This window comes from Astatotilapia calliptera, chromosome 6 (genome assembly GCF_964374335.1).
Source record: "Astatotilapia calliptera chromosome 6, fAstCal68.1, whole genome shotgun sequence".
NCBI classification, from domain to species: Eukaryota; Metazoa; Chordata; class Actinopteri; order Cichliformes; family Cichlidae; genus Astatotilapia; species Astatotilapia calliptera.
Genome location: NC_137427.1, coordinates 22760441 through 22882554, shown reverse-complemented (window position 1 = coordinate 22882554; position 122114 = coordinate 22760441). Strand labels below are relative to the sequence as shown.

Sequence of the window (122114 nt, the reverse complement as noted above, 5' to 3'; positions counted from 1 at the left end):
CTGCTCATATTCGTTTCTACTCCTCACATTTTCACTCATGCTCACTCGTGACATCACAAGCCAGCCTGAACTTGAACCTTTTGGGGATAGTATAACTAGAATAACTCACAGAAAATGTCCAAAACAAAAATACAATTAGAATACTCCTTTCTGAAACCTCAAATCTTTTCCACGGATTAATGAAATGCAAATAATTTCAAACAATTCAATTCAATTCAATTCAATTTTATTTATATAGCGCCAAATCACAACATAAGTCGCCTCAAGGCGCTTCATAGATACAGAGAAAAACCCAACAATCATATGACCCCCTATGAGCAAGCACTTTGGCAACAGTGGGAAGGAAATTTCTAGATCACAACACCATCAGCCCCTGTGTTGATCTTAAATTCTACTGGGATGGAATCTACATTTAGTTGCACAGTCCATGCTTCATTTCTCTCATTCACATCAAACACCAAACCCACAAATTATGAGGTCTGCCCACCCTTCTCAGTCTCAGTGGCCTCATTCACTGACCTGCTTTTACGACACACTGTGGCTCAGGGTCCCATTTTGAGACAATTGTCATATGAAGCTTTCACTTCAGGGCACTTCAGGGCGATCAAAACCGGTTCTGAAGCAGGTGAAAACCTGGCCAGCAGGAGCCATCTCTGCTCTTCAGGACTGCTTCGAGAGCACTGAGTGGAACATGTTTAGGGAGGCTGCAACTTACGGCGACTTCACTGACTTGGAGGAGTACACGTCATCAGTGTCCAGCTACATCAACAAGTGCACCGATGACGTCACTGTCTCCAAGACCATCATCTCACGACCCAACCAGAAACCGTGGATTACTGCCCCCCTCACTGGATCCACTTCAATTTGCATACCGCCATAACCGCTCAACGGACGACGCCATCTCCACTGCACTCCATCTTGCCCTGACACACTTGGACAAGAAGGACTCACACGTCCGAATGCTGTACATAGATTTCAGCTCAGCATTCAACACGATCATCCCCCAACAACTGATCGGAAAGCTGAGCCTGTTGGGCCTGAACACCTCCCTCTGCAACTGGATCCTGGACTTTCTGACCGGAAGGCCTCAGTCAGTATGGATCGGGAACTGCACCTCCAGCACCACCACACTGAGCACTGGGGCCCCACAAGGCTGTGTGCTCAGTCCTCTGCTGTTCACACTGCTGACTCATGACTGTGTAGCAACACCCAGTTCAAATCACATCATTAAGTTTGCTGATGACACGACCGTGGTGGGTCTCATTAGCAAGAACGACGAGTCAGCGTACAGAGAGGAAGTGCAGAAACTAACGGACTGGTGTAAAGACAACAACCTGTCTCTGAATGTTGACAAGACAAAAGAGATGGTTGTTGACTTTAGGAGGACACGAGGCGACCACTCACCGCTGAGCATCAACGGCTCCTCTGTGGAGATCGTCGACAGCACCAAATTCCTGGGCGTCCACCTGGAGAAGGACCTCGGCTGGTCCCTCAACACCAGCTCCCTGCACAAGAAAGCCCAACAACGTCTCTTCTTTCTGAGAAGACTGAGAAAGGCCCGGCTTCCACCACCGATCCTGACCACCTTCTATAGAGGAACTATCGAGAGCATCCTGAGTGGCTGCATCACTGTCTGGTTTGGGAACTGTGCCATATCGGACCACAAGACCCTACAGCGGATACTGGGAACAGCAGAGAAGATCATCGGGGTCTCTCTCCCCTCTATTGAGGACATCTACACCACACGCTGCATTCGCAAAGCCACCAGCACTGTGGCTGATCGGACACACCCCTCTCACACACTCTTCACACTCCTGCCATCTGGAAAAAGGTACCGAAGCATTCGGGCACACACATCCAGACTGTGCAACAGCTTTTTTCCACAAGCCATCCGTCTCCTCAGCAAAAAGGGACTGACTGATAAACACACACACACACACACACACACACACACACACACACACACACACACACACACACAAACATTATCACTCAGGTTAACTCAACTACCTCAAAACATTGAGACTGGACTGACTAATCAACACAAGCGCAAACACACTGACCTACACCACCAAACCATCGTACACACCAACCTGTAAATGCTCTTTTGCACAATATTATTACTGGACTTTTTGCACTAACTTCTGTACTTCCTAATTTTTCCTGCTACACTAAGGAATGTTTACTGTTCCTCCACTACCTCAACTCATCATCACAAAACCTTATTACAGTTTTTGCCCACTGCTTGAACACATTTTGCAAAACTCCGCTCTCTGTGCCAAAACTGTACACACAAGTACACATGACACAACACTGGGAAATATACCATTCACATCTGTGCCAAATTGAAACTCTACTCCCAAAACCTAAACTCTGCTGTCAAAACCTGACATTCCTTTGTCAAAATGTAACTCTGTTGACAAAATGACACATACTTGCATCATATGCAAACACTGACAGATCAGGGGGAACACACTAGTCTTTTTATATAAAACACTGCAGTCCTTGATTTCCATTGTTTATTCAGAAGGCACATTTACAGGAGACACATTTTCAAACAACCAAAAACGCAAATAGACCTACTCAATATTGTACATTGCAGTACCATGAATTCAGATAAACCAAAAAAAACAACAACAACACAATAATACTGCAATAGAAAAAACACTATACTGTAAACACAAAAAACCATGACAATTGTGCATAAGTGGGCTCATGGATCCCGCCGTCTGTTGGGGTCTGGCCACAGGACCTCATCAACATCGCAAGCAATGTCCTCTCCCGCTAGGCACCGGGGAAAATATCCTCTTGCATGTCGAAACCATCCATGGATTGCTGTCACCTGAATGTCGCCGCAGGCCTGTTCCATTGCCTGCAGAAGAGGCATGCGGGCATGTGGTTGGCGGTCATATACTCGCCATCTCCAAGCCGAAAAAAATTCCTCTATAGGGTTCAAAAATGGTGAGTAAGGGGGCAAGTATACCACTTCAAATTGATTGTGGTTGGAGAACCAGGCCTGGACCAGAGCAGCCCGATGGAAACTGACATTATCCCATATCACCACAAACCTGGGCTGATCTGGTCTGTTCTGTACAACTATATCATGGAGAGCATCTAGAAATGTGAGTATGTGTTGGCTATTGTATGGACCTAGTATTGCATGATGGTGCAGAAGCCCTCGAAGGCATATGGTGGCACATAATGTGATGTTTCCCCCGCGCTGCCCTGGGACGTGCACAATTGCCCTTTGGCCAATTACATTACGACCCCGTCGTCTTGTTTTGCTCAGGTCGAATCCAGCTTCATCAATGAAAATGTATTCATGAGGCTGTGCAGCTCCATCCATGGCCAAGATTCTCTGAAAAAAAGGGGAACATATCACTGTACTACAGTGCTACACATACAGCACCCTCGCCCCATCACACAGGTACCTGTGTAGCTCTCAGAATAGATCCATGTGGTACTGATATGGTACATATTCAGCTGCTACTGGACTTCACCAATACTCTATTGTAAATGTAAGGGACAGTTACACGTACCCGTACATATTCAGCTCGAAGTCCTTTGACCCTGTCACTGTTCCTCTCGAATGGGACTCTGTAGAGCTGCTTCATGGTGATGCTGTGTTTACCCAAGATGCGTCTGATGGTGGTGATGCTCACATGGTCTATGTTGCTGAACACTCGCCTGCCTGCAAGTATTTTCCGTCGTAGCTGGTGGAGACGGATGGCATTGTCTGCCCTCACTAGGTCCACAACGGCAAGTTCCTGCTGTTGTGTGAACAGGCGTTGCCGTCCTCCCCCAGAAGGTCTTCGAGTCATTCTGGAGAAATACAACCACATATTGTCATTGGTTTGCTTATTTTTCTTACAGTACTTTACTGTATGTACTGTGTCATCCACTGTACAACACTGTACTTCAATATAAGGAATCAGCCACTTTGGCTGCAAAAGGAGCATTAGCACCCCGTACACTTGATATGGTAATGTGATATACTGTAGAACAGTGCTATAAAACCATCTGAGTAGAGCAGAAGGTATGGAGGTGAAGACATACCTGTTTTCTAGTCGGAATGTTCGTATTACAGATGCCACTGTGAAGCGGCTTAGATGTGGGTGGACTCTCTGCCCAGCTTCCCTCATAGTCAGGCCATGGTTGATGACATGGTCCACCAAAGTTGCTCTTATTTCATCAGAAATATGGGTCCGTGCATGGCCTCTTCGGCCTCCTCCTCTTCTTCCTCCTCCTCCTCCTCTACCTCTTCCTCTTCCTCTTGCTCTCCCTCCATCCATGCTTGCAAAGTTCTTGAAATGGCTACGCTGAGGGCTTTTTGTAGTTGGCTAATTGGTGTTCGGTTTTGCAAGTAAGTGCCTTCAGGTGTGTATTTGAGTGGTTGCAATTACCCGATGTGTTTTGTATTTTGGATACATGTGTTTTCCGAATGGCACCCTGAAATTTCATTTTGTGAGCGAAGTGTCTTATGTATGAAATGGAGTGTAGCATGAAGGACCATGTGTGTTGCATAAAGGAGTAGGTGTGTTGCATAATTGGAACTGGGGTGCAAAGCAGCGCTTTTGTTTAAGGTAGGGGTACATGTGTTTGAGGTATGGTAACAAAAGCTTCAACTTGTGTTACTTTAGTCTAGGCATGGGTTCATGGTGTTCAAGCAACGGGCAAAAACTGTATTATGTTACGTTGTGTTTTTGTATCATTCTGTCATTTTGCTGCTCTTGTTTGCACATTTGCACGTGCACTTTGTTGTCTGCTGTCTGATAACAAAAAAAAAGTCTTCCTTAGATAGTTAGATAGTTAGGTTTTTTTTGTTTGTTTTTTTGTTAATTTATGTTGTAATTTATGTTAGGTCAGTCTGTCTTGTCTCTGCTAGCCAGCTAACTAGGCCTCTTAGTTAGCTAGTTTAGTGTTTTCTGTTAATTTATGTTGTAAATTTATGTTGCATGCAGCACCTTGGTTCCTGGAGGAACGTTGTTTCGCCTCACTGTGTACTGTTAAACTGTATATGGTTGAAGTGACAATAAAGCCAACTTGACTTGACTTGACTTGACTTGGCTTTTCATCTCTGGTTTGCTTTGTCTTGCCACATTTGTTTTCACTTGGTTGTCATGGCTTCCAGTTTGTGTTTTTCCATTTAAATCTAGAACTTGCAAGTTCACCTTTACTGGGAACTCCTCTGATTGTCTAATGGTCTGTATTCTATGTGCCAAGTTGAGGTTCTTCATCAGCTGAATCTTTTCACCTTTATATACACTGTTACGAGTTCAAAATTGGGTCACATTGCTCTGATAGTTTGTACAGGATTGTAAACAGTAGTTTGTGGTGCACACATTGGATCTGATAATTAAAAAACCTAAGCATTACATTTTGAAGAGAAACTAATTTTTTTTTTTTAAAAGGTACAATGGGTTCAATTTATAGCTTAATAAAGCCACTATTGCAAGGAATAAAACACATATAATAATATTCAGAAAATCCAAAATGTAATTTCCCTAATGAAGACACAGGGTCTCTGGAAGATGGAGAAGAGAGTGATTTCTGGATTGGCTTGACAGCCTCAAGCTGTCATTTGAGCCATTACAGTTTTTGGGTACTTCATCCCCCAAAGGTTCCCAAACGGTCAGCACTGCTGCTTTGTACACCAGCCAGCTGTACGTGAATCCTCTCCAACAACATTCATAATTACGTTACTGTATAGTACTATTTTCAGTGGAGGACCCAGTTGGTTTGATGTATTTTTTCATTTCAGCTGCATGACAGTTTGATGTTGTGCTGACTGCACAGCTCCGTTAATCTCGTTTTCTTCTTTCACTGTTGGTGAAACTGCATTTTCTTTTCCTTTAATCCTCCATAGCTGCCTCAAATCAAAAATGACAAATTGGCAAGACAGCATATGCTGCTTTTCAACATATGTTTTCTCATGAGTAGCAGTTCAAATCACCCATTAAAAAAAACTGATGGTGCAAAAGAGCCCCTGTAGCTCTTAAAAAGACTCAATCTTTCTTAGTTTTACTGCAATTCCAGTGTAATTCTTTGTGTCTAACTCTTCTTTTAAACTAGAAATGTTAAAAGTACAATAGAGCTGTGAAGCTTTGGAGCTGTGGAGCTTGATCTTAATCCAGATGACAGTGGCGTGTCTAGAAAATTTTTGTTGGGGGGGCCAGGTAGGGGCACAGATTTGGAGAAGGGTGGCAGATGTAATTGGCAGATAATGTTTAAAAAAAATTCTACCAACCATTAACCATAATTCAATAACCCTATAAACCTAATAACCGAATGCGCTTTTAACTCTTATTAGAATGAGATTTTAACCACTACGGAGCAAAGTTTTTAGATACTGCGTTGATAAAGTACAAGAGATACAATCAGTGCTTTGTCAGTGTTTACTCAGCATTCAAGGACATCAATATTTGCATAGTATTTTTACTGACATGTAGTGCACATATGTTTTGGGCAAAAACATTTTTTAATATTAAAATACGAACATTTGTAACAAACAATTGACAAATTAGCCAGTTCCAATGCAAAACTTTATCTGCCTATTAAAAAAAGAAGATAATCTTCTCACAAACTGGTGTTTGATTTTGAAACAGGAAAAAAGTGGGGAAACAACTGAAAAGATTAATATTTGAATAAAACCTGAAAGCAAGTAAATACTTTCTATGCTGCCTTATGGTAAACTTTGGTAATATTGATAAAGAACAACACTGGCTGATGATAAAATACAGTCAGCTGGCATGGTGACACTGCCAGTATTAACCTGCAGGGCTGGACTGGGACAGAAAATCTGGCATTTTGACTACAGACTGGTATTAAAGGTATTAAAGCCATAAAGCCTTTGAATGAAAACAAATGCTGTTGTGACAGTGATGTACAGTCTTGTTGGTATATGTATGATTTCTATACATTTTACGTCAGATAAAAACTTTGGTTGTAAGATTTAGATAATTATTTAATAAAAGCGAGATATTTTAAATGAGAATAAGAAAGAAAAGTATTTCTTTGTGCCCCCCTTTCCTTGTTAATGCCCTACCTGGCCCCCTGGCAAAAATTTCCTAGATCCACCTCTGCACAGTTACCAGCTGTCTGCTACATAAAAAAGGATCTTGGTGTTATTTGTCTCTCAGAAACAGTTCATAACTTCCCTTCAACTCATTCATGTCACCTAAAAGGTAAACCTGTTTCTCCATCACCTGTTCAGCTCTGATGGTTCAGTAAGGACATCTCCTGGTTTCATCTTCATGTTTCCCTCTCACCACATATACAAACCAACATCATGACCAGCAGTTTTACAGCTGTGGCTCCAGCAAACATCAGCTGATACTAGAAATTAATATTAAATACATTCTAACAACAGCCGATCAAGCTTAAACGTGCTGCTGTTGTTTAGCGCGACATCTGCTGGTTTCCTCTTTCTGGCGCAAAGTGGGCGATAAATAAATGAGAGAGAAAAGCCGATCAGCTGATCATTGATCAGTTTCATGATTGAAGTAGAAACAGGAGAGGCAGGGGGAGAGAATGAGAGAAGAAGAGGCAGCTGTGCAGCGTAACGACAGAATAACTCCAGCTTTGTGTCTTTTTTCATTCTAGCTAAAGTTCGGGACAAACTGCGTCTCTTCTCAGCTCAATATGAAACGTGTAATATTTTCTCTGAACGAGGGACCATCCCATTTTTTTAAGGAGCCGTTGGCAACTCTACTAACTAACCTTATGAATAAAATAAAGTTCACTATCAGTAACATCATAGAACCCACCCACCTAAAAACTCCATCAAGCTGGCTAGTACGCAGTACGAGTTATTGCAACTGACGGTAAAAAGTCAGCACAACGAAAATAAACTCCACCTAAACTTAGTTTATATCTGACCCAGATAGACTGCAGGTCATAATCGTACATTTGATTGAATTTTATTGTTTTACCTTTGGGGTGGCACCTGGGGTGGCCAGTCTGGTTGGGGGGGGTGGCCTGTGCCTCCCCAGGCCACCCCGCTGGACACGCCATTGCCAGATGACTCTGCTGGTTTGACGGGTTTGTTGTGGGGAGGTCTACAAATTCATACTGGCACTTGATTTTGACTGACGTCCACAGACAACCTCACACATGTACGAGTTGCACAAAGACACTGTATGAAAGAAACACAATAGAGCCATATGATGCACATGTCTACTCCACATAGAATGATTCAAAATATTTTTTCCACTTAACCCTTAAGTGCTCACCTCTTCAGAAATCCTTTTTGAAAATTAACTTGTATTTCACTCTGATGTGGATCAAATTTTTCATTTTTACCCTTGTAATATGCATGAATATGATATTTATACATCCATTGTCTTTTGTTTGTCCTTATCAGGGTTGGGGTTTGGGGGGTGGGGTGCTGTGTTGGTCCAGTTACTTGAAAAAAGTAATAGTAACTAATTACTGATTACTTATTTTCAAAAGTAATCACGTTACTTTACTGATTACTTATTTTCAAAAGTAATTAATTACTTAGTTATTTTTTAAAAACACCATTTACAACCTGAAAAGGTAATAAAGCGATAGATCTTTCAGCCCAATTCTATTTTTTCTGCACATTCCAGCACATAAAATAAAATATTATTTTGTACGGTGTCATTTAGGTGGTGATATAACCTACTGCAGTACGGTGGCACGGTGGTTAGCACTGCTGCCGCACAGCAAGAAGGTCCTGAGTTCAACTCCAACATCAGGCTGGGGTCTTTCTGTGTGGAGTTAGTATTGTACAGCACTTTGGTCTACCAGGTGTGTTTTTAAAGTGCTATATAAATAATAATGGTGCAGGTGTGCCGCAGCGGTCAGTGGAAGAATCAGCGAGTTTCTCTGTGAATTTCACGTTCTGTCGTAGCGCACTCGGTGTTTGCTTGGAAGTTAAGGGTTTTTTTCACTGTAAAAAGAAGTTTTCTTCCCACACAGTGAACAGCGGACACTAATGATTTCGTCACTTTTTACAGAATCAAACTCAAAGTAAGGTCAGTACTTCCATGCTTTAAACGCTGCACCTCATACTCACTCCTGCACTCGATTTATTATCGAGTTGTTGTTGATCTGCACACAGCTGTTGCCACGAACGTCACACTCGCTTACGTCATTGTCATGAGACACTCCCACAAAAAAATCACGGTTTTAGTAACGCGTGCTTACGGGAAAGCAACAGTAATCTAATTACCCTTTTTGCAGTAGTAATCCCTTACATTACTTGTTACTTGAAAAAAGTAATCAGATTACCCATCCATGGTGGGGGGCAGGAGCATATCCTAGCTACCAGAGGGAGGGTACACCCTGGACAGATCAACTGTCTGTCGCAGGACTCAGACATGTCACTGTCAAAGTAATAAACTTCTTATTTAAATGTGCATATTTTTGTCCATTTAGTACTTAGATTTCAAACACATTTCAAATGAAAAAAATTGTGGGGAGAAAGGGTTATTTTAGTGATTAGATCTGTGACAATTATACAAGATCACCAGAACTATTCTTCCCTGCCATCTTGTCCAGAACGGAGAGCTGCTCAATGAGTAGTGTGACCACTGAGGTCGTTTGTGACGATTGATTGGTACAAGGTCAACACTGAGCAGCTGCAATTCTATTGAGGAGTCTACTCATCCAAACATTACAGCATTAAAAGAATCAATGCTGTTGGGACCACAAGCTAAATTCTAATGACCGAGCAAATGAAAAACAGAATCTCAATGGCTCAAATACCACCAGGTAAGAAAAAAACAGCATATTTTAATCACTCAAACTGTAACAAAGTGATTACACAATGTGGGCATTTATTTAATTACATATATAGTAATCTTGTAAATGGATGAATGAATAGACAAAGCCCAGTTTTTAAATCAATTCTGTTTTAAATGTATGGAACAAAAGGTTTTTGAAGTAAAAGAGTCACACTATATTTTAAGTTTAACAGTGACCATAAACATTTCTTAAAACGATTAATGTAAGTCACAGAAAAACAAGTCAGATGTTGAACTGTATTACTAGAAAGATGTAACTTTGGCATGGCTCTGGGTATTTGACCAAGCATTTTGAGTTTTCTTATGAATTTACAATTCTTTGGATTATTAAGATCATTTAGGTTCAAGTTTACGCAGGGAGAATGTGCTTTCATGTCCGTCTGTTCCCTGTCCTGTTGCCTAGCGTACATGTCCTTGCCCTGGTCTGAGTCTGCGTGTCATGTTCTCTTTTATTTTAATAGTCTCTCGTCCAGTGTTCAGTGTGTTTAGTTTTACCAACCCCTGTCTCATTATGTCTAATTTGTTCCTGCTGTGTTCTCATGTGTTTCTACTCCCGCTGACTTTTGCTTGCTTTTGTGCCGCCTAAAATAAATGGCTCAGTTTTGTTAAGTCTAGTCCTGCCTCCAATGTCTGCTTTTGGGTCCTCATCCTCGCTCCACACAATCTGTCGCTGCAGGCAGGCAAACTACATGTGCATGTAAAAATTTGTGTTATTTTGCCAGTTTACAAAAATAAAAAATAAAAAATTAATCAAATAAACTCTGATACTGAGACCACAAAAAATTAATAAATGTATGTTGAAATCATGCCAGGTAGGGTAAGACAGCAGAAATACAGACTTTGATTGCGTTATTTAATGCATTTATTTTCAGGCTAAACATCCATCCATCCACTGCCGGTTATCCAATTCAGGATCATGGGGGTGCTGGAGCTCATGCCAGTACATGTTCAATATCCAATATGTTAAGAAGATAAAAGGTATTCTGTTTTCTCACCTGCAATAGATATATTCTAAAAGAAACACTGTTTCTCCTCTTTCTCTTGTTATTTTCATGAACAGGCTACAACACGATTTATCTGTTTGACACTTTTAATTTATGTCAGTGATTCATCCAGTTGCATGCCTTTTGCATTATTAAAATGAAGCTTATCCGTAAGTTCAGTAAGAAAGATCAGAAATCACTCATTTGCCTGCTTTCACAGGTTTTAGCTCCTTTACATTTTCCCACGCTGTCAATCTCAATATTGACATCATTAGTCTTGTTCAATCATCTTCTTTGAGCCAGTCAGCTTCCACTCTATAAAACTGTGCTCTCAGGCATTCTCCCTTCTCCTCCTCATCTCCACCTCACCCAAGTCACTCAGAGCTGCATCCAAGCTTCAGTCTTTATCTTCACCACCACCACCAGCATCTAATTTCTGGGGTGTACTTATCCTAAATACTATCACCACTGGGATTCTGTTCTGCCATGATAGGTCATCAGTGTCTAATCTAATACATTAATCAATTTCTCTATTGTTATACATCATGCTAAATTGTTCCAAATGGTTACTGAAATATATCATACATATTAGTATTGATCTCAGAAACGACTGGTCATCTTTATTTAACAGTAACTGTAAGTAGACAGAGCAATGGCATCACAACTAGATTCATATGTGGCATTCTTTTGAATTCATTAGAATGACTTGAGCTCACAGGTAGTATTTAAGTTACTTGTTTGCATAATATACTTGTTTATAATATAGCCTAGCTGTGAATAAATTTACTCTTAAGTTGTGATTTTATTTTACACAGTATTAAAACCACTGAAATCAGAAACATTGATTATTTAGTTACAAGGCAGTGTTCAGCTAGGAAGGCTCAAGTTTTGAAATTCATGCAGATGTTTTGCTGACCCTTGCCATCCACCTAAACACTGTTGCAGATCAAACCCACTCCTCATGGCAAAACTAATCCTGGATAGCAGCAAAGTCCCCCAGGAGGACAATTTGTCCATTCATTCTGGAAACACTTAGGAAGAACAGCATATGAATAATGCCGCAACCCACAGAGACCCAACTTGGAAACCAGACCCCCAGAGGTCCAATCTATACCCCGATAGGTCAGAGTTGTTTTCATGTCTCAAGGTGTGAAATACTTAATTCAACTGGTTGTTATAAGTTCAGTGCATCTATGATTCACACCTATGACTCTTTCCCATAGTAGAAGATTTAATACATTTTTGTTTGTTTGTTTGTTTTGCTTTGTTTAAACTCAAAGCCTTTTTAATGTTATTATTTTGAGCCACAGGGTTGCTGGTTTAAAGAGTTCTGTGAAGAAGAGCCAACTATGTAAATTCCACTGAAGCCCCAGGGGAATATTGTTTATCTAACACAGCACACACTGATGTGTGCAACTTCTCTAGGGACATGGTTCTTCTTCTTTTTTAAAGGTATGATAGTAACTGAGAAGAATAATGGCAGCTGGCAGAACTGAAATACAGTTGTGTGTTGCTACACATAAAAATAAATCTGAGAAGTTGGTTTAATTTCACTTTAGAGAAGAAATGAAATTGAAAATAATAAGTAGTGATGTGCACAGGTTTGTAGCTTGAACCTATTCGCTGGAACGTTGAAGACAATATAATTACACAGCAAGCAAGACACGAAGTAGGCAAAGTTCTTCTTGTTACTCATGCATGAGGGAGACCTGCCTGGAGCCAAGTGTCGTTCCACCACTTGACCTCCGTCAGACTCTCAGCCAGGTTCCCCATAGCACTCCTTTTATTGTGGTTACATGAAAATGCATAGGGTCATTAACATATAACATCTTACATAGGTATACATGTGAACAAAGAATACTGTGTGTGTGTGTGTGTGTGTGTGTGTGTGTGTGTGTGTGTGTGTGTGTGTGTGTGTGTGTGTGTGTGTGTGTGTGTGTGTGTGTGTGTGTGTGTGTGTGTGTGGTCAGAGTGTGACCCGATAAATGACTTCTCTAAACCTGCTGGTCTGGAAGTCTAACAGTTCATCTAAACAAAAGGCACGTAGCCTAAAACAGATATATCCTGCCATAAAACAATAAAACAAGGTACAACCTCTTCTCATGCTCCCAGGATGTAGCCTTTGCAGCCTGTTAAAGATCACACATCCTATCACTACACAATCGATTATACACGTCTAAGCATATATGGTTAAATATTTCTAAGCATAAATGACAATCAACAATACAAAACTTAACAGTTATCTTTTACATGACTGGTTCCAGATCAGAATAAGATAAGAATAGTAATTAATGCTTTCATGTGCTGCAAAAGTTTATTCATGAATTGTAAAACTTCTAATTTATCACATTATTTTTTAAATTATTCATTTAATTATTTTAATTTATTTAATTTATTCTATGTCTTCAGGAGAAAAGTTTATCACTGAAAACTATGAACAGCTTATGATTAATTGTCTTCAAGTGAAAGTCTGGAGTTTTTTTTTTTCACTTATCTATTTAATTTTTTTGTGGTGTACAGGTTGCATTACTGGGGGCATTGTGAATACTTAGATTCACTGTGCTGGACCTCTTACCTGAATTGTGGTATTGAGGCTTTCTGGAGCTAATACAATTATTTGACAAATAAAGTGAGTTTTTGTGGAATTAATTGTACTCACAGCACATCCAACAAGTTCATACTATTTTTTAAATTATTTTAAAATGGCTATAATTCCTACACAATTAATGCAAGTTAATGCAAGTTGAAAAATGTTGCACCTCTATAACAACTTATGTTTGGTAGGTTTCCTGTAAAATCAACTGTAGTTGTGTACAAAAAAAGTGTCATTTTCCAAATAGTTGAACCTCACTTTACATGTATATACTGGGAAATGTATTGATTTTTTCTTTAAAGCCTGTTGCCACGTGAAGTTATTAATTAATGGTTAAAAATGTCACAAACAAGAAACTTTTTAAATAAGTGTGTATGAATAATTTAAAAGTATCAAAGTAAACTATTAACATCACTATTTTAATTATTCTTATCATGCTACTGTTAATGTATTGTCCCTGTTATTTTTAAATAGTAGATTTTAAGTCTTCTAAAATATATAATTACAGACTATTTGGGGCAGGTTTTTTACTACCATCGAATTATATTATTCAGACAATGGCATTAATTACTTGATTTGAAAATTGATTATTTATGGACACTGACCGCAGCCAAAAAGTAAGATTAAGAAAATCAGTGGTGTGTGGTGACTTTTACAGAAGGCCAAACAGAAAATTAAGAAACATAGTCATGTGTTATATGAAAAAGTATTGGCCTTAAATTTAAAAGACACACACATCTGAATTAAAATGCTTGATTGATATATGACACAGTTAAAAAAACAGTGGTGTATTATTATTAGTGGTGTAAACAGCTGATTAAACTTAGCATATTCAGCCAATTTCGTATACATAATATTCTGAAAATGTTGGTTGAGGACCTGTTGAACTTGTCTGTTTTATTAAACCAAAGTCAAGCAACTGACAAGCTCAAGCCATTGCTAACAGATTGTGGACAAAATGCTGGCTCCCTATGGAGTTCATTGCAATCATAGCTGAGTTAAATCTGCTTCCAGAGACAATAGCCAGCTGTGAAGGGCAGCAATGTGAAGGCACTTTATAACACTGAGATGATAGAGGTCACATTCACTATGGTACAGTTTGATGTCTACTTCTGGAAATATTGACTTGTGTCGTAAGTGTTTTATATTTGAATTGTATGAGGATATTTCTGCAATATAATCCAGAGTCAGCACAATATTTTTATGGTCTGTAGCTAGATGAATGGGACTTTAATAAAACATGAAGAGCTGTTTATTGTTCTCGTTTCTTATTTAATTTTCTTTTTTTATATATATAATTTTATAAACAACACTATAAAAGTAAGCTGGGCCTGCCTCAGCTGCTTCTGGCTTGCTCTGATAAAACCTCCTTCTGAAAGCAACTTGATCTGCACTTACATCTACAGTGTTGCTAGTCACGGAGAGTTGACCTTGTTGACCCAAGGAGTCTTGTCTTCCCAGGCAAAGTGAGCTATTCTCTCCTTCTATCATTTTCATTATTAGCAGGGCCCATGGTGTAAATTGTGCTTTGCATAGCTGATGAAGGTCAGACAGAATGTGAATGATGTTGATCAGCCCGGGGTGAGCTGCAGCAAAACACAGAGGAAAGGGAGATGGCGATTACTTGGATGAGGTTTCTGGCACAAAGAGTCTTTAAAATGAATTGTCAAATAAATTGGGCCTGTGGTTAATCTTATACTTTTTTTAATCTAAAAAGTTGTAAAGGAAGGAGATCAGTGTAAGAAATCAAATCCACAACGTGGTTATCAATGAGCTAAGGAAGCGAATTTATATTAAAAACAGCATAGCAGAGTAGCATATAAGGACCCTTAAAGTACTTATTTCATTCAACCTGTACTGACACCAGATTCGGTTTGACTTCTCTTTTGATAGATATGCTCCTCTATAGCAGTGCAAAGGAGCTGAGAGCAAGGGGAAGATCGAACGGTCTTTACCAGAAATAAAGACAGTTTTGAATGTTAGATTTCAAGGGTTATCTCGGGGGATGGGGGAGGGGTCATAAAATCTAAAAGTCTCGTTTTAGATTTCACTAGAAATAAGTTAGGTGCTTTAGTCTTTAGTGCTCCAATTCTCCAAGGTCATTGGAGCCGTGACTAGTAGAAAAGGATACACTTAGTTCTTAGGGCTACAATATAATCAAAACCAAAAGCTGCAAATGACTTTATTTCATATACATTTTCTCTTTTGTAGGAGCAATCGTCTATAAAGAAATGTGGTATATCCATGTTGTTTGTATAAAAAATTTTCATATTTAAAAAAAAAAAGAAAAACAGCATTATTTCATTCCTAGTTCCACACACGGCTCTGGAGTCAGCAGGTTCACAATTACTTTCTTCCACAAGATTCTCTCTTTCAGGAAATACACTCAGAAGGGAGCCAACTTCATTAATGGAGTTAGATCGACTGAACATCTTCCGCCATCTTAAGCAGCAGCAGGAAGATAAGATGATTGCAAACAGGTGAGCTCATTACCTCCAGGCGTGCAAAGTCAAAGGGCAGGAACCCAGGAGAAGACCCTGCTGGTAAAAGTGCTGTCAACTTTCACGGTTCATTCATTCATGCTTCTTTAAATATTTCAGAATGACCCCTATTGCTCTGAGTTTCTTTAAAAATTTAACATCTAAAAAAAAATGTGTGAAACTGGTCTTCTAATAAGAAGAAAAGTGTCTGCTAAAACACTGTAAAGCTGTTTTCAAGTATGAAATGCATGAAAAAGGTCAAGATGGATTACCATGGCAATTTAAGATTTTAATCCCAGAGACTAGTTTATTTCATAAGGAAAGCAGGTGCAACTATAGCACTGTCCATTCACAAAATGAATTCATCTTCCAGACTTGCGAAGCTGCCATCCGGTAAAGTCCTAAAAGTGAAACGCTTGAATTCTGTAAAGATTCGGAGCAACTGTACGAGTGCAGCTTGTCAGAATATAAATTCCTTTAATCATTAAAGATTAGAAACGATGCTTAAGATGCCTGAGAGGTTATTGTTTTTTTTAACTTTCACATTCCTCAAAGCCCTCTGTAGACATAACAGTGGGTTCTGACTGTCATTGTTTCTTACATAGTGTAGATATCACAGGTACTTCTGGGATGAGATGTACTTCACATTACAGATGTGTCACGTCTTCCATGATATTACTTCATTGTCCTTTACATTATCGTCTCTGAAAAGGACATCATGTTCCTAGGCTTTGCTTGTTTTGAAATTGGTATCATTATCCACAATTTGTAAACCTGAGTTGTGATTCTGTTTGTAAATACCTGAAGATTTTTGAATTTAAGTGACTTGGTTTTTTAAAAATAAAGAAAGACTTTGAGCTGCCCATGCACGTCTTTTCAAAGTATTCAACCGTGTCATCATCCTTCTATATTATTCTGTAGAGGAACACATGATGTTCCCAGTCTCCTGCACACACATTTCTTTCCATTTCTCTCTCTTTTTTCTTTCTTTTGAAGAGAACTGTGCATGTCAGTGGTGTGGTCAGTTGCACTGAAAAGGAAATAACTAGGATGTTACCACAATTTGGAACAACATATCTTCTGTACAAAGTAAGCACTCTGCTTCACTGACTTATCAGTCATTGCCTTTCCTTGCAATACACTCATTGTAATAATTTCTTACTGATCTTCTAAAAAAAATTACTGTAATAGTCAGATTCAAGCAGTGGAATCAAATGAGGAAACAATATAAATAATGTTGCCAAAATCCAGAATACTTAAGATAAAAACCTTTTTGAGCTAGAAGCACACATGCATGGTGTGACTATAGTTATTCCTCATGACACAGTTCGAAATGGGAACAGTTAGTGTGAAATAAGAAATGTAAATATTAATATATGTAATATATTTCATACCTTCTTTGGTCAGTATCAACCTGTTGGCTTTAAATATATTATTTCTACACAGTGGACCAGCTTGTCTATTACATGCTTTGCCATGGTACTGGGTTGCGTTTGTTCAGTTCTAATGAGCTTGAAAGTCAATGTTTGTTATGACGACCTTATAGCCTGAAACTTTTAGGCAAGATTGCTTGTAATTTCTTCAAGTAGTTTTGGGGAATTGTTTTCAGTCCGAAGAACATTCAAAAGGATGTTTTTTTATTATTATTTTTATTTTATCTAATCTTTATTCACCCAGGTTAGTCCCTTTGAGATCAAAGATCTCTTTTACAAGAGGAACCTGACCAAAACGGTGGCAAGATGCATAGAAACAAATATCAGATTCATTTAACAGCATTAAAACTTAATCATACATCATTGCTCACTGTAATGATGTTAGCTGCCTTTTGTTCTATTCTCTGTCAAAAAAATCCCACACTGCCTCAATAATGCTGAGTTTTGGGCTCTGAGGAGGCCAATCCATGATCGATAGTGTGTCATTGTACAGCCAAGGAGACACTTTCCAAATCTGATGGTACTTTTCTGTGTTTATAAATCATTCAATTTTGACAATCATCACTTAACAACTGGCTGAAATGTAGACTAAAGAAATGGAAACAAATTCTGTGTTTCTTGTGATAGGCTGCTAGCAACAAAGCCTAAAGATACAGCTGTCCACTTCCTGCTGTGACAAAACAAATTTCCCACGTGTGGGACTAATAAAGGTTATCTTATCTTATCTTATCTTAAAATTGCTTGGTTAAGTGCTTTCTTATACTTAAAGGTCAGTAGTAGTAGTCAGTGTCAAATGGAATAACAAGCAAAGACATTTTTCTGAAAATGGTCGGCTACAAGGTCTGGATTAAAAATGAGTGAAAAAGTAGCCAGTGTTTGAAAAGAAAAGAATGTCTAGCTCCTTGGAAGTAAAATATAAACTGACGAGAGGTAGCTCAAGACTATTGCACAGTACATTATACCTAGACATTTATAACTTCATGACAGACATTTTCCACACTTTGCAGCAAACCTGTTTCTTAAGGCAGCTGAATTGGGCTTGATGTGAAGACTTACTACGGCTAATTCAGTGAGACAGGAGGGGTCCCTTCCCTGATCCTCAAGTAGTTCATGCATTATTCTGAAACACTTTTTCTGAGTACCTACAAGAAAATGCTGTTGAGCAGTCACATATTCAGTGAAGCTATTCTTTGTTGTTGGTTTTGCCAGCGTGCCAGCTATCTGACAAGCTATTCTGTTTCAGCTCTTTCATCTTAGAGATTTCATACTGACAGAAAAAAAAGCACAAACTGTCTGCCTGTTATCACACAGGAAGGTTCCAAATACGGACTTCACTTCCTCCCTGGATGTTGCCTTGAAAGGGTGAATGTCGTGAATTTTTACCAACTAGTGGATTAATGTTGTCATTGTAAAAGGAGGAGTGTTTTGTTCCACTGAGGAGAAGAAAATCTTTAGGCAGTGACTTGAATACATGTAAATCACACCACAGGATAATATTCACAAGCTGTGCATATGTCTCAAAAAGGACTAACCACAAAACCTCAGCACTATTGGGATTAATTAGTAATGTTCTTGATTGTGGGCTGTAGTTTTAGAATCAGAATTTGGGTGAAATATGTGATATTTCTGCTGCTGACAGTCACAGAAATGAAAACTGCTTTAGCTTCATTGCCATAACTGCCTATACATACAGGCTGCTTCACAAAATGTATGTGTTCTACAATAGGTTGATTTGATTTAATTTAACTTGAGCAGTCCAGCATTACAAAATGACCACGTATAACTACTGCACTTTGGCATGAAATATGCTTTAGTGTTTCTTTAGTGTCTCTGAGAGAGACCATTACATATTTATAGGATTTGGCTTGACAGCAGGGTGTGCGGGCATTTGCAGAATGCAGCAGACACTAAAGAAAACTTGCAAGATAAAAATAAGACATTGCAGCACAAGTAAGACTCATCTCAGGATATACTGTGAACCCCTGCTGTACATGACTCCTCACATCGCAGAAGTACAAACCTTCTTTGACTTGAACCCCACACTATAAGTTCCTACTTTGTGCTCCCTACACCATAGTGCAGAAAGGTAGCAAACAGTTTATTTTATTACATATTTTATTCTCAATCAAAATGTGCACTGATATCAGTCTAATCTTTATATGTTTAAATAGATTTCCTCTACATGCCTGTGAGTCAGGTTTAATAATTTCATTCAGTTACAGAAAAAAGACACCCTGCCTTCCTCCAACACACTCTGCTTGCCTGTAAAAGGATCAAAGATCTTCTCAGGTTTTCATCCTGTCAGCTATTTGTCCCCAAGCTTTACAGAAAATGACAAGAAGAGTCCATTCAGTGACAATAAAAACATGTTTTCCCCTCAAGGTGCCATGAAATTGACCCCATGTCAAAAAAAAAATGCTGTTTGAATATTAAAATATTGTTGTAAAATATTGAATCACTTGCATGGTGTGCGTCACAATGAAATGACAAATATTCTTCTTTTTTTCATTTCTAAATAAAAATATTTGATGAAATTTTAAGTGTCCCAATGTACCTACAGCCGGTTGAGTTTTGGAAGCCAATAGAAGTTAACAGGATGTGTGGAGAGAAGCTATGAATTGCTTATTGGTGGATAAAGCTGGATAACGACACAGTTAAAAAGAGATGCTTAAAGGTAATCCTATTTTGAAAGTCCAAAACATTCACAGGCTGTAAATTGAGCCAACAAGACTAAGATAAGATAAGATAACCTTTATTAGTCCCACACGTGGGAAATTTGTTTTGTCACAGCAGGAAGTGGACAGTGCAAAACTTATATAGCAAAAATTAGAATACAATACGAATAATATACTGTACACAACTGTACAGAATAGAATAGAATAAAATAAAATACTATACACAGTAGAATAAAATAGAACAAAATATACAATAGGATAAAAATAGAATACAAATTCTATATACAACTGAGTAAAAATACAACTTTGTCAGAAAAGATTATTGCACTTAGTGTTATTGCACATGTGTGGGTTTGTGTGTGTTTGATCAGCTGCAAAAGTCTTTGTTGTACAGTCTGACAGCAGTGGGGAGGAAAGACCTGCAAAATCTCTCTGTCCCACATCGTGGGTGCCGCAGCCACTGAAGGAGCTGCTCAGTGCTGTCAGCACTGCAACATGAGTAAAAAAGCAAAATGGTTTAATCACTGCAAAATCGTCAAAATAAAGGGGAACACTGACATTTTAGCACATTCTTTTTTGTGCATTACTTATTCTAAAAATTCATACAATTCATTGTATTGTTATAGCTCTGATACAAGATCATTTATTGTTCTTTGGGTGGAACAGTCCATTATGCTTTTGTTTTCTTTTCTTTTATTATGCTACCTTTGGATTACCTGCCCTGTTCCTTTTATGATGCAGCATAAATCTTCTCTTGCATTTTAATCTCAAAGTAATTCTTCTCTTTGGAAAATTAAATTTTTTGCACATTTTTACAGTTGCTAACACTTTTCTTTAAACCTTCCATCCACTGAAAACTCTAAACACAAGACTCAATTTTAAAACTACCATCAAAAAAACCCTGACTTTTGTTACAAAACCTTTATCTGTGCTCAAAAGCACACAGTGTTGTCTGACTAAGCACATAACCTGCTGTCCTACTTCCCTCCTCCATACAAGAAAAAGACACAAGGGTAGCTGGAGATCAGACAGCCAAGAAGTAATTTCCTGCTAAAAGGGAATTTAGACTTTTGTGTTTAATTCACGCTGTAGGTACATCATAATAGCAAACCTGTGAAACCCTGCACTGTAATCTAGCTGTAACCTGACATGTGAAAAGGAAATGTACAAAGAAATGGAGGGACAAATAGGTTTGCCTCAGAAAAAACAAACAGATAAAACAAAGAACCCCTCCCCAAAAACAAATAAAAAGTGGCCAAACATACTTTTTGTATCTGTCATGGCTGACAGTGAAATCTTTTCCCTCCTTATCTTTTCTGACTGTTTTTTTCAATAGTTATGCATTTGATTAGGGTCAGTGTCACTGCTGGTGAGGGAGTGCAACCTCCAGGATTGCCAGAATGTTTGCTGTGTGTCCCAGCATAGTCTGAAAAGCATGGAGGAGATTCCAGGAGACAGGTAGTTACTCTAGGTGAGTTAGACAGGGCCTTATAAGGTTCTTAGCCCATCAGCAGAGCTGGTATCTGCTCCTCTGTGCAAGGATGGAACAGGATGAGCACTGCCAGAGTGTTACAAAATTACCTCCAGCTGGAGCTAGTGCAACTGTTTCCAACTAAAGAAACAGAAACAGACTTAATGAGGGCCCAGCTTCCTCTAGCAGGCCTTGTGCTCCCTGCCTGGCACCATGGAGCCTAATTGGGATGTGATATAGAATACAAGAACTGGCAGTGTTTTTCACAGATGACGGCAGGTTCACCCTAAGCACATGTGACAGAGGTACAAGGGTCTAGAGAAGCCATGTAGAACTTGATGCTCCCTGTAACATCATTCATCATGGTCAATTTGGTGGCAGGTCAGTGAAGGTCTGGGGAAGCATATCCATGGAGGGGCGCACAGACCTCTACAGACTAGGCAACAGCACCCTGACTACCATTTAGTATCAGCATGAAATCCTTGGACCTGTTGAGAGACCCTGCGCTAGTGCAGTGGGTCCTGTGTTCCTGTTGCACGACAATGCCTGGCCTCGTGTTGTGAGAGTTTGCAAGCAGTTCCTGCATGTTCTGGTAAATGATACCATTAACTGGCCCCCATGCTCATCTAACCTAAATTCAGTAAAACACATTATCTTTTCATCCATTCGACACTGCCAGGTTGCACCTCAGACTGTCCAGGAGCTCAGTGATCCCCTGGTCCACATTTGCCAGGAGCATGCCTCAACATTGTCAGTTTGATGATCTGTAAGTGTAAGGAAGAGGACTCCCTTACTGCATTTATTTATATTGTATTGTCTGTATAGCACTTTAGAGCACACCTTTCACTTTATTAAAAGCACCTTATCAAGCACTTTATGTAGCATTGCACTTTAAGCATGGATTTGCACACAAGAAGTTTAAATATTTATTGACTATTTATTGGGAATTTTAAAATCAGTTGGTGGCCTTGTTTCAGATCCTGCACAGCTGCTCCTCATCAAGGAATGTGGTGGTTGTCTGTCAGGAGAGAAGAATGGTGATTGAGATTGTGATTAAGGTTTACCAATAAGGAAAACTAGTGATGTGACGTTCTGTATCGAGGCTTCGAAGCGTGTGTCGAGTAATGGAGGGGGCGTTTCCGCGATGCGCGTATCGAGGCTTGCTTCATTTATGGGAGGAGCTGAAAATGATGACGTCCGAAGCCTCGCTGCCCGGCTGTACCACGTGACTGGTTCATGAAGTGGTTCGAACTTTGCCGCGAGATATGACAGATATAAACCCCTCAGACTTCATTCAAAATGTGGGTGTTTGATGGAGAGTTGCGGTTAGTGAGAGTTTGGAGACAGTTTGGAGGTTTATGAGAAAGTCAGGAGAGAATGGAGCCAGCTAAGAAGAGGAGGATGTCCTCCCCTGTGTGGGAACATTTTGATCTTATTCCTCCCAACAAGGTATGTACATTTCTACAGAAGATGTATTTTCACAATACTGATGGTGCAATACAATTTGTGTTAAGCTGTCTGTACTTTTGTACAAGGTGAAGTGTTTGCTATGTGCCAGGGAGCTGGGATATAACAGCAACACCTCATCCATGCTTAGGCACTACAGAGCTTTGCATGAGAATAAGGGGAACACCGATTGTGGAGCAAGACCAGGTGAGCCATCAAATGTCATGATAATATAGCATGCAGTAATGTTACTAAATGATATAACAATATTATACAACTGTTATAAGTTACGTGTGTGATATTTATATTTGTGCTTTGTCTTTATTGTCTTTCCTCAGGAGAACAATCTCAAATAGATGAAGACCTGGTCAGCATGGTGATTGAGGACTCCCAGCCATTTAGCATTGTGGAGGACAAAGGATTCAAAAGATTTGTTAAATCATTAAATCCTAGCTATGTTCTCCCCACTAAAAAGGTCATAAAAGCAGTGAAAATTTAGTTTTTACAGAATAAAATGTGAACAGGCAGGACTGAGGCTCAGTGTGTAGCTGTCCATACCTCAACGTTACAAAAGCACAACCACTGTCCACACCCCAACCACACCTCACCTCACAGTAAATGATCATTTCCATTTCAAGCATTTCCAAATGATCATTTTCCATACTGCCAGTATAAATATACACAGTATACTGCCATCACTACAATATAGATGTTTTACACACTCCTTTTGTTGTTGACATTTACAGGCTGTGTGCAAAATGCCACACTCTTCAAATTCATGCCAGCTATTATTTTTACGTCCAGTAGGTGTCCTGCTAGAGCAAATGAAGCTTCATGAAGCTTCGCGTTGGGGTGAACCAATTGGATGAAAAGCTTCAGTGCTTCATGGGGCTTCATCTGCCCATCACTAAGGAAAACTAAGGCAAATGTGTGTGTGAAATCTAGGAATAAAAGTGGTGCAAATAAGAGTTTGTAAGTTAATGATTACTCACCTTTCTTGCCTGTGTCCTCTTCAAGGTGTTTGGGCAAATGTTTCCCCTGGGGTCCAGACACCATTTAAAGGTTCCGGGAGAGACCATGGGTAAAGAGTGTGGTGAATCTTTTTGTGCTTGGGTTTCTGGGTTTTTATAATATTGGGTTTTGTGTAACATTAAAGTGTGAAATATTTATTAATATGTAAATGTGAAGATGTATTTATGTATTTATTTATTCTTATTGATATATTGTATACTGTGATGGAAGGTTGGGATTTAAGAATTTACCTGAGAGTGGAATAATGGTTAAGTCTGTGACAGCTGAACATATTTAAGGCTGCCAGTTGTCATTAGGGGATTTTTGTGCTGTGAAGAAGCTCGACAAGTTAATTGTTTTAAGGAGAGCCATATAGCAAATAAATACTTTGTTCCACTACACTTGCCTTGGTCTGTCTCACTGTGTTTCCAGCCGCTAAGGGCTGCCCTGTTACAGTAAGACATGATCATAAATGTAAATATACAATACAATTGCTGTGTGTTTTGTTACTTCGAAGGAATCGGTTTTGAGAAGGGAGAGCACATGGATGTCTGTCTAAACATTTCAGAAAGACTAGTTACAATTTAAAAAAACAAAAAAAACAAATCTGTACGTCATCTCTTCATCTAACTGGCTCTGGCCACAAGACTCTGTCAGTGCCTCAAGCTTGATTCTCATCTACAACACAACATGAGAAGAATGGAAAGATGTCAGAATCCATCCTTGTATAGATGCTGCATCAGTTTGATCACAGGCCTTCTCTGTGCCTTTAATGAGGGGAAGTAATAGAAATAAATTAAAGTGATGTTGTCTTCACTGAGATGAAAAGTGTGCTTTACAAAATTGACATTGGAAAGAAGGCAGCAGATGTTATAACAAATGAACATAAATGCACAAATTCAGATGGAGTTTATGAAAACAACGTCCAAAACTCAGATTCTATGAAGGTAAAAGCCCCTCAAATCAGGAAGCTATATGTCTTTAAATTCCTGTTAGAAATGTAAAAACAGAAAATACACTTGGATAATTTAACTGTTACCTGAACTCTTTATACAAAACCTTATTAGACTCTCATTTTGTATCTGATTAGAAATAATAAAGGAACCTTGAGCATCTGGTTTTATATTCAAGGTCAATGTGGCCTTACGGCATTATTTCTACCAAACCATAACAAATGTTTTTTTTATTCTGCTTTCTTTTCTTCAAGATAATCAAGAAGAGGTATCAGAGGGAAACATAAAATACAATGGTGCAGGCTTGTGTGTAATATCTAAATTTCCCGTTGGTCATTTATTCCCTCAGCTTCCATGGCAAAGAGTGTTCAACATTCTCATAGGGCACTAATTTTGTGTTGCACATTTGGTTTTAGTAATGCATCTTTATATCTTATCTCTTTTGGGGAATTTAATTTAATAGGTTATTTTCAATTTGTCTTTCGCTTTCATTTCTCTGGCAGATAATGACTTTTTGCTGTAGTGCGATGGATCCATGTGCCACTAACTTGCGATGCACGCTTGAGACTTCTGACAGCAATTCAATTAGAAGTTGGCGATTATTATTAGTGGAACTTTGTAGCTTAAAGGCCCTTTCAAAGTGGAAATATATTGCTAATAAAATATAATTATCGTTTATGCTGTTTTTTTCCTGCATTGTATGAAAGGTACGAGAACTACACATGCGAGTAAAGCACATTGATTATTTTGGAAGGGCTCCTTGGAGACAGCAGAAAGGGAATTCTTGTTTGCCGAGCCTGTGTGGAAAACATTCATAAGGGAAAAAAGTCACTATGCTGTTATGAGGATTTTCCATTTGCTATATTTTTGTGAGGGTAAACACGTCCCTCAGCAAGAGGCAAAAACTACTTTATTCAATGTCAGCTCAAATATCAATTTTTCAAGCTTAAATCATTTAAATGCTAATTTTATTATTAAACACAACACAGTGCAGCCAGTATTTGAACCCTCTCACTTGCTATAGCCAAATGGAGCAGAGTCTTCTATTTGGGCCTCTTCCTCAAAGTCCTGCAGGAAATATTATGGACTGAGATCAAGACCATATAGTCAGATGGGTCTTGTGAGAAACAGTTGAAAAAAATGTCCTGTTTGTAAAGTGCTCAACAAATGCAACGGCTCCTCTAATTCTTTTTCTAACTGTTATGTGTAATTCTGTACACATAACAGTTTGCCAGATAAAAATCACAAATCTATAGTGAGTCCAGCTGTTATGACAGAGACAGATCTGCCAAAGCAGCTTCAACAAAATGAGACATGAACTCCACAAAACTTTTGCATTTTGTTAATTGGAGCTGAGGTCTTAGTAGCTCCGCCTTCAAACCCTCCCAATTATGAGCTGGAGACGTCCTGGATCAGCTTTGTTGCTCCCCAACACCTTGTCACTGGTATGACGCTGGTGTTTCTCCTAGAATCTCCTCCACAAAGCATTTTATGGACTATGGACTTAACTGTGGGAGTCTGACAAGCTTTGAGATCTTGGTCATTATCAAAGTCTCTAAGGTTTCTCTTTACCCCATCTCGATCTTAGAGTGCAACAATACTACACGTTAGTCAAAACATTTATTTTATCTGTGAGTGGCTATAGTGTTTTATCTTAACAAGTCAAGATTAGAGGATTTAGGTAATACTGCTCTCTTTGCTTACATGCTAGAGCTAGATCAGAAGATTATTTCCTCGTGCTTTAAAGCACATGGAGAGGGAAAGGCATGGCCATGACTGCATAAACTGCAGGTGCTGCCATGTCCAGCAGGCTTCAATACCGTCCCACAAACTGAAATTAATCTAATGGACTCAGTGAAAGCAAGCAGTCATTAAGGCAATACTATCAAGGCAGGGGCAACTAATTACCAGAAACATATTCTTAAAGACCCATTCCTCTTAGGAAAGTATGAGAAGGAAAATGCGAACTGACTGTATTTAAAGATACACCACTTGTTTTGGTTAAATTATAGTCTGGCATGTTTTCTGTGTGCCTGCATGTCAGACATGCATGTTAGCTAAAGCTGTGGATATAAACATAAATAGTTTCTGTCTCTATGTGTTAGCCCTGTTAAACGCTAACATCCTGTTCAGGGTGGACCCCTCTCATTAAACTATTTCAGGGATAGGCTCCTTGAAAGCAGGTGGTCCGATTATAGTGGGATGGAAAAACAATAGCATTAGAAATGGAAGCCTACCACACAAATGCTTATTTTTTGATCAGATTATATCAAAATTAGAACCAGAATCAAAAATTCTCACGCTCCACTTTCTACACCCACTGCTTCAAGTATATCTACATTGTAAACTGAGGCCGTGTACCATTTGTTTGGCAATGCAACTGCCAGAAAAGCAAACTTTACTCAGTGCTCTCATTCTGCAGCAATGATAGGATCCAACGTTGGTAGAGCGGAAATTGTTGTGATATTTTCCAGCAAATCCATGGCAAACAGTTTCTGCACTCCGACCAAAGCTGTTACTATGTTTCCAGATAAGACACTGAGCTGCCATCCGTATTGCTTCTTATATAACCTGCTTTTTTTCTATAAAACCTTTTAAAAGTTGAGATGATCTAAAACTAAAGTTTCACACTTTTATACATGGAACAAACAAAAACAAACCTCCAAAGTAATAGTGAGGTTCTGCAGTTCTGCAGTCATAATTGTCATTGAAACATAATTGAGCTAATTACTAACATTAAAACATGAATGCTAGGAAGATTTTAAAGTATGAAGGCAATGTAGAGGTGCACTCAGTTTCTCTGTTTCTGGACTTCATTTGCTTCTCGATATCTTAAAGCTTTTTTTTTTTTTAAATATTCCTCATTGTGCTGCTTAAAGAATGCTCTCTGTGACTTTCAGATAAGAAAGCTGGAAATCTACAATGTTATGCCGACTACATTGCAAGGCTATTTTTATATGTACCCTCCCGAAATATTACACCAGCAAAAATAAGCATGCAGCAGACAGAACCATGAAATCAACTGAAAACTGTTTCTGAGTATCTAATGAGTTATCTGGGCACCCCTTTGTGTCTGCAGCTTTTATTTATTTCCTTTCTGAAATCATTATTGCCTTTACATATGAGCTATGAAAGTAAGGCTGGAAAGATGGAAATAAGAGCAGGTTAGTAACATTCAGCAGGAGTCTGGCCACTCAAGAATCAAGTGGGATTCATGCCCAGGTAGAATGCTGTCTCATCAGCCTGCACATTTTGAGTTTATTTGGAAGACGATAGTTTCCCACAGTCCAAATTAATACTGTGCCATGGTAGGAATTTGCTTTTTTGAATGGTTTGTTTATTACTAGAGTGCCTGTACCCTTCCAAATCCAAACTCATTTCCCTATTCGCTGTGCAACTGCTTTGTTTGCAAGAAAATCTCTTTTTAGACAGTTGCAATACGGATGGAAATATTTATGTTTTAGCATCTGCAGTCCAGTACTTGAGCCATGACAAATGTTACCTATCATTACTTGAGCTCTGGCCTATTATCAGACAGGGGACCTGAGACAGCTTATCAGTCCCAGTCTCCAGTGAGTTGCTATACAACCCTACACCCACAGCTGACTACTTGTCTTATGGTGGTATTGCACTGGACTTATAGTATACTGATAATATTATAATAAACTATTACACTGTTAAAATTTATCATATTTAATTAATATGTTAAAAATGTTAAACAATGTGTTAAAAATGTACAATTAATAACACAAAATGTGAACATTGTAGTCCTCAGAAAGGTTGTACTGGATTACATAGATGTATCACAAGAGGTAACTGGTATGGCAGACTATTTCTACTCCAGCTAGTTTGCACAACTGATAAGAAAGGGAATTATCAGCAGGTAGTCAGATTTCCAAAATCTCATGAAATACCAGGAAAATATCATTACAGCTGCTATTTTATTGTGTGTAGCTTTTTAACCTATAAGGTATTCATACTGACACTGTTTTAACTCATACATTTAGGTTTCTATAATGCAAACTTTACAGAATAATCACACAAAAAGGACATCTATTTTGCTGCAGTTACAGAAAAAAGTGGTTCACTAAAATATGGGTTAAGCTTCACTCTGTTGTTTGGCTGTATTGGCTGATGATCTCTCCTGAGATACAGACTGTTAAGCACTTTTGCTGTTGTGTAAAGGCTCAACAGGTATTGCTTATTTAGTTTAAACAACTAATGTAAATCTTACATAAGGTTTTGATAGGTTGGCTTGGATTAAATGGATAGTAGCTTTAAGGAGGAAAGTGCTATTAATTACTGATTTGAATCAATAAGTAATTAAAGGTTCGCAACAAGTCACATTTAATTTAGATTCTGTGCGTGTGCATTGATTCCTATAGGAATACACCAGCCATTTAGTCCTTCTTCACATAAGAGTCACAAACATTGATTTGAATCAGCTCAATGAAGGATGAGATATCCTGATTCTAGTCCCTATGGTTCCAGCTCCAGGAATCCAAGATCCTACATCTTCCAGTGTCTGTCAATAGACCTTTGTTCCTCAGTAAAAACCCTGGTTCTCAAAAGAGTACTAAATCAGTATTCCTCACTCAAGGTGCATGCAGTACCTTCAAAGAGCATCTGAAATCCTCTCTCACAAACCTCTGAAAAAAAAACTTTCTGAAACCAACAAACTGAAAAAGTGTCCAAACATATCATTAGTGTGCAACAACTCACATGCTTGGTTATCATTCGTCTCACAAAAGTCCTCCAGAGAAGACACACTGAAAAAAATGTTTTGTTCAATTTACTCAATTTTTTTATGACAAGTGGTTGCACGAAATAAATTTGTTTGAATCCAGAAATATTTTTTAAGTACACTGAATTTAATTTAAGCGAGTAAAACCAACATATATTTTTAAGCTACTTTAACTTAACTGTTGTGGATACGTCTTAGTCAAATATTATTAGTAAGTCCAACTAAGGTCGTGTTAAATGTACCAGAATAATTTGTTTCCTTTACACGTATGTCCCAAACTTATATTCAAATCAATCAAATTGTTAATTTCTCTCTATTTCAATTAAGTTAAGTTTACTTAAAAAATATTGCTTACCCTGATTTGTAGTTTTTAAAAACGTCAATAATGAAAACTACAACATTCTTTCACATCATTTATTAATGCAAAATTTGTTGCAAACAGAATAAGAATCCACATCTCTAAGGGAAATTGCTGCAATTTGTATAATACAAATTACAAAACTTTTGCCTATGAACTAGTAGCTTTAAAAAGCTGTATTCAAACAAAACAGAAACAACAGACAAGAGAAATGTTAACCAATGTTTCTCTTCCTCTAAAAAAGAAAAAAAAACCAAACTCCTTACATAAAAGAATAAAACACTACCAGCAGTATAATGTATCACAATTAGAAACTGATGCATCCACAAACTAACCAGTTTCAGACTTGCTGTTCTGCGATCCATATTTAGAAATTGCATTTTAATAAGGTAATTAGACTTAAAATTAAACTTGTGTTTTCCTTACTGCTTATTGACCACTGTCTTTCCATTCTAGTCCTTCCTTGAAGATTCTGAATGTTTTACATATTTTCTGACCTAACATACTCGCTTCAAAACAATTAATAGTCTTTAAAGTGTTACCAGTGTGCTGCAGTGTGGTAATCATGAATGGTTTTTTTTGTTTTTTTTATCCGGTTGAGTTAACACTGATTATACGCAGGGCAGCAGCTATAACTGAATAATTACAAAGTTGCTCTTCAAGCTACTCAAATGTACCACACGTGAAACATTCATTATTGAAAGTTAAAATGTTCAATCGAAACATAACACAGAACAAATGATGGTTGTACAAGAGTTTCACTCCTATTCACAAGAGCACCAGTCATTGGTAATTTACATAACAGCATTCTCTTGATGTGTTATTTTAGAAATCTTCCTATCCAGTAGCAATTTTGTTCTTCAGCCCAAAGACTTTGGGGGAGAGCTTTTCACCATCGAATCCCATCAACACTTTCTAAATGAATTCATAATAGTCCTTCAATTCCTTGGGGAAGGCTAGGTTTAGTGCATAGATTACTCCAAGCATCAATGCACAAGCTTGCGCCAGAGATCCAATGTTGTCCATGACTATCTCCCCTTCAACAAATATTCCAATGTCATCATAATGTCCATTTTGTCCATCCTCCTTGTTGATGACATAAATGCCCATGGTGTGCTTCTTTAGGCCTCTCTGGATGTCATCTCCTTCAATGTCCTAAACATTTAATAAAAAGGTAAAAGAAAAAACAATTAACTCTACAATTAAATTCCAATCTAGTTGTTTGTGTGTGTGTGTGTGTGTGTGTGTGTGTGTGTGTGTGTGTGTGTGTAATACACACACACACAGATATCTATCTAAAAAGTGTGTGTATAGATGACTTGCTTACAATGACTTAAATGACTTACAAAGAACTCCCGAATAAGGCTTCCGTCCTCTTCACCAAGGTAGAGGCAAAGTGCCCTGAGAACTGCTTCCCTTTTCACTTTAACATCACTTTCAGCCTGTTTAAAGAGAGTTGCTGATTAAACCAATTTGGAAAAAAGAACAATGTCTGAAATTCGCAATAAGTAAATTTTATCATATGTCAGTTCAAACATAGTAAATAAAATTTATATATGAAATTTCAAAATTTAGATTGCTTGGCTGGTCACCTAAAACGGCTTATTGGACTCACCAGTGACCTGCCACTTAAGACAAAAGAAATCCAAATAGAATTTGCAATATTCAGATTTACCTCTTGCATGATCTGCAAGTGGTGGGCAAGTTTCTGCCCAGAAACACCGCCCTTCTTCTGGAAAACTGTCATCAACTGAGGTGTAATTCTGTCTAACTGTGCCGCGAAGGTCATCTCCAGTTGAAGTGTTGTAATACACTGGAATTCAGCATTTACCTGTATATCACTCACTCACTCACACACTCACACACACACACACACACACTCACACAGAGAAAGAAAGAAGACTGGTGCTTAATCATTGGTATGATTATTTTGTTATTTCTTCATTAAATGCTACAATGCAATTGCCATCACTTCATAAAGCATGATTATCATATGGGTTAGTATACAGTGCACGAAGGATGTTACTACTGTTAATCAAAGAAGAAATGAATGGCATCAGTCCATTTAACGGGTTTAAAGGGTTTTAAAAAGCAGATATTTGTCTGTTTCAGGTGGTTGGCAACACATTTTCCTGTGCTCTTTGTCCACTGGTGGGAGTGTCTCACCTGTGAGGTCAGCGGGGCAGAACTCTGCCATCAGCAACAGAGAGCAGAGAAAATTTAGATGTGCAACTAAAAACATGCTTGCCATGTAAGCCCCAAACATCTCTGAAATTGCTCTGCAAACTTCAGAGTACTTATACTTCAGGAGTCCTGTGGGTACCGTAAGGACTCATGTATGCAAACAAACCACATTTTTTTTTGCAATCTGATCCTTTTTCTCTTGGCTGTTTCCTTCAGGGATCACCACAGTGAATGATCCACCTCCATCTAACCCTATGCTCTGCATCCTCTTAACTCACAAGAACTAAATTCCTGTTTTTCATTTCACTTTCGCAAGTTTTTTTTTATCTTTTGTCCTGGATAAAAGAAATTTAATCATATATATTAATTGATATTAATTAATATCAATATTAATAATCACAAGAACCCTTAAGATGAGATAGATAAACTTGTCCCTGCAATACTGTGACAAATATTGTTGTGATAAATATGTAAGGAATTTGCATGTACTTACCAAAATAACACCATCTTCTTGAATAAACAGTAACACATAAGGGGAAGAAAATCTGCCAGAAAAGGAAGACAAATAAAAAAAAAAAACTTTAGAAAGACAAACAATTACCGTTTCCAAGCCATTAGTGCATTACTTCATGATACTCCCTTGTAACAAAACAAATCTTACTTGTGCCTCTGTGCAAACTACAGATGGCACGATACCACTTTTTTATGTCCGATACCGATATCATAAATTTGATTATCTGCCGATGCCGATATGAATCCGATATAGTGTATTTTATAATAAATAAAACTGTTTTTATAAATATTTTGCTGCATTTTGTATAAGTTCATACTCAGTTTTAAAAACAAAACATTAAAGCTATTCTGTTATACCTGTATGCAAAAAATACACTGCACCCAAAATATTTTATACTTCAGCAATACTGATCAACCTAAAAAACTTACACCATCCTCCTTATTCAGGTATTCTAAACAGTACATAGAAATATTAAACTAACTAATAGGACTGCCAACTCCCAGCAAAAATATTAGGAAACCACCCCGCACCCTTCGCCTGATAATGCTTAATTGACGTAATCTACTTTAATGCACAGAAATCAATTATTTTTCTATAATAATTTGATTCAACATTTTTCTTCAATACAGTTGCAGACAGCGCAGACAGCGTACCTTCCCAAAGGAAAAAGTGCTATATGTACTACTATTACTAGGGCATATATTAGACTTAATATTTACTACATACAATAATGGATCTCTATACATTTAACCAGATCACCACTTTGGTAGTAAGATTTAGAATAATTATTTATTAAAAGCTAGACATTTTAAATGAGAATAAGAAAGAAAATTATGTCTTTGTGTCTCCCTTTCCCTGTTAATGCCCTACCTGGCCCCCTGGCAAAACTTTGCTAGATCCGCACCTGCACAGTTACCAGCTGTCAGCTACCTAAAAAAGGATCCTGGTGTTATTTGTCTCTCATAAACAGTTCATAACTTCCCTTCAACTCATTCATGTGACCTAAAATGTAAACCTGTTTCTTCATTACCTGTTCAGCTCTAATGATTCAGTAAAAACTTCTCCTGGTTTCACCTTCATGTTTCCTTCTCACCACATATCCAAACTATCATGACCAGCAGCTATTACGGCTGTGGCTCCAGAAAACATAAGCGGATACTAGAAGTAATATTAAAAAAATTCTAGCAACAGCTTATCAAGCTTAAACGTGCTGCTGTTGTTTATCTGCAGTTTTCCTCTTTCTAGCGCAAACTGGGTGACTAACAAATGAGAGAGACTAGCGACAGAAAAGCCGATCACCTGATAATCGATCAGTTTCATGATTGAAGTAGCAACAGGAGAGGGAGGGGGGAGAATGAGGGAAGAAGTTTTAGCTGTTCAGCATGAAGACACCAAATAACTCCAGCTTTGTGTCTTTTTTCATTCTAGCTGAAGTATAAAACAAATCGCTTCCTTTCCCCCTCAATACAAAACTCCGACAGCCAGTCCAGCTGTGGCTCCATACATCGGTTGTTAAGCTCAACATGGAAATACTATGCAAACATAAAGAGATGAACTTACACACTTGCTTTACTTCTCTGTGTTAGTTTTCTCTGAGATTAAATGCAGCGGTTTGGAAGCACGTAGCGAGGCTTTAAATGCTAAACCAGACCGCTGACAGGTCTTGCACTCAACAGCTCTATCAAGTGAAGCAACTTCTTTTCTGAGTTAATTTCAGTTCTGACAAACATCACTCTCAGTGCCTTTTGATCTCACATTTTTGGCAACCACTGAGTTATTCTCCTCCACAGTTTACAACCATTATTTTTTTCTGCACAAAAGACGTTGTGCAACGCCAATCCTACTTATTTCCTACTGCACCCCTGACTGTGCAGGTGCGTTCAGAAGCCCCCTCCCCCGCCCGACTATTCCTTAATGCCAATGTTGTGGCGGGAGGGACGGTTTCTCAACTTAAAACTGCAGGCGACTGTACAGTGAACTTTACAGCTAACTACAGAGAAATTGCCTCGTTCCATAATTTGTTAGTACAAAGTGTGCCACAAGAACTAAGCTAAAAACATATGACATTTTAACGCATCAATACAATTACTCTTTTAATAGAGCAGTAGCTAATAGAGCACATAGCTAGCTTAAGTCAAATTCATGACAAAGTTCAGAGGTGTACAACTACTTAGACTTCTTTCTCCATGTGCACACGTCTTAAAGAGTCAACATGCTTTGACTGAGGTAAAAAAATAAAACAAAAACGACCGTAAAAGGTTTACTTACCGAAGCTAGACCACCTTTATATGAAGTTGTGCGATTAACTTGAGCCCGCTTGCAGCACACAAAGAGTCCGCTTCTTCAGTCCGCGTGCAAAATGGTGGCCTGTCCTAACGCATGCGCAAAATGGCCCAGCAGGAGGCTATGAAAAACATACTTAAGCATTTTGAGCTACATTTAATTAACTAAAATTAATTGGATTAAAACGCAGGGAATGTATTCTGGAGTTACTCGAATTATATATGTAGACAGGAATTACTCATTTGAATTGAAAAGATATACCAAAATATAATATGCTATATTTAAAAGGAGACAATATCACTTTTTTCAGTGCAGGTTACACCTGTTCTGAAAGCAGATCAAACACTCCCATGCCTTCTAAACCAGCCTGTAGCTGTGAAATAAAAGGATAACTTTCAACAGCACAAACGGCATGAACTTTAAGAAAATAACAACAGCAATAAAAAGCAAAAAATGCTGTATTTAGTTCCCAGTACTCATATAATGCGAAATATTAATATCAAATATGCCATTTAAAAGTAATAAAAGTGATACAAATAAAATAGCAATAAAAACATGACAATAATAAAACAAGAAGCTCATTTCAAAGCTAAGCAATAATATAGAAAATTCAGTTCAATTCAGTTTTACTTATATAGCACCAAATAGTTGCCTCAAGGCACTTTATATTGAGAGGTAAAGACCCTTACAGGGAAGACAGAGTGAAAAACCCCCAAATCAGATGACCTCCTATAAGCAAGCGCTTTGATGACAGTGGGAAGGAAAAAAACTCCCTTTTCACAGGAAGAAATCTCCAGCACAGCCTGGCTCAGGGAGGGGCAGCCGGTTGAAGCTAACGGGGGCAAAACAGGACAAAGACGCTGTGGAAGAGAGCCCGAGCATCTTTAGCTTTAATCTTTGACTTTGGAACAACATTTCAAACTATCACATGTCTCATGAAAGTAATCAGTAAAATCTTAAATCAGCTGGAAGAAAAAGCCTGGATTAATGTGATATGGTGGCATGTGCTAAACTCAGTAACCAGTAAGAACCATACTCTGAATTTTATAACTGTCACTGTCCACTCAACTGCCTCCTTTACTATCACTGGTCATCTAAGGCCTGCCAGGGTAGCTTGTTTTGAAGAAAGGTGTGAGATTTTCATATCTTGAAGACTTTGTCACCTCTGTCAGAGAGAAAGAGAGAGAGGGAGAGATGGTCTCTGAATGCTAAATGTCACTGAAAATCATCGCAGGCGTGCTCTGAATAGTGGATACTGTAGATTATGCTTTGTGGCTCAACATTAAGTGTAAGAAGAAAGTCCACAAATATCTAATGAATAATATGGCTTCAGTTATTTTAAAAATATGATGATAGTATTGCATAAAATTCGCAGATTTGGCACTGATTTTACACCAAATGCAACACTTCCATTTATCCAGGCTTGGGACCAGCACTACAGGAGTCCTTGTCTCAAACTGGGGATCTTTCACACTAACATGTGTTAACCACCACACCACAGTGGTAAAACAAACAAACAAAAAACAAAAAACAACAACAATGTTTATTAGAGTTTGTAATGTATTACAATAAACTAGAAATCAGGTAACACAAGCTAGGTATATGGTATAATTTCCCACATCCATGAGTAACCAGGGGCACTTATTATTATCTTGGAGCTGGCCCATTACTTAATCAATCTTTTCAAATTATTATTATGTTATTGATCAGTGTTTTTAAACAGTTTGGGCATTTCTATTATTGGGAATGATGAATCATAACTGTCTTCTGTTTATCAAAATTACAACAGACAGTCTTAAATGAAAATAATGAGATGGAATACTAGTTTCAAATTAAACATTCAATCAATGAACCACTAAATTATAAATGTTATGCAGGAAAACGTATAAAGCAGTTTGATAAAACATTAAAAAGAAATATGATGATGGAGAACAATGACAGACTGTTTTCATATTCAGCTGAGAGCCCAGAACTCAAAATGCAATATGTGTAACAGTGTGGTATCTTGAAAGAGCAAGAATGAACCAATAAAAATGAAAATTAGATTTGATTTAATAAATAATATGCTTCACTTGAGCGTAAAATAAAAATTTATTTATGACCCTGGAAATAGCAGCTGAGAAATCCGCCTCATCTTGAGGGTAGCAGTTATGTTCTTTGAGCTTTGAGTTATGCATGGTCTTTGTCACCAGATGGACTTGCCACACTTCTGATGCCTTAATTACTAGAAAAACTGATTTGAAAATTTGTGCTTTTAATATGTATGAAAGCTACGTTTTATAAAAATAATATGAATAAAATGGTCTGTATTTGTATAGTGCTTTACTTGGTCCTAAGGACCCCAAAGCGCTTTACACTATACACAATCATCCACCCATTCACACCCTGGTGATGGCAAGCTACATTGTAGCCACAGCCGCCCTGGGGCGCACTGACAGAGGAGAGGCTGCCGGACACTGGCGCCACTGGGCCCTCTGACCACCACCAGTAGGCAACGGGTGAAGTGTCTTGCCCAAGGACACAACGACCGAGACTGTCGGAGCCGGGGCTCAAACCGGCAACCTTCCGATTACAAGATGACCTCCCAACTCTTGAGCCACGATCGCCCCTTGTGAATGTCTGCATGAGGTTATTTTTTATTTGGTCACATGTGAAAGTGCCTTCAAAATCTTATTATATCGTGAAAACCAACTTCTGTTTCAGGCAAATAGAAGATTTATTTGTTTATTTTCTTATTTTACAAGAATAAATGTTTTTTCCCCAAATGTTTCATTTGAATTACAATCTTGACATTCTTAAAATGCCAACAGATTTATCCTACTTTTAAGCTCTTTAACCATTAACAATAAACACTGAAAAGACCTGACAAAGGAGGGGCAAAGGTCATTTTCCTTCCAAAGTCCTTCCAATTACAAGTCAAGATGATTTACAAAGACAGTGAAATTTTCCAACTCATAATAACAATAACAGAGTATAAGGGCTAGATTAAGAAAAAAGACAGTTTAGAGTGATCTTTTTTTTTAATTATTATTATTATTGTTCACTTTGACAATAAACTTGAAATACTATTTTAAGATTAAACTCAAAATATAATTTCACCTTAAGGAGTATGTGAGTCATGTGCATTATGCATTACATACTATTTATTTCAACTTTTGTTGTGAAATTTCATATTTACTCTCAAAGTGAATAATTGAAAAATTCTTTCTTATATTGTTTTTTTCTTGGTCCTTACAAATAAAATATTTGTATCAAATGTACTTTCTTATACAGGACACTCAAAAGAGAACTTATTTTAACAATTTAAAAAGTTCGTACAAAGCTTAATGTCTTTAATTTTTTAAAGGGTGAAAAAAAACGTCTGAAAGTAGAAAGCCTTGTTGGTGTGCTCCCTTGCTTTCTAGTCTTCTCAAATTGCACCCTGCCCCTTCGTGTGAACTTCCTGGTCTCGAACCAACAGGAGTTCTAGCTGCGTGTCACGTGTCCAGCCTCGCTGAACTCTGACGTTGAGTGCGTCTTGTCGAAGTCGGAGCTGAGCAGAGGGGTGAGTTTCTAAAATCTTTACGTTAGCTAACAGTCCAACCTACAGAAAGCATCTGCACATGCTCATCAGTTAAAGTCATTACTGTGTGGTTGATCGCGCTTGAGCAGCTGATGCAAGTAAAGTTTTTGTAGGTCACACACGTTTGAAAAAAATCTGTTATGCAACAATAGGAATCAATGACATTTCTGCAGTTACAGGTTAACGTGTTTGAAAAGCGATTACAGTCCAATGCTACTTTGAATTGTTACATTTTCTGGACTGTATTTAGAGGGTTTTTTTTAAACCATCCAAATCTACTTAGAAGACAGGAGATTCTAGCAATACCACTCACCTTTGTATCTTTTCTTAATGTTATCTCAGTTTAAAATCAAATAGAATAGAATAGCTCTTAATTGCCATTGTACATGTACAACGGAATTATGGAAATTATGGTTTCTAGTAATACCTGTCTGCACATCCTTAGATACACTGCAAATTCACCATAGTTGTACTGGTGCCACTTTTTCTTCTTTGTCTGAGATGGCCACAGTAACTGAAAATCTGCACTGTTTCTAAGACTAATGAACTGAGAACAGGCACAAGCAGTAAGCAGTGAAGCTTAAAATGTCATTTCTCATTTGAGTCACATTGTGTTTCATTATCTCATGTGAGGATTTACACACGAGTTAATACTTAATGAGCAACAGCAGACTGATAGGTAAGTTAAAGTTTTACAGTTTGCTTTAAGACAATGCAGAAGTGCAAAATGTGGAAATCCTGCACTGAATGGTTGAAATCTTCATTCAAATGCTAAACTGGCCCTATGACAGGTCAGTCCACCAGTGCCCAGCAGCCCACATGGTATGGTGTGCCATTTTGTGGTTATTTAAAAGAAAAAAGTTATTTTTTTTTCCTGGAGGTACCAGAGTGGTGTGAAGTGTTTTTGTTCTATAGCTTCACCAAGGCCATGGACATTTGAAAGGGTATACACCTCATTTGCCTGTGGCAATGGTATTAGCTCAGTAATAAACCCAGTATTTTCAAAAATTTTAAACTTCTCCTGGAAAAATTGATAAAACGTAGGAGTCTCCAGAACTGTTAGGCCCCAGCATCGACTGTTACCACTCACAAGAGAAGGAGTGCCATTTCTTTATGAATTAAATATAAATGAAGAATTCTTTGGCAAGTGCTAACTAGGATTGGATCCATCCTTACAGGCACTGTAGGAACTGTTAATTAGCTCTGCGGGGCCTACAATGCTTAATCCTTGGCCACAAGACTGGTGTGCATCAATTCCCTCTTGTTGGCTTACTTTTCAGGGCCTGCTGCAGAATTTGGCTTCTGCAGGCCTGAATTATAAATCTGGAGGACAAGTGTACATGCCCAGGCTTCGGGATAGTTCGTGGCCTCCATGATTGAGGCAAACAACCAGGTCTGGCTGTCAGGTTTAGTTTGTCAGACCAGGACTGCATAGTTGTTCTGGCAGCTTCTATAGAACCTTAAGCCTTGTTTTTGGCCAGGTTTTGGTTGTGTTTTGTATGAACTGCAACCTCACAAGAGCCCGTTTACCGGACTCACCAATGTCTGCTTTTGAACTATAGATGTTGCTATTGAGGATTATTTTATATTATTGTTCTCCTTTTGTTAATACAAAAGGAGAAGTCCAAACAGTAAACACAGCTATTGCAGAGTTTTCCTCAGAACAGTTTAATATTTTCAAGTTGTTAAGCTCTGTGTAAACCCTGGGCATCTCTGAGCTCTGAACTTCTTGCAAACTTGTGTATTCAACAATGACCATCTTGTGCACGCCAGGTTACAAAAAACAAGGCCTGCACGAAAAGTTGAAACAAAAGTAAAGAGTGGAACTGGTACCAAGAGTTGTGACGTCACTTTTGGCGCACGTTGCCGTTCTTAAGGGTGACAAAAACCATGTGTCAGTATACTAGCCCGCCTCCCCTTCCAAAGCCTTCGATGCTTGTTGCCTCCTGGGAATACGAGGCGGGTCTGGGCCCGGGCTGGAGAGTTGGCGCAGTGGCAGGAAGGCTGCTGTGTTGCCTGGGATTACTCCTCATCCCCTACCCAACCCTGTTGCTGGTCACATGCTCTATAATGTTGTACTGTGGACATTTATGTGCTTTCTGTGCAGAGGAGTTTTTTTGTTTCCTGTTCTCATGCTGTCCTCCTATAGCCCAGCATGAGTAGAGGTCTCTTTTTTCCTCTTGTACTTTCCCATTGTAGTGTACATTTCAGTGGTTTTTCTGCAATGCAACCGTTCTCTGACTTGTATCCCCATGTGATGTCTGTGTTGTGTGTGTAAGGTCGGGGGCGGGTTCATTCCACTGCAGGGCAACCTGCCACTGCAAGTGGCGAATAAAATTTGAACTTGAACTTAATTGAGGGACATGCAGTACTGTGCTCAAGGTTGAGATAGGGTCAGATAACATTTTCAAACCAGGCCTTCCCGAGTCAGGACGACCTGAACTCTATTCAGACAATTTTCTTGGGAGTCACAATTATAAAGAACAAGCATACTATTACATATACATATACTCTCTCATAAACACCTTATTCTTAGAGGGTAGGACCCAATGGGGGTCTGTTTAATGGTTCTCTAGATTCAGAGGTAAGTAAGTACACATGTTCAGTAAGATGAGAGTTATAAAATATAGATAGTTATGCTTTACAACTCAAGTGAATTAAATTTAAATTATATAGAGCAAAATCACAGCAACAGTTGCTTTGTGGTGCTTTATATTCTAACGTAAAAGAGCCCACAATAATCTTCATAAATATATCATCTTCATGTTGGTAATATTGATGAAATGATAAGAAGAACTTTTGTGCTCTGAACTTTGTATAGACAGATGTGATTCCTGTATGTTATTCTATATCTTTAAGTCCTTGACTGAGAAACTGCCATATTGCATTATTTCTGGGCTGTGTCACGTCATATTTGGTCTAATTACTAACTTTCACTACAAGTTTCATGGTACTGATCTTGTCTGATTTGTTGGGTGACATTATTGTATTTTTTTTTTTTTGTCTTTTTGCCTGTCCTGTTTGGCTCTTTTGCCATCAGAATTATTGCCTAAAGGCAAAGAAAGATGCCCAACGGATTTACTTTACCAAATTGACCATCCCAGCCTTGCCATAATGGTCCATTTGATTCACCTTTTATTGTTTATTTTATTTTCACTTACTGAATACGGGACAGACTTGACTGGAGGAAAGAAGGGGAGAAAGAAAGAGGGAAAGAGAAACAGCTGAGAAGAGGGACGGGGGAGAAGGGCAAAAAACAAAAACCAACAGAATGGGCAGGAAAAAAAAATGCATATATCAATCACCTGGATCACCTGTTGAGAAAGAAAAAAGAAAACAAGCAGAAGAGAACAAGAGTAATAGAATAAACAACATCACAATGATATATGGGAATATGACAGTAAATACTAAATATTAAACATTATTGTGCAGCACATAACATCAACAGAACACAGTGTGCTTTGAGGTAGGAGCCAAAAAGGGTGTAGTTTGTGGGTGTGATCACCCGTGTGTACACCTGTGAGCATGGACACGCTTGTTTTTTTAAAAGGTTCCTTCATGTAATGATCTGCTAGAGGGTGTGGGGGGGCCACAGCCCTGTCCTCCAGCGCATGAAGCAGGTATGGAGGAGATCAAAACTCCAGACATCCAGAGGCCCCCAGAACACAAGAGACCAAGGAAGACCAACAGAGGGGCAGCCGCGCCACTGTCCCAGAAGAGCTGAGGAGAGTCCCAGATGAGGGCTCACTCAGCAGTCGCGGAGCAGATGCCAGGGGGAGTTGCAGTGACGCGCTCGTGAGCTCCGCTGGCAGCCAGCTGTGCCTGAGTGACCGAGCCCCAGGCCGAGAGGCCGGGGGCACCCCACCTCCGAAGTGGCCCGAGCGAGCCCCAGGCTCCAGGCCCCGATAAGTAGGGATGGGACCGGTTCTGACATAAACGGTAGTAACCAGACCGAAAAGCAGCGCACATTTCGGTGCTTTATTTCGGTGCTTTTTTTCCTGAGCTGTGATACACTCCTAGCCAATCATTTTACGTTTCCGAGAATAGTAGGCGGGTCCAGGTACGTACGTTCTTTTAGAGCAGAGCTACAGATTAAAAATGTCCAAGGCGAAGCGGTCAAAAGTCTGGCTGTACTTCACAGCAAAATATGCAAACTCAGCAGCCTGCAACAAGTGCTTTAAGCTGATACTGTGATACTGTCAAAGGAGGTAACACCTCGAATCCGATGAAACACCTGGCGATGCATAGCGTTTTTTTTAAAAGCCCAGAAATGCGCCGTATTTGATAGCTTGCTGTGAGACCTCACACCGAGCGCATCTACTGCGGGTGGGTTGGCTGTTATGCAACATCCCCCAAAAACACGAAGAGGAGAGTCCTGGCCCCTAGCCCTGCCAGTGTAGCAGAAATGATGACGGATGATGATGCAGCAGCAGCCGTTCTTCTCTGCGTGAGTAGCTTCATGTTGTTCGAGTGTAATTTACGTTGAGTAGGCTAACCACGTTATTACATTAATGCATGTAAGGTGAACTAGCAAACATCATCATAGCTACATGCGGCTGTCTTCTTGTTTGATGGCAGATACTCCCTTCACCCTGGCCAAAAAGGCTAAAATGACCAAAGAAAAAGTGGAAAACAGTTAAACATGAGAGGTTTTTGGACAAAGTTTGTGTTTTTTCCATTGTTTAAGCACTGCTTCCAGCCATGAGTGATACCATATATGCCCCATAGCTGCAGAAAAGGCTAACATTGTTATCTTTTTACAAAAAACAGCTGAACATGAGAGGTTTTTGGACCAATTTTGTGTTCTCCATTCTTTAAGCACCGGTTTGAGCACCGTTTGAGCACCGGCACCGTTTCAAAAGTACCGATTTGGCACCGGTATCGGATAAAACCTAAACGATACCCATCCCTACCGATAAGCGGCCGCCAAGGAGTGAGCCGGTGTGTACCTGGACGCCCATCCCCGGACACAAAGAACCTCCAACGCACCGATGTCTGAGGGAGTCCGCCACTGGCAGGGGAAATGGTGGTGGGGGGAGATAGGCCTCCAAACCTTGGAGGGCCTGAGATGTCCCCAGAGAGGTGGCGTCTGATACCCAACCTGACATATAGAGACAGGCATACAGGCACACACAGATACAAACATCCATTCCCACCCTCATGCTCTCATATGCACTTACTCCACACTCAACCAACGTGGAGACAGACATAAAGAGACGCTGTACACACGATCACACTCCCCAAAGGTACTCTACGAACCGGGTCTAGGTACCCTTGCCCCTGGAGGGGGGAACTGCACCCAGACCCAGGTGGTGTTACCCTTTTCCCTGCGGTGGGGAGAGGCAGACCGCCCCGACTCCGCAGCAGCAGGGAGGCCCCACACTCCAGACCGCAGTCGGACGGCCAACTCCTCCTCCTAGCCCCCCCGCTCCAGCAGGCCGCAGAGAATGGGGGTGAGAGAAGACTCCAAACCTCCCTCCACCCGCTCATTGTAGTGTTGATGCATGTGTGTTCTAAGGTGCATTTAAAACCCAGGAGGGCATGGAGCTACCTGCCAGAGAGCAGCAGGTAAGCGCATGGTCCCTCCTGCTAGCCCTCAATGTCTACGTGTATTTAAAATTGAGAGGTGGGCAACGACGCCAGGGGTGAGGTGTACACCCTGATGGTACTTTGGATTCCGTGTATCGTGCCCACCCCCAAGATCCTATATGTATGTGTAATGAGAGTGTGAGTAATGTGAATGTCTAAGTTGTGGGATAAAATTGAGGCAGAGGCAGCCAGAAGGGGACAGAGGGGGGGGGGGGGGGTAGCCTCCTCTGCACCCTGGTGACACACCCCTACTCCAAGGCCCTGCATGTGTGGGTGGTTGTGGTGGAGCGGGAAGAGGGAGGCAGCTGGAGATGGGGAGGGAAAGAAGGGAGGGCCAAGTGACCCCTCCCTGGGGCCAGCTCCCCCGCTGACCCCAGTAGGCACCCCCATACTCCGCGACCCGCCAGGGAAAGGGGGCCCAGGCCCATCCGGACCGGGGCCCAGTGCAGCAGCGCCTCCCGGCCCCACAGAGCCCGGGACAGTCCACACAACCCCACCACAGAAAAAACTGCACCCACCCCACCATCCACTCATCTTCCAGACTACATAAGACAATAGATGCCCAGGCTGAGATCTTCCTCCACCTCTTCTGTATCTCCCCCTCCTGCAGAGAGAGTTCCTGAAGAGAGGAAAGCTCCTGCAAGGTGTGACAATCTCCCCCACCAGTTGAAGAGCCCCCCAGGTGGCTCGACGCACCAGCGGCACCCTGCGCCAGGGCTGGGCCCCAGCCCAGAGACTGAGCGCACCCAGAACCTCACGCCCATCCCGGACCCACCCAGGGGCAGCCAGGCTACCAGGTCAGTAACCCACGTCCGTCAGCACAGACCCTCCCCTAGCCTTGCTGCACGCAGCCACGAGGAAACAGTCACCTGAGAGCCAACAGAGCCCCTAACTGGACATGACCGCTACCCCGGGTTGAGCCCCCCAAGGAAGATGCCTCCGGGGAACCCCCCGACACCCTAAGCCTGTCCCTACCCCCACACCAATCACAACAGTGAAGGCGGGACCAAACTATGACCCTCCACCCCCACTAGGTGATGGAGCTGATCAAAGGAGCCCAGAGCAATTGATCTGATGTGGTGGCAGAGGCTGTATCAAGACTAATGTAATCTAATAGATAATTTCTATATTGGTTAGAATTAAGATTATTTTTATTTTTCCAGTTCATGAGGACTTTTTTCTTGGCTATGCATAGGGCAGTGAAAACCATATGGGCTATATTCTTTTCTGAAGTGACATTATCTAAGCTGCCCAACAAACACACTAAGGGGGAAGTTGGAATGTTATATTTCAGGTACTTTGATAAGTCTTCACATATCTCGCGCCAAAATTTCTGAACTGGTGGACAGAACCAAAGAGCATGGATATAATTGTCCGGTGAATTGGGTGACATTATTGTAAATAAGGACCAGCACTCTGTGAACTGAATTTAAGCTGGTACTGGAAGCGGAAGACAGACTCACTGATAAAGCACATTTGTTAATAGGGCCTTTTTACCATAAGCTACAATCATTTTGAGCCAAGTAATAAAATTTACATTAATATTTATAATGCCTGACTTTGTCACTATTAGTGACTGAATGCGCTAAACCTAACACTACAGCAAGCTTCTAATGAATTCAAGTCCTCTTCGTAAGTGGTTTTGTGGGGTCACTTAAGAGTTCTCTCTTAGCTGTAGGCCATCAAATGCTGCAGTTTACCGAAAGACCATTTTGCCAATGGTCAATGATTGCACAGTTATATAACCAAATTACGAATTGCACCACACTTTTCAGAGATTAGCAGTGAATGTATGTCTTTGCATGTCTGGACTGCTGAAAACCACGAATTAAAGTATAGAAATTTGTACATTTGTGTAAAAAACATGCTTGATATACCTTTTTAAATTAAGACTGAAAGCATTTATCTAAATAAATGTGCTGTTATTCTCCAATCTTTTGTTTGTTTTGTTCACAGCAGCAGTGAAAGGTAAACTATGGGTCGCCTGGATGGGAAAGTGATTGTTCTGTCCGCTGCTGCTCAGGGGATTGGACGTGCTGCAGCAATGGTAAAAACATTTCATATCTTCTTCTTAACATCTCACTGATTTAGTGGCTTCTAAATCACAGCAGAAAATGTTTATTTAGTAGTTAAATATTGCACTTATTCAGTGCTCTTTACATTTTGATAAGTATTAAATATAGATTAACTAATATAGGATATACTGCTTAGAGTTAAAGATTTTAAGAAGTCCCGTGATGTAATTTTTCTTAATGTAATTTAAAACATGTTTCTTCCAACTTCCTTATGTATAGAAACACTTAAGCATGTCACCTAATGTCCTGTAAATGACTGCTGTAATAGTGATTCCTGAGTTAATGGAGGCAAAGGTTCAGGACCGTCCTTTAGGGATATTCTTGCCAAAGAGATAACAACACACTTGAAAATCTCACACACTGGATTGGACCATCGCTACATCTGTTCCCTCCAAGTGATCTTAAAGTGTGCAAAGGTGCCTTGTATTACAGTGAACTGGGTTTTTATTGGAGGAATTCAACCTAAAAGTTAAAAGATGCAAATGTTATAAGGGGTCTTTTGAGCAAATCCATTTGCACTTTAAAAACCTGCCTTATTGATGGGAAGTTGAATGGATTTCAGAAGAGTTGTGGAACTGTGGATGGATATTGACAGTCTGCTTTCAGATGCTTGATAATGAGATATTGATTGGTATTGATGATCTGAATTATTCCCTGTAGTTGGAGTGCCCTCGTCCATTCGTACAGCAATTTAGATTCCTGCTCAGTTGTGTCTGTGGCTCGGTGTCCTTCTCTTTTCGGTTTTGTGTCATAACCAATCATCATAATTGCAAATTTTTCCTTAAATTTTATAGCACAGCATGTAGAACATTGAGGAACCACTTGGAACTGAACACTGATTATTTTTTTTTAAACTGTAGGCATTTGCTAAGGAGGGAGCTCAGGTCACAGCCACAGACATAAATGGAGAAAAGCTGAAGGAGCTGGATGGTATTCAAGGCAAGTTTCATCTCTGCTGATCTATGACTGCCATCTTCTGGCTATTTGAGGCATTGCAAAAGGGATGCCAGTTTACTCCTATCCCTTCATTCAAGTTCTTTCACAACTTAATTATTTGATGCAAAGTTTTAAAATTTTGATTACTTTGAAATAGCTTGTACTTAGAGATAGGGTGGGAAGTTCAGTTATTCAAGAGGGGCTTAGATTAAAACCGTGGTTCCTCCACATCGAAAGGAGCCAGTTGAGATGGTTCGGGTATCTGACAAGGATGCCTCCTGGGTGCACCGTGAGGGAGGTTTTCTGGGATTGTCTGACTGAGAGGAGGTTTTAGCCTATAAAGCCTAGGACCTAGGTTCTCTGCTTAGGTTACCGGCACCAGATAAGTGGAAGAAGCAATGCATGCATTCTACTAATTTCTCTCATTTTGGCCAAAGCAGCTAATTAGTATAAATGCATAACACCTATGCTTTCCCCAGAGTGAAGTTGTTTTTTCTACAAGAGCCATTTAACGTATCTCTATTAGAGAAATTGAAATTGCACTGTGGTAATTTTAAAAAGAAAAAAAAAAAACAGATTATCTCATTTCTGGTGTGCATATCATATATTAGTTGTAAAAGGCTTTATATGGGTTTTAATTGTCTTTTCCTCAAGACTGTGAGAAGAGAACCATATCTCTATTTATTCTGGTCTCTGCAGTAAATGAGTTTGAATAAATAGGACATGAGCAACATTCTTCTTCTGATATCACGCCTGAGCACTTCACCCTCTTAACTGGCTTTCTGCAGAGCCATTGAGCGGTCAGTAGGAAAAGATGTATGTTGAAGAAGATAGCAGCCAGGACCATTGTTTTGCTGTGTAACTGTGAAAATGATTGATAAATGAAGCTGCTATACCTTGAATTATTTCATGCACTAAAATAAAGCCAGCTGTTATGAAGACAAAAGCAGTGCAAGTATAATCTAAACTGTCCTTGTTTTTGTTTTCGGTGTCAGGGATCAGGACCAAAGTGGTGGACGTGACCAAGAAGGACCAAGTAGAAGCCCTGGCCAAGGAACATGACCATATAGATGTTCTGTTCAACGTTGCTGGGTACTTTTTAAATTAGTTTTTATTTCTCTGATTTACTGAAGAAACAAAAACCTTACATAATTCTTGGAAAAACAAAATGTATGGTATTTAGAAGTTCCACATCAAGTAAAACAAATAAAGCTGTAATTTGCACCATTTTTGGAAGTAAATTCATGTGAGTTATTGTTGACAACAGATTAAAGTAGAAAACTGAAAAAAATATGTCAAAACCAGAATTCCTAAATCAGCAGTCACTGTGCATTTTACTTGTAGTTTCAAATAAACGTTAAGTTATTCTTTTTAACCATGAGGAAGTCAGGAGAGACAGAGAAGTATGTGAGGGTGGTGCAGGACATGTAAGAGGACAGCGAGACAGCGGTAAGGTGTGCAGTAGGAGTGACAGATGGGTTCAGGGTAAGGGTGGGATTACATTAGGGATCAGCTCTGAGCCCCTTCTTGTTTGCAGTGGTGATGGACAGGATGACAGATGAGGTCAGACAGGAGATACTGTGCACTATGATTATTTAAAGACAGAATACATGTGAATTAGATGGACACAGGTCGAAAGGTGAACATGCAAGTGAAGGTAGTGAAGGTAGATCAGTTTAAATACCTGCGTTCAACCATCAAAACCAATGGACAGTGCACAAGAGAGGTGAAGAAGAGATTGCAGGAGCATGGAGTGGCTGGAGACAAGTGTCAGGGATAATTTGTGACAGAAGGATAGCAACAAGAGTGAAAGAAAAGGTTCAAAAGATGGTAATAAAGATGCTCAGATTTTTGAGTGAACAGGATGGGTAATATTAGAACTGAGTACATCAGAGGGACAGCTCAGGTCGAACGGTTTGGAGACAGAGTTAGAAAGTCTAGGCTGAGATGGTTTGGAGATGTGCAGAGGAGGGACAGTGGACAGAGGATGTTGCCAGCAAGGAGGAAAAAAGACACAGATGAGGTTCTCGGATGAAGTCAAGGAGGACATGCAGTGTTGGTGTGACATAGGTGGAAGCTAGGAATAAGATGTGATGTCAGTTGGATGATCTGCTGTGGTGACCGCAAAAGGAGAAAAAAAGATAAAATTGAAGTTACACTTTTCTAATTCACCCATCTGTCTCCTGCTTACTACTTAATTACATTTCCAAAACCCCATAACATACATACATAACCCCCTCTCCCCTTTTCTCAATTTTATTAACAGGTTTCTTCTACATTATCACCTTTGAGTTTTATCTTGAAATGGCAGTAGTTTACCACTCTGGTTTTGATTAAGTTATTAGGTACAGATATTGTCACTTGTGTCTCACTGTTTGTCCAAATTGTCATATTAATGCTGTCTAAAGTTATTAGATGAGGCTATTTTTCCACTAAATGTCTGTGCTCGTACACAGATTTGTGCATCATGGCACCATCTTGGATTGTGAAGAGGATGACTGGGACTTCACAATGAATGTCAATGTGCGGAGCATGTACCTGATGAGCAAGGCTTTCTTGCCTAAGGTGACTTTTGGCCACTTCACCAAACTCTTAACACCATTTATCCCGTGAATGTAATAGGTGCTACTGATAATAGTGTGACATATGCCTTTAATTTTGTTCTCATCCGTTGTTGGATTAGCTGCATTAACTGTACCACTGTGAACCCATGACATGATGGGTGAGGACTGCTCAGCTACTAATCCTGCTTTAGCTGCAAACTAACCAAACTGCCAAACTGTACCTTTAGCGCAGATCTCGGCACTTTTTATTGCTTTGTTTGTGTAGTTTTAATCTGGATTCAACAAAAACAATTCTGTTAATATGCCATTTGTCATTCTAGATGTTGGCAAAGAAGGCGGGAAACATTATTAACATGGCATCTGTTGCATCAAGCATAAAAGGTAAACGATCTTCCTCAGATCTTTTTTTTTTTTTATTGCAGTTGCTTGTAGAACTATTCCTACTTAAAGGGACACGATGTCTTTGAAGTTTGGCCAGTCTTTGCAATCCTCTTATCTCAGATAAATGCTTTGCCTGCGTATGGCTGTGTGTGAGTGACAGATGTGTTTCCTCAACACAGGCGTTGTTAAGCGGTGTGTCTATAGTACCTCCAAGGCTGCAGTGATTGGGCTCACCAAGTCCATAGCTGCGGATTTCATTGAGCAAGGCATTCGCTGTAACTGTGTTTGTCCTGGTAAGGTTAGAACACAGTGCAACAAATCACCATATCACCATGTGTTTTTAGTCTTCCTCAGTGATACTCAAAGTATACTGTAAACGTCCTTGAAATTAAACTAAATTGATGGGGTGTTTTAGCTGAAGGTTGTTTCATGTTAGGGCACACTGGCTTAAGAGCCAGTCTAAAAAGATGCTGTGTATACTTTTATTTTGATTATTTATATACATCACATCCAAGTCCAACCCAATCGTATTTGATACTTATTAATAGAAAAATGTTCATTTAGCCAAAGACCATAATTTCTTAACTAACTCTTGTCTTTTGATAAACATTTCATTAGGCTTGCTCTCTTTCTATTTCTGTAGGGACTGTTGATACTCCATCACTGAGGGGTAGGATCCAGGCTCAGCCCGACCCAGAACAGGTATTGCAGGCTTTGATGTACATTTTCGCCAACCTGACAGTAATGCCTGCGTGATTCATATACTATGTGTCATATGTTATCTTTATTTACACAATGTTAAATAATGATGACTGGATGATGAAGATAATGAATGATCCAATTATAACTCATTTACAGGCTTATAAAGACTTTATGGCAAGACAGAAAACTGGCAGGCTGTGCACAGCCGAAGAGGTTGCACACCTGTGCGTATACCTGGCCTCAGATGAGGTGAGTGCTTGCACAGATGTAATTCAGGAGGTATAATAATAGTATGAATAGAGTGTAGGTATCATAGGAATACACATACCTAGAGAAAGCTGTAGATATTTTTGTCAGTAAAGTAATTTACCAGTGGTTTTAAACTGTCTGGGCCCTCCACAGTCAGCCTATGTGACTGGGACAGAGCACATCATCGATGGAGGTTGGAGACTGTGAGGAAACTGGAAGGACTACATCATTACAGAAGTGGAATCCAAACCTTGAATTCAAATAAAGTTGTCATAAATGGATAATTTTTTAAAATTATTATTATAAAATAAGAAAAAAATATCAGTAATATTGCATATTTTATGGAAAAATGTCTTGTTTTGCAACTGAAACCTATGCTGCAAATATATTTGTCATCCTAAATTCAAAATATAAATAATGTACAGAAGTGTGTAATCAACTTTAAACCTTTCCCGTTTTCCATTACTGTGCATTACTCTGTGCATAATAGTGAAACAAAAGCTATGTGCAAGATGTTAAGCAAACCAGTTTTCCAAGTAACCCAAGTTCTCCATGCACCGTTGTGGACGCTACATACTTGCTTGGCAGTCACTAATCCGCCTCATTCCTCATGTACCAGCTGGTGCATCTGCTGCAGGCCTACGAGAAAAGCTGCCACAGACAGCCCGCATGCTCTGGTGTTTACGATATGAGGTGAGCGCGTTTTTTCTTCTATAATTATAGGTAATTTTTGTCAGAGGCGGTCGCTTGCTAGCTATCTGCATAAAAGGTTGGGTGCACTGTCAGCTTTTAGTAGGCGGTACACAGGCATAAGCAGCTACTGGACAGTAGGACATCAAATATCGGACAAGAACCAGCTGTCAGGGTGGTGGAGATTAAACTAGCCCCCATACTTGCTGGTCCAGTTGACTGAAAAGTAAAATCCAGCTTGATTGTATAAACCGAAGTTAGAAAACCTCGGCCGTCAATTTAACGTTTAAAGAAATTAGGGTCGTTGTTTGACTTTAGCAGTAGGACATTGTACACAGCCTAAACGCTGTAATCCACAGATATTTGCGAAACGCTCCCATATTAAACGAAAAAATAGCTAGTGGCGGAAGGAGCGGTGGTAGCTGGCGATAGTGCACACCCAGGAGTGGGTCATGTCTGATAATGGAACCACAGCTAGTGAAACCAATTGAATAGTATGGCCAAAAGTTTCTTCTGTGCTTTGGCCATACACGTGTTTACAGTGAATGAAACATGGATACACCCCTATATCTCGAAGATTTGCTGGCGATAGTTGACAAACTAGGTTTAGTGATACCAGTGCGAGCGGGTTGTTGCCGTTGACAGCTGCACGTTAACCTACTTGCTTTAGCATCCGCGCTCTGTAACCTACCTACTTGAGCTAACGCTAGCTACTGTGCCATATGGTGTAGCTGTAAGCATTGATTAGCGGGGTTTGCTTACAATTGGATTAACAGGACGTCTGTCGCTCGCTAAAAGCAAGTTTCAAAACATTGTAGTAGCGTCTGTTTGGCGTTCCTGTGTATGTGGTACTTGTAACCACCAAAACACCATATTAATGTTATACACTGTTATACACAAACGTTGACAAGTCACTCACATTTTTATAGTACATACAGCACACAGAGCGAGAGACTGGGACTGATGTGGAGGTTACAGCAGCTCTCCTCAACAGTCCCATGTGTCCACCTGTGTATTAGCCTGATAAATCGCTGCTTGCACACGTTATAGCTTGTACTATGCAGTATTTGTGAAATGTAATGAAATCCATTTCTTTTAAACACCAAACACTCGTGTGTTTAGTCAATTATGCGCATGTAGGAGATTTAACCATATCATTTCACATTATGTCAATATTTGTACCAGCACCACTGATACTGTTTGTTTTTTCTTACTGATAAAAACCTATTGTATGAATGGAAACCTGTGGATAGAGGTGGATATGCCAAAAGAAAAGTAAAAGAACAGCCCACTGATGGCTAACCCCACCCCTCAGCTTGATGTCTTGTGATACAAGAGTGGACCAGAAAGATTGTAGGCAACCGCCATGGAGGACACCCAGCAGAAACCTGCAAACCCGGACCTGAGTCCTGCACCCAGTCCAGTGCCTAGTCCAGCTCCCAGCCCACTATTGGACAGAATTCCTTTGCCTGTGCCAAACCATGTGGAGGTTTAGTATTTTACTGCTAATAATTTTTTGCACCTGTTGTTCTGTTTAATGATTCTATGTTGTATATATTGTTCATTAAAATTAATACCGTCGCCTTATTGATGTTTTTTTTTTCTTTTAATTTTTCCTCTGAGAAAGAATTGTAAACCAGTTCAAGGAATTCTCCCAACTTTGAGCCAACATAACCCCTTGAGCAACTCTGTGAAATTGTTATCAGTTTATAGGGCATATCACTTTGGCGTTCATTTCACAAGTGTATAGCAGTCTGTAAACTTAGGATATGGCATGCCTCTGTAAAACTGCTGGTATCCTTCTGACTGAAGATGTGCAAAATAAGACATAGTAAATATAATCCAGAAACACGTGCCACTATTTAGCTAGTTATGTTAATGCTGTATTTATGCTTATGTTATTATACTATATGTTATGACGAGTTGTGGAGTTGAGCAGTAAATTTGAATTTGCACACTAATCTGCACATTTCATATTTATTTGTCATCTGTTATGCACTGCCTTTAGAAATATGCTATGTCATCTAGCAGAACAGTTTGTGTGAACACTGACCTGCTCTACTCCATGTCGTGATCCTTCTTTTAAAGCACCTAAATGTGAACCAGATCCAGGTGGTGGTACGTCGCTGCTCAAGTCCAAATGTAACAGAGGAGACCACTTATTTTATTCCTCGTAACCCCGTAGTGGACGCCGGTACCAACACAGATCCACCAGTGGTCTGTTGTCCTTTGCTGCGAAGATTTTGCCCCTGTCCGCCAAGAGGCTTTCTCGCCTCCCTTATTACCAAAGGTAAAAAAGGAGGCTGATTTGTCCTCCAAAGCACATTTGTTGTATGTTTCCATCCAAGAATGTGTAAAAACTGCAGATCATGAGTATACAGTAGTTATTGAACTACCTGAGAAATGCAGCCCCATAATTCCCTGTTCTCTCTAGTTCTTTTGGCAGTTGTGCTCTTTGGAGTGGTTTGGTCAATCACAGAGGACGAATGTCTCCCAGGAGGAAACCTCTTTGGCATTACAATACTCTTCATCTGTGCAGTTGTTGGTGGAAAATTGGTGTCTCTCATTCGTCTGCCCAAACTTCCACCTTTCCCACCACTCCTTGGTAAGAGAGAAAATCTGGTGCTTTGACTTTTTATGGTGACACTGGCATGTTAATCTAAGTATTTAGTCCATATATATCTACACAGATTTATCCATCAGAGTGATATATAGTTCTAACTGATATTAGCCATGTTAACTGACATTGGCATTGCTCCATAGTGTAGTGGTGTACAGATTTGCCCAAGAAGTAAAAGATAACGACTTTGAAAACTAGAATCAAACACAAATCCCATTGGGACTGGATCGTGAAGGGCATCCGGTGTTCTTCCTCATGCAGCTAAACGCTTTTTATCACACTGTTTTTTGTTTCTCTCAAACAATAGGGGTTAACATAAAAGAAAGTGAAACCTCAACCCCAGTCATGGTCCTGGTTTCTTCCTGTTAAAAGGGGTTTTTCCCTTCCCACTGTTTCCAAATGCTTGCTCATAGGCGTTTGTCGTTGTTGAGGTTTTTGTCTTGTTGGGGTCTTTACCTTAGAATATAAGGACTGTTGTTGTTATTTCAATGTATATAAATAAAATAAAATTGAACTGAAAAAAAGATTGTCATTTTAAACATTGGTGCATGCCTAGTTGTTAGATTTGTGATTGTTAAACTTCCATATTTGTAAAGCACATACAGTTTTAATGATGGGTTCACTTATTGATAATGATGGGAGCACTGTGTCATTTATGACATAAAAGTGCATACATGCCATGAGCATTTGCTAACAGGCTGCCTTAATGGATTCTTGATACCTACAAATGGGTATTAACCTTGTTATTTGTCTTTGTTTTTTGTTTTTTTTGTGCATGATAGACATCAGTATTTGTTAAACTGTTTGCAGTTATGTCAGCATGCAGGTAAAGTTTCTAAAAACCGCATTTCCAAGGACACTCATACATGATTATGCAATGCAAGGTGGCAGTATGGCTGTTCCTGTAATAACTTCATGTTCTTATCTCACATGGTGCTCATTCTCAATCTGGGCGACTCATCCTGCAGCTCACTGAACTATACAAAAAGAGGTTTGCTTCACTCTCTGAACTGAGCTCTTGCTGGGGAGTAAGACCTAGTAGTGCTGCAGTGCTGTCTGTATATTTTTATCTAGAAGCTTTTTGAAAAAAAGTCCTGTGTTAAAGCTTTGTCGTTGTTTGTATGTTGGCAACAGCGAGGTCAACTGATGAGTGATGATCCCTGCTGTGGGTGAGAGGGAAGTCAGGTGACGGTATATATTTCTGCGTGTTTAGAAAAAAACAAAACAATACCAAAAAACCTGAACCTTTAAATTGAAAACTGAATACTTCTTGTATTGTTGTATTGTATCTTTATTTGTTTCAGACATATAAAACAAAAAACAATATATACACACTACATATATTTTCATTTACAGATACGAATATATATGTAGATATACACACACACACACGTATGTGTTCAGATAAACAAAAAATATATAATGAAATAAAACAAAATCGTCTGACATAATGTAACAATGTTTGGTCTGAAAAGGAGTAGGAAGAAGTATGAACATACTTATTAATTCCTACCCCTGCTCAACATCTTATTGATCCCACATAATTCACCTAATTCCCATCATCACATACTCCACACGATACACGAGGAGAACCTATATAAACTTGGCTACCGTGACTGATATAATTTGGATATAATTTGATATTTTTATACATACAGTGGGTGATCATCTTTATCGGTATCATATTCTTCCAAAATCAGTTTTCGAAGTATTTTCATGAACTTACTAATTCCTGAGCATTGCTGTAGATCTATAGTAAAACTATTCCACAGTTTTACCCCATAAATAGTGACACAAAAGGTTTTAACCTTTGACCGTGCTTTAAGAATCCTTAGATTCAATTTCCCCCTCAATTCATAGTCTCCTTCTCTGTCATAGAACATCCTCTGTATATTTCCTGGTAACATATTGTATCTGGCCTTGTACATAATTTTTGCAGTTTTATATTTTATAAGATCCATAAACTTCAGTATTTTTAATTTCAAAAACATGATGTTAGTATGGTCTCTAAATCCTGCTTTATTAATCATCCTGATTGCTTTTTTTTGAATTTTACATATTGGTTGAAGTGCAGTTTTATATGTGTTTCCCCAAATTTCCACACAGTATTCCAAATATGGCAATATAAGTGAACAATAAAGTACCCGGAGTGATTTGGAAGGCAAAAAATATTTAACTTTACTTAGTACGGAGATGCTTCTTGACAGTTTGGCTTGTATATGCTTTATGTGAGGTTTCCAGCAGATTTTGTTATCTATTATCACACCCAGAAATTTTGTATCCGAAACTTGCTCTATTTCAACATTGTTTACTAATAATTTTGCTCCTGCATCTTTTTTACAATTTCCGAATAACATAAATGTAGTTTTTTCCAAATTTAATGATAGCTTATTTCTATCAAACCATGTTTTCAGTTTAATCATTTCTTGTGTGACAATTTCCAAAAGCTGATGTAAGTTCTCTCCAGCACAAAAAATATTTGTATCATCTGCAAATAGAATAAACTGTAGTATATCTGATGTTCTGCATATATCATTGATATAGAGGATAAACAGCTTTGGTCCCAATACTGACCCCTGCGGAACTCCACAAACAATGTCCATACACTCTGATTGATATTCCCCAATTTTCACAAATTGCTGCCTGTCTCTCAAATAACTCTTTACCCATTCTAACACCACTCCTCTAATGCCGTAGTACTCCAGTTTATCAAGTAATATGTCATGATTAATTGTGTCAAAAGCTTTTTTTAGGTCAATGAATACACTAACTATACATTGTCTTTTATCTATATTGTTGGTGATATTTTCGATCAGTTCCATTAATGCCAATGATGTTGATCTATTTGATCTGAAACCATACTGACTATCCGTTATTATTTTGTGTTTATCTATAAATTTGTCAAGTCTATTACTAAAGACTTTTTCCAGTATTTTTGAAAATTGAGAAAGTAGAGAGACAGGCCTATAATTTGTGAATTGGTGTCTGTCACCATTTTTAAACAGTGGTGTTACTTTAGCTGTTTTCATTTGTTTTGGGAATGCACCAGTTTGTAAGGACAAATTGCAAATGTGTGTTAAGGGTTTGGAAATGCCCTCTATCACTCTCTTAACGATTTCCATATCAATGTCGTCAGAGTCTGTAGAGTTTTTTGTTTGTGATTTCCCAACAATATCAATGATTTCCATTTCTTCCACCACCGTTAAGAACATTGAATGAGGATTGCGGTCAATGAGTCTAGTTTCTTTCTCTACAGAATCTGTTATATCTTATTATACGTAACGTTCTACATCAGGGGTGGAGAACTCCAGGCCTCAAGGGCTGGTGTCCCACAGGTTTTAGATGTGTCCTTCATCCAACACAGCTGATTTAAATGGCTAAATTACCTCCTCAGCATGTCTTGAAGTTCTCCAGAGGCCTGGTAATGAACTAGTCATTGATTTAGGTGTGTTGACCCAGGTTGATATCTAAAACCTGCAGGACACTGGTCCTTGAGGCCTGGAGTTCCCCACCTCTGTTCTCCATCATCTAGGACTAAGGTTGAATTTCTTTGAGAAACTTTTAATTTGCATGAGCTTGTCAAGTTACTGTAAGTTTATCCATGTGAAAAGTTAAAAATCATGTTATCCGTTGATGTTCTGGATTTTTTGTGTTTTGCATCTCTTTGTTGTATTTTTACACAGCAAAGATTATTGTGGCACCTTTGGCTTGAAAAGATATGCCAATTGTGCTGCTAGTTTTCAGGGGGTGAAAACGTGCTGATCATCAGAAGTGTTATTTGCACTGTGCATTGTCATGATGTGATGTGACTCTCTCATTTGATCAATTTCCTTGATAAATATCAAGGAAACTGTAACCACTCCTTGTTTAGTTGATAACATTATAGGGAGGGGTAGAAGTTTGCATCTCTAAACATCTCGTTCATGTTTTTTCATTTTCATTTTCAGTAAGTCTTCAAAAAGGAGCTTTGCTTAACAGTTAGGTGTTAATTTTTGAGGTTTCTGGTTTGTCTAGTCTTTCAATAAACCACTAACTAGAATGCTGTTATAAAATTTAGAGGATGGTGCTTAGCTTCCATGGTAGAATATTTGTCTGGCAGCCCATTAGAATATGTGCATCATATGTTTTTTTTCCCCACTTATTATAGCATAAGACTTTCTCTGTAGATCCGAAATCTAACCTTTCTACTGCTTTTTTAGATAGATAATTAATTAATACTAATGTTGCATTGTTTGACTCGAACAATTATCCGAGTCAAGAAGTTTTAGAAGAGGTTGTGGATTGTTGAAACCTCTGGTGTTAGGGTTTCAACATTCACAGTTTGCAGAGTATCTGATTCTAACACCCTGTGTTCAAAAAGCAACTGGTGAGCTTGTGTTTTTTTTTTCTCTGTAGCAACATGAAAGAAAGCTTCAAAGAATAAACAAACCTTAATGGTAATAAGGATCAGCTTTCCTCTTTCTCACCCTCACTTGTGCTTTGCTGCAGGTATGCTGCTCATGGGCTTCCTGCTGAGGAACATTCCAGTTGTTACAGATGGGGTGTACATTGACTTCAAATGGTCTGCATCTCTCAGGAACATTGCTCTGGCTGTCATTCTGGCCAGAGCTGGTCTAGGGTTGGATCCCACGGTATGCTAGATACTATAGAAGCTTAACATCAGCATTGAGAGGTAGAAATACAGTAATTATATGTTAATCTCATCTCTTTTCACATGCCATTGTTATACTGATGCAAATTCTCACTGGTTTGAATTGGTGCAATTCATTGGTTGAAGTGGTTAAAGTAGTTAAAAGAAGAGTTAATTAAACCTTCTAAGGCCTAAACTCTTTCATGGCATGCATTTTTAATTTCTCTTTGCCATTTGGGCTGATTGGGACCTGATGAACGTAAAAACAAAGAATAAAAAGATTTTTTTTTTTTTACCTAATTTTTGTTTCTGAGAAAAATGAGATCCACATATGAGGACATTCGCTTTAAATTTCGATAAAACGGTGGTAGTATAATGTCCTCGTAAGTGGATATCAGGCCCTTGTACAGCAAAATTTAGTATTTTGGTCTAGAGAACCCAAAATGTGATGTCCACATATGTGGATGCCAGGTCCTCGGAGGTTAAGAAATGACAGGAAGAATCTGTTCATGTTTTAGTCAGTTATTTACCTCATCATTCAGTACTACTAAATATGCTTGTTAAAGCTTTTTGTAGTGATGTGCAGAACCTAATAACTTGTTTGATGTGTGTGTCTGTTATCAGGCTCTAAGGAAACTAAAAGCTGTGTGTATACGTGTGGCAGCTGGGCCGTGCTCGATAGAGGCTTGCACCGTAGCTGTTATCTCTCACTTCCTCATGGGCTTGCCCTGGGTGTGGGCCTTCATCCTTGGGTAAATACAACACTACTCTCACTTCATAACCAAAATCACCATTGATTGATGTCTATGGCAAATCTATACACATACTTTAAAATTACTGCTTCATTCGTGATCCCCAGGTGTGTCACAAACACAAAATTTGTATTTGGTGACTCGCTGGGTGAAATCGGTCGCAAAGAAGGTGCTGCCCCAGAAATTGCTGTGATCGCTAGCAGATTGACATGGCTACCTGTAACTGGCATGAAAGATGTTGACATTGCTGCAAACTACTTGCCAAGTGGTAGTGAAACATTAAAAAAAGCCTGGAACAAACCAGAAAGGGAGGATGATTGTCCATTGCTACTGAGACCATCACATTTCAAAAGGCACAACTTTTAAATCTTCTTAGTCAGGGAATAGACATTTTAATCCCAGCGACTGGTAGCTGCTAGGAAGTCCTTGATTGGTGTCAAGGCCTGTGTGACTAGGGCCCAATGAACCAGACTTTGTCCTGTTTTTGTCTGGATTTTACCTGCAACTTAACTTTGTGTTATATTCATATTTGGATTATGTGACCACTTAGCTCTCTGGGTCCATGAGAAATTAGAGAGCTGAGTGAAGGTCAAATCTTACTTTGTGAAAAATTAAACCTAACACTGCAAAAAAACCCAAAAAAGAAACCAAAACACTGCAGTTATAAGGAACATGTTTACATGAAGAACAGCACAAAAACTGAAATTTAAATAAGATGCATATCTGCTTCATCAGCATTGAGGGTATTAAGTGGAGCATTAGTATTTGTAAAAAAACAAGAAGCTCTGGTTTTACATCTAGATAGCTTGTTCTTCTTGTGTTGCATGTTGTGGTTAATGGATGACTTAGTAGAAAGAAGGCCCTGTTAGCTGTTCATAACCACAGAAATCTTTTTCTACTAATTCCACTTTACATTAGTCAGCTCAAACTTTTCCTTTTGCTTCTACCCAAATGGTAAGACGTCATAATAAACATTGTTAAATGGTAAATGTATAGCTAAATAAATGTTAGGCAATATGTTTCTCAATTGAACAGTAACACAATTACTATAAAAGTAAAGTAATGTCTGATTATCATGATCAATTATTATATTATATAACATGTTTAGTATCATCGTGTGGTTTAAATGCATTTTATGAGCATTGATACAAGAACAGAATATGTTTCTTAAAATAAATAATTATTACACAAACTAATGACATACAGGCAAGTTTTAAATTGTTAATGATTAGCAGACAAAAAACAATCTATTATAATGTCATCTTCTTCACAATACAATAACTATTTGTTTGCTTAAAAACTGATTTACTATTTATTAACTATGATATAATAAATTCTTACCAAATGTTTGTAAAGCTTGCTCAGTTTTTCATTTATCAGTGAATAAATGAACCCTCTATCTTCTCCACGTTGCAGCTTCGTGCTAGGAGCTGTGTCTCCAGCAGTGGTGGTTCCCTCCATGCTCCTGCTGCAGAAGGACGGTTACGGTGTAGAGAAGGGCATCCCCACCCTGCTGATGGCTGCAGGCAGCTTTGATGACATTCTTGCGATCACAGGATTCACAACATGCTTGGGCATGGCCTTTGCCACAGGTAATCTCTGCTCTGTGCGTTTACATGTGTGGAGCCGTGAGAGGAAAACAAGAATTGATGGATTTATCGCTTTGTTTTGCCTTTGACACACAACAGCACCTTATCTCCCGAAGAGAAACACATAGAAGAAAATAACTTTTTGCTGTAGTTTGTAAAGATGTCACCAGAGGGTGTGAGCGTGCTGATTACTCTTAATAAAGAGTTCTGGCACCAGTTCATTATATATGGCAGAATCTGAATTTTTTACAGGGTTACCTTTGTATTGCTGCAACACTCTTTCTATTGTGGTGTAATTCAACAGCACTCAAACTGTAGATGCCAAAATGTCCAACATGTTAAGCCTTCCTTACACTAAATAAAGTGTAAGAAAGTGTAAAGTATATACTTTGAGTGTTTGCTGGCTTCTGTATTAAGCTGCATTAGTTAGAGAGACTTGTTTCTGAACTGGCAAATTAAAATATTTTAGAAATTCACAATTTCACAAATGTTTGTTTTGATTGATTCTTCTAGGTTCAACTTGGTACAACCTCCTCAGGGGGGTGCTGGAGGTGGCAGGAGGGATGGTTGCTGGGATTCTTCTTGGTTTTCTCATCCAGTACTTCCCTAGTGTTGACCAGGTAAAGTAACAGCCAGGAAAAGCTTGTATGGATAATTCACTAGCAGGGACCACTCCCTTGGTAACGATGAGCAATGAGGGATGAGGGAGTGTGACTAGTGCTGCGGTTTGGGGAAGGCCTTGAAGGGGACTGGCGACGGCTCTCTGTACTAACGAGAAATAAAGGGAGGAAAGGAAGAGAGGAGAGGACAGGAGAAGAGAGTAAAGAAAAAAGGGGGGGGGGGGGGGGCAGGGTGGAGCATGAAAATGAGAACAGTGGGTGTTGGAGAAGGGGGGGGCTTTTATAGCCTGAGGCCAGAGGGGGCATGAAGGAGGAGTGGTCCCGCTCCTGAAATTCAGATGATATCTCCACAAAAGTATAACCCTTTTTCCATAAAAAAGTTTGGGGTAGTGTGTGAATAGGAAACATAATAAGAATAAAACTGCAGATTTTAACCCTGTTAACTGAAAAAGTGAACTGAAAAAGTATCAGATGTGAAAGGTTTTATTTTTAATGTGCTCATTTTGCCCTTTTTACATCAGAATGTGCCACATGTTTTTACTGGGGACATATTTGGACTAAGCAGGCCAGTTTAGCCCAAGGACTCTTACTGTCATCTCAATGGCAGCATGTGTTGTTTAAAAACCTCGATACTATGTAGCTTTAGATTACATATTGGATTTATTTCTTCATCAAAAGTGAAAGTGCTGTGAACCAACACGTCCTAGCTTCTTTGCAAATGATTTCTTATAGACCTTAGAGCTATTATTTGTTAAATAATGCATATTGTAATCCTTTTCGCTATCTAGAAACCTACTGTTAACTATTTCTTCTAGAAACACTTGGTGATGAAGCGTTCCTTCTTGGTGCTGGGTCTGTCTGTTTTTGCTGTGTTTGGCAGCGGTGTGGCAGGCTTTCCTGGCTCCGGAGGCCTGTGCACCTTGGTGCTGGCATTCCTGGCTGGCCTCGGCTGGGGGACAGAAAAGGTAAAAATAATGCATCTAATAACTACAGTACATCAGTACGTCTGTTTGCAGTTTTCTGACTTTGGAGGTGAATTTGAACGAGGCTAACTGTCCAAAATCTTAGACCTAATTTCTCTTAAACTTCTTGGTTGTTATATATTATAATTAAATGTGAACAGTGAACATGTCCTGCATTCTTTGTCCTTAGGCACGTGTGGAAGAAGTGATAGGGTGGGCGTGGGATGTGTTTCAGCCTCTTCTCTTTGGACTGATAGGAGCTGAGATTCGAGTCTCTGAGTTGGAGGGACACACAGTTGGTGAGATAAACAGACACACACACACAAACAGCCTTCAAAATAACCCACAGCAAGATGGCTGTTATCACTGTGAAAAATTCAAATATTACTCTGTGTATGAAAATATATTTGCATAACCCAAAAAAAGAGGCAATGTGAGAGATATGATGCTTCTTCCCGTCCTGTAAATACTAATCCCTCTGTCTTTGTTAGCACTTTACAGCTATAGCAGTTTACTAAATAACTTATGACATGTTTGTTTTGCATGAGTCAGTGCAGCTGAAATGACACTGCACATAATTTTCTTGCAGTAATTTTTTTTTTGGGGGGGGATTTATATGGTGTACATATAATATTGTTGTCCTTGTATGACTTTTGCCTCTACATGTCTCTAGGTCTGGGTATCGTCTCTCTCCTCATTGGTCTGCTGGTTAGAGTGGGGTTCACCTTCGTCTGTGTGTTGTTTGCGGGCTTTAGCATAAAGGAAAAAGTGTTCATAGCCCTAGCATGGATGCCTAAAGCAACAGTGCAGGTATGTCTCCTTAGCAAATCTTTGAATGAAAAGCATATGCATTAAATGTCTTTGAAGTCTGTGGGGTTGTGCCGCATCTTGGCTTGTCTCTGTCAGGCAGCTATAGGATCCACAGCTTTGGACATGGCGAGGACAAAGGATGACAAGCAGCTGCAGAAATACGGCATGGACGTGCTGACTGTGGCTGTGCTCGCCATCCTTCTCACAGCCCCTGTAGGTGCACTTATCATAGGGCTGTGTGGCCCTCGCCTGCTGCAAAAGCCAGAGAACCCAGTCAGCGGTGAGCGAGTCAAACCCAGTTTATCAGCTTTCTTCCTAGGTATGTAAAGTCTTTCTTTTGAAAATTCAAGCTCGGCTCAGCAACCTTTGCTAACCTAACTAGGTGTGTTTGAGTAGTGAGTATCCTTTCCTTTCCTAATATTTTTCCTGCTACACCCTTATGACATAAAGATTTGCATAGCTTGGGCCACTGTGTCATTCAGCAGCTTCACGATTTTTTACAGGCACACAACAGTGGTATTGTGTTCATGTAAATACATTTATTCACAGTGCAAAAAGTGCAGCTAGTTTCATTTTTTAAATCTTTCATTTTCTCACTCTTATTATTTTTTTCCTCCCTGTCTCTTCTTCCTCTTTCTTAGGCACTGCAGCAGGAGATCAAGATGACAATGAAACTCCCGTCACCTATGAAAGTACACTCTGATGTCAAGTGTGAGAGAGGAGAATTAAAGAAACTCCTCACACCTCAGATATTTGAACTTCTCTTTGGCCACCGAGTGGCCCTCGCTGTGTCTCTGTTGTTCAGCTCTCTGTGTTCGCAGTCCTGCAGGAACACGTGAATCATTTTGTATTTATAGCATCTGGTGATTTCCAGGCCTAACACTGCAAACAAATGACCCACATTGCACTGTCTGGAAAAAAAATAATATTGTTTTCAAGGTATAGAAATGGTTTATACTTTTAAAAGGATCTTGTCATATTCACTAAATCCAGAATTTTTCCACTGTTCTTGATTGGATTACCAGTAAGAAAGCACTTTACTTTGACTTGAAAGGTCAAAGTAAAGCAGCTTTCTTCGTGGGGGACGGAGAACGTTTTGGGATGTTGTTGATAAGCAATTTTTATTGCTATGAGTAGACTACACTGTAAAACCACATGCAAGTTTTAGGCATCCTACATCTTCATGCTGTGTTTGTTTACTTTGATTTGTGTATGCATATTAGCCCTCTGTCAGTATGGTGAGATCAGTTGCGTAGTTTGCAAAGAGTCAGGGAAGGATTTGTGTAATTGATAATATTTTAGTTTAAGTACGATGCTGATAAATGTCAGCCAGTGTGATCATGTCCATATCTGCAAAACTGTATGAATCCAACATTTTATAATTGAAGAAGAAATATAGATTTTTCAGTATTCTTAGTCAAAGGAGCTTGCAAAGAAAAGCGTCTGGACTTCTTTAAGTTGCTTGAAGACGTTTCACCTCTCATCCGAGAAGCTTCTTCAGTTCAGTCCAAAACTGGATTATAGATGGCAGAGAGTTGGTGTCGTAAACCCCGCCTCTGTTCAAAGATGGTCGCTCACAGTGGACATCTATGTCCACTGTGAGCGACCATCTACGATGACCTGGATGACTGAGAACCTTCAGACATATTCAGTATTCTTAGTTTTTTTGTTTTTTTTTTTAAATTGCAGAATGTATCTGGTGTAACATGAAATGTCTTTTGCTTTAATTTATATGACCTCACTTAAAAGATTTCATAATAGCAGCTATTTATGAAATTTTTTTTCCATTTTACCCAAATACTATGTAAAAGTAAATTTATTGTCCATCTTTAACATTGCTGCAGTAAAAGCTTAAATTATTCAAAAGTGTTGTGTGAGCAGTTTCCTTTCTGGTCACACTAGCGGTGCGCTTCTAGTGAGGATCTGTGGGTAAGGCCATCAGTGTGGGCCTGGAACAAATGCCTCTACTAGACTGCTGTAAAATTAGTAGACATTCATGATATGAGAAGATCAATGGTGATCCAACAACATTTATGCTTCCAAAAGGCCAAAATTATCAGTTGTCTAGTGAATCTGATGGTTTTTCCACATCATTTTTGACTATGGTAACTTCAACCCTCTAGTGCCAATAAAAAGACTTGTTCTGAATACTAACAGCTCAATGTTTGTTGGACTGGCATGAAGTCCACCTCTGAAAAGTCACACACTCTTGTAGCTCCCTTCCATTACCACCATTACCTGAAAAACTGACTTTAAAAAAAATTATATATATATATATATATATATATATATTAAAATGATAAACATAACCGCTTAAAAAAAAAAAAAAAAAAAAAAGCATTCTCTAAGTACAACCTTACAGACCTTTTATTTCCAAAGGTGACAAGCAGACACATCTCATTAATTTAACATTAAAGATGCCAAAATTCTCTTTATTTCTACATCTAGCATGAATAAATTCACACCATTATCTTGCAAAGCTCATGAACAGTTATACTGTAAAAAACAAACAAACAAAATGCAGATTTGTTATTGATAGTCATTAATGAAGAAAATTTTCCAAGACAACTTCATACAGATATGACAAAAGCCAAAGGAAACAGACATTTTCAAACCTTGAAAGTTTAGTGAAACACGATTTATCTTGAAATTACTTGTGTGGTTTGAAATGTATTAAGGCAACAGAACAGAATACAAAATGTAAAACTCAACATTTAAAGGCTATGAGTAGAACAGATTTAAAGAATAAGTAGCTTCCCATACACACAATAACTTAAAATATGTCACATCCATTAAGTATGGAAATGTTAGTATTTGGCACACATATCTGAAGCAAACAAAATAAAGGAATTAAAGAAAAAAGAAGGAAAAAAAAGCTGTCCAATATCATCCAAAATGAAGGAAGGTCAGACTAGTTTTGAGGACTCCATTTAAACAGACATTTATCTGCAAAACCTCTCGCCTGATGGCCTCACATTAGATAAATGCATCATAAAGTCACTGCAATTATGCAGTTATGTTTCAAGTTTCCCCCTCAAAGTGGTCCCAGTCAAATAAAACTGCTCCTCTGTTAAACAACAAACGTGAACAATGAACAAAAAGGCCCACACAAAAACGAAGTTACTCTTTTTTTATTTTTTAAAAACTTCCCTTATTGCAAACTATCATTAAAGTATCCCAAATGTAGCTTTCAAACAGAGTGTGGTTTCTATTTTTAAGTAAATATAACACCAAGACAAGAGCAAGAAAAACTGTTTAGAGAAAAAAATCCGATCAGTGGTCAATTATAGTATCTTCTTTTTAAGTATGAGCGGTCCCACGTTGTCTCCAGTCAGCTCGTTGTGCTTTAAGTGTGACTTGTCGCATACAGGAAACTAAAACAGGAAACAATATTAACTGATCAGCAAGATGTAAAATGCCCAAACACTTGTCCCAGCTTAACTAGAGGGGTTTATCAATAAATCACAAGCAATAATAATAATAATAATAATAATAATAATAATGTGGATAATACAGAAATGTATCCTGCAGTCTGTGTGAACAATATTTAGATTTACTAACAGTATACTTCAGAAAATACTAACAGACTTACAGTTTTGGAACGCCAGCAGCGACAGTAACACACATTTGCGCTGTTCAGGTCCTCAATGTCTATCTCATTGACCACTTTTGGGTTCTCTTTCTGGATCTTCAGATTGATCAGGCTGTCCCTCTGCTTTTTCTTCTTAGGCAGAAAGGGGCGAATGGTGAGATAACCGAGCAAAGCCAAGATGCCCAGAAGAGGAAGCAACCGGAGCCACTCAGACACTATAGATATTATAGCATAAACAACATACACACATTAGCTAAAGAAGAAAAACCCGCATACAATGTTGAACTGGATTCTATGGTCCTAAAACTGGCATTTACTACTGGCCATTCAGATTAGAGATGAAACCAACTGACAGGAAATGTATCATATATGTTGATGAGCCAGTACTAGTACTCATATGCAATGTATACATAAGAAACGTTTTTACTCTATCACTACCGTTTCAAGTGTGTTTCTGGTTCTGCTGGGGGTTTCTTCCTGTTTAGAGGGTTTCTCCTTCCCACCATCACCAAGTGCTTGCTCGTGGAGAGGGGAGGGGTGATTGTCTGGGTTTCTTTCTTTCATTATGGGGTCTTTACGCCATAATACACAATTATACTACTATTGTGATTTGGGGTTATATTAATCAACTGACCTCAACTAAATTTCGCACTGTCTGTCAAGTGTGACAAAAACACATCTTCAACAGTGCTGTGTGCATTTCCGTACACTCTTCCTCATTCTGATGAACTCATTAGTGAGCCAGTCAAGCCTCATATATGTAATTTATTCAAGGAGCTTTATTGTCATTTGCATCACATGTTAACATGAGGTGGAACGAAATTATGTACACACGGTCCCGGAGCGAAGAGACAGAATAATGAAAAAAACAAAAAAAAACAAAAAACAAACAGAAATGTTTTTAAAAAGTAATCAATGAATAGGTTTGTTTAACGAAAAAGAATAACAAGTAATAAAACAACACGATAAGCAGAGTGCAACAACCTGAGTACCAGTATGGAGTTATAAGCATAATTTTGCATAAATAATGCATAAGAGAAATCTTAGTGATTTATGCACGCTAAAAATGTGGATCAAAATGTGGATTCTCGGATCCACATTTCTTGTATAGCTTGTGTCTGATCTGCATTACTAATGTATTATTACACTCGATCCAACTCGAGTGTCATATCACACCAACAGCTACCAGGGGAAATGCCACACCGAGACCTTAAAAGTGCTCTGGGAAAACCCGCCTTATGCTCCACCATACATCAGAATCAGAATCAGAATACTTTATTGATCCCTGGGGGAAATTATACATGGTGAAGACGCAATCGGGATTAAAGACAGCTGTGTAATTTCACTATTAGCACTGTGTCAGACCCCAGCTTTTGATAATACCTTTATGCGGGTTAAAAGGATTCTGATGCCTAATGGGACATTTCTAATCCTTAATCCTTTTAACAAATTGTACACAGTTCAAAAGGGATGTCTTTGCATGTGGGAGAATGGCTATGCACCGTCATCTAATATGAACTGACCCACTTTGCTGCTTAGGACAAACTGACAGTTAGCAGGGCCTTCATAACTAGGCTTTAACTTAAAACCACTAATATTATGCCTGTCAGTGAGTATTAACCAACGCCATCTCCCAAAAGAAGAGTGTTGGTTTTGGTTGAAGGCCTTCTCAGATGGGCATTAATGTTTTACTTCCTCCACAAGGGTTAGCTAGTGATGTAAATGCCATTACCAAAGGGTGCATGTGACACTGTGTGCCTTTCATTGTGTTGTGGTCAAGCTATCATGATACTACAAAGAGTATCAACTGCACATGCTTCCTTCAGGCAGACTCAGGAGTATTATAACTACACATGCCTTGCTTTAAACGTCCTCATCCACAAATCCAAAACTTTTCAATGATCTATGCTGGCTCAAAAGATCAAGTTTTGAATTGACTTCACGAAGCCCTGGTTTACTTCTTCCGTTCCTATATTTAAACTGCGCAAGACTTGCCAAAGTTCAGCATTTCGGTTCTCAGTTAAACTGGTTCAGCAGATACTACGTGTGATGTTAAGAGTTCACAGAACAGTCTGAAAGAGTCAGCGCAGCTGGGACCACAGGGTAGTAGGTTAGTATGCAAAACGGGCCCCGAGAGAGTCTCAGACGCATTTGTATGATTTATTCAAAATAATTTAAAAACTTCTGCAGGAGCGCCACCAGATGATCATATGGTGCAAAATAAAACAAATGTGTTTAAAACTTGCTTTTCACAAAATTACAGTTTGGCCAGTGCTCGAATGAGCAGGACAATTAAGAAAAATCGTTTTTACACAAGCGATATGCAGGTAATTAGCAATTAGCATCACACCATTCACAGGACTTCACTTACAAAAAGACAATGTTTGTAAAGTTATAACGAATTCGTGGTTATTATCACGTGTTTGCACATTCAAACAGACGCAAACAACCAACAAGCACGACCGTAAGGTCATTACTTTGTCTTTGACACACACACAGACAAGCACAAAAGATTTACGCTTAGCTGTTTCATGACTCAAAGAAGCACTCTGGGACATAATCCCTGTTTTTGTAGGACTGCTCTTCACGACACTACTAAAGCAGCGTTTGAAGAAGCAGCTAGCTAGAGTAAAAAAACTGTCTCCCACGAGTTTACTACTCATCACCCCAGGACTGTCTGAAGTTCAACACAGCAGCTGCTAATTACCTGTTAACCTCGCAAATCCGCCGATGGTCTCCGGCAGCGGTAGCCTCTTGAGGTAGGCTGGAAGCTGGACTTTTATTATTTTTGCTATCGTCTCTAAAACCATTGTGAATTGCTCGGTTGAGGAGCTTTTGTGTTTGACTTGAATAGTTCCTGAGCTTCGTTTATGTCACGGCGTTCATTACTAAGCGCAGTTTTTTTTGCCGGTACGTAAGCCCCTTCTGATGAAAAGTAGAAAGAACCGAGAAGAAGCGTAGACGTCTCTGTGAATACACGTAACGATGGCACGTGACGGTGGCGTCAGACCAATCAGCGTCCGAGGACCTGGTCGTCTACGATTGGACAACTTGAATTTTGCGTGAGGATGGCTTCTTCTGCAATTTCATGTGCACTTTCTAAAAAAAAAAAGGTGTGTGTGTGTGTGTTCGTCAGAGAGTCAGCACAGAAGCACTATAGTCTGAAGTCTATTTTTTAATCTGATACCATCAGGGGGTCAGGGGGTCAGTGTTGACATTGTGGAGGACTATAAATACCTTGGAGTACACATTGACAATAAACTGGACTGGGCTAAAAACACCACAGCACTTTACAGGAAGGGCCAGAGTCGTCTCTATTTTTTGAGGCGACTGAGGTCCTTCAACATCTGCCAGAAAATGCTGAGGATTTTCTATGAGTCTGTTGTGGCCAGTGCGATCCTCTATGCTGTTGCATGCTGGGGGAGCAGGCTGAGGGTCGCAGATGCCAACAGACTTAATAAACTAATCCGTAAGGCCAGCAATGTTGTGGGGATGGAGCTGGACTCCCTCAAGGTGGTGTCGGAGAGGCGGATGCTGTCCAAGATAAAGACAATGTTGGATAACACCTCCCACCCACTCCATGACATGCTGGTCAGTCACAGGAGCACGTTCAGTGAGAGACTGAGATTACCGAAAAGCACCACTGAACGACACAGGAAATCATTCCTGCCTGTGGCTATCTCCCTGTACAACGCATCCACTTAACACACTGTTTACTGCTACAACTACACATGTTTCTTTTCCAACTATTTATTTATGAGTGACTTATGTATGTATGTATGTATATATATGTATATATTGTACTATTCTTAGTTAGTGTATTGTCTGTCTTGTCTTAATGTTGGTTTAAAATGGAGCACTGTAACAAAAAATAATTTCCCCCAGGGATCAATAAAGTATTCTGATTCTGATGATTCTGATTCAAAATTATTGCACGCTTTTAGTAACTGTCGCGGTCCACCCCTAAGCCTAAGTAGTTCCCCCTTTTTTAAAGTCTTTTTTTCGTGTTTCACACTTGTGGAACTGTAAATTAGCAGCAGTTATAAGAGCACTGTCATTTCACAGTGAATTCAAAATTTAAAGAAACCTGCCTTCATTTTTAGAAACCCACCAATCATGGTAAACTCACGTAGGATAAGCTCCTTTTTCTTAGTAGGAGTTACACGTAAGTCTGCAACAGTACACATTATCTTTGCTTTAGAATGGGATTTCCAAAGAAAGAAAACCTCGGCAGTTTTAATAGCTGAAGATGTCTGTAGATTATTTAACGGCTGTTTAATATTAATATTTTTATATATATATATATTTAAGGTGGTCTGGTTTTGTTGATTACAGCTGTGCATTGTATTCTGGATGTATCGGTAATATTCACTGTTATGTATCATTTTACTATATAAAAGTTTAAATACCTTTGTTTTTACTGTACCTGTGATAAACAAATAAAATCTCACAAAATGGCAATAATCTGTGTGTGTGTCCTACCTGTGTCCTGCAGTTAAAAATATCCTAAAGCCTCAGATGTATTTATATTGTGCTAGTTCAAACATCAATCGCCTCAATGTGTTTCGAAATATGGACTCCAAAAACGATGGTTTCACCTGAATCATTACTGTTACTGTTAGTAATGATCCACGCCTTTTTTCATACCTTGGCTCATGTGTTTACACACATGATTAATAGTGGGTCAACGACCACCTCCTAAGAGACAATCCCCACTAGAGTTTAAATACCCAGCACTCTCCACCTTTTGGTTTTATAACTGAAGAAGCCTCTTGGATGAGAGGCAAAACTTCTTCAACAAACTTAAATAAGTTCAGTTGCCCTATTTTCAAGCTCCTAAGACTGCCAGGACCTTGGTGAACTAGAACCCTTTCAAATTACTGCTGTTCCAAGGTCAAGAAACAAACATCTTAAACACAATATACAATATTTATTTCTGGCTCAGGGTCCTGTAAAGTGACATTCAGCGGCATTATCCACATCAACATGATCTATGCGCCCTCTAGTGCCATTATGGCACTGGTGCTGTCTTTCAAGTACTGTGTCAGAACTTCATTACCCATAGTTCATTGTGGGTTCAAGTATCCTACTTTTCGCCTGTTTTTTTTTTAACCCCGGTGTTTGTGTAGCAACTGTCAAGCTCACCGCTTACTAAAAATAAATAATAGTAATTTATTTGAGTTAATACTGACAATTATAAATTCAGTGCAAATTAACGACTTGTTATAGTGCTTTTCTTTAAAACTCTCGATTCCACCGGGATATTTATGGTCAACTAAGATCCCTGTGAGAGGTCCTCAGTCTCCAGTGTCATTGGTGAATGACCGAAGATGTCTCACAGCAGATTGTTTGCTAGGCTGCTTTGTAAGTATTGTAGCAAACAATAGTTTAGTCATACAAATTGTTTGACAGTTTGCTTTCGGTATCGCACGTATACTTACCGTCTGTGTGCTCTACATTAGCTTTGCAGGCACGTATAGTTTTGCACCGGCTAGCAAGGCTCCTGTGGGTTGGCTGTCAGGGGGCTTACACATTAGTTAGCCACGTTAGCCTGGAGACCGTAGAGGAATGCAGGGAAAACTCACTGACAGTTAGCAGGACCTTAGCCTTACGCTAAATAAAATCTAACTTTAAGCACCTACCAGCCTGCTTCCGTACAAGTGTTAATTGTTGATCGTTGATCTTTGACCTTGCATGTCTTGTGAACTGCAACGGCTGTGTGTGACAGCAGGTTCATCAGCCCATGTTATCGAGCAGTAACTGAAAGCAGCTAAATGAACTTTTTGAGGCAGTTTATTTGCATGTTACTTTCTGACAGTTAAAAAAAAATGTAAAAATAAGTTTGCGTTAGATTTTAGAGGGCGACATAACTTTAATTTAGTACGCCTTTCTTGAGACTTTAGCTAAGATGAACTTTGCTTATCTCACTGATAAATTGTGTCTTGTTGGGAGGTTTGAAAGCGGGCCAAAGTTCAGTTAGTCAGGCTGCTGGTTAATATTAGCCCAGTCACAAACACGCGTTAGGGCTGAACTGAAAAAGAAAAACAGGAATGATTTTGGGGCATTTGGGCTACAGGACAGTGTGTTCGGCAAAAGAAGCCTGTGAGTTTATTTGTTTTAGCCTGTAGAGATCGCGGTGTCATATTATTTATTTTGGCAGTGTCCTCTTAGTAAATAGGCTGCACCTTTATTTTTGAATAGTAGCTTCACAAAGTGAGTAAGAGGGAAGAAAGGATCACCACAAGACAAGCTCGAGTCTCACATGACATTGAAGGAACTGCAAGAACTGAAATAATAATTGTTATTAGTCAGACAGATGCAGTTTTAATATAATTAATATTTGTATAGAAAACGCATTTCGAACTGTGTGTACGCACAATGAGAAAATACATTGTTCTTTTTCTTGCAGTTGGATGTGAATTGTAAAATATGAAACACCTAGCTACCCATTTGCTGCTTGGAGACTGATGAGCTTTAATTAATATTAATGTCGTCAATGTCACTATCAGTTCTTCTTATATTTGATTCTTTATTGATTTCCATGGTAATTTTCTGCTGTGAGGGGAGTTTAACTACATAGTCTTTTGACATTAATGCAGTAGTATAGTAGTAAAAGTGTCTCATAGCCATGTTGTGAGTAGTGCAGCATATTTCTCATTTTACCTGTTAGGTGAGATTATGTAATACCTACAGTCTTTGTCTTATCAGATGCCTCGCAGCATGCATAAACCTTGATTAAAGTTCTTCAACTGAGTCGTGACCTGCAGCTGCTGGACACATTGTTACACCAAACACTAACTAACTTGTAATGCCTCCGTAGGTTAACTAAAATTATCATAAAACTGAACAGAAGTCTTAAAAATTGAGTGGGGTTTTTTTTGGTAACATTTTCTGTAAAACATATCTCTGTAAGTCTTAAAAGAAAGTTTTAAATGTTGCTCAGCAACTTTGAAGGATAGTTGGAGGGTAAAAGATTGTTGCCAAAAACAGTGTGGAGCTTAGGGTTTCCCTGAAAGGTAAATATTTGATTAAACACTTTGCTGTCCACTGTGAGAAGAGTGGTTTAGGATCGGTTCAGATTTGAGAGAAACTGCAGTTTACTTGTTGCAAAACATGTCTCCTTTGAACAAAACAGGTTTAATGTGTAGTCTTGCCTCTATGTTAAGTTCTCACAAATAACAAAAAAACTCTGTTGTTCCCTTTTCCCCCGTCCATTAGTGCAGCACAGTGGAGTCAGACACTGCTACACAGGCACAAGAAAGAACCTGTACATCGACAAGAACACGAAGGTCATCTGCCAAGGTTTCACGGGGAAGCAGGTTTGGACTGAAAACCTCTCGTTGTTTTTGCTTCACATCAGTTTAAGTTACTGCAATCTTGTTGTGAAATCTCAGGTTTTCCTTACTGCACACACAATTCCTCATTTTTGTATGTCAAAGACTTTCTGTATGAGTAAGATTACCAGAAGGACATTTTAAAAGTGCATCTCCATCAGCTGTAAAAATCTCATTCTTTATTTCTGCCTAAATTCAGTTTTGTTTTAATGGCACAAGTTATGTCAGTGTAGTTCAAGTTAATTTTATGTTTACAGCCTAATAAGTCTGTTGTGTCTTAGAGATTTGTCTCAGACCTTTTAGCATTAAAACCTTGGCTAAGATGAAGAAAAGCTCCTGCATTGTCCCAAGGAGAGCAGAATCCTTTATTACTCCTTAACAACCCAAACATAGTCCTTACTCTATTCTCTCAGGGCACATACTCATGTCAAAACAGAGAATCATAATTTCACTAACAATTTGAAAGTTGTTTAAAAGGTTTAAAATGGAATCAAATACTGTACTGTGCAAAAGCCTTGGTCTGCTGGTCATTTTGTTTTGTTTTGTTGGGAAAACGGAAAGTAAGTGCAGAGCTTTATTAAAACATGTGCAAACATTCAGGGAAAAATCAGGAATAGTTCTCCAGGCTTCTTGAAGGTTATTCAAAGCTGTTTTGAATGACCTTCTGATGTTAACTGCTTTTTGTTCTGTTCTTAATAGAGTTAAGGTCCAGACTCTGAGGATTTTCCTGTGTTCATAAGTCCAACACTTATGAATTGTTGGCAAGATTTCCAACACCACTGGCTGAAATGCAGCCCCAAACCATGACACAGCCTGCACCTGCCTTAAACCAAAAATTTCACACGTGGATTCATCACTCCATAGGACTCTTTTACATTTGACTTTCAATCCAATTCTTGTGTACCTGTGGGACATGACTTCCAGCGAGTCTATTTCTGATGAGGCATCAGTGATCAGTTGAGGATCAGCTGAAGGGCTGGTGCATGTCTTTCCTGGATTTTTTACATCCAGACTTTCGGATACTCTTCATATGCTGTAGAGCTTTAAGCTTTGCCATCACTACAATTTAAAACAGTTTTTTAAAAACCTTTTTTTTCAATGCTATGTAAACACAACGCTGGTTTGTCCCTTGAGCTTTGTTCATAGGTCAGTGTCAAGAACTGGGCTATAAATGAGTGAAAAAACATTCAGTGTCCAAAGAACAGCTTTGAAAGACCTTCAAAAAGCTCAGAGAAGTATTGTTCAAGAGCACCTTAAAAATACAAGAAAGCCTGGCTCCTTTGAAGTAAAGTACAAAGAAATAAGGGGTGGCTCAAGGCTTTGCGGCACTGTAATAATTTAAATAGTTAAAGTTAGCAAAATGTAAAAGTGTTTGGTAAAAAGTCCCTGATGCTAAGTTTGTGTAAATGCTGGAACACTTGATACTGCTGTGATTCTGCTGTTTGCTGTGGATTTTGTGGATTTGTTTCAGCCTTATAAATCAAGTTTGATCCTTTAATTTTTCCAGCTTATTCTTAAATAGAAAATAATTTTCATTTTTAATTTGACTTGTCTCCCCCCCTCCCCCCTCCCCCCAACAACTACCCTTTATCATGGTTTTAACCAAGCTTAACTCTGCTTGGCAGATTGTTGAGCCTTTGATTCATTTATTATTTTTTCCGTGCATGAAAAACCTTATGTGATTTGCTTTGAAAAGTGGCAGTGAAGGAGAATTACAATCTTCTTGGCAAGTGTGTTCAACAAGCCAGAAACGTGGACTTCACAGATTTATATTCCCCCCGCCCCGCGTCCTTCCTCACATTTCATTTTTCATCTTCCATTTTCTCTTCAACATAATAAAAGGTTGTTAAATATAGTTCTAGTGAACACTCTGGGTAATTAGAAAAGGATGAGAAATGAAGCAAGTGCTATTGAGTGCACATTGCCGTGTCTTCCTGGCTTGATAAGCAAGTCATTTTTCAAAATTATTGTACCAACATTTGCGATAATAATGACCGGCAAAAACAGCAAAGTTAGCAGGGTGAAGAACTATATTACAAATGGGCGGGAAAATGCTGATTCATAGCTTCTAATTCCTCTTAATAGGCTGGTTATAATTTTTACATTAAGGTCATTTATTTGCGCTTGTAGTTACGGTCTGTGCTGCTCCATCTACATTGTTTCAGCCTCTCGAGTGATAATTAACTGACTGCACGCAGATAGGATTCGTTCAGCAGAAAATCAGTTCGGTCTGAATTCATGAGCTCATTTTCTGCGAAGGTGCAACTGAGGTTCAGTTAAATTATTCTTTCACAGATCTACAAAATGCATTGTGATCCCTTAGTGTTACTGCGGCTGTATCCTGTTCATTGAAGTAAGTCTTAAAGCATGTGTACGGCACATATATTGTTTGCCAGTTGCTTTCAGCTCTTTATTGAAACTGTAGTTTGATCATGTGAAATATTCTAAATGTTCTGTTTACGTGTAGGCGTGGAAGTTAAAAGTGTCTTACTAAAGTTGCAGCATTCACAGACTGTTATAAACAGCCCATTTGTGTTTGCAGATCAAGTATTAGTGCATCATAATGTGTATACTCTTGAGATTTAACTATGCTTAACCCGATGCTTGAGCTAGGATGTCTGAGATTATCATATTTTACGCGTTTCTATGGGCAGGGTTGAAGAAAAGTGGTGAATCGCTTTCCTGCGTGTCTAGAATAAAATGCACAAACCTTGGCAGTGCAGCACGACATGTTCTCCGTGGCCCACATGGAAGTGACAGTGTGTGAAATATTTTGTAAACTAACTTTCTTGGGAGATATTTCACACTCGGCGCTGGCGACTATCCAACGCTGCTTTTGATTTGTTTTTCAAATGTTCTGCTAGGAGATTAAACTTAGCTTACATCATTACTTATTTGTCAAGATCATTTAGATTCCTTCTCATTGAATATATTTACCGGTGCCTTCACCCCCTGCTAGAATCCAGCCTAGTTTCTGTATTTATCCTTTTTCTCAGCAGCACCGGTGATTAATCTTGGATGGCATCATATTTCCTACTTCCACTCTGTCTGCAATGATATCTCAATGTTGGTGCAGTAGAAGTGGCTGTACCCATTTCATTACACATGTGTACACAAACTGATTGCGCTCTCTTCCTCTTCACTTGTAGGGGACGTTTCACAGTCAGCAGTCTCTCGACTATGGCTCCCAGTTAGTTGGAGGAGTTTCCCCTGGCAAGGGTGGCAAGACCCACCTTGGCCTGCCAGTTTTTAACTCTGTGAAGGAGGTGTGTGTGACTCCTTGTCTAATTGTGTTGTAATTGTGCTTATTGCTGTTGTAATTCTTTTTTAAAAACAAGAACTAAAATATGTAGTTTGTATTCTTCCTACTGTGATCCTTTGCAGATGGATTTTTGTAACGTAACATTAGGTGGCACTGTTTCATAACTTGAGAATGTCCCTCTTTTTTTTTTTTTTTTTTTTTGATGCAATGCCAATGCCTTTTATTCTTTGCTTCAGGCAAAGCAGGGCACAGGGGCAGACGCCTCTGTGATTTATGTACCTCCTCCATTCGCGGCAGCAGCCATCATTGAGGCCATTGACGCAGAGATACCTCTGGTGGTGTGCATCACTGAGGGCATCCCCCAGCAGGACATGGTTAAAGTCAAACATAAGCTTCTGCGCCAGAGCGCTACTCGCCTCATAGGCCCAAACTGCCCAGGAGTCATTAATGTAAGTGCATACATAAATACACAGCGGAGGACAAATATACTTACTTCTATTTCCTTTTTTTTTTTGTGAGTGGGGGTGGCTGAGAGGGTTGAAAGCCCAAATTCCTTCTCATGGACTCCCTGAGATTTAATGCATTAATAATAACAGTGATTTTTTTCCTTTTTAATATCATGGGAGTTTATCCAGTAGATAAAATGGAGAAAATGACAAATGACTGTCTTTTTAAAAATTGTTATTTATTATATTATTATTACTTATTGTTATAGAAGAAAAAGTTTAAAAACAGGTTTTTAAATTGTAAAAAATTACAATGAAGTAATGATGAACTGCAAATGTGAACTGCAAAAAACAATGTGTTTTGTTTTAGATATACACTGAAATATGTGGGTTTTATTTGTTTTCTCAGCCTGGGGAATGTAAGATTGGCATCATGCCAGGCCACATTCACAAGAAAGGAAGAATCGGTGAGTGGTGATGTGTCTAAGGTCACACAGGCAAAAGCTTTAAACATTAAGCATAATTGAATATAACTTTAAAATGCCAAAAGTTAATGTATTTAAGAATGTGTGAAATCTAGAGAGCTTACATGGTGTTGTATGCCCTCACTGGCTACTTTAAATGGGCACACCTTGCCAGTATCAGGTTGGACTCCCTTTCAACTTCAGAACCTTCTTAATTCTTCATGGCACAAATTTAACAAGATGCTAGAAACATTTCTTAGAGATTCGACTGCTGTAACAGAAGTCAAGACTTCTCAGACCAGTCAACCTTTTTTCCCCAGTCTTCTGTGGTCCAGTGCAAATTGTCACCACAGTTTCCTTTTTTCTGTTCATGAGTGGTATCTGCTGCTGCTGTAGCCCTTTTGCTTCAACGTTTGAAGAGTTGTGTAAGAGATACTCTTCTGCATACCTTGGTTGTAACGAGTGGTAATTTGAGTTACTGTTGCCTTCCTATTAACCTAAGGCAGTCTGGCCATTCTCCTCTGGCATCAACAAGGCATTTTCACCTGGAGACCTGCCTGTCATTGGATATTCTCTCTTTTTTTACACCATTCTTTGTAAGCCCTAAAGATGGGAATCCCAGCAGATCAACAGCTCTTTTTTTTTTTTTTTTTTTTTTTTTTTAATACTCAGATCAGTACATCAGGCTATTTAAAAACCATGGATCGCTCAGACACTTAAAATCACCTTTCTTTTCTCATTCTAATGACTGAGTTGCTGCCGTGTGATTGGCTCACTAGATATTTGTGCTAACCAGTGTTGGTCAAGTTACTTGAAAAAAGTAATCAGTAACTAATTACTGATTACTTCCCCCAAAAAGTAATCCCATTACTTTACTGATTACTTATTTTAAAAAGTAATTAATTACTTAGTTACTTAGTTAGTTTTTAAAAACACGATTTACAACCTGAAGAGGTGATAAAGCGATAGATCTTTCAGCCCAATTCTACTTTTTCTGCATAATCCATCATACAAAATGTAATCAAATGGAAAAGTCTCTTTTTTTAAACTTGTTTTATTAGTTTTAATCTTTTAACTTTATGCATCAAGCAAAAATGTAATTATCTGCAACATTCTCTGACTTGAATAAATTAGTTTAACATTTAAACCTATTTTCTGCACATTCCAGCACATAAAAGAAAATATTTTTTGTGTTTACACTCACTCTTTCAAATAGATGCAAGTAAAACACAGCAGAAAATAAATAAAGTCAAAGACTCAGCGGTCCTGTTGCTCTATTTTCACCTGTAAAGCAGGACTGGAGGTAGGCGGAGGTTTACCCTGGTACAGGTGTGCTGCGGTCAGTTGATGAATCTGCGAGTTTCTCTGTGAGTTTCCCATTACGTCGTTGCGCACTCGGTGCTCGCTTGGAAGTTTAGGGGGTTTTTTCGCTGTAAAAAGTTTTCTTCCTACGCACAACGGACGCTAATGTTTTTGTCACTTTTTATGGAATCAAACTCAAAGTAAGGTCAGTACTTCCACGTTTTAAACGCTGCACGCTCATACTCTCTCCCGCACTCGATATATGATCCATTGTTGATCTGCACACAGCTGTTGTCACGAACGTCGCACTCGCTTACGTCACTGTCATGAAACATTCTCGCAAAAAAATCACGGTTTTAGTAACGCAGTAACGCAGCGTTCCTATGGGAAAGTAACGGTAATCTAATTACCGATTTTGCAATAGTAATCCCTTACTTTACTCGTTACTGTAATCTGATTACTTTTTTCAAGTAACGCGTTATTGCCCATCTCTGGTGCTAACTAGTAGTTGAACAGGGACACTCAATAAAGGGGTCAAAATTCAAAATGAATAACACTCACCTGTTGGTTCAGGCTTCTCTAACCACAGTCATTAAATGGCTGAAGAAAAACACGCTGCCTTTCTTTCCAGGTTGAAATTTTTTTCCTTTTTTTTATTTTATTTTTAAACACAGCACTATTTAGATCTTACATCGAGCTCCTGCTGTTGACAGCTTGACGTGCAGCATGTGCTCCCGGCTAGTGAACCTTTACAGGAAGTCTGTTATATATGTAGTAAATCGCCTGCCATTTATTATTATATTTTTATTTTTTTACCGCAGCATAGAGGGAGCAGCTGTTATGATGGTGATCCGTTTTGTATTTTATGTCTTGGTGAAAAGATGTTGACAAAAAAATGGCAGCTGCATTTTATTTTATTATATCACCTTTGACCAATATTTCTTTTAATGATGTTTAACTGTAAGCAAAGAAACCTAAGAAGTTCTTTCTTTCAGGCATTGTTTCTAGATCGGGTACCCTGACATATGAAGCTGTGCATCAAACTACGCAAGTAGGCCTGGGCCAGTCACTCTGTGTTGGTAAGCTACCAATGACTTTTGGCATATTAAGTTTAAACTGAACACGCAGTGCTGTTGAATGCATTTTTATATCTGTGCAACATAAAACAAGCTTTTAACTGCTCGAAGTAGATGCCAGGGAGATTTTGTAGGCATGAACAGAGAGAATTTTATATTAGTATGTGCTGCATTTGGTTTGAAGACATGCTGGTCACTTATTACCAAGCACTCAACATCACATCCTTATATTTAATTTAAACCTCACTGTGAATGTTGGCAGGACCTTAGACGTGATAAGATATTAGACTTTCATCTTTAATAATTACTCCAGAGATTAAATTAAAAAAAAAAAAAAGAATATTTTACAGGACTCTGTAGAAATAGGAAGGTGAACTTGGAAGATCACCTTGCTCTAAAACTCATCAGATGCTAATACATTTCAGCAAATAGCTCAGACGTTTTCTAATAAAAAGGCACTTTTCTGATCAGTGCTCAGAATATTCCTCTCAGATCTGAGCATTAAAGGTGCTGCTATCTTTGAAGAGCCCTATTGAGATCGGACAGATCCATTGAGTGGCTCAGATGGATATAGAAACTTACTTTCAAAAGTCTTTGTCCTGAAAATCTTAAGGATAGTGTTTTTCATCTCACTCGCTCATCTATAGCCGTACATAAAATGTGATTGTGTACCATATATCTTAAATATATCCTTTTTTCTCTTAAATTCATGCTTCTTTTGTTTTTTTTTAGGTACATCTCAAAAAAGACAATACTAGCTTTTACACATTCTGTAAAATAATGACACATTTATTACAAATGTAGCTGGTAAATAAAAGCAGATAAAGGATTGCAGGTAATATCATATTTTCTGCATATCTCACATGTTTATGTGGGACTTTCCATTAACCCACCCATCTGTTTATTACCCTACTTTCTCTACAGTGTCTCATAGCCTTGTTTTAATAATTCATTGATTTACAGCATGGATTAACAACACATGCTGCTTGATAGCACAACCTGTGACATTTTCCCAAACTCTGTTTCCCGCTGTTTAAAAACCCAGTGTATTCATTCGTCAATTTTGTATCGCTCCCTATTGTTATTCACAGTATGAGCATCAGCATGTTTGCTTTCTAGGAGGCAGCTCAGAATATCTGTTTAGATTTTATTAGAACATCTTGACATTCAGTAACGACACAATCACATCCAGCTCTGTTACATCTTGGCAAAACATCAAAAGATTAACTGTTTTACAAAAACAAATTCTTTTGGCCAACTTGTGTGCCACCAGAAAATCCATATCAAAGAGCTACTTGGACTCTGGAATTAAATGAAAAACAACTTGGCTTCATCATTATTTAGACATTTTAATTATGGAGTGTCCTCTAGCCAGACTTCATAAAGCTAGTGCCGCAACAGTATTAAATATTGTAGAGTTCATTAAACGGAGTTTATTGGTGGGTCTGCTCGTGACTTCTGAAGTTTGAGTATGACCTAGGGGCTACAACAAATTACAGTTAATGCAATATTTAATATCACTGTCATCTTTGTTGCTGTTAATGTGGGTGCGCTTTGATTAGTATGCATGTAATTTTTTTTTTCTTGGTGTTGCCAGGTTTTCTAATGGTGCGAATATAAATTAAGAAGACATTGAGTCTGTGGAGATTTGTCTTGTGGATATTTGCCCATGCTTTTGTAGATCCTGATGGAAAGTATTGTTAAAAATGATTATTGCACCCTTGTGGTTTTCAAAAGCTTTGTAATTTTTGTTTCCTGGATATGAAACAAAAGACATTAAAGTACCACGCAGAGATGCAGATGATTTGGGACAATTGAGGTAAAACTGAAAAATGATTGAGAATGTTTGGTTTTTTTTTGACTCTGTCCAGTTGAACTTTTTTTTTTTTCTCCCCTAACAAAATGTCTCAGAAATGACTCTGCAGTTAATTTTATAGAGCTGTACAGCGTTTCCAGCTTATTGCTTTAGCTCTCTGTCACTGGTCAGCACTGGCATTGCAAGTAGTAGGACATTTAAAGGATCTGTGTCCAATGTTTATTTGTTGTGCAGAGTCAATTTTGCCCTGCTGAAATGCTAAACTAGAGCTTAAAAGTCACTTGATATACAGTATATTGTACATCATTTGCTAATCAAGGCACTGCTCAATGAAAATGAGACCAGATTTACAGGGAAATTAAATCAGTTAATATTAATTGTTGTGTGAAACAGTCCGGGCAAAGCATCCCCAGATTATCTTGGTAGTGGTTATCGGATGTTGTTGACGTGAAGCTGGCTTCCAGCGGCTGCTTATTTGATGCAGCCTGAACAGCCATGTGATCCTCCTTCACAGGCATTATCATTATCAAGTGTTTGCTTTGTCTCCTGCAAGGTATTGGCGGGGATCCATTTAATGGCACAAACTTCATAGACTGTCTGGAGGTGTTCCTGCAGGATCCCAAGACGGAGGGCATTATTCTTATTGGAGAAATTGGAGGAAATGCAGAGGAGAATGCAGCAGAGTACCTGAAACAGCACAACTCTGTAAGGAAATGACACACTGGACACCCATAATCTCACTTCACTCTCCTGCTAATATCCCCTCACACAGCGCTTCACCTTAACACATACATTTTTTATAAGAACAGATATATCCTTTTCTGAATTAGCTCTCAGTTATGCCCTTTCAAAATATGTCAGCTCAAGTGAAGACTGGAAGCCATCATATGAGCTATGAGCGTGATCGTATCTTCAGGCTGGCTTTCTTACTTCTCTGTGTCAGTGTGATTTGTGTGATCAAGATAAGCTGACAGATGGGATGAAGGTATGATTCACAGGACATGTTCTGAAATCAGCAGTGCTGATGAACAGTGAACATTTTGTGAGACCACATATGATAAAGAGTCGGGTGAGGATTGACTTGTGTATCCCAGTGGCTGTGAACTTGTATATATTTAAAAAATAATTTTTTGTTCGGGGTCTGAATACTTTTAGCCTGTTAATTTTTCCGTGTGCATGTGTTTGCTTCTGTGTCCACGTGCGCGCTTATGGTGCTCTCGAGCTAAGAAATGAATTTGATTTGCCCTCAGCTTCTCTAATGCATGCAAATCTCCTCCTGGCGTCTCAGGAGAATAACTTCTCACACTCTACAAATAAAGTACAAACACCCGCCACCCAATCACCCAGAGTGTTGACAGGAAGGGACAGTTCAAATGAAACACATGCAAGAAAAAGCCCAGCAGAGCGTGGGAGTAAGCTGCAGATCTCATGTTGAAAGTTAGTTGTGTAGAACATCGTACATAAAATGGCATTCTTTAACTGTAATAGTTGAAAAAGGGTAGAAGGATATCTGAAGACATTGTTTTTACTTTAACTCAACTTTTCTAGATTTGGATACATTCAAATTCAAGTCACTGATGCACTGCCAGCGGTGTGCTCCCATAAGTGAAAATGGCAGTGTCTGGAATAAGCAGTAGGCTACCTTAAAATAAAATGTTAATACACGTAAGTATGTTTTGCTTCTGTCAGTATCTTCTTGGTTTTAATCGCAGGGTGGAAAACTCCAAAACCTGGTCCAGTAAACTTTCAGTTTGATTTGAAACTTGGATTTATCTAAAATAAGGTCTAAGGTGAGTGGAGGGAAAAAGAACATATCAAATATTATTGTTTAGTGTCAAGCACATTATAAAACAGGCAATGTGCGTCATCAGGGTAGCGTAGGTGTGATTTGATTAAATTTGATTGACAGCAGTGATATAAGCGATCAACCCACCTTATGTCTTGTTCCAAACGAAATCCCACATTTAAGCATTAATCTTACACATCTCTCTAATGGTCATTGTTTGATATTCTGGTATTTGGTTTGATCTCCTCTGATAGATTTGTGATTTTTCAAAAAGGCTCTTATTTTTATTAATCTTATTTTGGATTTGAACACAGAGCTGGCATAGTCTTTGGATTTCCATCTTTTAGTATCAACGGTGCCTTGCCATCACCTTCTACCAGCAGCTGTAGATATGCTCACTACCAGACCAACATGTCGTCACATAAACTATCAACTTCTGTGTAATTCAACAAACGCTCAAAGATTAAAACGATATGGCCGTCCCTAGAGCGCAGCACATGTAGCAGACTTCATAAATCATGGAGGTCATTCTTGTTTCTGTTTGTTTTTTTACAGTATAAATCGATCAGTTTTTTGTTTTTTTTATTTGCTAAAATTTCGACACACCAGCACCACCACAAATCTACTATTCTCTGGTCTTTTAGCGTGGTTACATCATCCACTCTCTTTTTATATAACCAGACCTCCGAACTGATTCGACATCTTTCAAAAACAGGTTCATACTCCATAATAACTGGGTTTTATTGAAGGGATGCGTTTTATTTTTAGCAAATTATTATTTTTCCCAGCTGAGCCTTGGCTGAACCTGGCACAACACAGCCAGTACAGGAAAGATTAAAATATCTCATGTGAAATAAACAGTTTTGTGCTGAGCTTTTTCAGTATGTATTCACAGAGGGCCACATTACTCATTTCAAGACGTTAAACCCAAAACTGTTTCTTAAATGCCCCGTTTCGCATTAGCTTGACAAATTGTGCCACATTGGACACGTTGTGTATTCAATGCCCATTGAAATTAAAGGTTGAGTGTCATGATTGATTTATGTTATGCAACATTTAATAAATTGATCTCCTGACGTGCGAACGACATATTAGACCAAAAGGGGAGAAAGTATTGATTTCAGTATCCATCAGTGTTACAGCTGAGTTACTGCACACTATTTTGTCTACCGCTGCTTTAATTCAGTGAAATGCAAGAAAACAAACTCATACTTCCCACTAGGTTCTGCTGTCAGATTTTATGATGTAGGGCATATGTCAGCATTAAGCCTTCATTGGTGTTGATGCCCTCTATTGCCAAGTAAAAAGTGGTTTTATAACATCACCTGTATCAGCGGTTTATCAATACAAGAGTCTCACAGGCTTTCTAACAGAAAAAGGCTTTCCACGCCATATTAAAATTTGGGTCATGCATGCCAAATACGTCATAGTATTTGGCACCTCGACTACTGTGGTGGGTATGTATAAATAAAATGTCCTCACCCCATCTCCACTGACCTTTTAAATAAACATTTTATTCTGTGAGGAAAAAAAAAAAACCCTGAAAATGAAGGAAGGCTGTAGTTTGGATGAAGTCTGAAGTTGAAGCGCTGGCACATGTTATTTACACCCCGCCCTCATCATGTTGGTGAGGCCACCTGCGTGTCCCAGTTTTACTTTTAAGCTTATGAAAACAATTCCTCAATTTAGAGCAGGGTATTTTGTGTTTATAGAACAAAGGCGTTTTCCAGTCATGTTGGCACAGAGGAGGTGTTAGAACGTTATATTATGCGATTGGTCTCATAATTAAGGTAATAAATCTGTACAGCTAACAGTGGAAGACAAAAGACGGGTAAAGGGATATTGTAATATGACACCCTTCCCTGTATGAGTTGTTACTTGGAGCCCGGGGAAGCAGGGATTAATGGAGTAATTAAACCTCTTGCGTTTGAGTTAGATTTAAGACTTGATCCACACGAGGTTGGTTTGTTTATTTAGAACGTGATTTGACTCCTGAATACTGAATGGGCTGTTTGTGCTAATTTGTTTTTATGCATACATTTTCGATGCATAGAGCAGATGCTTCCAACATATTTAGAGCACTTTAAAATGATGTTCCCTCCCTATTTTCATTTCCCTGTTAACTATTCAAGTGTTAATGCCTCATTAGTGGTGCATTTCTGAGCCAAGGTCCTCAGCATTTCCCCGGCTGGTATATGTCCTGTGAGTCTTAATTATCAGAAGTCATCTCTAGTATATATTAGTAGCTGCCATTTTGTTCCTGCCAGTGTCAGGTTTGAATCTGAAGCTGAAATGGCAGTTTGAAGTGTGTGTCTTTGAAGGACCTCACTATATTGCTGTAAAGGCTGTAAAGCATGCCACATTCACCCTCTGAAAGCAGCTCACCGGATGAGCCACAGCCTCTGTTGAAAGCACAGGACTAAGACTGCGTGCGTGCACTTGTGTTTGTTTGTGCGCTAGTTTAAATTTGTGCATGCGCACACGCACCAAGCAGTCCTCTGCAATTATGTTGTTATTCCTAAGTATGAAATATTAGCTGCTGTTCGTGTGTGTGTGTGCGCGCACACACACACACACACACACACACACACACAGTCCCCCTTGCTAGTTGTGTTATTGGTGAAGATGAAATATTAGCTCTCTTCACCTTGGAAATGATCTTAACTGTTGAATGTATCATCCATCAGTGAGAAAGCAGTATAGATGGGTGCTGAGCTAATCAGTGCCTACATGACTAATTACCATTTTAGAAATGAGATGATATGAAACGGCGGGAGCCTGAACCCCTATCTGGTCATACACCAACCCATGCAATTAAATGGCTTGATTGACCCTTTTGTTTTAATATTGCAGACTGAGACAGAGATGGCAGGTTAGACAAGCCTGTTATCATGGGATTCTCTAATAGGAGGACAAGGGGTGTTTCATTTCTAATGAATGAATAAAATGCAGGTGCAGAAAGAGGATTCAACTTTTCTCTTCTTGTGCTTTCTGATGCTATTTGCATCTGACACTTTCTCTTGAGCAGTTTCCCCTTTTCTGTGCATCTTCACCCCATTTTTATGTTCCGATTTTCCTTTTCCTCCTTTTCCAGGGTGATAATTCAAAGCCTGTGGTATCCTTCATCGCTGGTCTAACTGCTCCTCCTGGCCGTAGAATGGGCCATGCTGGTGCCATCATCGCTGGCGGAAAGGGTGGAGCCAAAGAGAAGATTGCAGCCCTCCAGTCAGCTGGAGTTGTAGTCAGCATGTCCCCTGCTCAGTTGGGCAGCACTATGTTCAAGGTGAGTCACTTGGACCAGTAAATATTCAAAGGATCAAAGATTAGTAATCATGAACAGTGATGGAAAGTACGGCTCCAATGTGTCAGTGGTTGATAACTGTCAGAAATGACTGCAGGCAACTTTAGATCAGTTGAGAACAGCAAGCTTTTTAGCTAGCAGTGCCATAAATAACAAATGCCCAGGTGGGTGTATTTGCATGGTTTTGTCATGGTGAAATTAAGCTTGATCCAGAGCTGGTATTTGTTAGAGTAACCCAATTTTGTCGCCTAAAATCAGAGTCTTGCTGAAAATGAAAGGTGAAATTACATTGTCATGTTTTTGTGGTTGTAGTCTTTAAGAAGTTAGTTTAACAGTGTTGTCTCTAAGTTGCAATAAAGGGCAAAAACCACATCAATAGTTTGCGCGCACGCACACACACACACACACACACACACACCTTCCAAACACGTGTATACACACATTATATATACAAACATTTCAAACCGAATTCTCTTGACTGTCTGGAGTTTTCTCTTTATCTATATCTCTATTTTTTAAATTGATCATGAATCCACATTTTAAACATTTTTCTACTGTTCTGTGTTTGCAAACTAGTTGGTTAATGAGAGTCTGTTTTAGAGAAAAAGCCATAGTTATTCTTTCTTTCTTTCTTTCTTTCTTTCTTTTTTAGAAAAAAATTATCTGTCCGCATCTATTATCATTATCAGTATTATTCAGATTAAAAACTTTAAATGAAATGTATGATGAGTTCATAAATTATGATTCAGTGCTATATATTAAACTGCTAAACCATTGATCAACAAGTTCTGCTTCATCCACCTACAGCAGTAAAATGCTCAGGGAGTCCAGTGACGTACATTAACTTTTGCAAAAGGTTTATTTTGTGTAAGGAGCACTTTTTTCTTTTTTCTTTTTTTTTTTTTTTTTTTTAAACCTAAATTCAGTAAGATTCTTATAAGAAAAAAAAAAAAACTAGGGCTGCCAACGTTAACGTGTTAACGCCGTCATCGGGATTAAAATTTTTGGAGCGCATCTGGACCGCAGAACGGACAAACTTTGAATAAACTGCCCAAAATGCGTTGGCAGAGACATTCAGAGTCATTCTACGCTCCAGATGGGTTGATTGCGTTAAAAATTTTAATCTCGTTAATTGTGATGATGGCGTTTACCCGTTAGTGTTGACAGCCCTGAAAAAGAAAAAAAAAGTCTCTATAGTAAGGGATATAATTTTGATCCCTCCTGAATTTTTAAGTTTGGTCACATAAAGAAATTATTATTGTTATAGCTTTGTTTTAATGGAGGGAGACAGAAAATCACTGCAAAATTATTTTTAATAAATTTTGCTTGTCATTGATTGAAATAAGTATTTGATGTGACTTAGTAGTTGGTGGAGAAACCCTTGTTGGAAAGCACAGTGGTAAGATGCTTTCTAAGGTGATCACCAGGTTTGCAAGATTACAGGAGGGATTTTGGTTCACCCCTCTTTACTGACACTCTCTAAATGATACTTGGCAGCTTGAATCTTCACAGTATTTCAATAGGACTGAGGTCTGGAGACTGGATAGGTTCCTCCATGACTTTAATGTGCTTCTTTAGGCACTCCTTTGTTGGCGTCTTTGTTATATATGATTTGGGACATTGTCATACTGGAAAACCCACGACTAGGTATGTGTGTAATTAGTCGACTAGCTGACGTTTAATCTAATTGGTAAAATTGAATTGATGGCTTATGTCGGTAAACTGTCTTAAATGTTATGCAACAGTCTGTCACCAAATGGCGCATTGTTGATGAGAAAGCCATCAATCTGTTAATCTAGCTTTCTCCGAAAGGTGGATGGTCTCTCCCTGAGCGATAGGGTGAAGAGTTCAGTGCTTTGCGAGGGGTTCAGAGTACAACTGCTACTCCTCCACATCGAAGGGAGACGGCTGCTTCTTGGGTAAGGTTTTCCGGTCTGGGATATCCTACCGCGAGGAGGCCCTGGCTTAAACCAGTAGTCTTCTGCAGTCTTTTGACAGCTCTTTGGTCTCACCTGTGGTGGTGGAAAGGTTGGAATAGAAGGAAGAGATTCTGTGAACAAGTGTGATTTCTAAACATACTGAATTGTGATCAGGGGTATCTGTAATTCATTGGCATGTGTCCCCATGAGGCACACAAACTGCAATCCGTTGCTTTGGGAATTCTGGCTGGGTTTTAAATACTTTACCTACATACTGTACATGCATACATATATACAAATCTATTTGAATTTCATTGAGTGAAAAATGCATTTTTTTTTAGTTGTTCTCTCTCAAACAAAACTGCCACAAAAATTAGAGACTATTAATGTCATGGGCGAAGTTACAAATTCAGCAGGTGATCCAATAAATAATTAATCCCCCCCATGTGTCTGTGTGTGGATCAGAGCTGATTGATAGTTAAATTTAACAGTATCGCATGATATGAAAATACTTATTGCTGGAATATTTAGTCATTGGTGGGAACGGTGTTAAAAATGCTTCGCTTTAAACAGAAGCAAGCAGAATTCTTATTAATTTAACTATATCCCAAACAATTTATGTCACACTTATGTTTTTTCAGATACATGCAATTTAAAAATTAGGACAAGAAATGCATAGAAAGCAAAAAATTATGATATCTACCCCATGCATAAATATGTGGTTCATTGTTTAATGTAGAACTATAAAATATACTTGTTTGCATTTATTTTATTTTTAAAGTTTATGCAATGTATCAACTAATGAATAAACATATTTTAAGCATAATTACATGTAAGTGAAATTGTGATAATTCTTCTCTTTAGTTTGCAGACCAAAATATCTTGTGATCTTGGTCACTTGTATCTCTTATCACAGTTAATGTACTCATGTAAGGAGGTTTATTTAGTTATTTATCTCTTCTGAGTAGCAAAGGCTGAGATTGAACTTTTAATATGCTATAAAGAAAGGCAGAAGAGAAGGGCAGAAATTAATAAATGTGTGTTTACTGTGGCAGAGTTGCTGGCATTGCCTCTTTATTTCAGTTTATCTCTAGGGAAGAACTGTTAACAAGATGTATAAAAAGTGAAAGCATGTATTACACCCATTCATCATCTTATACTTTCATTACCACTGCTGGCACAACTGCACGCAGATATAGATTTACATGACTTTCTTTCCCAAAGTTTAATTCATAATCATTGCGTGTAATGATGAAAAACGTGCTGCGTGGTTGCTCATATTGCTGCACGTTGTGTTCATACATCTCTGTTAATCTCATTGACCGCCTTAATCGGAGTAATAACATGTAAGAGAAGAAAGTAGAAATAATGCTATCTCCGCAGGCAGGAACAACAACCGGGGAATTACTGTGTCAGCTGACCTGCATGAACCTGAACATCAGGAGTCCAAACGTGCATCTGCAGAAATCTATACATGCGTCATCAAATGCAATCAGATGTTATAACAGTATTTTGTGAGCTCGAGAAAACTTTGACATTTCAGAAGGGCCAAGGTTTCAGTAAAATCTCTAATTCCAAGTGTTAATAATAGTTTAACCTCTTAAACATCTTAATGGAACATGACTGCTTTTTGTTCCCACTCCAATCCTTGCACCATGTTCATCATAAGAATAATCAAGTTCAGACTGAGAGCTCACTTGTAAGTAGGACACAGTATACTAATAGTGCCTCCTTCTGTCATTCTGTGTGTAGCCATTTGAAAATTTAGTAAAAGTAAAAAAAATAATATTAATAATAAAATGCAGCAGAATGAGGAATATTTATTCCTCGGGTGTAACTTTGGTCCTTTGTTGTCTAATGCATGTTAGACAGGAAAATGAAACTGAACAAGGTGTACATCTTCAGCATCAAGCTGCACTAACGCACTGAATCAGCGGCTTTTTTTTTCTATCAGACGGGGGGTAACAGGATGAAGATTAGACAACGACCAGTTCATGGCTCATTTTTAACTAGATATAAAGTCATAGCCTTAAAAGATTTAAAGCCTGAAGTTTTCTCTTTTTTCCTGATATTTATTGTGGAATATTTTATTCATCTTTACAATTTGTTTGCTGCACCTTCTTTCCCACAGATCTCAGGATTGTGATCATCCTTTTAGTGTTTGTGCCATTTTTATTGTTTCAGCAGTGCTAGGACACCCTTTTTATTTCTTATTCAAGTTAACTAAAAACATTTTCTTTGCATGTACTGTATGTTTTTGTTACAGTACAACTTCTAAACTGTTGAATCTCCAAATAACATTAAACGCCCAAATTAAGGGGGAAAAGAAAATCTTATGTGCACCCCACTACAAAAAAAATCTTCAACAGAGCTGCATGGATGTGGTTTTTATCATGCAGTATTAGTTATAAGCAAACAACCTTACAAATGTCATGAGATTCCTTTGTTGCTGAACTATGTGTGTGACATCCATTTCAAAACAATCTCTGCCCACTGCAGACCAGCAAGAAATGCAAAAAATACAATAAGCTCCTGTAGGTTTCCACGTCCCACACAAAGCCAAAAATTAGTAGTAACACACTCGCAATGATAAACAAAGGCAAAATTTAGTTGCGCTGGGTGCAAGGAGAAGAAATCAGTAAACCTATATTTATCTGAGAACAACTTAATTTATATGCAAAGGAAGAATAATTATGACCTTTTACTTGTTTACAAAATCACAGTATTATCTTATCCTGCTGATAAAGCTGCAAAGGTTTATGGAGACACAAAAATATCGAATCTGGATTTTGTTTTTGTAATATATTTAAAAGTTAAAGCAGGCGTGCTGACCATATTTACAATGCCTGCTTTCTTCATGTATCCGCGCCCAAGTGTCACAGCTGTCATTGCTCGCTTGTAAAGGTTTTGCTTTTCTTTCACATTACATGTTCGTCTGCTCTCCCCAGTTTCAATCCAGGCGTGTTCTCACCTGTCGCTTTTGAGTGGCAACCTCTACTTTGCTCATTTTTACTCCCCCTCTTGCTCTTGACTTGTCAACCATTAGACGCTGTCTCACAAAGAAGGCTTCTTTTTTTCTTCTTCCTTTTTTTTTTCTCCTCCCCCTCCCTCACAGACGGCTCTGCTTTCTTACCTTAGTGCTATGATTCCTACCTTTGAGTTAGTGTCTGTTGACACGGACCAACAAAGCATCTGTCTGCTTGTCACAAACACCCCCTCTTGTCTTTCTTGCCACTCTTTCCAACCCATTACCCTTTTTTTGTGTCCTCTAATTTTTTTTATTTTTTTTATTTTTTTTAGCCAAAAGCCTAACCTCCTCCCCTCTTCTAATTGTACCTCATCTGTAAAGCACAAACTTGGTGAACAAGATCATGGCTCCCCAGTTCCCTCCTCCCACTCCATCTAATTGTTGCTTTAAAGAATGCGCTTGCGTTGGCTACCGAGCATTTTACATTATTCAAACACAAGCCTGTTTCCTCCTGAAGGTGGCAGTAGACCTTCAGGTATCCAGACGCCACAGAGGAATAGGCCGACATGTGCATGACTACTTGTGTGTTCTGTAGACCTGATAAATGACTTTTGCATTAAGTTACTTTCCTCCTGTGGAATGGAAAATTCTCTGGGAACGACGTATTCTATCATCCTATGATTTGTGTGATATTTCCCAAATTGAATATGTAAATAGCAACATCCTTTTTAATGGCTAACATAATGCTTTCTCATTTATAGTCACATGGTTGGACCGTGCTGATAAACAGAACAACCATAACCACGCATAAATCAGATTTTTGCAGATGGGTAGTCCCTATCAATCAGAGGAAGTGTGCTGTTTTAATGCTGGCAACTGGAACTTAGTGAGATGTGCGTGCTACATGATTTGCACTCTCCAGGAAAAAAAAACAAAAAAAAAAAAACAGGCACTCCACAGCTCTAGCCGCCTCTGTTTTCCCCCTTCAACAGCAGATCTGATACATGGGATCAAAACAGAGCTGAGTGAATTCTGCATGAATAAATCATTCACGTCTGTCTCACTTCATGTCACGTTGTTTCTTTTCTTCTTCCTCTGTGTTGTCCATCTCTGCAGGAGTTTGAGAAGAGGAAGATGTTGTAAATTGCGCAAGAAGGCAGCTGACCTCTTACCCCCTGCCTCGAAATTGAGATGAGCAGCCTGAGTCTGGAGGTGGATATGCCCCTACAGTGTCTGTAAACCCCGATTATTTCAACTACGATACGCACACGAAGTGTTTATATTGTAATTTCTGCCATGAACTCATACCTTGCACATAAATGGAAAGAATAAAACAGTGTTTTACTGGTATCCTAAAGAAACCATTGTACACTATGAAAAGCTTTATGGATGTTTTCCTTCTCCACACAATGTCGGCAGCTTACGGATCGACGCCACAGTGATCTGTTTCGTTCTGTTCTGCTGTTCCTGCTCTATGATGGATTTCATCACTAATTTCACTGGTTGCCCACCCGAATAACAAACATTTCTCATATCATTTTGTCAGCTGTGTCGCCTGTACTTTCACGTGGCATATGTAAGAAACAGATGTGGTCTCCTTGTAGAACGGCATTGCTGTCCCTAGATTTTTAGGCATCATTAAAGTAACTCGAGAAGTACAAATCATCACTTAAATGGGGATGCAGAAGGTGCAGGCAATGTGGTATAGATACAGAAACAACTGCCAGGTGAGCATTTATGACAAAAGTGCTTCTCTTGCAATGTTAATAAATCCCACTTCTGAAAACGCCTCATTTGACTGCCATTGTAAAGTCACTGCATCTGGTTTCAGTTTTGACTCATTCTTAAGGAGAAACGATGATTAGGCCAATTGATTATTTCGTTCAGAGATTAGAAGTCAAATTTACCACATTCAGTCATAAAGTCGAACACTAGTATTGACTAGTATCAGCTTGTCAGTGCCAATCTTTGAGGGAGAGCAGGAATTTCTGAGATTACAAAATAGACTAAGCTTTTGTTTCACCTTCCATTTTTACTCAACCTCTCTTTGTTGGAGCGTGAACTGCTCTGAGGTTTGTCGAGAGTCAGTACCACAAATATGTCCCTTGAATAAATTGTGAGCAAAGTGTCCTTTAAGTTCTTTGAAGCGTCATTTATCCTCAAGTCACTATTGAATGAAAGGACGTGAAGAGAGTGGAAGTCGTAATGTCACGTCTATCCAGGGATGGTCTCCACGAGTATCTGCAACTCAATGCAGTATCTAATGTAGCATTTCCTTTGTCAGTATTGAAAAATGAAGCCTGTCCTTGCGCTTGACTTTAAGACAACACAACACCCATAATCGTTAATCTAAAACCTTCAACAGATTTCTCTTCTCTCCGTTAGTTCGTGGGCACAACTCTTGCGTCGTGACATTTATCCACTGAACATCCAGAGGTTATGAGGAAAATTGTTGAGTGGAGGCATCTAAGCTGAAAAATATTAAATAAGTAAATAAAATGAACACTTAGCCAAGTGCACTGTGTGACATACTAATGAGGAACTTCAGTTCAGTGGTTGGATTTTTAGTTATTAGCATAACAAATTTCATTTGGGTTGTGTAATAGGTTTTCTTACCTCTGGAACAAAATGTAAAACTTTCATAATGCATGATTATTTTTGAGGCTGCCGTTTTTCCCAAGCTTTCTACAACAGTCGTGTGTGGTTTTTGAGTTTTATCGAGCCAAGGTAAAGTGAAGCTTTGCTCTGAATGCTAGTATTTTCTAAGACTGTATATTTGAGCAACATACAGCTTGTGTGAGCATTCACAGAAAACTTTCAGGTTTTTCTCTGATCAACACAAAGTCAACTTCCACAAAAAGTTGCAGGTTAAACCGACACCTCATTACTGAACACAAGGTGAGTGTGGAGCGGGTGAGAGAAAATGAAAGGGGAAGATAAGGTTACAGTTGGTTTTGTGCCCACAGAATCTATTTAAATTAACTCACTGGGAACAAAAGTGTGTAATGAAGCATATAAAGCCCTACACTGGACATCTTTACAGCCTATTCTTATCTGCTCCACAGCAGTCAGCCAAGGCAGATTATTATGTGTAAACATTGTTAACAATTACTTTTTAATCTGCATTAGTGAATTAACATAATGACTGACAGTGGCACAGAAAGCTTATTTGTTTAGAGGCTCAGAAGTTCCTTCTTGTACTTCTGCTGTGTTCTGCTTGTATGCAAGAACTAAATCGGGCCAAAGTTAACCCTTTAGTGCAGTTTAACTGCTCCGTCTTTAGGATTTACTCAACTTTATCACAAGTAACAGCAGGTTCAAAATTAAAATGAACTTACTTTGGAAGCTGGCTTGTTTTCATCTTGTTAGTCATACAAAGCCCTTAAGGTTAATTTCCTATGGAAGTTTTTCTAGTTTAGATGATAAACGTTGTTTACTATCTCCAGTCATACTCAGAAATTTGGACACAGCGGCGGCTGTGGCTCGGGAGGTAAAATGGATCTACTAATAACTAATCGAAAGATCAGTGAAGTATCTATGGGCAAGATATCGAAACCTAAGTTGTCCCCAATACATCCAGTGGAGTGTGAATTTGTGAATGTTAGATGAAAAACACATTGGCATTGAAAAATGTGCTTGTAGAGTGTGTGAGTGTGTGTGTGTGTGTTTGTAAATAAATGGGTGAAAGGCTTGTAGTATAAAAGCACTTTGAGTACTCAGAGTAGAAAAGCACTATATTAATTTTTTATAAAGCACCTTTCACAGACATGATCCCAATAATTGACATAATAAATCTATTGAAATTGGTTTGGAGTTCAGTGTGCTCGGTTCATTTTGAAAACATCTCGGGTCGTTTTTTGGGTTTCTGTTTAGTTATCGGTGGACGTTGCTTTTACAACATAACATGCAACCTTTGACTCCACTAACAAAGCGGCGTTGATGACAGCTGCATTTGATGTCATTCTTTGGGTGGAGTAGCTGGACGGCCTGAGCTGACAATTTATTCCCTCAGACCAAAGAGTTAACTTTATTCATAAAGCTATAAATGGCTGAGTCAAGTCCAGCAACAGACCTGCAGCAAAGTCCTCATTACCAAGAGAGTTCAGCTGACTTCAGCCGAGTCAATCGTCTGAGCTGAAGAAACAAGAATATTCCTCGGAGCAGGCAGCAGCCCTAATGAACTCAACAGGGTACTCTGCAAGTGCCCTTGTGCACGCTGTAACACCTTATAAGAGGAGAGGTTAGCAGCACCAAGGTGCCCAGCATGTAAATCAGTTATTTAATTAAACAGTTGCTAAAGGCACAGACCAGGTAAATCTTGTGTTGAGTTGTAAAGGCTTTTCCTTTAAAAGTATGCTCAGGGAAGCTAACCGGCAGTGTGTGTCGGGTCATTAACATTCCTATTGAAATGTATCTGTGGCATGAGCTGCTACCTGCCAATTAGGATAACAGTGCTTAAATACCAAAAAAGCTGTGCAATCTGGAAGCGGTGCAGGTGCAGGTTAGATTTGTTTTGTTTTGTAATTGCCCTGGTTTGTTGGCAGCGGTCTTCAATGAACTGCTAATCGGTTTAGTGTCACATATTGCTCCTTTCAGCCTGAAAGTGCCAGCGATCGTTATCAGATTGTTTTATTGATAACATTGAACGTACCTCCTGCAGTGTCAGGTTGGCGCAGTCTCCATTAAAGCATCGGAGAGCAGTAGTAGTATGGACCAGAAACGAAATCACGGGGCTTGGCAGTAGCAATTTGCATGAGGTGGTATTGTTTTAATAGAAGCACTAACTTGAGATTGCTTTGGGAATTGAGGGCAGGAATGAGGATAGAAGAGCGGATGTACAGGGATCTTGAAACAGAGCCCCATTCTTTCTTTCTTTTTTCTCCCCCAAGTCAGCAGCGGATTAGTTTCTTCTTCTGACAGAGGAAAGGCTTTATTTGTCTAGCTTATGAGGATATAAGGACAGAAAAACAATGTTTCATCTAGAGAGTGAACTGCAGATTTTTCTAAATAAACTCACATTTTTGGAGTTAGCTTTTAAATACTGTGCAAAAGTCACCCCATATTTTATAATATTTTCTTTTGAAAACAGGAATTTGGGTGTATACATGTATTGAAATATGCAAACATACATGGAAATGCAGTGCATGAGGGTACATAAGACAAAGATAGCTTTGCCGTACAACAAGCTTCTGCTGCTTCTTTTGGAGTCACCACAGTGGCCTCCTCAGAAGAAGACTCATGTCTTCTTGTCACACCAACCCTCTGAATGTCCTCCTTCACTGCATCCATGAATCTTGTCTGTGGTCTTCCTTTTTTCCTCCTAGATTGAATTTTCTTATTCAACATCCTTTTTTCAGTATAACCACAAACCTCCTCTATACAAGTCCAAACCACCTCAGCCTTGGCGCTCTAATTTTATCTCCAAAGATTTAAGCTGTCCTTCTGATAAACTCAGTATTTTGGTATGACCAGCATTATTTTTCAGAACAGGCTAAACTCTCTTAGGCAGCTTTCTTGTCATTTCTTTAAGGAGTCTTTGGGAATAGTTGTCCAGGCATCTTGAAGGACATTCAAAGCTCTTCCTTGGATGTTTCTGCCTTTTGTTCTGTTTTCTGTGAACATAATCCTACACTGCATTAGTAATGTTGAGGTCTGTGCTTTGTGGAGGCCAATCCATGACTGATTGTGTTCCATTATGTGCTTTTCTATCCAGGTATGTTTTTACTGATGGGATCAAGCTGTTGCCAATTTGATGCGTTCAGATGGTATTGCATGGTGGATCAAAATCTGCATTCATAACTCCATCAATCATTTGTATTTCTTTGTATGTTTACCTAAATAAATGGGAAGAAATTATGTTATTTCAACAAGGACAAGGACCTTAGGATACAATTTAGGTTCTCTGGTATGTCTATCCCTTCAGTGATGTGTCATTAAAAAAATAAAATAATAATAATTCTTAACCAACAAACAAAAAATAGCATTTTTCTAAAAATGGTCAGGTATGGGGACTGGCCTGAAAATGATCAAAGATGAAAATGTTCAAAGACAAACTTTGAAAGACCTACAGAAAAGTACTATTAAAGACCTCTTTAAAAAATATAAGAAAGTCTGGCCCTTGAAAGCAAATATACAGTAATATGGGGTGTACCCAATAATTGGCTCAGTTATATGTTTGTAAATTAATACATTAGCTCGATAACAATAAACAGTATTAACATCTTACTAACAGATTATAACTTAACTTATTAAATGACATTAGGCTCAATTTCTAAATCTTTTTGTTTCAAACTGTCCCACAGTTTCAACCTCACAGGAAAGAAAACATGAGGATTTGGGAAAAGGCTAAATTAATTTACAGCCAGGTCCACTGGTGAACACGTAATGACTGTAATGGTGAGCTCACATGCTGGGTTATCATGTCCAACCAGTCAGTGCCGTGGCTCATCAGCAGTCCTCCCAGTGGGAATGACCGCAGTGTGGGCTGATACTGAGAAGGGACTGGCTTTGATGTGCAGTGATACATTTTTATGATATCACCATGGGTGGCTTTTAATTTGCCTAAAGTGATGTTTGTTAAAAAAAAAATGGGAACAAGGCTGACACAAATAGGAATTCTAAAACACAGAATTAGATCTTGACAAGATCATTACAGTTCCTTTCACGTGTGTATTGGGAATAATTTAATGAATAATCTGCCTCCAACACAAGCCTATCTCATCATATTTTATTAATACAAACATTTTTTTTGGTCATTTCCTTCCTTCAATAGGCCAAAAAATCAGTAGCCTTTTAAAAAGCTGAATCATGTCGTTCAGCAGGCGAGATATTCCACTAAAAGTGAAATGGAGTTAGCAGAACTTACAAAGGGATGTCTAATGTAAGTTCCTCTGATCGTTAAATGCTTATTTGACTTTCAGTTTACATGCTGCTTTGTTTGTCTGCAGCCGCAGGATGGAGGGATCTCTTCATAAGTCATGATTTGCAGCTCCCGGTGATGCCTCAGGATGTGAGATGCTGCGGTAGTTGAGGTGCTTTATAAAGTTTATCATCTTTGAGCTTAGATATAACCCAAGCTTCACATAGATCCTAGGAACTTGTTGTTGAAATTCTGTTAGAAAACGCACATTATTATTGATTCGCATTTTATTCATAGCCAAGCTTGGGAATTCACCTGCTGCTGACTCCACAGTCACTCTGGGCCTTCATAAAAACAGCCCCGCACACGATAAAGGTATTGTAACTTCTATTTCACCAGAAGGATGACTGAACAGAGGATTACTATTAAGAGCTGTCTCAAACTGCATCGTTTCCCGATTGATGTATTGATCGCAGCCATTGTTTTCCTCACAGCACAGAGGTTAGTTTACCTGCGCTTTTGATAAGGAGAAGATGGAAGAATGCTGTATTTTGCCGCATAATGGCTTCCTAACAGCCTGGAGTCTCATCAGAAAGGCAGTGATCTCCTCTGGCAGCTCATTCAGTCCCTTATAGCACAATGCTGCGGAGTACCTCCTCAAGCTGCCTATCCATCATACCCCAAGAAAACACACCAGATCAAGTAATGTTAGCCGTAACACAGTTTAAGCTTTTCTCTGTGTTGTGCTTTTATTAAATTTAGTGCCAGTGCAGAGAGTCTCTGTGGACAAGTTGATAGCTAGACAAAAGTCCAAGAGGAAACGGCTACTGTATAACAACACTTTGGAAAAGGTGGAGAGAGAATCTCCTGTGATTTAAAGGTTACAGGTGTGATGCCTGAAAAGGGTAGAAAATGGGAGCAGGTTTCGTTGGACTATAGGGAGTCCGATACCACCCAAAATGCAGCTGTCTGGACTCGTCTTGTTTTTTTTCGTGTCTGTTTTTTAAGGGCAAGGAAAGTAAATACATATAGTGCTGTTTTTTTGATTGAGAAATATATATATATATATATATATATATATATATATATATATATATATTAGTGCTGTCAAAATTATCGCGTTAATTGTTAAGATCAACGCGAAATGTTTAATGCATTAAAAAAATTTAACGCTGATTTTGTTTTTTTTATTAATTTCCTGTAATCTAAGACCTTTAAATTCATGAGCACCTCTGGAGGAGGGGGCAACAGTGTGCTATGCTGGCGTTTGGCCTGACAGAAATGATTAGAAGAAGAAGAAGAAGTGACACCATGCTACTATCTAGCTAACACTAGCTAACACACGCAAGCATGGACGAGGGCGGACTTTTGGGTGGAAAGTTTCTCTTTAAGAAGTTGCCTGATGGCTTGTTGGACAAAACGAGAGTAAGATGCACAATTTGCAACGCTGAATTCAAGTACCACAGAAGCAGTTCATCACTGGCGTATCACCTGAGAGCAAAACACCCAACTGAATCCACCTCTACGGGACCTCGCCAGTCTACGCTTCAGGAGTATGGTGCTTGTGGACGAATAACAAAAAATGTGAGAGAAAAGGTAACCAATTCCTTGGTTGTTTGGATAGCTAAAAACTGCCGACCAGTTAGCATAGTAGAAGATGATGGACTGAGAGAAGTCATTCGTGCTGCATCAGGAGATGAGTGTTACAATCTGCCCTCGAGAGGAACCATTGTGTCGAGACTGCACACTTTGTATGGGGACCAGAGGGCTCAGCAGTCCAGCAAGCTTGTGCAAGTAAGGAATGTCGCTCTCACCGGAGACCACTGGACTTCGGTGAACAACGATAATTACTTAAAATATAAAGAATAAAAAAATGTAATTGGAGCCAGGCTATTAATAAAGTAATTGAGATTAATCGCAATTAATAACAGAAAATTGTGAGATTAGTTAGTTAATTTTTTTTAATCTATTGACAGCACTAATATACAAAAACACCCAGCACGCCCCTGCGGGCGGTTTATCCTTCAAGCTCGGGTCCTCTACCAGAGGCCTGGGAGCTTGAGGGTCCTGCGCAGTATCTTAGCTGTTCCCAGGACTGCGCTCTTCTGGACAGAGATCTCCGATGTTGTTCCCGGGATCTGCTGGAGCCACTCGCCTAGCTTGGGAGTCACCGCACCTAGTGCTCCGATTACCACGGGGACCACCATTACCTTCACCCTCCACATCCTCTCGAGCTCTTCTCTGAGCCCTTGGTATTTCTCCAGCTTCTCGTGTTCCTTCTTCCTGATACTGCTGTCATTCGGAACCGCTACATCGATCACTACGGCCGTCTTCTTCTGTTTGTCTACCACCACTATGTCCGGTTGGTTAGCCACCACCATTTTGTCCGTCTGTATCTGGAAGTCCCACAGGATCTTAGCTCGGTCATTCTTCACCACCCTTGGGGGCATCTCCCATTTTGACCTCGGGACTTCCAGGTTATACTCGGCACAGATGTTCCTGTACACTATGCCGGCCACTTGGTTATGGCGTTCCATGTATGCCTTGCCTGCTAGCATCTTGCACCCTGCTGTTATGTGCTGGATTGTCTCTGGGGCATCTTTACACAGCCTGCACCTGGGGTCTTGCCTGGTGTGATAGACCCCAGCCTCTATGGATCTTGTACTCAGAGCTTGTTCTTGTGCTGCCATGATTAGTGCCTCTGTGCTGTCTTTCAGTCCAGCTTTGTCCAGCCACTGGTAGGATTTCTGGATATCAGCCACCTCCTCTATCTGCCGGTGGTACATACCGCACTTGATGGTGACTTGTGCTATGGGCTTGGAGTTGGCCTCTAGTGTTGTACGCCACATCCCCATTGAGTTCCTGATGAAGGCTCTTAGGGTCCCATTGATCTTGTACAATTCTAGGCATTCCAGTATCCAGCTGTGGGGCATTGAGTCATAGGCCTTCTTGTAATCAATCCAGGCAGTGCACAGGTTGGTCAGTCTGGTCTTGCAGTCTCGGCTGATTGTTCTGTCTACCAGTAGCTGGTGTTTTGCGCCTCTGGTATTCTTGCCAATTCCTTTCTGTGTCCCGCTCATGTATTGACCCATGTGCCTGTTCATCTTAGCCGATATGATGCCTGACAGGAGCTTCCATGTAGTACTGAGGCAAGTTATTGGTCGGTAGTTGGAGGGGACCGGTCCCTTCTTGGGGTCCTTGGGGATCAGGACCGTCCGGCCTTCAGTTAGCCATTCCGGGTGTCTCTCGTTAACTAGCAGCTGGTTCATTTGTGCTGCCAGACGCTCGTGGAGTGCAGTCAGCTTCTTCAGCCAGTAGGCATGAACCATGTCGGGCCCTGGTGCTGTCCAACTCTTCATACTGGAGACTCTTTCTTGGATATCTGCCACTGTGATGGTTACTGGACCCTGTTCAGGGAGGTTGCTGTGGTCTGCCCTCAGATCCTCTAGCCACTGAGCATTGCCGTTATGGGTTGCATCCTTCTCCCATATGCTCTTCCAGTATTGCTCCGTCTCCAGCCTTGGTGGTGCTGTTCTCTTATTGTTCCCTTGCCACTGAGAGTACACCTTTGCTGGTTCTGTGGAGAACAGCTGGTTTATTCTCCTGCCTTCTATCTCTCTAGTGTACCTCCTCAAGCGGCTGGCCAAGGCTGTGAGTCTTTGCTTGGCAGTTTCCAAGGCCTCAGGTATGGACAGCTTGCTGTATTTCTTAGGCACCTTATTTGTCGCACCTTTCTGCAACTCCGTTAGTTGGCTAACCTCCCTCCGAGCTACTTGAGCAGCTGGATAGCGTAGTGGTTAGACTACACGCCTTTGGAACAGAGGATCGCAAGTTCGATTCCTGCCTGGGGCGTCTGTATCCAGTAAGGGTCCTAAGGCTAGACCCCCTATGCTAAGCGAGCCTACCGCAGACATGAGCGAGACAAATAAATATGAAGGCATGCCGGCTCGGACGTCGCCCGGATCAACAAGGTCCGCGTCAGGTGTTGAGGAACCAGGGCACCCTGACGAAAAGTGGGCTACTGGAACAAGAAGGCATCGGTGGGCAAGAGACGAAAACAGGGCGTTGTTGGAATGCTACTACGCAAGTAACCCCGGCGGAAGGGGCTACATGAATAGGATGAGGATGATTCTTCGATACCCAACATCCACAATGACGGCGAAACAACTAGTAGCTCAGTGTTCCAACATTCGAAAGAAGGGACTGCTGTCACAGTTAGAGATTGACGAGGTACAACACCAATGCTACGGCAAGGAGGAGTCAGGACGCCAGGTCAGGGGGGCGATATCATCACCCCCACCCGAGATTGGGTACATAGCCCCAAGTGCGATAGGAGAAGGATCGTTGAGTGCGAGAGGAACTGACCTGAAAAATAGGATCATGGCCAAGCTTGAAACCTCGATCCCCCGTAGCCGGTTACCAAGATTACGTGAAGTACCCTCAGAAGGTCTGCTAGATGATGTTAATGCAGCACTACGGGCAATACCTACAACCACGATTACCGACACTAACAAGCTGATCTACAATACGGCAGCAGTGATCAGTGAGATGCTTGGCTACACGTTGAACAGCGACAAGGGGCAGTACCCTCCATGGAGAAGGAGGCTAGAGGGCAAGATCAAAGTAGCACGGAGGGATATATATATATATATATATATATATATATATATATATATATATTAGGGGTGCAACGATACACAAAATTCACGGCTCGGTTCGGTTCGATACTTTGGTGTCACGGTTCGATATTTTTTCGATACAAAAAAATGTTCATGCATTTTTAATTTGTCATTTATTAAAATTATAAATTTATATTTTAACTCAAAAGTACAGTTTTTAAATTTAACCCTAACCCTTGTGCGTGTTTTTTATTTTGACAGCGAATGCGCACCTGCGGACCACTTATGTGCAGCCCTGGTTATTTAGCTCATCATATTGCAGCCACAGAAATTCTTTTGTCCATGAAACCATAAAGCTGCACTTTCTTTTTGCCTTATAGTCTGATTTGTCATAACTTCTCCGTTTTGTGGTAAGCTTTTCTTTGGCTGTCACTTCTTCACCCTGACCTGTCTTATTTGGCTCAGCAGAACTGAAATGTTTTTACACACTCACTCACATAAGCTCAGCGATTCTCTGCGCGATCAACCTCTCACATGTTTAAGCTTGCTGCGGGAGATTTCACTTGTCATGTTTGCATAGTAAGCTAACGATTAATAAGACGATGTCAGAGGAATTGGTGCACAAATTATCATCACTCACAGATCAGTGCTGTTGCTCTCTATACACAGTTCGCACGATTGCAAAGTGAAAGCAAAAAAACAAGCGCAAATTCAAACGCGATTTCAATATGTCACATATTGACAGTGGCTCACCGATGCCAATGACATAATTACCCAGCTACATTTCCGAAAGAATGCAAAAGCATTGACATATATTTTTCCTACAATAGCCCGACGGGCAGGGAAGAGATAGATTTTGGTAGCCCGACTGAAAAAATCGCTAGCTCCGGGACGTCGGGCTAGCGATATTGCAAGCCCTGTATCTGATTGAGGAATCACTCATCTTTGGAAAAGAGAGTTTATTACAGAGAAATGTCTCTTTCCAAAATAAAAGCTATACTATCCGCTTCTTCTGGGCTATATTCTCAGCAGCATAAGGAGAATCATGTGCTAACAGCTGTCTAAATGACTCGGCTAAAGTTAGTAGCATGCTTGCTTTTTTTTGTCTGCTTCCACTTGTCTTTGCACTACGATGATGTCGGCGTAAATGTGCAGTCATATTCGTTGTGTTCCCGCTAGTGCTTTCAGGTTAATCTCGTTGAAATGACCTTAACGCCACAACACGGCAAATCTCCGTTAACGAGCTACCGCCGATCACTCCGTGCATGGGGCTAGACGGCCAACACGTTAACGAGCTAACTGCGCTAACACACTAGTTCACACCAATGTAACTGAGCATTGCACGGCACATTCAACATACTGTTTTACTTTAGTCCATGACTCGCTTACCTTCAGGGTCATACGTCACATGAAAACCAAAATAATTCCAAACGCCAGATCTGAATAACGTTCAATTTGCCTGTTGCAAGGAGAGCTTAACTTCTGTCTCGCTAGCTTGCCCTGCGCTCTTCCTTCTGACTATGCTGTCTGTGTTGAGCGCTCAGTGGATCTGCGCTCGACAGTGCAGCCTAGGCGGAGTAGTCGAACACAGATTCACTGAGCGCTCAACACAGACAGCATCGTCAGAAGGAAAATTGATAAAATAAATTACAAATGTTGTATTGTTCGATACATATGCGTACCGAACCGAAAGCACTGTATTGAACGGTTCAATATCGATACGAATATCGTTGCACCCCTAATATATATATATATATATATATATATAATGTGTGTAAAAGAAAGCAGAATTGTTACCCTTTTGAAGCGTTCCCTTCATTTTCCTAAACAAAGCAAAATTACCTACTCCAAGGTGGTCCAACCCTCCCCGAAAGCCCTAAATTCACTGTGTGGAAATTGGTTTGTGGTCATTTGATTAACTGTAATATCATTTGGGAGTGTGGGAATACTTTGGACGACAAGACAATAACAACTCGTCTTAAGGTGCATCCTGCATCTTCACCTGGTCTTCAATCTGTTTTAACCTGAAATGTTTCAGGAATGTTTACAGCTTTAGAAAATGTACTTTACAGTTTTATTTTGTGCACCATTTTACAGTTTCTGAAGGTAATGTCATACTGCTCAGTTCTGTGTGTGCTCTTCAATGTGGGTAGTATGTTTGCTGTGCATTTACTCTAGATGACTTGCTTTCATGTTTTGTAATCCTATCCCATAGATGCTTGAAATCCTGAAAGTCCTGTCCTTGACCAGGTACCATTCCTTTACACAGAAGAAGTAAAAGATACTTTGTTTGAAAAAATAGGAGCTAGATTTTCCCTCTACCACCCCTCTTATAGAGTACTACTTGACAATAAATCAGCTTTGTTAGTTTATAAAATATCCTTCAGAACATGGTACTAAGGCATCCTCGTTTTTTCTTCAAACGTGGGTCTTTTGTGTTTGTGCTCGATGATACTCCACTTTAATGCACCTCTCTTTCCTTAAAGAAACACCTACTAACTTCAGGCAAATGATGGCACCAACACTTGACAAATAGCCAATAGCATTGCATGCAGGTGACAGACTGTTTGCCTCAGAGTCATTAGCTGAATGACACCAAGGACAAACAGTGACAGAGCTCCATGAAAAGCTCAAAAACCTGCCTACCAATAACAAATGTTTGTTTGATCCATTTGTACACAAAGACAGATGTGGCTCTACCGTCCTGAAGAGTTTGGTTACTTGCACAGCAAAATATCTTATCCCAGTCAGGCTTACATGCAGCATTACTGCTGGCTGGACTGCATTTTGAGACGAGGTTGAATGAATTTATGGATTGCATCAGAATTAGAGAATGTGGCTGTTGTGACTCTAACACCAGACAGCAGGTTTCTCGCTGTCTTTACCGACTTGTTGCAACCAGGTGTGTAAATTGATTCACACTATGCATGAAAACTCTTTGAATTTATTTATTTTGATGCGGGAGCTAGGAAATATGGAAGATGCTGGAACACCCTTTACAGGCCAGGGCCCACATAGCTACTCACCAACACAGGAAGAAGTGAGGACTGATTGGCTTCAAGCTCTGCAACCTGGCATATTTAAAGAAACCCTGTAGACCTCAGCAACACTTAGCTCTAAAAATACAACAAAACACAGGTGACTGTAACGGCAGTGAAGACCAGACTTGATTAGGGCTTCATGTGATGAAGTAAACACAGCACAATGCTGATGCTCAAAGGGAAAATTTCCACTCTGATTTCCTCTCAATCGGCTACCTTGGACAAACACAGCTAAGCAATTTACAGAGAGATTAAGGAAGTCGAAAAAGGATTAGAAAAAAGTGCAAGGCCTTACCAACTACGTGTGCAACTAAGAGCTGCACCTACAAAACTTTGCTATTCCATTTGTGCGACACAATTAGCATAGTAGTGTTATACAGGTGAAAAAGCAGTGATGAGCAGTTATAATAGCCGATCTATGCCCTTACGTGGTTCTGCAGATCACTGTGAAGTGCTGTTTGAGTGGTTTTCAACTTATCAGTTGGATTTGTGTTAGTAGTTAAACAGTGAAAGAACAAAATCTTGTGTGTCCTCATAATGACACAGGTCTGGGCAGAGATGGGTAGTAACGCGTTACTGTAATCCGATTACTTTTTCAAGTAACGAGTAAAGTAAGGGATTACTATTGCAAAAACGGTAATTAGATTACCGTTACTTTCCCGTCAGAACGCTGCGTTACTGCATTACTAAAACCGTGATTTTTTTTGCTAGAATGTCTCATGACAGTGACATAAGCGAGTGCGACGTTCGTGACAACAGCTGTGTGCAGATCAACAATGGATAATATATCGAGTGCGGGAGAGAGTATGAGCATGCAGCGTTTAAAGCGTGGAAGTACTGACCTTACTTTGAGTTTGATTCCATAAAAAGTGACAAAAACATTAGCGTCCGTTGTGCGTGGGAAGAAAACTTCTTTTTACAGCGAACAAAACCCCCAAACTTCCAAGAAAGCACAGAGTGCGCAACGACGTAATGGGAAATTCACAGAGAAACTTGCGGATTCTTCCACTGACCGCTGCGGCACACCTGCACCAGGGTAAACCTCCACCTACCCCGCTCCTGCTTTACAGGTGAAAATAGAGCAACACGACCGATAGTCTTTGACTATTTGAAAGACTGAGTGTAAACACACAAAAAAATTATTTTATGTGCTGGGATGTGCAGAAAATAGGTTTAAATATTAAACAAATTTCTTCCAGTCAGAGAATGTTGCATATAATTTAATTTTTGCTTGATGCATAAAGTTAAAAGATTAAAACTAATAAAACAAGTTTTAAAAGGGGACTTTTCCATTTGATTATTGATTGATTGATTGATTGAATCTTTATTTTGAACATGTTGAAAAAGTACAACAAAATAGAATTAAAAGACACAAATGAACAAAGCAAAACAAAAGGAAAACGAGCAACCACAACTCCAAATAACTTTCATGTTCAAAAAGGAGCAGGAAGAAGCATAAGCTTATTTAATCCCACCCCTTTTCCACTATCTAGTATCAATAGACTACAGAAATACCTCCTTGCAATTACATTATATGTCATGTGTATTTATTTATTTATTTATTTTTTAAATATATATACATATATGTTTCTATCTATCCATACATACGTATATACACATACGCACATATACACATTTTCAATAACCCCATTAACACCTCAAGGATACACAACCTACAAATACATATATATACCCATACCTGTGCTCTCAAATTTGAGAGCCAACATAGTACATAGACTTCACCACAGCCCTGCAAACTCACCAGTGTACCATGCAAGAAACTCTACCCAATTGCATAATACAATATTTCAATTGAAAGTTTGAATAATACAAAAGTAGTGTACATCAATTTCCTTTTGCAAGCCATTTCACAAAACTGTATTTCAGCAACACATCATGTCTAGATCAAATTTCTGGTTTTATAAAACAAACAAAAATCAAATCGAATTGCGACATTCCATCCATCCATCCATCCATCCATCCAAAAATGATTTAAATGTAGAGTTTTTAAAATTGCACTTGCTGAACAGCGCTCACCTTTGAGAATGATTTCTTACCCCTTTCTCCTGTTTTGTCGTTCTTACATCTTTCTCCATCTTTGTGTCCCACATTAATGTTTTCTGTCCCTGGAAATAAAGCATCTGTATGTTTAGTTACCAGTCTGCTACACACAGTTTGTGTGTCTGCTGATATTTGTTGAGGTGTTTGAAATGCTGCATTTGAAAGGAGCTGCCATTTCAAAAAATCCGTTACTCTGTTTATTGTGCTCACCCCTCTTTTGCAGCATCAGCTAGATGAGCAACTCCACAGTAACTGCAGCATGAACACATCACAGGGATGAGAAGAAACAAGCTGTGGGATGTTACTATTTTTGTATTCTTAAACATGTATGTCCATGCTATCATTAGAAGAAATGCCATGCTGCAGCACACAAGACAAGATCTCATTTAATAGCAATATGCATTAACCTCCATATCAGATTTAATTGCTCATTAACCAAAGGTGCTGGAATGACATTTTGGATCATTCCAGCCCAGCCCAATATAGACTGACTCACAGCTGTGCTGAAAATCACATAACCTTAGAACACCACTGAAGCATCTCTTTTTTTCGTTTAGTTACATTATACTGGGAAGGTCAGCTAAACATGCTTGCTCTTGCCCAGCTATGCCCTGCTTAACATTCATGGTACAGTCGCACACATTCACGCCTGGGAGCAACTCAGGCTAGTCTTCAACTATTGACCACTGAGCAGCTCCACTGGAGCAGCTTAACTTAGCTGTCTTATTCAAGGGCACTTGGATGAAAATAGTGACAAGCCCTTTGAGGCCTGACACGACCCTCACCTGTTTGCTTTCATGCTTTCTTTTAACATGGCTTCTTATAAATATACATAAAATAAAATTTCTTTACTCAAAGCACAGAAAACAAAATGATATTAATGCAATTTAAAGTTTTTGAAGAGGGTATACGCACCATTCTTGAAAGTTCTTGACCCTAAACGACTCTACATAGCTTCTCTCTCTGAAGCACGCCTGTTTATTTATCTTTTTTCCTTTGCTCTGCATATCTGCCATGTTTTTACTGTCCCTGAGGTTTTGAGCCAAATTTTTCACAACAGCAACTGCAATAATCATCTCTATGGTAACTCAGTGAAAATGCTTTGCTGCATTTGAAGCAGGACAACAAGCGAAAGCGGGAGGGAGGGGGGCAAGACAAGCTCGGGGCTTTTCATTTAATTTTCAGCTGTTTTCTAGTCATCAGTTATTCATCCATGTTTTAAGTCCATCACTCACACTCACTTAAGAATCCCAGATCACATCAAAAATGGAATCGGGTGAATGCCATTTTTCCTGCCAATCCTCCTCTATAAATAAAAAAGGAAAAAACAGAAAATCATGGTGTCTTGTCTGAAAGGGGAGACAGTGCTGCTTGTCTTGTAAGCCATTCTGTGTTTATCAATGGCAGTCTGAAGAAAAATGCATGTTCTCGGTTGAAGTAGATGTGCCGTCATATTTAAGGACAGCACATTAGCTTTATAAATATCTCACATTCATCATCAATCGTGCGCTTGTTCTCGTCAGCTTTACATTCTGGTCTGCTCTTGAGATATAGGGCTGTAAGTGGTTGTGCTGCAGTCACAGATGAATAATCTATGTGTCCACTAAATTCTGTTTTCATCCAGCTGGGAAATGAATACCAAACCAGCAGTGCTCAGCGAGGTGTGGGACTCAAATCCCTGGCTCTTTACTTTTATCTTTTGGTGCAAATATTTGTCTCATGAATTTCTCTGCCAACTGTTCCCAGAGATATTATATTCCCAAGATAGGACATAGGTTCTCCTCAACATTTATTCAAATCTTTATTATCAGTTCAAACCCTCCTTAAAGCGCTTAGCTCAGGGAGTATTGCATTCGTATGTTTGCTGTTGGAATATGTACACGGGGTTTTAGTGCTTCCTCGTGGTGTGAAATGTATTCATCTGCCAGGCTTCTAAGCAGGCTGATGCCTGTGTTACATGCTGTTTCAGCCTCTGAATGTATCGCTCTGCTAGGATTAATTAGTGCGGCAGGTCTGACTTAAAGGTCACAGCTTGGGGATCATTCAATAGAGCCATTGCTGCCTTGGGACACCTCTGGACAAATTAAATGAAAACGTGTGGATTGAGCAAAAGAGCAGGAATAAACCAAGTGTTTGCAATGTTTGTGTGTGCTAAAATGACTGAGGTTACCATGCACCATTACGAAAGGCTTAATTACATAGTGAATCAAAACTATAAGTAAGCATTGCAAGACTTTAGGTTCAGATTCAGTGCCGCAGGAAAAGAAATACTTAAACTATACAGGAAAAATAAAGGAAATGGATAACAGTGGCAGGAAATATGGGCTTATAGATGGCTGAAAAGATCAGCAATGCTAGCATATATATTTATGACTTTGCTCAATCTCAGAATCCAACTCCTATGAACGTAAATCAATCTTATCCTACCTGCAGATTCTGATCATTCATATGTAAATATCTTTTAATGGAGATAAGCATTTATTTAAGGTGATGCTTCTGTTCCAGTCAAGCTTGTTATCATTGACCGCAATGCATTTTTCCATATGTATTTGTCCTGGTCCTCCACAGCCTAATAGTATTTTCCTTGGATTTACAGGAGTTATGTACTCAAGAAGGTGCCAAATTCTTTTTCTTGTGACATAAAACTTCAGACTCTCTTGTGAATTATTCATCTATACAATACTATCCGCAAAGGTTTTGAGTCTTCTATTATTTCTTCATATTTTGCTTCGAAGGAGCCAGACTTTCTTATCAGTTTTCAAAGAGTTCTCTAGACTTTCTGAAGGTCTTTCAAAATTTTTCTTTGGACACTGGCTGCTTTTACACTCATTTCAGGCCAGTCCTTGGAGCTGAATTTTTGAGAGGATTTTTTGTTTGTTTGCTAAGCCACATATCACTCCACCTTTTGCATCTTCTTTAGCTGAATCTATGAATAATGCCAAAATTATCTCAGTTAGACAGGAACAAATAGCACTGATGCACCAACAATGTGATTGCCAAAGATGTACAAGTTACAAGTGGAGGACAAAGAAAGAAGTAGCAGGCTGGAAAAAAATCCAGAAAATCCAAATCTAGAAACCGAAAGACTTGACAGAGGGCACAAGACATGCATCTGGCTCTTCAGTTGACCCATCTACTGTTCACTGAAGCCTCATCAGAAATGGTCTCACTGGAAGAGTGGCTGTCAAGAAGCCATTTTGAAAAGCTCTGCCATGGTTTAAGGCTGTACCTCCAGATTTCAACTGACCACAGTGTAAAATCTAATTAGATCCCAGAACTTAAAAAAAGTTATGTAAACTTGTTGCCTTAAAAAACTAAGTACACCCTACTTAAGATGACTAAGTTAGGGCAACTTATTCACACTGTGAAAAACCTTTGATTGATAACGGCTTCATTTTTCAGCATGAGAATGATCCCAAACAAACTGCCAGTGTAGTAAAAGCATACTTGGATAGAAAAAATCAGTCATGGATTGGCCTCCTCAACATTATTGAAGCAGTGGAGGATCATCTTGACAGAGAACAGAACAAAAGGCAGGCAACACTCAAAGAAGAGCTTTGGATGTCCTTCGGGCAGCCTTTTTTCCTAACATCTTCATCTCTGGTGCAAGATCCACTGTGCATGTCTTCGGTGATTGCGTCCATCCACAGCTTCTTCTGTCTTCCTCGTGGTCGGCGGCCTCCAGGGTCAAGTCGAAGGGCTGTTCTTGACACTGAATTCTTCTCGCTCTCTGTGACGTGTCCATACCACCGTAGGCGCCCTTCCCTCATCTTCTTTTCGAGTGGGGCAACTCTGAAACGTTTTCGGACATCTTTGTTCATCACATGATCAAGGCGGGTTAAGCCCACCATCCACCTGAGCATCTTCATCTCCATGGTGTTGAGGATCTGCTCGTGTTTATTGGTGGCTGACCAGCATTGTGCTCCATAAAGGGCCACTGGCTGTATGACTGTCTTGTAGATCTTGGCTTTAAGGTGTTCCTCTTATTGCCCAGAGGATGCCCGATGCCAGGCGATATAGGGCAATGACATGCAAAGAATCAAACCTGGGTCTCACTGCATCTGCACCGATGGGATATCTGCTGGCAGGTTGTCCTGCAATATATTTATCTTTATCCAGCTGTAGACTAGAATGCTTTCAGCCTACTTAAGTCGTTATATAATTAACAGCTAGCCATGGGTGATAAAATCTGCTTCTTAGAGGTGTCATTTCCTGCAGCAAAAGAAGCATGCTTTTGTCTCTACACTTTTAACCAAGGATCGATGTTTCAGAAGAGTTCATATGGGCAATTTGACCTTGTTGTCATAGTAAACTGAAACTTTGTGAGGTGCCAGAACAAACAGCTCGACAGAAATTCAAATGAAAGGCAAATTTTATTTTCATTTCTCAGTTGTTCGACTTTGGAAGTTACCACAGTTGTTGTCATCTTTACCTGTGTCCTCTTTTTACACGACTTGCTATTCTTGTCAGAAATGCAGCTTTGTGCAAATCATTTCACGTTCATGGTGAAATACTGTAAATCATTATTATCATTTCTGCCTACTGCACAACTGAGGAACATAACTGAAGGCACTTATGATGGAGAAAATGTTAAGCTGCTCCCAATTCCCAAAGTGGATTATTATCTCTGCACCTTTTAACACCGACATCAAAAGATTACCCCTATTCCCCGAGGTAGACCTACTGGTCTCTGAGCTTTCTTTTCGACGTGTTTTCTCACAGTTTCCAGGGAGACAACAAACTTCTCTCCCGTGTAACAACAGGCTTGACCTAGTGTGACTTGCCAGGTGTTGAATTATTCAGATTTTTTTTCCTTTACTAAAATGTTGCATTTACACAACAAAAAGAAAACACAAGCACCATTTTGAAGCATGTTCGACAAAATTGGCTAATTAGGACGGCTGGCTACCACTCACACTGCGTTTTAATTTGCTTCTCACAGTGCAGAGGTTCTGTTTCACTTTACAGTTTGTTGGCTTCCAATGACTAAAACGCTGACGTTGGATAGGGACATTAATAAGAATATCACTTCTGCTACGCTGGGTGCCCACATCTAAATAATGACATTCAAATTGTACATACTGTGTTCTTCACAACACTCAGCTGGAGACTGAATCAATTTGAACTTAGTATAAAAGTGACTAGAGAGCAGTTGTCTGATTAGATAAGTACTGATACTGTATGTGCAACTGGACTTCGCTTAATGCATTGCTAACATTTGTTTTTTGTTATTTATTTATTTATTTTTGCTACTACTTACTACCTAACTTCCAATATGTTGACACGACGCATCCAGCACAGCATTGCCTCTTGTTCCCGTCCATGGAGAGGATAACAAGATGAAGAAGAATGTTGCAAACCGCATACAAAATGTCTGCTACTAAATAAATGACAGCCTGCCCTGGAAGTCACACGGAGATTCACACATACCAGAAGGCGCAAACCATTAGCAAAGTGTGAAATGGAATGATGAAGACTATTTAAAACCCTTTTTTCTTTGTTTTTTTTTATGAGGTTTAGAATTACAGTTTGGGGAAGCAAAAAAAAAAAAAAAAAAAATAAGGAGGCAGGAAAGAGGTTTGGGGTTGTGGGTGTGCAAGCAATGAGCATGAATTGTGAATGAGCAAGCGTCTGAGCTGAACACTTGCATAACAACTTAGCTGAGAGAAAAATACGGCTCGCTGAAACTGAAAGGGAAGTGCTGGGTGTTTTGAAGACATCTTGTTGTCTTGTTCGCATTAAAAGATGAGGACTTCTTTGCATGATTATGGCTCACGCATTAAGTTTTTCATAAATTATTGAATGGTTTTATGAAGCACCATCCTCTAAAGATACAGAAACATTTGAAATTTATGACATTTAGTCTTTTTTATGGTTTACAGGTGGTTACGGCCCTAATTAGGTAAACTGATTTAGCAGATTACCTGTTCTCAGAAGCCGCCTGGGGACGTCAGAACTAATGAAGTGCTGAGTGAAAAGCTGGAGTGTTGCTTCATGCAGACTTTATAATTCTTCTCACTAAACATTACAGGGAAATATTGCTCCCACTGTTTCCACTGATGCATACGGTTATTTCTTTCTGTAATACAAAACTGCTGATTTTATTATGCATTCTTGGAAAATAACACTTAGAAATGAACTGGTATTATAATGTCATATTAGATAAATGCATACACTGGAATATGTCAGTTTTTAGCAGCACAGTCTATGAATCTATGACATCATGTAAATTTCATGAAATATAGAGGAAGCTTCTTTCTTAATCTGCCTAATAACTGGGTTTACACTCCTTAACTGCACTGGGAATAAACCAGTGTTCTCAAAAGCTATGCTGGCTCTTCTTTGATCTGATGCATTTGATAGTATACAAAGTCCCGCATACAGTGCTGTTCAAAGCTTTTTAGACTTTAGATGTTTGGATTACAATCCACCAAGGAATACCATCAAGGAGACATCTGATTGGTCCCAGATTTATTATGCAGCACAACAATGGCACCAACTACACAAGCACACTCATAAAGAACCATCTGCAGCCATGGGAAGAACAAGAAGTCCTTCAACAGATTAGATTGTGGCTCTGTAGGGACCAAAGATCATCAAATCAGTCTGGGATTACATGAAGACACAGAAGCAGCTGAGGCCTCCTCAAATTCTCCAAGAAGCTTCAAATATCTCATGTACCATGAAAAATGTGTGCAAGTAAGAATTTTTAAAGGTACTGACGCTCTTCAAATCAAATATTAATCGGCTGTATTTTTTTCCTGTTTACGGCACTTTCGATGACTTGCCAAGAAAAAAAAATTATTCGTAATATTTTTTAAACGTCTACAAATAGTTACTTTTTTTGTATAGTGCAACACAACAGAGGGCGTCATGGCACTGATTTTAAATCATTACTTGCACATGTACATTTATTTATCAAGTCTTATCAGGTCAGTCTTGTCATGTGACAGGTCAATCATTATACTACTTCTGGTGGTTTCAAAATGATGAGCAGATATGCAAAAGATCATCCAGCATATTGAGTAAACTTGCTGTCATTGCCATAGCGAAGCTTCAGAGGCTCAACAACCTCGTGGATATCGGTGGCCCACATCTGTTATCAACGTCAGACCAGTAGAATCAAATGGTAACAATCAGGTACTGATGCAACAAAGGTTTAAATTGTTTATATTATTGGCTGTTTAAAGGGCTAAAACACTCAAATCCTAAATGGCCCATTTTACCTGACCCAGTTCTGCTGAGTTCCTCCTATATGACAGGACAAAATGTTCAATGTTGTCAGTGTTGTAAAACATTGACCATATTGGCTGAGATCAGAATCAGAAGAGACTTGACACTGTGCTTTAATTAAATGTAAGAACTAGGGATGGGTACCGGTATCCGGTGCTATTATGGCACCGGTTCTGACATAAACAGTAGTAACCAGACCAAAAAGCAGTGAACATTTCGGTGCTTTATTTCAGTGCTTTTTTTCCCTGAGATGTCATACACTTTGGATTCTAGCCAATCATTTTACCTTTGCAAGCATAGTAGGCGGGCCCAGGTATGCAAGTTCTCTTAGAGCAGAGCTACAGATTAAAAATGCCCAAGGCCAAGCGGTCAAAAGTCTGGCTGTACTTCACAGCAAAAGATACAAACTCAGTAGCCTGCAACAAGTGCTTTAAGCTGATACTGTGATAATGTCAAAGGAGGTAACATCTCGAATCTGATGAAACACCTAGCGACGTATAGCATTTTGTTAAAAGCCGAGAAATGCACTGTATTTGATAGCTTGCTGCGAGACCTCACATCGTGCACATCTACTGCGGGTGTGGTGCCTGTTATCGGACCCGGAGTTAGCAACATCCCCCAAAAACCCGAAGAGGAGAGTCCTGGCCCCTAGCCCTGCCAGTGTAGCAGAAATGATGACGGATGATGATGGCAGCAGCAGCCGTTCTTCTCTGTGTGAGTAGCTTAATGTTATTTGTGTGTAATTTACGTTGAGTACGCTAACCACGTTATTACATTAATGCATGTAAGGTGAACTAGCAAACACCGTCGTAGTTACATGCGGCTGTCTTCTTGTTTGATGGCAGATACTCCCTTCACCCTGGCCAAAAAAGCTAAAATGACCAAAGAAAGAGTGGGAAACAGTTAAACATGAGAGGTTTTTAGACAAAATTGGTGTTTTTTTCCATTGATTAAGCACTGCTTCCAGCCAAGAGTGATACCATATATGCCCTATAGCTGCAGAAAAGGCTAACATTGTTATCTTTTTACAAAAAACAGCTAAACATGAGAGGTTTTTGGACAAAGTTTATGTTCTTCATACTTTAAGCACCGGTTCAAGCACCGTTTAAGCACCGGCACTATTTCAAAAGTACCCATCCCTAGTAAGAACGCAGTGTTCTCACAGGAGTACTTTGGTGACTCAGCTGGACATGTGCATGGCCACTGTGACCAATCTCTAGCTCTATGTGCAGCAAGTTGTAGTGCACTGTGTATTCTGACACTTCTATCATATAGAGTATGAAGTACTATCTGGCCTGAGCTCCCCTCATGCAACAGCTAATCTTGGGTGACCATGACCCTATGAATCACCAGTTGTCTGGTGGACTGATTATGGTAAATTAGTTTTTTTTAGTAAGTGTGGAATTATGTGCCGATGTCGGCATTCCAGGAATACTCAAGATGATCTTTTCTTGCTCTGGTTCAGTCATCTAGTTATCAAAATTTGTTAGAAAATCTCTGATATTGTTAAGCTTATTCATTTTGCCTCCTTCCAGTAAATAGATTTCAAGAAATGACTGCTCGCTTGCTCTCTAACTATAAGTCCTTCACTTCAGTTGTGAGTACCACTAATTGTACCTGTGTATTTCTCAAAAGGACGACCCACTGGTTGCAAACTTCTTCCCAATTTTTCAACTTAGCCCTTAAAGCTCATCATGTGGTGAGGGACAGAAAGACTCCTTACAGTGCAACAGCTTATGGTATGATGAAGAAGAATAAATTATCTTGTGAAATGATTTGATCTGGAGGCTAAAATACCCACATTTCTTTTTCTTTTCTTTTCTTTTTGCTTTGCTTTTTTTTTTTAAGCTTTCTAAACTTAATCAACTAAGGACAATATCTGCAAAGGTAACTTGTGCCACAGTCACTGAAAAGTAAAGTAGGACGATCCTGTCTTTACTTTTACATGTGTTTTGACTGCATCTAATCAGTGTAAATACCTTCAAAAGAATTACAAAATAAAATATTAAGAACTCTGTGTCGCCTTCAGCATGCACTTTATATTGACTTTCCATTCCCTGCTTATTATTATACACAAAAGCTACCAATTATTCAGTAGCTTAGCCTCCTCTTCCTCCTTCTCTTCAGCTCCTTTTTCAGAGATTCATAAAAATATATTTATATGCTGAGCTAATATTAACAATATTGACCAGAGGTCACACAAGATTATCCGAAGCAGTTATATAATGAACTTGGCACACAATTTATGAGCCACATGATTGCATATGCTTCCAGCTGGGTTATTCAAGTTTGCCACGAAGCTTTAAATAAAATTGTGATGATCTAACGAATAAATTTTCATTCTGTTCCTGCTCTGTAGCTGGTAGAGCGTGTCCTCTTTTTTTCCCGTCACAAATAGACTTAAACTCCGCTTTTGTCTTGTCTGTTTTTCTTTACAAGCTTTGCCCTTTAACCGTTATGTAAGTGCTGCTAGAGAAATACTTGCTTTTAAATCATTTAGCACGTTTTGTGGATCAATGTTCTCCCATGTTTGAAAAAAAAACAACCCAATGTCTATTGGATTGATGTTTCCCAAACCAACACTCTGAGTAAATATATCTGCATTCATTGAGCTGCTCTGCTCAATCACACTGCAAGATAGCTTGCACCCAGAGGGAGATACTGGCAGACCCTGTAAGGCGTCTTGCTGACTGCTCAAGTGCCTTTATCTGTGCATTTCCTAATGGCTTTGCGTTTGCACCAACTTTAATGTAAAAAAAAAAGCGATCATTTTCAAAGTGATTTTTTCCCCTCATGACTTAATTAGTGACAATTACAGCACAGAAATGAATGTTTCCAAATTTGTCCTGACTCCTCTGTTATTCTTTTAGGTTTGCTTTGGCTGAAAACTTAATGAAAATGAATGGAGTTGTAGGAAACTTGATTGTAAATTTTTCTTTTTTTCATGGTATTGCATTTAAAAAAGGAGCCATGTTTCATGAGAGCTCAACTCTCACTGTTCAGACGACCTCTAGACATCGACTGTACATCCTTTGCCGTCACTAGACAAGTAATCAATAGGCCCTTGTGAGGACAAAAACAATCCCAGCAGACCTTTATAATGTATCCATACACTTGTTTAATTGCCCTGCTTTTTCCAAGGTGCCTGCCAAAAAAAAAAGGGGGTGCCATCTGCTTTAAATTAGTACTGGCCAGGAAGGAACCATTTGATAGTGTATTTAAATCAGTCAGACAGGACAAGGAAAGTAGCTCATTATGATTATGGTGATCCTGGGAATCAATCACCTCCCAGCAGATGTTTCCCCACCACCCAAAAAAAATCTTTTTGGTGCTGTCAGTCTTATCATCAATCAGCTTCCCAATATCAGCTAAAAACAAGAATAATTAGGAATGACTGTGAAATGTGGTATAAGAAGAAATAGACAACTTTTCTTTTTCGTGTTCCTTTCAACTGGCTCTCTAATCAGCGTTTCTCAAAAAGAAATCACTGTGAGCAAGCTCCTTTGTATCCAAAGTGCATTTGAAATGTGTTTTTTCAGTGACAGATTTACTCAGTGTGAATCTCGACTGTCATGGCCATTTGGTGTGTGTGTGTATGTGTGTGTGTGTGTGTGTGGCCAACCATGCATATGAATTTATGAAAAAGCACTGACAACGTTTCCGACTTTATACAACAACTTTATAATTCCTCTGCTGTTGGAAACTGACAGCAACGTCCTATCTACAAGGACAAAATAACAAAACAGCTCAGCAAATAATGCAATCCAGAACAGCAACAGCAAAAATAGTGGTCGCAAAGCTTGGGCAGCCAGTGCGGAGTATGTGAGGGCAATCAAATGCAATCAAGTACAACACTGTGAATGCCTTTGACCAGAGTCTGTCCAAAATTTGCCACTTGTGTGAGTCATTGATTCTCTAAACGAGCAGGCGTTTTAGTGTGGCCAGTGCCAGCTGTGTGGTACTGTCAGTTCTTCATCTGAAAAAGTGACAGCACCACAGTATGACACAGTTTAACCTTGCTTTACTGTTTGGATCAAATTTGACCCTTTGTGATATTTGACAGCAGTAAAAATAATATAAATGGATGTCAATTAGCTTGGATTTTGATTACTTTTTCTAAAGTTATGCAAAAAGAAAAGAATACATTTGTTACATCCATGTACAGGTACGGCACTTTTTTTTGTACATGGAGGTTGGTCAAATGTAACTTGTAACTATTCCGATTTTAGATCCACTGTTGTGGTTCTAATCAAGGGAGATTTGGGTGTTAGGGAATCTTTTCAAACGGAACTTGCAATATCTGTGTTTACTTTTTTGGCGACGGAGTTCAACGAGGACCTTGACACAGTCCTGCCATACTATCTCTGCTCCCACCGCATTTGCCAAAGCTCCCACAAAGACTGTCACCTGCTCGTCTTTGAAATAATAAAACAGTAATACAGCACATTAGTGATCATATGTGGTGCACATGAGAAATGAAGGTCACACAGAGGTCAGAGGGTGCCTTGACACCGACACGAGATCTGCACTCGAAAGCACAAAAATAACCAAATTTAAATCAATTTATTCTGAGCTGACTGACATTAAACAAACTAAGAGTAAAACACAGATCAAAAGATTATCAAGGCACTTGTCCTGACATTTCAGTGAGTGTGGGAAACACATGTGCAAATTCCACACATGCAATGTTTCGTACCACTGCTTTGACTGAGGTTTTCACATTTAATGTTAATAAGTTTTGAGGCCAAAAATTTAGTGATAATAGTTGTTTTTTTTTAAAAACGGATTAGTAGTTCAGAATTTGATATAAACACTTACTGTATTAGCCTGTCAAAAATGATCTGGACCACACTATCAAGGCATGAATAACCGGAGTAATATTAGGGTTCATCTGAGTTCCTTGTTGCCAACTTACCAATGCAACACCAATATTAACTCCCTTTTGCCTCAGTTTAGAGCTCCACAAACCATTACAGAAACAATGAACAATTTCATTGATATAGTCTTGACTCCGTTAGGTAGCGTTCTCAATCTGCTTCTTGGGAAGCAGCAAAAGGTTTATGAAAACATGTGCCCGCTGGCTTCAAAAATTATTCCGATGAAAGTAGGGAGACTGAACCCAAAGCCGTCTGGAAAAATCAAAACAACAAGATGAAAGACACTATACAGCTTTGTAGAGATGAGGGGAGTTGCTTGATTATTCTCTTTCATACACAAGTACTCATGTCATCCACTGTTGATTTAACAATATTGATTACAACCGCTTGAAATGTGTTGTTGATTTCAAGGCTACTTGTCAGCTGTCTCTGTTATTTTGTACACCCCCCATGGAGTCACACAGAGGTATATTCAGAGTGATTCATACACAAAAAGCCAACACTGCCTATTAAAAATACTGAACTCAAA

General features: G+C 39.3%; 6 protein-coding genes and 1 long non-coding RNA gene across 17 annotated transcripts; 4 read left to right on the top strand and 3 right to left on the bottom strand.

Annotated features, from left to right (window-relative positions):
* Nucleotides 1-2225: 2225 nt before the first annotated feature.
* On the bottom strand, nucleotides 2226-4468 carry LOC113023427 (uncharacterized). Its single transcript, XM_026169423.2, has 2 exons — nucleotides 3540-4468; nucleotides 2226-3358 (listed from the first exon to the last, which is right to left on the bottom strand). The coding sequence occupies exons 1-2, from the start codon at nucleotides 4290-4292 to the stop codon at nucleotides 2714-2716; spliced, it is 1398 nt and encodes a 465-aa protein (XP_026025208.2). The 5' UTR covers nucleotides 4293-4468; the 3' UTR covers nucleotides 2226-2713.
* An 18460-nt stretch (nucleotides 4469-22928) lies between these two features.
* LOC145429226 (uncharacterized) lies at nucleotides 22929-23378 on the top strand. The gene is made up of 2 exons (XR_013909452.1): nucleotides 22929-23058; nucleotides 23190-23378. It is a non-coding gene; the product is annotated as an uncharacterized LOC145429226 (long non-coding RNA).
* Nucleotides 23379-29959: 6581 nt separating this feature from the next.
* LOC113028777 (uncharacterized) lies at nucleotides 29960-35182 on the bottom strand. 3 transcript variants are annotated; one of them, XM_080302470.1, is made up of 5 exons: nucleotides 34884-35182; nucleotides 32595-32646; nucleotides 31593-31748; nucleotides 31264-31359; nucleotides 29960-31072 (listed from the first exon to the last, which is right to left on the bottom strand). In XM_080302470.1, exons 3-5 carry the CDS (start codon nucleotides 31704-31706, stop codon nucleotides 30833-30835), a joined length of 450 nt encoding a protein of 149 aa, XP_080158596.1. In that variant the 5' UTR covers nucleotides 31707-31748; nucleotides 32595-32646; nucleotides 34884-35182; the 3' UTR covers nucleotides 29960-30832. The 3 variants fall into 3 exon arrangements, with proteins under 3 accessions (XP_080158596.1, XP_080158594.1, XP_080158595.1); XM_080302468.1 differs by having other exon boundaries at nucleotides 31593-32646; nucleotides 34884-35178; XM_080302469.1 differs by lacking the exon at nucleotides 34884-35182 and having other exon boundaries at nucleotides 31593-33471.
* A 3152-nt stretch (nucleotides 35183-38334) lies between these two features.
* bdh2 (3-hydroxybutyrate dehydrogenase, type 2) lies at nucleotides 38335-51402 on the top strand. Of its 4 annotated transcripts, none has more exons than XM_026171104.2 (10): nucleotides 38335-38442; nucleotides 46009-46096; nucleotides 46985-47063; nucleotides 48056-48152; nucleotides 49517-49625; nucleotides 49945-50005; nucleotides 50185-50298; nucleotides 50649-50707; nucleotides 50864-50956; nucleotides 51110-51402. In XM_026171104.2, the coding sequence occupies exons 2-10, from the start codon at nucleotides 46025-46027 to the stop codon at nucleotides 51161-51163; spliced, it is 738 nt and encodes a 245-aa protein (XP_026026889.2). In that variant the 5' UTR covers nucleotides 38335-38442; nucleotides 46009-46024; the 3' UTR covers nucleotides 51164-51402. The 4 variants fall into 4 exon arrangements, with proteins under 4 accessions (XP_026026889.2, XP_026026890.2, XP_080158592.1 ...); XM_026171105.2 differs by having other exon boundaries at nucleotides 46006-46096; XM_080302466.1 differs by lacking the exon at nucleotides 38335-38442 and adding an exon at nucleotides 44660-44846.
* A 108-nt stretch (nucleotides 51403-51510) lies between these two features.
* LOC113024223 (sodium/hydrogen exchanger 9B2) lies at nucleotides 51511-64989 on the top strand. Of its 5 annotated transcripts, none has more exons than XM_026171102.2 (13): nucleotides 51511-51649; nucleotides 52900-53135; nucleotides 53735-53936; nucleotides 54081-54251; nucleotides 58755-58897; nucleotides 59521-59648; nucleotides 61065-61240; nucleotides 61751-61857; nucleotides 62673-62822; nucleotides 63010-63118; nucleotides 63493-63629; nucleotides 63726-63909; nucleotides 64271-64989. In XM_026171102.2, the coding sequence occupies exons 2-13, from the start codon at nucleotides 53013-53015 to the stop codon at nucleotides 64330-64332; spliced, it is 1692 nt and encodes a 563-aa protein (XP_026026887.2). In that variant the 5' UTR covers nucleotides 51511-51649; nucleotides 52900-53012; the 3' UTR covers nucleotides 64333-64989. The 5 variants fall into 5 exon arrangements, with proteins under 5 accessions (XP_026026887.2, XP_026026885.2, XP_026026888.2 ...); XM_026171100.2 differs by having other exon boundaries at nucleotides 63726-63948; nucleotides 64271-64480; XM_026171101.2 differs by having other exon boundaries at nucleotides 51514-51649; nucleotides 52962-53135; nucleotides 63726-63948; nucleotides 64271-64480.
* Nucleotides 64990-65978: 989 nt separating this feature from the next.
* Nucleotides 65979-70205, bottom strand: cisd2 (CDGSH iron sulfur domain 2). The gene is made up of 3 exons (XM_026171106.2): nucleotides 69929-70205; nucleotides 67222-67436; nucleotides 65979-67003 (listed from the first exon to the last, which is right to left on the bottom strand). The coding sequence occupies exons 1-3, from the start codon at nucleotides 70029-70031 to the stop codon at nucleotides 66914-66916; spliced, it is 408 nt and encodes a 135-aa protein (XP_026026891.1). The 5' UTR covers nucleotides 70032-70205; the 3' UTR covers nucleotides 65979-66913.
* Nucleotides 70206-72316: 2111 nt separating this feature from the next.
* On the top strand, nucleotides 72317-95031 carry suclg1 (succinate-CoA ligase GDP/ADP-forming subunit alph). 2 transcript variants are annotated; one of them, XM_026171099.2, is made up of 9 exons: nucleotides 72317-72585; nucleotides 74440-74540; nucleotides 77705-77821; nucleotides 78054-78266; nucleotides 78673-78730; nucleotides 81025-81108; nucleotides 83475-83626; nucleotides 87802-87990; nucleotides 94012-95031. In XM_026171099.2, the coding sequence occupies exons 1-9, from the start codon at nucleotides 72552-72554 to the stop codon at nucleotides 94036-94038; spliced, it is 975 nt and encodes a 324-aa protein (XP_026026884.1). In that variant the 5' UTR covers nucleotides 72317-72551; the 3' UTR covers nucleotides 94039-95031. The 2 variants fall into 2 exon arrangements, with proteins under 2 accessions (XP_026026884.1, XP_026026883.1); XM_026171098.2 differs by lacking the exon at nucleotides 72317-72585 and adding an exon at nucleotides 73201-73323.
* The last annotated feature ends 27083 nt before the right edge of the window (nucleotides 95032-122114 follow it).

Bases quoted from the DNA above. Each gene is read 5' to 3' on its own strand.
- cisd2 (XM_026171106.2), bottom strand. From the start codon at position 70,031: ATGGTTTTAGAGACGATAGCAAAAATAATAAAAGTCCAGCTTCCAGCC. The intron at 67,437-69,928 runs GTAATTAGCAGC...TAATATCTATAG, and splicing joins CGGATTTGCGAGGTTAACAG to TGTCTGAGTGGCTCCGGTTG. The intron at 67,004-67,221 runs GTAAGTCTGTTA...TTCCTGTTTTAG, and splicing joins GCTGCTGGCGTTCCAAAACT to TTTCCTGTATGCGACAAGTC.
- bdh2 (XM_026171104.2), top strand. From the start codon at position 46,025: ATGGGTCGCCTGGATGGGAAAGTGATTGTTCTGTCCGCTGCTGCTCAG. The intron at 49,626-49,944 runs GTGACTTTTGGC...TTGTCATTCTAG, and splicing joins GCAAGGCTTTCTTGCCTAAG to ATGTTGGCAAAGAAGGCGGG. The intron at 50,006-50,184 runs GTAAACGATCTT...TCCTCAACACAG, and splicing joins TGTTGCATCAAGCATAAAAG to GCGTTGTTAAGCGGTGTGTC.
- suclg1 (XM_026171098.2), top strand. From the start codon at position 73,272: ATGATTTTGGGGCATTTGGGCTACAGGACAGTGTGTTCGGCAAAAGAA. The intron at 78,267-78,672 runs GTAAGTGCATAC...TTGTTTTCTCAG, and splicing joins ACTGCCCAGGAGTCATTAAT to CCTGGGGAATGTAAGATTGG. The intron at 83,627-87,801 runs GTAAGGAAATGA...CTCCTTTTCCAG, and splicing joins ACCTGAAACAGCACAACTCT to GGTGATAATTCAAAGCCTGT.
- LOC113023427 (XM_026169423.2), bottom strand. From the start codon at position 4,292: ATGGATGGAGGGAGAGCAAGAGGAAGAGGAAGAGGTAGAGGAGGAGGA. The intron at 3,359-3,539 runs GTACGTGTAACT...CCTTTTTTTCAG, and splicing joins TTCGAGCTGAATATGTACGG to AGAATCTTGGCCATGGATGG.
- LOC113028777 (XM_080302470.1), bottom strand. From the start codon at position 31,706: ATGACCTTCGCGGCACAGTTAGACAGAATTACACCTCAGTTGATGACA. The intron at 31,360-31,592 runs GTAAATCTGAAT...CTCTTTAAACAG, and splicing joins ACTTGCAGATCATGCAAGAG to GCTGAAAGTGATGTTAAAGT. The intron at 31,073-31,263 runs GTAAGTCATTTA...TTAAATGTTTAG, and splicing joins GCCTTATTCGGGAGTTCTTT to GACATTGAAGGAGATGACAT.
- LOC113024223 (XM_026171100.2), top strand. From the start codon at position 53,013: ATGGAGGACACCCAGCAGAAACCTGCAAACCCGGACCTGAGTCCTGCA. The intron at 62,823-63,009 runs GTAAAAATAATG...CTTTGTCCTTAG, and splicing joins TCGGCTGGGGGACAGAAAAG to GCACGTGTGGAAGAAGTGAT. The intron at 63,630-63,725 runs GTATGTCTCCTT...TGTCTCTGTCAG, and splicing joins TGCCTAAAGCAACAGTGCAG to GCAGCTATAGGATCCACAGC.